This window comes from Poeciliopsis prolifica, unplaced genomic scaffold (assembly GCF_027474105.1).
Source record: "Poeciliopsis prolifica strain line A6 unplaced genomic scaffold, Auburn_PproV2 SCAFFOLD001, whole genome shotgun sequence".
NCBI lineage: Eukaryota > Metazoa > Chordata > Actinopteri > Cyprinodontiformes > Poeciliidae > Poeciliopsis > Poeciliopsis prolifica.
In genome coordinates, this window is record NW_026562376.1 from 19234718 (window position 1) to 19356613 (window position 121896).

Genomic DNA, 121896 nt, shown 5'->3' on the forward strand with positions numbered 1-121896 from the left:
ATTTTAGATTTGCTCCATGGGGAAATCGATCTGGATTTTCCGTGAATAATTTGGAGTCATGTTCCACGGAAAACTCCACAAATAGGTGAATCCGCAAAAACCGAAAGTATACATTTTCTGAAGTTACAGATTGCCGCCAAATTGTACCTTTGTTGTCAGAAGAGGTTGCTGTTGGATTCTGATCCCACACTTTCCTCATGGAAGTGTTACAGGGCAGAACTGTAAGCCTTGAAGTGGCTCATACAGATGGATTTTATCAGGATACTTGTCTGGTGACATAACACAAGATTCATTGTAGCACTCAGCTTTGCTTTTATTTGTGAAATATATTTTCAGAACTCCAAATAATCCCAAAGACAAGTCGTCATAAAAAACAAGTCTTCTCTGTACTATTTCTTTCTGTTCTTGATGTTTTCTGAAAAAAAAGAGAACTGAATACAGGACAGAAGAACAGCTGTTGGGGGCTCCAAGAGACTTCACACTCTTTGTTGAGTCTCAACTTCATTGGGCAACAACACAAACAGAAATTGATTTCAATATTATAGTTTAGATCAAGGCGTGCAGCTCTGGGAAAAATTAAGAGAGCACTTAAAATGATCCATTTTTCTGATTTCACGTTTTATTGGTGTTTGTTTGAGTAAAATGAATATTGATCTTTTATTCTATGACGTCTTGGAAATTCCAAGCAATTTTTAAAAAATTTATTTGCAGAAAATGAGAAATGGTCAATGGCTGGGGAGAAAGAAGTCTGGGCCTCCCTTCATGAGCTGCTGTCCCCGCGACCCGACCCCCCGATAAGTGGAAGACAATGGATGGATGGATGGATGGATGGATGGATGGATGGATGGATGGATGGATGGATGGATGGATGGATGGATGGATGGATGGATGGATGGATGGATGGATGGATGGATGGATGGATGGATGGGTGGAGAAATGGTCAAAATAACGAAAAAGATGCAGCACTTCAAATAATGCGAAGAAAATAAGTTAATATTCATTTAGAAACAACAATGCTGTTTTAACTCAGGAAGAGTTCAGAAATCAATATTTGATGGAATAACCATGAGGATTTCAATGGGGTTTAGTGCAGTGGGCTCTTAGTTTTTTTTCCCAGAGCTGTACAGATGAGTTAAAATGGCCCAGTCAAAGTCTAGACCAAGCTCTTTACTGAAACAAGACTTTAAAACTGGTCCTCCATTCAGTCTGAGCTGCAAATGGCACTTTTTATATTTTACTTGATGTGATTCTTTAGAAAACTGTTTTATTTTCACACAATTTTATGATTATTAGTTGTGCTTGATAAATAAAATGTAAAGCTCTGTTAATGTGTATTACTCCGGACATTGTTTTTGTCCTGGAAGGACAAAAACTGGAAGGACAAAAACAATGTATTCCAAAGATAAATTGATCCAGTTGTTTGATAACGTAGCTGAAAACATGCAAAATGGCAAGAAAAAACATGCAACATTTTTCAACCATACCCTAGTTTCTCAACAAAAAAATTGATTCACAAATAAATTCATCCAAAGTTGCTTTTCATGTTGCTTGCAGTGTTTTCTTCTAGCGATCGATTGGAAAAACTTTTTGCATACAGCAGGCTGGTAGACGCTTCAAACATTCCTGAGTACTTTACTCAGCTGACTTGCAAATTTGAGGGTGTCATCACAAACCAAAGTGCACGTTTCTTTTTCAATGCCCACATAGCTCAGTGAAGAGTCTACTCTGCTCTACACATATGGAGAAATGAAACCTCCACTATAGTTTAAAGGACAACAAAAAAAAAGAAAAGAAAATCACAACATAACAAACTTCCTCTCAAAAAACAACTTTTCTAAGAAGTGGCTGCCTGACATTGCCTAGTGCAAATTATCAGTGGGAATCCTTTTAACTTCAAGCCCTGTCTTTTGGATGCAGAAGATTGCTACATGGTGTAATTGAAGAGTAGATCAAACCCAGAGGCAGAAGTGGTCGCTTTAGGTAGATGTCAGGCCCTACACACACTCCTCCGTGCAACGAGAGGTTCATAAAGGAGGCAGAATCCTGCAGATTACAGGCTAAAGGGCGTTTCCACACACACACACACACACGCTATGTACAAAATGGGAATGATGGACAATATGAATTTACAAGTTCATCTAAATGTGTTGTGGATTTTATCGAGACAAGATAAAAAGTCATTAAAAATTCTTCTTACATTGAGAGCATGTGACTGCAAGCCACTGGGGTCAAAGCCCCACAAACAGAAAACAAAGCAAGCAAAAATAAATCAACAAAGAATAACGCCACAATTATTAAGTAGGCAGCTTCAGAAAACCACTTATATTAAGTGGTGCAATTTTATCGCTAAGCAGCGATAACATTTCTGAATTCAATCAGCTTTCCCTTCACATGGTACCAGCAGTGGAAAGAATTGTGAAAGTTGCGATCTCAAGACGATTATTAGCTTCTGATTGCAAATATTGTTATATAATGATGATTTTCAAGTAAAATCCATTCAAGAATTTCAGGGAGCTTCACAGAGACTTGGCTGGTATCAGCCTATGCACAGATAAAATCGTACACATTTTGGGCTACAAACGTTGCTTCTCTCATGTCAAGTCTCTCCTCTACCAGAGGCAACGTGAGACATGTCTTACATGACCAAAGGGAAAAAAAACAAACAAAATGTTGCTCAGTGGCCTAAAGTTCTCTATTCAGAATGCAGACAGGTTTGCATTTTCTTTGAAATCAAGGTCCCAGAGGAAGAATAGAGAGGCAGAAATGCATCACACCTGATACTGAATTTCCTTAAGGAGAAAGCGTATATATACACAAGTGCACACACACGCACACGCCTACACACACCTTCACGCACACACAACAGTCTTCAGATCCAGGTGATAAGAAATTCAATCCATCCTGGGCTGCAGTTGCCACTGAATACATCTTGCGTTAATTAGGACCTTGTACCTTTCTATGATGTTGCTATATGTGCATGATGTTGTTTGTCACTGTGGTTTTTCTGTTGTTTTTTTCTCTTTCTGCAGGTGGAGCAGCAGCCTTCTAGGATGTCATCTTGTATTCTCTTTCTTTGTACCTCCTATAATCCCATCTCCTTCTTTCTCTTTCAACTTTTTCTCCACATTTTTCTCCTTTTTTTTGGAGTACTTTACTGTAAGATAGAGCGCAATAAGAGAAAAGAAACAGCGATAATCGAATCAGCTGGAAATGTGACAAAGATATCACGAGGAAGCAAATGGAGGAGAAATAAAATATCTCAAAAGCGGAGATAAATAGTTCATTTATTTTACGCCTTGGGACACACACGAACCGCAACCAGATGAAAGGCACACTAGCCCTTTTCAAAAATACGGCATTAGTTTTATGCTTTTTTTCTTTTTTTTTCTGGGGTAGGGAAATCAAAGATGTGATTCTAAGAATGAAACAAAACAGAAACATTCTAGTTTCACAGGATTTGTACATGGAAAAAATCTTGCCAAAAATATCCTACATATGACATATCTGTTAAAGAAAGCATGTTTTAAAATGAACATGTTAGAACAAGAACACATTAGGGCTTCTTGTGTGCCAACAGATACTTTGCAGTTGTTTGCACATCAGTCTTAAAATGTTCGGCCTGAATTGATGTCTCATTCATAAAATTTCACACCGTGGTCGAACCGAGTTTACGGAACTCGTTTCAGTTTCATTCCTGATTGACTGCGCTTGTGTGTTTGTCCTTAAGGTTTACCTTCCTTCGTCCCGCCACCAACTGCCCCACACCCGTCATGCACATGTGCAAACATCCACATTGATCCCTAACCCTTGAATCCACCAGCCACACCCCGCAACCCTGTCTGTCATTGATAGAGTACAGATCCTATCAGAAAAGCATGCCGTCAGGGAATGAGGGATAACGCTGTTTGCTCTCTCAAACGCTCTGGTCACTGGTTTTTAAGACTGCAACCCCAGGAAGTCCCAAATCTAGAGAGATTTTACAGATTAATGTTTGAGGTGACATTGCATGAAAAGTAAAAATAAGCTAGACCTTAGAAAGCTGCTGTGCTATGCATGGTAAATCAACAATAAGATGATGAGATTTGTTCAACAAAGGTAAAAAAAGAAAAAAGAAAAGAAAGTTAAGACTCAAAGGATTTATCCTGTCTGGATATGTCGCAGACACAGCCAGAGTCTCTCTCCATATCTTTTGCAAAGTGATAGATGTGCACTGCTAAACCTGGGAATGAGCAATGACAGCTGTAAAACTATATTCTCACCACAAAGAATGGAAGACCTGCGGAATAAAGAAGACAAATTGAGGCATTTCTGACAGCTGCCAAACTGATCTGATGTGAATTACGATACTTGCCAGGCCTTTACATGGGTCACGTATTTCAAGTTTGGTAGACGTGACAGGTAGCGTGGAGGCTTAGCATCAATTTAGCAAAAATGAAGGATTATGGAGGGAGCAAAATGATTTTTTTTGTATTGTCTGAGTAGGTGTCATTCATTCAGACAAAAGAAGCTGAGGTCAAAGGTCTCGGGCTCTGCTTTGTCACTGTCTGCATCAGATTAAAGATATCAACTGCTGTAAATCAAGAGAACAAGGGAGTTCATTCAAAGCATAAATTAAATAAAAGCTTCTGGAATGGCAAAATCACTTAATGCAAATTAAGTGATTTATTATTTAAAAATAACCCAGTTCAGTTCAGACTGTTGAGGATTTTGCTAATTAATCTAATAATAACTAATAAGAATAATAAATTTTATTTTTCATAGCTCTTTCCTAAGTACTGTAAAATGCTTTACAAAGGAATAGCAATGTAAAACCAAACAATACAAAATAACACATAAAGACACAAAATGGTAGGCTTTCAAATCAAAGGCAGTTTTTAACAGGTTGGTTTCTTGATGGTGGGGAGACTGGAGCAAGTTCGGAGGTGGTAATGGAGAAGGCTTCAAGTTCGGAGCCTGGTCCTACAAAGGAGGGACAGAAAGCTAGCATCGGAGAGAGCATAGTAGTATTGGTGGAGCTGGTCAGTCAGGTATTGAGGGGCCAAATTTTGAATGCGACGAGGAGGATCTTAAAGTGGATGTGCTGAGTGATGGGGAGTCAGTGGAGGTTCTGATGGGTTTGGGTATGGGTGAGAAGGCGGCCTGTGGCGTTTTGGCTACTTCTGTGGTGACTGATTGTGGAAGTGACAAAGGCGTGGCTCACAGCAGCAGAGAAGGTTACAGACGGGTGGAGTTGTGCTATGTTTCTGGGATGGAAGAATGCAGTGGATGTGTGAAGAGTGGAGTTGACCAACATTGTGGATGAGTTAGGTTTTGACTAGATTTGGTGAAACATTTTGGACAAATGAGTATTATTTTTCAGTGAAACTTGTCCTTCATCCAGATTTTATTGACACTTTAACGGCGGAAGAGGACGGCGTGGAAATTGAGGTTTATGGACGTGGTGGAAATGTAAATCTGCATGTGAGTGGCGTAGCAGTGGAACTGGAGGCCATGACGACTGATGGTGTCAGCAATAGGAAAGATGTAGGACATGAAGAGGAGGGGACCAAGCAGGAAGAAGAGTGACTCAGTGGACCCAAAGCAAATGTATGGCCTCGGAGGTGAAAACACAGAGATGGCAAGAATCAGAGGAAAGGAGCAGATCGTTTGTAACTTGAAGAAGAGCTGTCTCAGTGCTGTGTTTTGAATCTGGTCTTGAAAAAGACCAGGAGATGGCCTGTTTTTGGTTTTGGACACAAAAGGTCACAGGAAAAATGATCGGGTGGATCGAACAAATTTGATTATACATTGTTTTTGCTTTTTCAAACAAAACTAACAGCACTTTTTTGTCTCATCTAAAGCTAATGTTGATTGCTTTAGTATTTAAAAACATGGGTTTTTGCTACATGACTGTGTAAAGCTTTGGTGATGCCAGGATACAAATATGTCACCCTTATGTGACATATTTAAGTAATTATCTAGAGATTTTAGTGGATCTGTTCTTGTTGCAACTTTCAAGAATGTGAAAGTGGTTCAAACAATTTGTTTCATTTTCTCCACAACTGAAGAGGCAAGAACAAATTTCTTTGCATATTATTGAAATACTATTTACAGAAACTAAAAAAAAAACGCTGCTAAAGATGATAAAATCCAGTTTTTGTTGCAGTTCAAATGGTGTCACAGGAATTAACACATTGTCAAAAAGTTTTATCTTCTCTGCCACACACACATACAAAAAAAAAAAAAACATTCAATGCCAACATATATCTACTCTTTGTTTCTGCAGGAAGATGCATATAGCATTCCCATTGTTCCTCTTGCGATTTCATAAGTGATGTAATATGAGTTTGTCACCAGCCTGCCTTGGGTTCTCGCAATCTCTTGCTTTATTTGTTTTTACCTCACATCGGATGGAATTCCTGCTTTATCTTAATCCAATAATGACTCGTACCGGGGTGTTTAACCACTTTCTTTCCTTTATTATCAGAACCCGTCTTTCCTTGTTCTGTTTGATGCCAGTTGTCACTGGAGAGGAACAAAATCCTAGCCTCTTTTTCAGATCGACTGAGTTTTCAGGATATGTAAACATAAGAGTAAAGTCTGTCCCAGGGGACAGAATGGCTGCATCTGATCTCAGGATATACCGCTGACTTATCAGGATTAGGCCAGCACTAAACGCAAGGCAAGTTTCTTTTCATCTAGTCTCAAAATGTTGTGCGTTTGTACTGGCAGCATTTGACATTAATCTATGTTCCTTTTGACTCTCAGCAACAAAACGAGTTTGGTTTGCAGCGCAAATTAGAGAACAAGGCTATTGGAAAATATACATTCCTATCAGCAAGTTTCAACAGATCATTAGCCGACATTGTCTTTGACAGCGTTTCCCGTGCCACCATGGTCAATAAAAGGGATGACCAGCTGAGAGGCAGTGCCTGCATGGCTGTGAAATCTGAGAAGCACAACAATAGAAAAAACAAACAAACAAACAAAAAAACCCTCACACACTGTTGGGACCTTTTCAGGCACGATAAATTGACTTCTCCACTTAGAGCATCTGAAATAAATGTTTTACAGGCCATAAAGTTTATGGCCTGTAAAACATTTTGAATTTAAGTCCTCTTTTCTGAAAGGTTGTGTGCAAATAGCTCTTTTGTCTCTCTGCTTACTATACGGCAGTGATTTATAGAAAGACATTTTGTTTTTGCCAAAATCAACGAAGTATCACAATTAGCTACAGTCACATCGTTTCATATTTTGCCATGTTTTTTTAGTGTATCAAAAGAATACATGCTATGTGATTGAAACGTGTCAATTCCAAGGTTTGAAAGTTGTATGCTGCTTTTGATGCACTTCTGTTCTGTGCAGAGTGAATGTGTATTGGGTTGCAGGCTGTGAAATGTGGTGTGCTATTACTTAATAGCACACCACTTTTGCTGTTATGTCACTGTGAGTTTATTTTTCTTCTTCAAGCAAACTCTCCATCTCGGAAAGCTTTTTGTGATACTAGCGTGTCAAGCATGTCAGGCCGCCTCAAATTCAGTCTTTCAGCATACCGAGTTCAGTTGAATCTTCATCGGCCCAGACAGCGCATCTGCATAGCGTAGCATGAGATTGAGTGATGTTATTATTGGGTCTTTGCTTTGTCATTTGTGCAGCACTTGCCTCGACTCTGTATGCAGCGATGCAATGGAGAGTAGTATATGTGGTGTCTCACAGCTGCAATGCTCATGTCACATGTTTTTTTTCTTTACCTCGTTTGGCATATAATCTTGGAACAACCACCATGATCAGAACATGCTGTTTTGTCTGACACAATTTAGTGGTTGCTGATCTCATTAACGACACAATGATGAATGAAGAGTAAGCCAACATAGATGAAAGTATAAACAAAATACAGAAAAACAAAAACAAAACAAAGAAAAGAATAAGCAAGTTTTTCTTTTAGTTTAACACATCCAAGTTAGTGTTCTCCACACTAAACTGCTGAAATGCAGTTTATTTTTTCTCCTCTGAGTACTTCAAAGAAAAAAGTTTAATTTTCTGGCAGAGCAGCACAAATTCTTGCGGAGCTTTCTTTCAACTCTACAATGGAGATGAAGGGTCCAGCCGATGGCTTTAAAATAAATTTGATGGCCTGTTAAACCGTCAGAACTAAAGCCTTATCTGCCAAAAGAGCAGCTGCTTTGTTGAAGACACTCAAATAGTTTGAGTTTCTGTCTTTTTATCCTCCTGTTTGCAGACTTTCCCCCCCCCTGTGAAATTCTTGTGTGCGTTTGCTGCGTTATCTTGTTTCTCTGCTTGCACATTCTTTTCTCACCTCAGTAACCGTGTGGAAGGAGGTGGAAGTAGTGAGTGTTTTGGGTAATTAGCTAAAAGCCCAAATGAAGGCACAAAACATTGGGTCAAAGGTCATCAGTGTGCAGCTCAACAAAGCCCTGCAGATTCCACAGCCGAGGTGGATTTCAGTGAAAAGGTAATCTGTGGAAGAGCTTTAAATTTCTTTTAAATCTTTGTTCTAGTGATATAAAATGTCTTGTGTGCTTTGTCTTGTGTCTGTAACGAACTGAGAATAATGAATATTGTAATCATGTCCTTTTATGATTGAGAATATTTGATGAGTACATTATGTAATCTCTGACCACTTCCTCAACTGACAACAGAACATTACCACTTCAAAATATTCAAATCCATAAATAGCGCACGTCTTAAAAGCTCAGATAATGTCAAATGTATTTAAACGTCTCACAGTGGTGAAACAGGAAGTTTTGGTCAAAATGAGAATCCCTACTTTGATTTCAAATGGTTTCTTGCGGTTCAGAAAATACAGTGACTTAATGTTTTTAATTTACCAGTCACTGACATGAACACTTAGTCTTAACTTCTCCACTGTTGCGTTGCTCTTCATGAGAGACACCGCGGGTGTGATTGTTATGTGGATCTGAGGCGAGTTTAACGTTCTCTCCAGATTGATTTAAAATTTTAAATCCCAAATGAATCTACACTTCCTCTTTCTTCTCTTTATTTAATGAACTTTTCCGCCTCACTGTCATATCCAATGTTTAGTGGTGCAAACGGCACCGTCTAAATTGTGGGAATGCCCAAATCCATTCATGGTTAATGATGGGTGTGGAAATTGGCTTCCTGTTTGAACACGCAATCTAAAAACGGCCAAGATTTAGGAAGGATGTTTACACACGGCTTTGCAGCTTAGGTTATGAAAATGTATGTGACACATATTTGGTCGTCAATCAACGCAGACCCATTGGTGCCTGGCTGTGGCAAACCTGGAACATCACACAAAAGCCGAGCTTTTCCCTCCATTCATTTGCACTTGCATGCCGACTTGTGCAGTCAGAGAATGTACAGTGCTGACATGAAGCTTTTCCACGGCTTTAAAATTGCACCAGATGGGGATGAGGTAAAGAAAAGTGTATGGAGAGAGGGGGGCTACAATACAGAGAAGACTCCATTAGCTCCTCAGGGGCTTTCACTGCACCTCTTCTGCTCTTTGTGCTGTCAATAGCATCACTAAAGTCATTATTGTCTTAATTGGACCAGTTCGGCATGATTCCCGAAGTCTTAACCAGGTTTATGATTCAGAGGCATAAACACGAATGTTTCCGACATGGCCTCGGGGGTGACAGGCCTGTGTGCCATGTGGAGAGAGGAGTATACACCTGTTTCCACATTTCTCCAGTTCGCAGCGTGTTCGTGTCTGCTCTTAAAATTTGAACGAGAGTTTATTGTGTTTCGAGAGAGTCTCCCAGAGCAAAGCCAAAGTGCCTCTGCCATGTTCCTCTTTCGGACTTCTCCAAAGACAGCATAATGTTTCGACTTGATGATGCAGATTATAATTAGGAGGTGCACCAGTGGGACACCATGTTCCCTCAAGAAAGACCTGAAAGAGAGTACATTCCTCTAAGCCGGCTCCTACGGCTTTGACGTAAATTAAAAGTACATGTGAATGAACAGGCTGATCTGCAAACAGCTGGAGCTTTCTGAGCCATCATTGCCTCCGAGCACAATATTGCTGTACATTGCGATGCAGGATTTCCCTCATGCTCAATGGGGTCTGGAGAGATGGAGCGAGAGGTCTCAGCTGGGGTCCTATTCTTTTGATTGAGTTGGGAAGAGAAAATGTTAGCAGAATGAAAAAAAAGGACATTCAGCCCCCACCCTTCACTTGTCTTGACAAAGACGAATGGTTGGCTTTAGCGGACTTTTAATCAAGGCTGGAGAATGCCGAATGTAACAAAAGTGTGTGCCAGCAGACCACTTTGGAATATCAACTTGAGGTTTGGATGCTTCTCTCGGATGAAATTGAATGATTCTTTCTGCCAACTTCCTGGCTGATTTCTGCTTTGCGTGATGCTGCGCTCTTAAAAACATTGCTTTAAATAGTGACAAACAAACGTCCAAATGGGTTCTGGCGCCTCCTTTGAGCAGCTGAGCTCATTTTAATGTGAATGAAGTCAGCTCCTCGAATCAGACTTGGCTTGGCCACCTGTAGAAGACGAAGGCGGCAGAGTACATGAGGAACGGTCGATGCGTCTCGATCTTTCTTACTTTGACAGGACCGGTGCGGGGGCCACCCCCTCTGACATCAGCCAAACCCGGCAGTCCTGGGAAGTTGAGCATGTGAGCTTCCCCAGGTCATTAGGGGGAGGCTTGAAAAGACTGTCACCAGGAAAGAGATAAGCCGCGAGGGGCGCAGTAATAAGGCTCTGAATAATGGCTCCTCTGTGGAGAACCACCGAGGACACAGACCCAGGGATTAAAGCGAAGCTGAAAAGGAGAAAGTCAATGGACCTCCACAAAAATATGAACCACAGCGCTTTGGTGAATAGGTTGTGTTGGTGGGGGCAGTTATCAGCATTCTGGGGGCTCCTTCCCTGGGCCCCATCAAGCTCAAGGAGAAGGGAGGTCTTCAGTTTGTGGAGTCTGGGACGAGATTTAAAAACAGCGAATTTCTGCTGTGGTCACATTTAGCGTTAAAAATGCCAAAATGGATGCAGTGTCAGACGAACTTGTTGAACTTTCCTCCATTGATAATACAAGACCATGAATCTTTTATGAACAGGCGAAGCCAGATGTTTACACATTTTTCAAGAACAAATTCAACTCTGGAACACACAATCCTCCTCCGTCCTGAATATGATGTTCATGCTTACTTAAAACTCTTTGAAAAGACGTGGGGCCTTCTAACATCTTAAAATTGCACCAAAGATGAATAAGACTAGTGAAACTCAACACTAACTTTCCTTTGACTTCCTCAAAGTCAATCCAGGATTTTGAATTCACCAGTCAAAAGCTGTGATATTATCAACTGTTCAAAGGTAAAATAGAAAATTACTTTAAAGAAGGCAATAAAAAAAGACTCTCTGTATTCTAAGACCAGGAAAAGCTTGATCTTATTCAATGTAAGACAGAGAGGAAATGAGGCTTTGTGTGTTTTTCATCCAGATTACATAAGGATCTGCTTTCACCCGTATGCATACATCTTCTTCCTGTGCGTTTAATCTATTTGCAATTGTTAACGCTGTGAACACAGACATGTTCCCTCTTGTTTATACTTGCTCAAATGTCATCGAATCTTTCTGTATACATACTGTCCAAGTAAAGTGAAAGCAGTGTGTGAACTTTTCACATCAAGACACGGAAAGCATCAAAATCATTTCTTGAAGTAATAACTTCATTTGCATGTTTCTGGCCATTGCACAATCACACCTTCCAGTTGTCATGACAGATTTCCAATGATTTCTTGTTCTATGCCATTCAATAAGAATGTATGTTGCTACTTCCTTACCTTTGCACTTACTCCTGATGATGTGCTGATCGTATAAACTAGGTCAGATTGGCATTGGCCTGATGCAGTCTGTATTGCATGACTTCTAGTACAAATGGTCTTGGCATGTTGGCTCTATGCCAGGTGTTGAATGGGCAGAAGTCTTAGCCCCCTGATCTGTAAGACGAAATTCAATTTCTACGGACGTCCAATGTCACTGGGTAAGAGGGTGCAGGGTAGAGTCTGTTTGATAGTCAGTTTTTTAAGTAGAGTAGTTGATGCTACTGTTAATTTGCCACCCAGCTGGGTCAATGGCCCTAAACATACCGCTAAAGGTAGAATGAGACAAAAGCTTAGACAAAAGCATGTACACATTTGCTATTGTCAAATGATTATATGCTTTGACAAAAGCATGTAAACTTTTGTCAGAAAAACTTGAGAGCCAATCTTTCTAGATATTCTCCATCCTATATGGAGAATATAGGATGGAGAAATGGTATCTCAGGGAATTTTCAACATTATTTCTATATTAAAAACCATGATTGGCGTCACTCATGAGAGAACCACCAGAGTAATGAACTGAAAAATGAGAAAACATCATGTTTGTAGTAAACATGTAGTGTCTCATCACTCATGTTGTTCATCAATGCTACACTTCAAGAAGATCCAGCTGACATTTGTTGTCAGCTGGACAACAAATGACAAAAGTACAATTCCACAAATCTTGTCGAAATATACCCCAAAATCATGTATCCATTTCCCTCTTTTACAATTAAGAGTATGTGCTGCTTTCTGTTGGTTTATCACACTGTATCTCAATACGATAATGTCATCTGATGCTGTGAAATGAGCAAATGTGAAAAAGTTCAGGAGGAATAAAGGCTCTTGGAATGCATTGCATCCCTGCATAAATTGAGATGGAGGTGAAACCTGACAAATGGTCTCACATGCTTTTCTTCCTACTTGCTCAGTCCGTAACTGGGTAAATAAGAACTGCCCCACAAGCAACGTTTGCCCCTTTCACTCAAGTGCTTCAGTCCGACAAGTCTGTTAGCAGAGCCTGTAAAAAGTCAACCTTTCTGTTCACCCCGCTGTCACCTCCCACACCGCTGCCTCCTGCATCATTGTCCCCCCATCAACATCAATGTCACTGTCGTCAACACGAGCCCACCCTACTGCTACCCTTTACCCTCACCAAGCCCAGCCCCCGGGGTTTTGGTCGTCGATTGTCCTGGGACCCTGCTGCGGAGCTGAGTGCTGAATCAAAGCCCTGGCTTTCCCGCAGCAGGAGATCCCCTTGACTCTGACTTGCTCTAAAACCCAGCAACAACTGGACTTTATTTCCCCAACACTCTGGTTGGAGTTTTTCCTCCGCCCCCTGTGACCCCCTTCAATTCCTCGGCCCCACTCTATGGCCAGGAGCAGGCCAGAGGAGACAGGCAGGTCTGTGAATAGGCGCAGGGGCTGAATGGGCATTTCTTCACACTAATGGGTGGTCCCTTTACCTCGGAACTGGAGCGCATTGAAGCACCCAGGCCAAAGGAGCTCTCATGCAATGTCACCTCAAACAATAATCTGTAAAATCTCTCTAGATTTGGGACTTCCTGGGGTTGCAGTCTTAAACTCACCTCTGTCAACTTTTGTATCTGTTTGCCCTTTCTGTTTTGGTCTCCAATCCTTTCACCAACCACAGTTTGCTTCCTTTCAGGTAAATGTGTCTGAATCACAGATTGCATCTGAGACATTCTCACTTGTTCAGTAAACCTCAGTAAAGGAAAATCTGCAGTATGGTCATTACTCCTACAGACGCATATCAGTAAATTAAAATAGTAAAAAAGCTGGAATATTTTAGCAATGTCGTGTAAAGGGTAAAACTCATAGGCACTTTCTAGTGATTCTCTAGTCTGTTTCGAATCGAGATGCCCCTATGGATTTGTTTGAAGTGGTCATTCATTATGCCAGCAGTTATTCAGGTGTTTCCCGCCAAGTGTGAGGAGTTCATTTGAGCTACATATAAACTCTGGTGAAGTGTGAGCACGCATCCTAAAGTTTGTGTTAAGCAAACAAAGACGCGATCAAAATGCATCAGGACCTCAGAAAGCGTCACACCAGACAGATGTGTGCTGGTTATCTAACTGCATGGACGCTCAAACAAGGGAGTCGTGCACTTCACAACACTGACACCGGCTGCACGGAGAGTTGCCTTTGATCAGCGTTTCTCTCAGATCTTGAGCAGCTTCCCTGGCATTTAGGCTTGTTTACACAACTCCAGACTTCAGTAAGCAGAAAAACAAGGCCTGGAACGTCTATTTAAAGGGCCCGGGGTGCAGGTATGTCGAGGAAAATAGGTGCACTGCGCTTTTCGTGTCGTCTCCCTCAGTGAGTTTTTGTGTACTGTTAAAGAAATCCCAAAAAACCCCCAAAAACAAAACAAACAAAAATAAAACCCCGCTGGTAATTCACAATGAAACGGTATGCAGGTTATGGTTCCTGTCATGCTTAATTCAACAAATTTCAGAGTTCAAATGGATTGAGCCAGAATGGTCATAGACACTTTAGGACTTAACGCAGGAGAGATGAGAACCGGATGGAAGCTGTGACCCCGTGCTGAGCTCCATCAACAGCACAAAGTTCCTCTATGGGGTAGGTGGATAAATGAAGGCCACCTGGACTGGGGTTAATCCGCCCTAAACACTATCCCTCTCCTGAGTACTGTTTCATGAACTCATGGCAAAGGATTTGAAACAGGCCTGTGACTTTTTTTTTTTTTTTTCGCCCTCCTTTTACCCTCTGCTCATTGATTGGAGTCTGGATAGAGGAGGAACAGAACTTTTTCTTTTTGTGTTTCTGATGCCAAGAAGCATCAGAAGGGTCATACCTCACACATTCAGGAAGTAGGTTGGAAGTTGTCGGGTTTACATTGATAATATGTTTATATTCTTACATATTCAATTCCCAGCGTCTGTTTCGGATTAGATTCGGGGATCTGGAAAGTTTCTCATATGTAACGGGTCTAATGGTTTTCTTCACCAAAGTGCGGCATAGTGTGTGCACAGAAAGCTGTGTGGATGAACAAGATCAGAGAAAAAAAAACAATGCTAACAACAGCACACTCACATAACTATCTGTTGGACTTTATTTAAAGTCATGTTAAAAATGTTCAGAAGACGTTAAGTGGCTAAAAGGTTGATTTGGCTGATTAGCTGAGAGATGAGACTCATTTTTACACCATCTTCCGATAGTCTCATGCAAAATCTACCAATTTTTCTTCATTCCTGGCCACCCTAGAATGGACTGACGAGTTTCACACTGACTCAACCAAACACCAACCTTATGCTTTAATCTCGAAACTTCCTCAATCACAAATCTTACGTCAGTAACTTTTGCTAAATTGATTAAAATGATATGGCTACAATCATTAGAATAACAATGAACTGAATGAATCACACAATATGATAACATGTTGATTTGAATTCAAATTAAAATGTTCCAGTAATACTTATTGTTAAAATGAACTAATGTTTCTGGACACTACACTTAGCCTGCAAGCTAAAGTGCTAAATTAAAATTTTGATCTCATTGAACACAATTAAATATTGTCCAAAATGTTTTTTGTTGTTGTTGTTGATTGTTGTTGATTGTATGTCATTTCAATAACTAATTGTCATGGGTATTGCAAATAACTTTATTGGGTCATATTTTTGTAGCTTTTGTTTTTTTCTCCACAAAACGTGACTGTTCACCAAAAGGATGGGAAGCATATTTCGCAAATTAGTTTACACACAATGAAAACTTTTCAAACATGTGACGGATCACGGGAAAAATCATCCATTTCAAGTCTTTTAGTTTTGTAAGTGATGCTTTAAGGACTTCACACAGTGTACATGAATTACAGTGTGTTCTTTGTCTCGTAAACAGGGCAGTGGATTTGCAAACTTATCTGATGGTGTTAGAGAGCAATGAATGGATTCTTTCAGTTTTGTAAAGCTGGTGAGGTTATTTTGTGCTGGATAATAACTGGTAAATCTAGGCCTAAGTAGAAAACTGTTCATTTAGACCATGATAGGTGGATTGGATAATCTTTTTTTTTTCTTTAGTAGTTGTCAGTGTCCCTCATTTAGAAAATTAAGTTCGTCTTGCTTCTTTACCAGAAATATGTTTCTGACTTTCTTTCAAAGATGGCAGCTCTGGTAAAAGTGTCAAAATTAGTACAGAGACTTTTTCCATTGACAACAAAACTAAAAATTGCCGTCAGCCAGTGTAACATGCTAAATTTGTAGATTGTGCAGCTAGTAGCAGGTTCTGTTAACAGATTCTCACACCTGAGCTGTAGATCTCTGCAACTCCTCCAGAGTAACTGTGAGCCTCCCGGTTGTTTCTCTGATTAAATGTTTGTTGTACCCGTCTTTTGGTTTTGGTGTTTGACTATTTGTTGAGCAGATTTTATGTGGGGAATGACTATATACACACAAATGAAATTCAATGAGATTTGTGGAAACATAAAAACATTTAAGTGGTGTTAAGCCTGGCAGCACAATAAAATACACCGTCGATTTGGTACATAATGTCGTCGAGTTCAGCTTTGTTCCTAACATATCATGCCGTTTCTCTACATGGAAATACTTTCATTTTCACAAAGTTATCCAAAGTTTCATCAATAAATACAGAACACACGCAAGCAAAGCTTTTTTCTGCTTTTACTCACGTAGTTTCAGCTTGTTTGGTCAATCACACCATTCCACAAGAGCCATGAAAACAGAAGTGTGAATGAAATCTCAAACTCACTCTTCACCAGGTGCTTGAGCGACACTAATTTTAGATGTTTCAGTATCTCTGACATGCCAAATTATCAGCGAAGACGCCACCCCTGGACTGCACACATCTCTCGCTCTTAACTCTGGGACATTCGGGTCAACAGAACTTGTGGCATGAATGCTTGTACCCACGAAAATAACTTTTCACATAAAATGAAGCTGTGTTATCGTTTGGGACATTTTACACACGTATTTATGAAACAAACTAAAATGAAGGAGGAGCTTGAGAGGCAGTGTTTTGTTTTGTTATTTTACGAGCACGGCATTTTCTGCTCCCAGTTTATTGATTATAGATCTCACTGTAAACTCTATTTTGCTCTCTATGAGGAGGGAAAGCGAGAACGTGTCTTTGCAAATGCATCTGCATGTTGCAGCATGACTCTAATTAATTGTTAAAGGATTGAAATGAGGTGAACAGCTGAGATAGTCCTTGTCACACAAGCACCATCTCAGCAGCAAGCTCAGTGGGTAGAAAAGAGGATGAGCCACACTTTCAAACAGACCAAACCACCAACATGCAGCTATTAATCCTGACTTCCTCTCTTGAAAAACAGGTGTTTTTCCACAAAGAAAGCCTTATTTTTCCCTAACAATTATTATTCAAAGGTTCACATCACTTGAGTAGCTGTACCAAGTTACTTACTGTTGACCAAAAGCTCATCTGTAAGCAATTTTATTTAGATGAGTGCAACAGAATCGCCATACTGAATTTGTAATTAAACTTTTTTTTGTTGAATTTCCTGTTTTTGCTTCTTTTTATCTGCTATGAGTTGACAGGCTGTAATTTCACACTGACGAGATTTAATCAATGACAGAGCTGTGCAAAAGAAGTCTCTTTATCCTGATGAACTTGTGGATACATTCAAGGTTTTTTATGAAAAAATTTGAAAAATGTGAAGAGCTCACTTTACTCTGATACTCCAAAATAAAATCAAGTGCAAGAAATGATCTCCCATCACCAGCCCAGTTGTGCCTTAATTAACCTCAGTGTTACTCCAGCTCTATTTATAATTGAAGGTTTGCTAGAGAACATGTCGGTAATAAAATGGAGGATGAGTTTAAAACAGGAAATAGCTTCTTTAGATAAGGCAATAAATAAATAAATATGCAAAACACCCTAAATAACACCATCCTGTTGGTGATATGTAGACACAAATCCAACTGAGAATTTGTGGCAAAATAGATCAACTGAGTTTGATCTGCCAGTGAATTGCATCATAAAACAGCAAAGTCAAAGAAATGTGCTGACACAGCTTTATTCACACCAGATTCACATGGAGTATTCTGCAGATAATGTGAAGTCCTGACCACAGAAAAACAGTCTTTAACCAAATTATGGTGCGTTGTCATGACCATCTGATTAATTTTATCGTCTTAAGTCCCACGGCTGTGTTTCATCTTGACATGTAAGTTTGGTAATCACAGAGTATTACAGAGAGCAAGGAAGCAAGATGGCCAGGCGTTAAAGGTCCAGATATGTGACTTTTAAAACACACGTTTCTATATATTTCTTGAAACCATCACTGTCGTGACTGTATAGTATGAAATACACAAACTGAAAAAAAAACAAGCTCTTCTGCCGTCTCCCATTGCTCCCAGTGCTAACAAGAACAACCAATCAGAGCCAGGAGGAGGGTCTTAGTGCTGTCAATCATGTCATGTACACCACTGCATTGTAATTGAACCTGAAAATATTTGTCTTGTAACACTGAGTTCCGAAACAACTCACTGCTTCAGCTAAATCTGCTAAAGCTGTTAACAGATTTAGCAGCGCTTTCACAAGAGTGAATGACAGCGCTAAGACCTTCCTCCTTGCTCTGATTGGTTGCTTTTTTACTGAGAGGAAGAGGAGGCGCCTGATCCTTTCACTGATTATCTGTCTTGCACTATAATGTCACAACATGGTCACAGTTTCAACAAATATGCAAAAAAAAATTTTTTTTTTTAAAGTTATAAAAGTTTCATATTTTGTGTCTGTCATGTCTTTGTAGGTTTATGGGTGTAAAAGCACAGTGAGCTGCTCACCTCATATTGAAGGATATCATAAACATGTTTGGCATAATGAGGCATTTTGGACTGTAGGTCACTGAAGCGCATAATTTAAACAGCATTTTTAAAATACATGTCATGTACTTAAAAAACCCAAAACAAAACATTACACGTTACTTCCTGTAATTCACAATTGGGACTTGCAGACTTCATCTATTTTGTGGAAAAATAGTGCTGTACGCTTCATCCATGTCTGCTTTTCTCAAAGTCGCATAGGTGTCTGCTTCTTCACGCGATTCCTTCTGCTGTTTTCTGCTCCTGCAAATACAGAAAAAAAATAGTTTTAAAACTCTTCGTTCTTCACATCCAAAGCTTGCACTGATAATTCAAGAGAGGCAGTGCATTGAAACTGCCTATCTTGAGACATATTTCTATTCTTACCTTAGGTAAATACAGATGAAAAGAGCAATAAAAACAAGGTTCAGAGTGAAACCCACCCCTGTTAGCCAGGGAAGAGCTGATCCTGGAGAAGCTAGAAAGAAAAATTGCTCAAGATTAACAATGAAGGATTTTTTTTTGTACCTACGAACTTTAGGGATCAAATGAAAACAAAACTTTTGATTACACACACTTCACCCTGTCGTGCTCCGTGGAGTTTTGAATCTGGAGTTCACTTTCCGCCTGACCGACTTCATTTCTGCTCATGCATTTAACGGTGTCATTGTGATATTTAGCTGCAGGCATGGCGAGGGTGCTGTTTACTCTCTCAGCGTTGCTGAAACTGGTGACCGCGTAATCTGTGAGGGTTTCCGAAGGCCAAAAGATTGGTGGCGGAGGATTGCCCCAGCTGATGCACACGCAGAGCAGCAGCTCCCCTTTAACAGTGCAATGAGAGCTGTTCAGGATTCTGGGTGAGACTAGAGAAAAAAAATCTTCATGTAGTTGCATATCATTAAACTATGAGCAGAATATTTTAAAAAGGCTGTGATCTCTTACATTTCACAGTCAAGGTGACAGTTGTCTCAGCAACATCGTGATCATATGTTGCAATGCATGTGATGTTGGTGTTGTGATGATCCGCCGTTGGAATAACTTGTAAATTACTTATACCTCTGTGTCGCAGACCAGGTCTGGATCCAAATCTTACATGCCACCGTATGTAATCATAATCGTCGAGGTTACTGTCCATCATTCTAGATTGTCCATCAGCATCTGTCCATTTCCAAGACAAAAACACTTCACCGGTGCATGGCCTAGAAGCCAAGCAGGTCAGTCTTGTATACTGTCTTTCCACCATCAAAGAAGACAGAACAGTTGGTTCAGTTGTTAATGCTGCAAACAACATCAAAAAAACTAATTAGCATTTTCCACATTGATTGCATTTTCATTGGAGCTAATTGTACAAAGAGTCAAATGAAAAAATAAAAAAAAGATCAGAGCAAAATAAAGGTCTTAATCGTCCAGGCAACACCACTGGTAAACATTTGATGAGCGGAACAGTAATTACTCACCGGAAATGTGAATCCGTTTAGGGAAAACATACGTCTGATTGCAGCCCCATTCAAGTTTGACGCCGTACTTGTGTTCTCCAGGTGGAAGCGAAGTTATTGACAAAATATCCTTTGCAAAATTACTCATGTCATTGATAATTTTTGTGTCAACAACATTTGAAGGATCTCCTTTAAATAATATCTTCTTGTACGGGACTGTCACCTTGTCTCGTGGAAAAGTCACTTCATATGGGATCCGAATACAGTTGGTGGACTGCTCTGTAATGTGCTCTGTTACATTAATGTAAAACTCCGAGTCATCAAGAGTTTCTAAAAAAAAGACAGAGAGACAATATACATTATTAATGTTCCATCAAGCTCTTGTTATTTATTTTAATTCATCTTATTGAAACTTACCGGGGATACACTGAAACAGGCAGCTGGTGCTTCTTAGAAGAATCCAGAAAATAACAAAAATGGTCAAAGCCATTTTCCTGTCTTGATAAAACTATTTGAAAAAAAATAAAAATAATTACAATTAATTCTCCAAAAGATAATTCCAATTTAAAATGTAGACATGCAGCTTATGGATCTAATGTGCACCACAATGATCTTAATCATTGTTTTGTCTTCGGAAGCCGTGTTACTGGGAAGAGAACTAATACAGCAACAAGCTGCGAAATCCTGGACTGCCTGTATTCATGAAAAAGGGGAAGCTCTTTCGCTCGAAAAGAAAGAGGCATGTCCTATACAAGTCACCGAAAGGTTTCAGTTCCTTTTTAAGTATCTAAAAAGTACTTGCAAAAGTGAGATAACATCTCCAAAAATATAAGACCTACAATACTATAGATTTGCTCAAAGAAAATGACATGCTTTAATGGTCCAGTCAAAGTTCAGACCTAAATCTTACTTGGAGCCTGGGGAAAGACTTGAACGTTTGCGGTTTTCTCCTCTCAGTTTGGCTTGGCTTGAGCTGTTTGCCTAAAGAGGAATGAAGAAATAAAAAAATAAAAAAACATTCAGCAAAAAAGGCAACGCAAACAAAGACAAAAACAAAGAATTATTACAAGTTCCAACAAATGCATGCCACACTTTTCAGATCTTTCCATGTAAAAACAGTGAAGGCTATCAGTCCTTTTTCTTATACTTTGTGTCCATTTATTACACAAACCCTAAAGTGAAATTCGTTGAGGTTTGTAGTTGTATGTTTAAAGTGGTGTAAACAGCCTGACAGCATCATGGATGAAAAAACTTAAAGAAATGTGAAGACATAGACTTTATTTACCGTAGTTTACGCCAATAAAATCAACCAAAGACTACAGAATGAATATTACACCATAGTTATGTTACACAATGACGATGGCGTAACAATGACATTGTGTGACTTTGAAATGAAATTGTGACATGAGATATTGAGAGGGAGATAAGAAGATCCGATCTGTGAAAAAAAAACACCTCAGTGTGAACTCTCACAGCAGCTCAACAGTTCCTCATTAATAATATTATTTATAAACATGAAGTGGCCATCGTACTCTTGTTTTTACCCATAATTCACTCTATCAATTGACCTGTTGCATTAAATTCACTGTAATCACACAGTATCTTATTCTCAGGCTTATTTTCATTCACAGTTGAGAGAAAAAGAGTCAATTTATAATATGTTTTATGCAAAATTTATTAGTAAATTACTCAATTAAAGCAATAAGGTGAGTCAATATCAATGTGAATGTACAGCAGCAGCAAGCTCATTGGTTGTGAACGAGCTTCATAGCAATCAGTATCCACTGAGTGTTTCCTTAAAAGTTGACATTATTCCAAACAGAGATTGTTATATTTTGACATTTGAAATGAGTTTTTCTTAACCATTTTCTGACTTGACTAAATCAAAGAAAATGACTTACAATGCCTTGCAGACACTCTCCTGATGTACGAAGATTGTTGAGAGCCAAAATGGCAACAAAACACATGCAGGTGGAGAGTGGAAGGCAGAAAGACTGTGGTGCATTCAGGGCGCTGCGTCGTCTTTTCCACTCGCTCACTGTTTTTATAGTTTCGATAGACAAGCTACCAGCTCATCTGGCAGCACAATTGTATAGCTTTCGATTTATTTACAGCAAACTCATAAATGCAACTTTGACAGACTGAAAGTGGCTCTGATTCGTAATTGCTCTGTTCTGTGACGTTTCGCTCTACCACTCGATGTGGCAGAGTGCAAACAGGGCTTGTTCATATTTCAACAACAGCTTTCCAGTTGCATGTCTTGTTATGCTTGCAGTTGTTTAGTACGTATAGATGATGTATTGAACATCCTTCCATAAGGTGATATTATCCATTTGTTTTTAATTCTTTATTTTCTGTGCAATTTATATATTTACACTCTGCACGCTGTCTGCGCTTGTAACAGAAGTCAAATTACTTGTTTGTACACACAATATTTAACCAATAAATTCTGATCCTGGTAACCCAACAAACTATGTAACTTTTTCTCTGACCCATCTGCCGTCTCTTGGTCTCTTGAAGGCTGTTTGTTCAGCTGAATAAAAATGTGCATCACACTTTGTAGATTTAAATTTGCTAAACGTGCCATTATCTTTTTATTTCATTTTTCTTGGTCAACCACATGCAATCCTTGAAGAACACATAGCAGTTTTGTTTTGCATTTTCTTCTCTTATGTGTCTTGAAGCATCTCGGTAGCTTCACACTTGCGGGTTTCGTTTGGGCTTTGCAGAAATGACGCTGTATTCTTCCTCAATGTCTGCCTTTTTCAGAGACATGTAAGTGTTAATCTCTTCGCTCTGTTCCTTCTGCTTATCACTCCTTCTGAAAATAAGGAAGAATTTGCAAGATGTTATTTTTTGTTCTGACAAACGGGCGTGGGTTTCTAAAATCAAGTTTTGTTGTCTTACCTTTGACAAATGTGGATAATCAGGGCAGTAATGAAGACCAGGTTGAGAGAGAAACACAGCCCGGCTATCCAGGGAAGAGCTGAATCCATCCCCTTCCTTTCGCCTGGAACAGCTGGAGGAATCAGTTTGGCCTGGATTTAATCAGGTTAAAGTTACAACCATGCTTCCAAACCGCGATTGCATGGGATACTCACTGCTTGGCTCCGTGCTCGCTTCGGAGTTATGAATTATAATTGAGGTTTCAGCCAGACCGCGCTCATTGCTGCTGGTGCATTTTACAGTGGCGTTATAGTATTCAGACGCAGGCATTGTGAAAGTGCTTCTCACTCTCTGAGCAATCCTCAAGGTAGTCACTGAGAAAGCCGTGAGGTTTTCCAAAGGCCAAGAGATCGGCGGCAGAGGGTTGCCCCAACTGATGCACACGCAGACCAGCAGCTCGCCTTTAACCAGGCAGTGAGAGTCATTCGAGATCTGAGGTTTAACTGAAAGAAAGACGCAAAAACAAAAAGAAAGGAAAGTTACTCATGGAGAGCAATATAACAAGCCATAATGTGTCGGTATGTCGTGTTTCTTACATTTCACGTTCAAAGTGAGAGTTGTTTCCGTGAAGTCATTGTCATATTCAGCCATACATGTGATGTTGGTGTTGTGATGATGTGCTGTGGGATTAATGCGCAAAGTATCTCTATATCCATAAAACCACTGATCAAATCTCCCGTAGCGATAGTCGCTGAGTACCACAGATTGTCCGTCAGCCTTCGTCCATTTCCAGTAAACTCGGAGTCCTTGTGAGCACGGCTTGGGGACGCTGCAGATCAGCTCCGAGCGTTCCTCCGTCAAAAGAGGAACCAAAAGACTCGGCTTAGTTGCTAATGCTGAAAAGTTGAGCACATTTAACATGATGCAACAAGCATGATGGTTGTTTTATTGAAGAAAGGCAACAAAAAAATTTTCATAATCTTAAGATTCTACAGTTTTTAAAGCAGGGGCGTCAAACTCCAGTCCTTGAGGGCCGGTGTCCTGCAACTTTTAGACCTGAATAGAGTAATTAGGTCATTAGCAAGGCTCTGTAGAACTTATCTACACAAGGAGGAGGTAATAAAGCCATTTCATTCCTGTGTTTTGTACCTGTGGTACATCTAAAAACTGCAGGACAGTGGCCCTCGAGGACTGGAGTTTAACACCCCTGTTTTAAAGCATCATCACTGTGTCCAGACAAAAAAAAAAAACTTCCGCTAGATTAATTTTTATTTATTTTTTCAGTTTAAATGTACAGTTTATAGCACTGGGAGAAGAGGGGGGCTTCAACAAAAGAACGGATCAAAAATGGTGACAACAAGCCTTGGGATTCTACAACAACCTTGGTTGACTTCACTGAACATCTTTGACAGTATACTTACAAGAAATAGTAAGTTAATTTGTTCTTGCATTGGTTCTGTCTTCAGTTTGGATAAGATTTTTTTGCCCAGAGGCAAAATTAACAGCTAGTATAACTGCAGTCAAGATCAAAATAGTCCTCCACTGTCCAAAACTGCCTCCAGTCTCAACCTCACCGTTTGTCCTTAATCAAAGGTGACTTTATGAAAGTTTATGTTGTCATCACTGCTGAATTTGGTAGTTTTATTGTTTTTTTTTTTTTACCCAGAAGAAATACTGGTGAAAACTTGGTTGTTGGCCAGCTTTTGTAAATTTACATTTTGCTAATTTGTTTTATAATAACTGATGATTCTTCACACAAGACGTGGAGGTGGGGTGTGGTGCACCCTGGATGATCTTCCTGTGTGAACGTTCTTAGCTTTAACTAACAACTAAGTCGCAGGATTAAACAAATGAAAAATTGCAACAAACAAACTTTTATGAGGAAGCCAGATTGTCATGAAGTGGTGTATTGGAGGTGATGAGGCAGGCGCTGGAGACCCAGATATGGTGAATGATGAAATATTTAATGAAAATAATCCACAAAAACAACGTCAAAGTAGTCCGCGGCTAGGCAGCACGGCTGAGCGGAAGCCAGGGCTCACACAGGTAGCATCTAGTCATACAGGCGGCAAACAAAGACAAGAGAACGACGACTTATGGCAATACGACAAGGACCCGACCAGGGACAAAGGACACAGGAGGGACTAAATACACTCAGGGTAATCAAGGGAACAAGACACACCTGGGAGTAATCAAGGGGAAGACAGGACAACGAGGAGAACTCAGGACACAGAAACTCAGAATTAAACACAGAAAAACACAGAACCTGACACAGATTATGGTCATACCCACAACCAAACTCAAAGTGATAAATCAACCACCATCGACACCAACATAAACTTTTTGCCTTTTTTTTTTAGCAAAAAAGAAAAAAAAAACCTGCAACCACCAGTAAACATTTAGCAACAATAAAATCTCATACTTACGTAAAACAGAGACGTGGACTCTCTTTGGGAAAATGTAAACTTGATTACACCCCCATTCCAGTTTGAAGCCATATTCATATTCTCCACGAGGAAGATTTTTTAACGAGAATGAATCTTCTTTGTCAGAATCTGCACCGTAGACAACTTTTTTGTCAACGACGTTTGATGGATCGCCCTGAAATAACATCTTTTTGTAGGGGGCTGCCACTTTGACTGGAGGAAATGTCACCTTGTGTGGGATTACGATGCAGTCGATAGACTCCGCTCTGATGTGCTCTGTTACGTTGACTGAAAACTTTGTCTCATCCACAGTTTCTGTGGACAACAGAGGAGATACTTGTTGTTTATATTAAATGCAGAGGATTTCTATGTGATGCTGCAGACATTTAGAGCACCGTTTCAAACCTGGGATGCAATTAATTTGACAGCTGCTGGGTCCGAAGAAAACACAGAATATTGCAAAGTGGAGTGAAATCATTTTGCTTGTGTTGATTTGCCTGAAGAAAAATGAAAAGAATAAATATTCTTGTTTCAGGACAGTTTCCGATTAAATTTTGTCATTTTTAAAGTAACATTTTCATTTTATTCATCTAATGCATCTCACTCACCTCCATAAAAATGACTTCTTATTGCTCGTTGCTGTCCTCTGAAGGAATCGGGGGACATAAACTTGCTGAACAGCCAACACTTTCTGAAGAAACAGAAGTTGCATATGATCACATGGGTCCTACGAAGTATTTATGTCAACAGAGGATTCAAAGAGGAAGCAAGTCAGTGCAGCTTTCTTTCAAAATGTGCCACAAATGTTGAATATGGTCTAAATGTATTCCATATACCGCAGCAAAAGACATTAATGTGATGAATTTAGTTATTGTACTATATTAATAATAAGCAATATCAACAGTATCCAGCAAATTATTAATTTACAATACGGTTTTAACTGGTTGGATTGGCGTTGCAATAAATTCAAGTTGATTTCAGCCTCAATAAAACTCAATCTTCACAGCTGGCTCTATTCCTGATTTTGGTTGAAATTTTTATAGTGCGGCTTTAAGAAATGTTCTTTTTACCGTGATGTTTGTTCTGACCTGCCAAATCATGTTTCTCCAATGCTGTTTTCACTGACCACTGGACCGCTGTTGTCTGCAGGTGACTCTGTTTTCTTGCAGAGAGCAGTCTCCGGTAAAGCACAATCAGAATGTGACGTAACATTTTTTTGTGAAACAAAAAGTCCAAAATATTTTCTGCATGAAGCATTTGCAGTTTTTTTTTTTTTTTTTTGCTAAAAATCCGAGTTTGAAGCAGTCGTTCATTTCTGAACTCGCAGCTCAAACTCCTTGGTAGGAAACAACTTTGTAAAGTCAAAAACTCTCCAAATTGTTAATACCGTTAACAGTTTGGAGGAGGGCGACTCAAAATGTGTACATGCACAATTCCAATAAGAATGATTAATATTAAGTATTCATCACTTCAACATTTCTTTTCAGTAATTGTACATCTGAGGAGGCCAAGAAAAACATTCACCTCATATTTTGTTTAAAAAAAAAGAGAGAGAGAGACAGCAATAATATGAATCTACAAATACAAACTTTTTTTTTAATCCTTAAATTATGTTTTAAGGTGTAATGAGTCAGGGAATAAATACTGAACAAATCAAGCTGCAAAAAGGCATGTTGTCTGATCTTATTTCTCTTTATGATGGTATCACACAGGCAGCGCTGGTGTGCAGAAACAAAGAGCTCTTTCAAAATTCACTCAGTATTGGTGTAATATCCTCATTGTGTCCCAATTATTGGGAGTTTGGGTTTTAGTTTTTGTTTGTATGTGATCATCCTTCTTGTGAATTACTTATGTTTCACAGGTCTTGCCACATTCTGTGTATTTCTCTGTTTGTTATAGTTTCTAAGGTGTTCCCATATTAGTTCATTTATTTAGGTTTAGTTTTTCTGTTTATTTTTGTGTTCTGTTTCTATTGTATTTTAACTACTTTCTCTCATGGTCAGGCTTTTTTCCTTTGGTTTCTAGATCTTTTGAGTTCTGGTTCAGTTGCTCTGTGGTAATTAGTCTCCCTCTCTGATTTTTTTCTTCTTCCTCCCTGCCCTAGCTGTACCACATTTCCTCTGATCAGTTCCTCTGGTTGCCACTTTCTAGACCTGTTCAGTATTTAAGCTCCTGAATTCTTATTATTCTTTGTTGGATCACTATGCCTGATCTCTGATCTGTCCAGCTGCCTGTTGTTTTGTCCAAACGTCACATTTTGTTAAAAAAATGCAAGTTTCTTTATAATTTAAACTTTAGAATGTCGCATTTTGAGATAGGAATATAAGTTTGCAAGGCTTTTTTTGGAGCATGTGAAATGACACTCTTCTCATAATTAAGAGGAGGAATGAATAGAGATTTTCTTGCTAATCAGCTGAAGATTTAAAACGGACAACTATTCCACAAAAACACAGCCAAATTGTTTTCATAGAAAGTGAATGAAGCTGCTGGCCTGACTTAAATATGACTGGGCATCTAAGGGAACAAACCTGAACAATAGAGAGCATATTTGAGCCAATAAACTAGTTTAAAAACTCTCTTGAACAAAGTTAAAGCCTTACTAAAAACAGTCACTTTGTTAGAACTTGTTCATTGTATCATTTCACTTTATTGAACGCTGAACTAACTGACTTGGTTTTATTACTGGGTTGTCAGTGATTTTATTGTATTGAAGCAAAAATCTTTGGTCCATGTTCAATATCATTGTGAACCTGACATTCTGGAAATCTCCTAACCTGTTTTCACCGCAACGACCTCAGAGTTATTTTGGTTGTCGCTCACAAAATAGAGCAGCAGATGTCCTTCCTGTTGCCTATAGCAAAAATATTACAGAGCAATTTCTGCCACACAAATCAGTCAGTGAGATAAAATCCATATGACACACACCATGTTGCAGTGCATAGCTTTACCTACAGCCGGCATGTGGTTGATATCTATGGCAAATGTTGAAAGTGCTCTGATGAAAACCGACCCTCGCTGATTTCAAACCTCATGCAGGCGATAATCTGCCATAAAGAAGGAATGTGAGTGGGTAAGGGTGTGTTTTGTGTATATAAACAGAACGGATGTCACCTCGAGGCTTGAAGCCATTAAGCGGCGAGCCAGTGGAGTTGAAACCCCCTGAGCTGTGGGATATCTGACCATCACCTGTTGACCCTGACCCGAGTCAACTGCGGGAAATTAGAGGTTGTTAGCATAAGGTAGGGAAATAACAGGTAGGGCCCCATAGCTGACAGAAAAAAAGAGAGTAAATTAAGGAATTGAATTTCATGAAAAACATTTGCAGTCTTGGATGTATATGAGGGGACTGATACCAAGCCGTGGCTTATGAAGCTAGAAGCTGGAGGCAATTAGTTAACTTATCTTTTGATCAGTAGGAAAGGTTTACCTTCCTGGTCGCAGTTTCCAAATCCACCTATAGCAACAAAGCAGCTCACTCACTAACACACTATCTCATTTGTTTAAACTTAATAAATGAGACCCAGAGATCACTTAGGGGCGTTGAGGTAAAGCTCAGTGCTGTTGCATTATTGCTGCTGGAAGTTGCTCTTTGGTTTGTTTGGATGTTGAGTAAAAACTCTCCACAAATCATCTGGTAAACATCAATTTCCTAATTCATTTTAAGGTTTGATCTTTAAATGCTTAAGTTTTAATGCGTTAGCCCCGCCCCGTTGTCAAGAGACGAAGGTTGTCAAACGGCGAGCGAAAGTGAATAAACGGTGACGTTTAAAAGAAAATTCAAAGCATCCTGGAACTGACCCCCCTGCCAGTAAATGAAATGTGACTCGTATATCCACTGTTTTGATATTCTGTTCTGAATCAAAATGCTTTATTCATCTATGAGGTTACAATTGCAATTACAAATAATAACTAAAAACAAAGAGACAAAGATTATTAATAATAGAATCCAATAGAAAAATCCTTCTGTGAAAAAGCAAATAATCTAGTGGAAAACTCCTGGATGCACATGACCAATCTTTATATTTATACTCAGCTGTTTCCCATACCAGCAGTGTACACACACGCTTATTCACGGCAGAACCTGGATCAAACACACACACGTGCACACAGCACTAACATTGTGTTAAGATGTATTTTAATAAGCTGTTTATTGACTAAAAGGTTTACAGAGCCGTCAACAGTAACTGAATATTTGACCACACTTTCTTGGCAAGAATGGTATAATTTATCCAAATTGTTTTGGATCTGGGAAGGTCATTCCAAAAGTCGTCTTTTTTTTTCTTTTTTTTTCCAGGGATTCAGGTGAAAATACTTCAAAAACACAAGATTGAATTTAGATTAAGTCATAAGTGTTTTGGAATTGTCACATTCATGTGCTTTATGCTCTAAATATTTTTGCTCCTTATAGAGTAACACTGGGAGAAGCCGTTTAATTGGCTGGTCTAAGGGCTTGAGATGAGTCTGCAGTCCCTCTGGCCGACTATATGTTAAAAAGAGATCTCCTCAGTAACAACACAGGAAAACACTCCTTCAGGTTTCAGGCCTTTATTTTCCAAATATTTAGTTGTAAATACAGGTTTGTGGCACATGCAGAGAGCAAAATAAAACATGGAGGCAGACGTGGCATGCAGTTCTGTACCCATATGCCGAAGGTTATTCATCAGCATGACTCTCAGAGCTTCCTATAAGTAGATCAACACCTCCATACTCCCTCCTGGGTTGACATCAAATCCGACTGGCCAGTTAAAATTTTACAGCTTTTAATAACTCGGCGAGCAGGCAGCTGTCTGTGGCGATTCCTGTGCCACTTCCCACCACAAGAGTAATCCACTGTGTCATGAAAAAGATGGAGAACTCTACAAATGCAAGGATTAGCACCCTGCCTTCTGGCCATTCTTCAGCTAAGAAAAATATTCCTTGCATCCACTGTACACAAATTGGTAGCAAGAAGTCTACCAATTTGTTAGATGTTGTGTGGCGACTTTTTATCCATTAGATTTAGATATTTATATATTTCTTTTCTTTATCTCATTTTTTTTAACTGGGACAAAAATGTAGAGCATAAATATTCCAGCTCATCTTTGCTGATTTTTTTTTTTTCTTCTTGCTGATGGAGGGGTGGGGGAACTAGCAACAGTGCACATAAAGACGCTGGTAAACTCCTATTTAAAAATAGATCAGCACATACTATTTATGTGGTGAGGATGGATGCTTGATAGCTGATGGGGAAATCCATTTCTGAGACAAACTTGGATGGAGAAATACTGTCTGTCTAGATCCACTGTCCATTCTGCAAAATGTTTATCACCGTCTGATCTTTTTAAAGTCAATATCCCCATAAAATCTCTCACATTACTATGTCGCAAGACCCGTCTCCCGCTTTTAGCGTGACCGAAACACTCGTGAGAAATTAAATATAGTTCAGAAATAAACAAGGATCAACCATATTTCCCACAAAATAAAGACCTGCACATTTGTAAATAAGAAACTGCATAAGCAACAAATATATGATTAATAACTTCGATTGAAAATGTAGTTTAAAAGGTTGAGCTTCGTTGGTGTGAAACATTTCACAGATTACAATAATATCTGGAGGAACATCAGTGATTGTTCATAACGCTCTTATTTTTGAGTGATGCATGAGTTACCACCCTCATGCTTCTGATCAACACACCTGATGCTTTTCAGCCATTCTGTTGCAAATAAATGTTGAGGTGAGTTAATTTACTCCTAGCCAGAAATGACTGTCTTATTAGAGTTGAAAAATGTTGAAGAATTTTGTTTTCATTTTGAAATTTTGTGATTGTCAGAATTAATATTGAAAACGCATCTGAAAAACAGGCTGTCTGTATTTATACAGTTTGTTTTTCAGTAGAAAACTCTGAAAACCATTTCTCACCTTTCTTCAGTTTCAAAAATAAAATCTCAAAGTCTATTTGAAAGTAAGTGACGGTAAATATAAAAAATCATTTTACAAGCCAATATCATTTATTCGGTTTGTTTTCCTGTAGGTAATTACAATTATTTCACCGGCTCAGTTCTGTGTAGAGTTAGCAAGTGTTGCATTAACCAGTTTATTAAATTTAAGCATCTGCTAAAGTTTTTTGTATGTCATTGTGCTTTATAATTTATTTTTGCATTATTTTCTCTTGGTTATTCAATGCTAAAGCAACAAAACCTATTCCAAACTATTTGACTGGTGTTTACCTATTTACGACTCCAAGCTTTCATTCGGATCACTCAGCAGTCCTTAGCATGCAGTAATCTCAGTGCTACAATAATAAACACATCCATACAACCATGAAAGGAGGAGATTAGGATACAGGATCTTTTCTTAGCATTTTCTGACCCAACTCTTTCCCACCACAGTCACCGTTCGGTGAAATCCGAAGCGTCTTTTTTGCTCAATTTCTTCTGTCTTGCCATTCGTACCCAATAAGATGACTCACAGGGAGGACGATGCTCGGAAACGTGACAGCATAGTCCTGTTTTGGCTTTGCTTTACAGCTTGTCTGGGGGATTGAACACAATACCTCACCCAATGAGAGCAGGAAAGAGGATGCTAAACCCCTGGGTTTAAAGGAATTCAGCAGCTTATGAAGCTTCGTACTGGCAGCGGGGGGTGGAGGGGGTCAGGGGGACTTAATCTTCCAGTGCAAGCCAACACAAGTTTCAGGTGGTCGAGCTCCTTGATCACTGCACCATGAGAACCACCTGAACGGTCAGTAATGGGGGAGGGTGGGAGCTGAGGATAGGAGGAGTGTAAAAGTCCAGGATGTCATGGTAACTCACCCCTGGCCCCAACACTCACAAGGCATCCCACTATCTCTGCACCGTTGACTTTCTAATTCAATGCAATCAAATTATTCAATGTTGCTTTCTGTACGCGAGTGCCTCAACATAACTCATGTAAAAGCAACATCTGGCACGCAACAGGAGCATGCCGTCATGTGCTGCAGTTGTCGGCACCGCCGCGGTCTGTGGTTATAATTCAGTCTTTGCGTTCGTGACCTCTAACGAGCACAAATGTGTGTCCAATAATGTTGCGACCGTAAGACAGAAGGTTGGCAAACATGAAACCCAGATAGATCAAAAGTTATGGATCACCGCAATGACTGGAGAGTTCAAAACCGGTGAACCTCACAGGGTGAGGGACTGTCCAGGTGCTCCAGTGTTCAGGTCAGCTCAAACCATGTCAATGGCAGGGGGTCCAATTTATTATAATTTTTTTTTTTTTTTGTAATAGATCATCTCTGGAGAGAGGACTACGTTGTAAATAATAGAACACTGTAAGCAGTTTAAAGTTTTCTTTCTGAACATGTTGATTTATCGCCATTTCAATGGTTTAGCTATGTCACTCTTGAACATTTTCACATGTTATTTCATGCAGCGACCGCAATATTAAATGTATTTTATTTGTGCCTAATGGAAAAAGCAAAGGAACATCGGTCATGGTTGAGAGGAGGAGATGAATAGATGGCAATACTTGGAGAGAACCTGACAGAGGTCTAAAAAGATCTAAGGCAAGAATGTAGATTAAAGAAAAAGGACTCACTGAGTGTCACAATGGAAGAGTTTAAATCAAAGACCTAAATATAAGATATATAAAATTCAACGGAAAGCAATGAAAACAAAATCTATTACAGTTGAATGCAATGTGAAAAGAATTAAAGGGTTATGAATATTTTCGCAAGGCACTGTACTGAGTGAATTACTGAATGAGGAAGGAAAACATAAACAAGCAAAACTAAAGATAAAATGAAAAAACAATTGCTTTAAAGAAGACTGTCAGACACAAAAACCACTACTGATAAAACAAAGTGTCATCATTTTCAGCTCCCAAAACTCACAGACATCTTTAAGCTAAAATGCAAAACACAAGAGCGCAGCAGCTTAAACACAGGCGATGCGCCGTTCGTCGCAATTGATTGCTTCCATATGAAACTCTGTGCTCAGTCACGTTATTTTTTTCTTCTTTTCCTTCAGATTTTGACCTTTCCTGCATGCAGCCCAATTGGTGCAATAAGAAAGCAAACATTACAACGTACTGCCGCCATGACCTTCTGCTCTAAAAATATGGCCCATTCAGTCGGCATAATGATTGCTACCATGGCTTGAATAAAATTGTGTGTTATTACGTGTTGATGGTTACCTGGTCGCGGGGAGGTTTCTGCTAAGAAACCCTTGCAAGTGTAGTTTTCGTTGTCATTGTCTCGGTGTCTCAAGATTTTCATCCAGGAATCGGCAGAACTAATTTCTTCCTGAGGATTAAGCCACAGCGTTGTGTATCTGCCGGTGCAGAGCTCAATCAACAGCAGCAGGTGTGAGTGCGTTTGCATTTCGGACTATGCTCTTGTAGCCGGAACAGCAGTAAGAATCTGCTTCTGTCCATGCTTCGGTCAAGCGTCTTGATAAACCCACGTGTGGTGCTGTGTCCTATCCAAAGCAAAGAGCTTCTATGGACAATACAGGCTCAATTAAATAATGACCTGTCGGTCTTTCCAACATGATGAAGGAATGTGCAACCTCCCAAAAATGACGTGGATCAAATAGGATCTTTTAAGCAACACATCTCGTTCAGATTTTTTCTAATTTAGCTGATTCCAATTTCAGACAATTGATCAGACGACAACAACTCTGTGGAAGTAAAGCCTTTGTTCCCTTGTCGATTGAAATACTTCATTTGGGATTTTCCTTTTTGCTTGGTCTGACTGTGGAACACGTAGCTATAATTTAATCCCTTGCACTAGGTTGTTCATGTAAAGATGGCTGCACACAAAAACATGGAGACACCTGGTTGTCAGCGACTGGCAGAGAAGGTCTCTCCCATTAACAATAACATCCGTCAACTAATGAGGACATGAGCAGCTGCACTTAACCCAAATGAGCTATCCAGTAAAGTCGTATGGAGAGTCTTAAGATGCAGGAAGGACGATAAAATCCATAGCTGGTAAATAAGAGGGTAAAGGGATTTAAAGAAGGCAGCCAGACGCTTTGGCCTCTCTGTGTCGTGCGACATTGGCCCAAATAACATCATGCAGGGGGATAGCTCATTATTTTCTCTCAAACTAACTTAATAACATCATCGTCATTTTGATCATTTTTATTCTAAAATCTTTTTCAGCACCCTCCACACTTCTTGGCATTCATGTTGCAAATGTGTTCGACAGCCTTAAATGTGTCTATTTTGTAGACTGAACATAAAGAAGAAAACAACCTTCATTTTACCCTCGGAGCTAACTGGGATAAATGCTTTTTTTTTTTTTTTTAAATCAGAAGAACCAAACTTATTAGCACCTCGGCTGTGAAAGCTTTGCATAGAATCCTTTCGCCGACAGGACAACACTTGGTCTTCTCATACAGAGCGATGGAACCTTGGACATTTCTTTAAACTCTCAGAGTCCTGTTTTGCGGATTCAAGCAGCCATCAACTCTATATGTTGTTCATGTACCTTTTCTTTCTTCCACAGGTTTTTTCTTTCATCTATGGCGGTAGGTGTTTGGTCCTGTACCAGCTGGGTTGCCAATTCAAACACCCACGCTGTCTGTCTCAGTCACTGAGTCTTTGGACAAGACACTGCATCTGTCTTGGCTGCTGCTAGTGGTGGTCAGAGGGCCTGGTGCTTATCTGACTGCTCCAGCACAGTTATGGCTGCAACGTCACTTACCTCCATCAGAATGTGAATGGGTGTGTGTGAATGGGTTAATGACTCAATATAGCGCAACTTTGGAGTCCTCTGGACACTTGACAAAGCACCATATATGTACGGGCCACATGTCGTAAATTTCCACATATATCTCATGTAGCACGCCTACACAAGAGTGACCAACTAGACTATTTTACTGTTAAAGAAAAATAGTCTGCTTTGGACTACCCATTTCATCCTGCCCATTAATTTGACATAAGTTACTGCATTTTAAGTGACTGCGGGTGGAGGCAGAATGAGTGGAATAAGAACCACCCTGCCAGAGACTGTCTCCTGGAGGAATGTAAATATCATCAGTATTTGATTGCGCATAGGGCCCAACCATGGTCATGACATCTAGGTATTTAAATCTCCTTTTAATTCGTCAATAGGAAAAAAAAAATAATCTCAGTTTTTTTGTTGTTGTTGTTGTTCTTGTTTATTTACAAGAGCATCATCAAAATCAAAACTGTGTGTGACTCATTTCTACCCTATTATGTCATCACAAACTTCACTTCTTGAACTGAGTTACTGGATGACATGATTGAGACGCACCTGCATGCAGGCCGCTGAAACATAAATCCCTGGCGATGAAGGAGTTTTTTTTTTTCTCCCGGTTGCGACTGATTTTCCCCACATCGGCTGGTCTTCACTCGGAAAGCATTTAAGCCCCCCATGTGTGGCTTAAATGCTCACCATTGGCTCCGGATCTTGTAGGGGCGTTGCTTCACCGTTATTCAGCGCTTTGGGTGCACCGAGGGGTGCTGAAGAGGATGGCCAGGGGAAAGCTTACTTGGCACTGATCCCTCCTTTCAGTAAAGCACTGCAGTTTACATTTGGCAGCAGTATTTATTTTTTTTTTTTTTTGAATGGAGTCTGGGGGAGTGTATGTAGGGGGGGAGGAAAGAGAGGAGAGGATGAATGTGTCATAAACACGGATAATTTTGCAGAGGCCAGTGAGTGCACGTTTTCAGCAATGCGATGAGGCCAATGCACTTTGCGAGAGTTGCGCTGCAGAGAGCCTCCGCGGATCCCACGACCTGTTGCTGACAAGCCGGGGGGGGGATAAGGAGAAGCAGACGGAGAAGTCGGGGTGGAGGGAGAAAGCCGCGCCGCGCCGCTCGGCAGAGACGGAGGGTAGGGTACTGCCTTTGGACGGACTCTGCGTGCAGGAAATCATGCATCTTGCAATCTGGCTGGTTGGACTAACGTGTCATTTGTCAGCGCTCGCCAGGGAAACTCTGCGGTACCGGTTGCATCCGAAACAAGGTAGGCTATGTCTGACTCTAGTCGCCTCCGCTTGTCACAAGGGCGGAACGTGTCACTCATTACGGCGACACCTTGATTGCCGCCGCGTCGCCCTCTCAAATCCCTGCGTGTCGTTGCAGAGAGCCTCGTCAAGCAGCTGTCATCGTATGAAATCATCACTCCGCTCCGAGTGAACGACTTCGGAGAATCGTTCCCGCACAAGCTGCACTACAGGAGGAGACGGAGGAGTTTGAGTGATGACCTGTCGGGCTTGCGGCTTCTCTACCGGATCGACGCGTTCGGGGAACGCTTCCACCTCGACCTGAGCGCGGACTCCAGCTTCATCGCCCCGTCCTACACCGTGACTCACTTGGGAGCGGAGCGGAGCGGCGACGCGGACTCGCACTCCCACGACCCCGGCGACATGCGGCACTGCTTTTTCCGCGGGCACGTCAACGCGAAGAGCGAGCACCCCGCTGTGTTCAGCCTGTGCACCGGCCTGGTGAGTCCCGCTGGCTCTCCCGTTTCTTATTTTTTTTTTATGTTTTATTTTATTTTTCTCTCTCTTTCTCTCTTTAATCAAGCGATGCTGACATGCTTTCTCCCATTTCAATGGATCCCATCCATGCATATCGTGCAGAACCCGCAGCCTGAGTGAAGCGTGTAACAGTGTAACAGGAGCAAGTGCTGCTGGACTAATGACGGAGGGAATCCATGAACTCTGTCACCTGTGGGGTGATGCGGTCTAAAGGTTGAGGTTTTTGACTTTGATCTGATCAGTTTAAACCTCATTTTTGTGGGTCCTTGCAAAAGCACCCAGACCTCCCTAATGACGCCATATTATGCACACACAAATCATATAGGGAGCACAACATGATAAATGAGCTATGTTAATCTTTTTTTTTGTGAAATTTTGTGTGGCAGAAAATAAGCACACCATCACCACTGGGAGATATGATGGCGGTGGTATCATGCTGTGGGTATGTTTTACTTCAGGGAAGCTGGTCAGAGCTGATGGTTAAAGGATCGAGATAAATACAGAGTAAACTTGGAAGAAAAGAAAAAGCTGTTAGAAGCTGCAGAAAATTTGAGATCAGGGATGGAGATTCACCTTTCGGCAGGAGCCTGACATTGAAGATACAGCCAGGGATGCAACGCAACGGTTTATGTCAATGCATATTCTTGTCATAGAGAGGATGTCCCAATCTGATATCAATATCGGAAATCAATCCGAGATCAGACAAGAAATGAGCATTACCATTATCTTCACCTGAATCTGAACTCTTAGATAAAAGCACTCTATCCAGTACAGCATTTCTATCCAGCAGCACATGAATTAACCAGCAGACCCACTGGTTACTAATACTTATTGTTACTGCCTTTTGTTCATTTGATCAAGCCTTTTGTAGCATTTCACAGTACAAAGCAAATAGGTATGCCTGATTGATTCTGATATTGTGCTGGGTCAATATCGATATCGTCCAGCGCTCAAATCTGCAACATCGGTATCATGTCGGAAGGGAAAAGATTGAAACAGGACACCTCTCGTAGAATGGCCCAGTCGAAGTTCAATGGAAAATCTTTGGGAAGGTTTGAGAGTAGCTACTTTATTTGATTTGACTAAGCTTGAGCTGTGTTAAAAACCAGGTGTGTGCTTCGTACGATAATAAATGTGAAACGTTTCAGAATTATGAGAGATCAAGATCAGTTTTTACTGAGCTTTCAAGTAGGTCTTTCTAAATTTTCGTTTGAGTATTTTGACTTATTTTCATTCCAGTACCTGACCACACTCAGAGTAATGTGTTGTGTGTGTGTGTGTGTGTGTGTGTGTGTGTGTTTGGAGATGCTTTTCTCCAATCCATGAGCCATTCAGACATGAAAAGACTTTTTAAATTCAAATGATGAGCCAGTATTTTGTCTACACATACCAGACAACTTAGCAGAGATTCAGTTTTAAATAGTATCTTTAGACACTTTGTGGCAGTCTGTTAAAAAAATAAAATGTTCCCATATTTTGTTGAATCTACAAAAAAAAAATACCAGAGATAACACAGTTTCAGGTGGAGTTCTCTGAGAGTCTTGACATGGCAAACGAGAACTGAAGTAGATTTTCACAAAGTCTACCAACAAAGAGAGGTCATTTGTGGAAAGTGGAAGCTTTTTCCCGGTCCTCCCTTTCTTGCAGTACTTCTGTGATCTTCTTGTTTGGTTTAGAGCTAAAGTGGGAAGTAAGTTTTGGTTAAGGTTAGAAATAAGGTAGTAATGGTTAAACTTTGGGAAAATGTTTGGGTTGAGCATGAATGTTACTTAAATGAATGAAACCCAATGCGAAGTCCTCACTTTGTGTGTGGGTGTGTGTGGTGCCGCTGCAACAGTGAGACCGTTTTGTGTTACTATTTGGCTTGTTTGTAAGATTCCTTTCACCCATTGTAACATCAGCGTGACTCAACATGAGTGACATAATCTGAAATCCCAAACAACCTCATGAAACGATTGCTGACAAATGATGTCATTTGCCTTTTGATCACACTTGGTTGATGATTCCTAGTAAACAGTTTTGAACCCACAATATATATAAATATACGTTTTTTCTGTTTTATTTGCTGCAAACTTAATAAACCAGCTGACAGACGCTGAAATGTGTCCCTCAAGTCGTCTTTGAGGGTTATGACTTTTTTTTTTTCTCTTCAGATTTACCAGTTTAAAAAGTTTACTATGAGCCAGTAATACAGTTCAGGAGAGTGGTGGGTTTATAATTCCAATATTAATCATGCGGGAATCCTCCGTGCTGGACTGATTTAGTTTGCTGACTCCTGTGGGAGAGAATCTGATAAGTGCTGAAGGGGATGACTTCATGGGTCACATGAGGTTACTGGACCAGGAGCAAGGGGGTTGACCTCAGTCGCACCAGCGGGATCCTGTGTGGGGGGTGGGTACAGGGTGACCGTAGACTTAGAGTCTCACTATTCCCGTTGCGGCATCTATTTCAGTGATGCAATTCTTATTTTTGGACAGTTGTTGCAAGTACAGTTTAGAGAGGGACAGGTGCCTCGAAAACTAAGTCAAAAGTAAAACAAATAGAACTTTTTCATCTAGATGACAAGGTGTCGCGGAATTACCAGGTTAATGAGCACTTCGTTACTTCTTTCCTCATTTATCCAAACAGGTTTGCTTCCTTTTTGTAAACATATCGCTCACTGAGGATGACAGGACAATAGACGCGGCACCAAAGGCTGCTGGGTCATAAATGTGTTTTCATCTGTTCACTGGGGCTTGCTGGTCTGGCCCGCATTGTGTTGAGATGAGGTCATTAAAGAATAATTAAGCCATAAAACAAAGGGGTCATTCTAGGAAAATGCAGGTTTCCCATTTTCGTCCGGAGTTACTCAAAGCCATCCCCAGGGGGCGATTGATGAGGGGAGAGGGGGCCGGGGGGGCACGGAGTTCAGGGAGCTCTTTGCTCTTTTCAAAGTGAGCTCGCCGTGATGGACAGAAAAGAGGAGAAAGCTCTACAGCGGAGACAACCGCCACTGAAGGTTTTGCGGGGAACTTAAGGATTGCTCACACCGTGGGAAATGCTTGTTCCCTGCGGAGCTGGCGCTCTCGGTTTTCTCCCATAATAGAAGTGTGTGATGGGTCATTCTGCCCTGAGAAATGGTTCCATCTTCTAAACGACGTAAAGATCAGGATCCCGACTCTTCTACGGGCCCTTTCCCTTCAGGGGTCATCACAGTGTTTTGGATGACTCAGCACAAGAAAGGGGGATGAAACCCCCCCAAAAAAGCCATTTCATCTTAGTTCAGATAGAAGCCAGTCGGTTGTGAGGTCCAGTTCAGCTCTCCTTTCTAGCCAAACGTCTGGGAGATTTACTGAGCCAACACTGGGAAACTAAAGCTTTGCCTCTTTCTTGTGATGCAACAGGTCATTTGTGTTCTCAGACTGCTGCTAGTAGAGAGTTGTAGGATTAAATCGGATTCACGATACATAGCATTGCAAGAAAACAGGCACCAGCTGCCTTATATTTAATTATAAAGTGCTTAAGTGTGCAAAAATGTGGTCTCGCTTAAATATTCTGTAATGTGCACATCATTAAAAATAATCTCGCTAAACATTAAATTGCAGCAATTTTCATGTAATTCTTATTCCTACAAAGCTTTAGTAACAAATCATCGAGAGTTACACTTCATCTCTTACACCTTAACATCAGATTAAGTTGTTTTAAAATGCAACAGGCGAACAAAGGTGTAAAAATGTTTATTTTTATTTTAACAAGTAGGTTGTGCACAGATTATCAGTTGACAGCACATCAGCTCAGACGTTCAGCTAAAAAAAAACGAAACGTCTTTTAGCCAAACAAAAGTCTTTGTTCGTTTTAGAGAGATACACCTAAACACATTTCAGTGCCATTAGTGCAGTGCAGACTTGCCAACTACAATTAATTTATTAAATTTTATATATTTTTTTAAGAACTGTTTTAAAATGTTTAAAAGATCATTTTTTGAATTTATCAAATTTTTTGAGAGTTTTGAGTTTTCATTACTTGTAACCCATCACCAAAAGTCCCCCCAAAATACAGGCTTTCATTCGATATGTACTTAATCTGTAAGCTATAATACATTTAAACTTCTGAAATGAAAAACAAACCTTTTCACAAACTTCAACATGTTATTGTGGAATGTGCAGATCGCTTGTTTCAGCTGGAGAGCCTCGTGAATGTAATCAAAGGGGTGGCCGAATGCAAATAGCAGATTTGCCCTCAAGATTGTCATATTACTTGACATTCTGCCATTGTGGATATGATTAGATTGCAGTTCTGGCCTGTGGCCAGTGTGTCCAGTCCTACTTTATGTCCTCTGATGATCAAATCCTTTAGATGACTAAGCAATTTCATTTGGCTTCTTAGCTCCTCCTTGGAGAAGCCAGAACTGTGATGTGCTGTCCTCATCATTTTCAACCAGGGCTAACATTCTGTGCATGCTGAAGAGAGTGGCCTAACTCTACATTTGGGGAACAAAGTGAGCTCACCGTGCACAACAGCAGACATTGATAGACTATGTTAACACTGATTTTTAACCAACAGTTTTATGGTTAACTTCATCCTCATTGAGTTCTTGGAACTGAAAAATGACCGGGTAAGGCACAAGAAGGTGTCTAAGTTTGACATTCTGTGGTCTCGTAACACTGCACTGGAAGGGTGTTGAGAACAAATTGTGAACAAATCCTTCCACTCTTAGTGAACAAACAGTTTGTACTTGTTTTCCGTATCCGATCCGTACGTTTCCCGCTGTCAAATGCCCATCACCTGTAGGGACGGCTGTGGTGTAACACTCCTGTAAAGATAACATTCCAGGGTCCAATATCCGGCTTAAGTGTGCGCATGAAATTACCATGCAAACACCACCGTGCCTCATGGCTCAAAGCGCTAAGAGGCTTTGAGAGAAGCTGAGCTGCCAAATCAATATTAGCATTCCTCTGTCAGCAGCTCTCTCCTTTTATGATGATGTCACTCCTCCCACTGTCAGCGTGTGAGGAGGGAAACACATTTCCAAAGTGGTGAACACATGGCAGATCAGCTTCTGCGCAGACGCACGAGGTTGTTCACACAGTTGCAGGGCACCGCTTGCTTATTGATGAAAGCATAAAAAGGTGCACAATGTTTGAAAATGCCCCGTTACTGTCGTGGGTAAAAGTTCAAGAGTGACTCAAAGTGAGCTTTGACAAGAGATTTCTGATTAGGTATGTTCTTTCCATTCGTTCCCGTCAAAAGCAGACAAACTCTTTAAGAGTTTCGCCTGAGGCCATAAGAGCGTTACTTTAGTTACAATGAAAGTCAGTCGTAAACTGAACCCCGCAGAGCACACACAGTATATGCTCTCACATGCAATCACACGCTTTGTGCCAAGGCCGTGAATGACGTCTCTTTCCTCTCCGTCAGGTTGGAACATTTACGACGCAGCACGCCGAGTACTTCTTGGAGCCACTTTTGAACGTGTCTGACGCGGAGTACGAAGAAGAGCACAACAAACCGCATCTCGTCTATCGCCACGAGAGGAGACGAAACACCTCGCATCCCGATGAACCCTGTGCTGCCTCCGGTAACAGACAGCCTCGCTCATTTGCCTGTAACCACAGTCTGTCTGAGTTTCATCCTCAAACACTTACCTCCTCATTACCTGCGCACACTTCTCTGAATCACGGCCTTTAATGTTGCCTTAAAATTGTAATTCTTGTCAGTCACAGTCACAGTTTTTGTGTGTCTAAGATACCTAAAAAATTTCAGCCTTGATTAAGGGGTTTTAATGAAAGCCTCTCTCAACTTAATTAAGCAAAACTGGCTCCAAGGGCTATTTGCTGTTTGTTGCTTTTCTTCTGATGGATAAATCTTTGCCAAGTTCTCTGGCAGAAGCTCAGACAAGGTTAGAAGTAATTGCAATTTAGTTTGGAGTTGCATTTAAAAGAACTCGGAGGGGTGGTGGGGGGGATAGTTTTCCGCCCGAGAGCCTGCTTGTGAGTTCCCCCTGTTTCCTTTAGAACTTTTATGGGATCTGGGTGGCAGAAAAAGCAACGTGACTAAGTGAAGTTCACCTCGATGGAAGACCCTCCCTGAACTCCTCAAAGGCAGCTCTCAAGGTGGCCCTTTGTTGCATAATGCAATAAATCTTTCATGGGCAGAGCTCTTGAGTTGCTTGCTGTCTGGCTTCGGTCTTTGTGGTGAGATGGTGGCCATTGTCTGTGGACTGACCTGGAGAGCCAGGCCAATGACGCCTTATGATGCTTTGCCCTCTTACGCTTTTGGCCTGTGTGTGTGGCAAACAGAGTCTGGGGCCAGAGATGTTCACTGCACCCCCACTCTGGAACATGTTTAAGTATACTCAACCTTTAGAAAAACACCAGACGCCTCATCATACATTCATTTCGTATTACAAATTCTGCTTCCTGGATCTTTCGCCCTTTGCTCTGGGGTCTTAACCCTCGTCCAATTGTGACCACCTCAGTACTTGTACTCTAGACAACTTCAGCCTCTACAAACACATACAAGTATGGACATACATACTTATAAGTCTGCACAACTACTTGCTCTTACTAAGAAGCATGTGGCAAATGACAGATTCTGAATTTCAACAGCGACTTCCATAGACAATACGGAGAACTGCAGAATCATATTTAACCTGGTTAAATTTGATCAAGGTCAAAGATTGGAGTAAATACAGCATAAAATGTTAAACTGGTGGCTTCTTTTAAGATGGGTTAAAATGTGAGGTTGTGTGAAAGCAATGTTTGGTTTGTAAACCTAACATCTGGTCTTGTCAGCCCTTTGGCAGTGAAAACTGCTGTCAAGTCCTGGTGATGGACGGTTTCACTGCGGTGGGATTTTGGGCCAATTTTGGACAAGTTTTTTATTTATTTTCTGAGCCATTCAGAAGTGTTCTTCCTGTTCCTGCAGTGTGCTTGTGTTTAAGATCGTAATGGGCAAACTCCTCCCAACAATCTACATCCAAAGGTTTTTTTTTGCAAGTCTTGGTCCTCATCAAGATTTTTTTGTATTTTTGGCCATCAGTGGCTTATACTTTGAAATTCTCCCATTGATGCCATTTTTACCCAATCTCTTCCTTACAATTAAACCTTGAACACTTACCTTTGCTGGACAGCCGACTTGTCCAGGGTGTACTGCACTTACCCAAAGACTGCTTGTGTAAAGATGGGGAAGGTTAAACTGTCCTGGGAAAAGTGAGGCCTGGAGCGCTTTTTATGTTGTTTTGGGTTCTTTTGTGACCTTCTGACTGAATCGTGGATTGGGTCTTGGAGCAATTTTGTTAGGTTTTTTGAAACCATTCCAGAGGGATATATGTCAGTTACTTTGTTTTATGTTTGTTCTTAATGTGTTGCAATTTGAGACATTTTCGCCTCATTCATGTGGACAAGTATTTTTTCAATTTCCAGGGCTGACTTCAAAGTGTGGCTTGTGAAGTTGAACTTGTTCTTTTTAGGTCTATTTACCATCTGTGTCTTTCTGTTTCCCACACCCTTTCCAGTTTTTTTCTTAATTTCTTTATAATTTGTACGTCTTTGGGCTCTGAGTCAGACCGCAAAGTCGTAAAAGTCGATCGTGCAACAATATCCCTCACAATCTTTCACTTTTAATTACAACTTTCTGTAATTGTAGACCTCACAAATAATCAATGTACAACAAATAACACTTTCTGGTGCATTTAAGAGGTGGGAGATAGGAAGAAATGTAAATTTCCCAGCACACCTGTGGGGCTTCATCAAAGGAAAGCGAAGTAAACACAGTGGAGGAGGATTAAAAGAACCAGTGATCCCAACTTAGGATTGTGAGGTGACCCAGGCTACCACTCCTCAGCTTTATCAGATAGGAGCCTCTCTCAGATGGAGTGATAAAAGGTGCTCTTTGAACGCCACATTGAGTCAAGACTAACAAGCCTGTCATGTCTTTTTATGGGAAGGAGAGCATAGCACTCTGCTACTCGCGGGTCCGACATAAACCGTGACTTGACGCGTGTCGTTCTGCTTGCAAAACACTTGTAGTTGCTACTTTTTGAATTGACATTTGCAAATCTCGTAGTACAAGGTTTGAACTGCTTTCGCATTTTCATTAATGAAGTTTGATTTCAAGTAACTCAATGCCATAGGTTGTTCTCTACAACCAATTACACATTGTGTCTAATCATCATTTTAAAAAAAACTATGATTTTTCCAACCACATCTTGCAACTTCGTTGTTTAGTATGTAACTTTTTAAGAATCATAAATGGCATCTCTAAAGAAACCGGCATCACATAATTTTGAATACTGCAAAATGGAGTTCAAGTTTCAATCTGCCTTTAGCAACTGAAGAATAGCAGTCTCTGTTCGTATTCCTTGATTTAAGGTACTTAACTATGACTCTTTAAGATTTCAAAAAAGTTTACCAGCCTTTCCAAATCCTAAACATTCCATGACAAGAGTTTGAAAACCCACATAGACAAGTCACAGCAACTTTGTAGTTTTACTTTTAGCCTACCTAGTATCTCCTGTTATCTCTTCTTCTATTGTGGCATTAAATAAAACAGACATGTTGCAGAAAATTGTTTCCCTTTAAACAGCTACCTATACCTCATGTTGTCACTTAAATGCCTCGCCGACAGTGAAATAAGCAAACTGTGTGTCTTCACACAGTAACCGTTTCCTCACCAAAGGGAGTTATTGTCACTGTGGCCTGGTAGCTCATGTTACAGTGTGTTCACTGATTGGGCAGAGCTCACATAGTCTCATTCCTGACAGCATATAATTTCTCGGTGCAATTTCAAACATTTCCGTCTTAAAGTCTTAAAGATTGTTTTCTAGCTTTATGTCCAATATATAGCGGACAAACTAAAGAAAACGTAATTTCTGCTCAAATGTACAGATATTGTAATTTTTAGTTCATTTCAGTTGTTGCAGTAACCCAAGATGATCCTTATTCCTAGAATGACAATTTATTTCCTAATATATCCATGAAATTATTGACCTTGAGAGCATGTGATGTTGAGAGGCTGGAGTTCGGTCTTATTTCTGAAGTTACAATAGCAGCCTTTGTAAGGGTCAGTCATCTTTATGACTCCTTTCTTCTCTTTCTCTATGTGTCTGTGAAGAGGGCTCTTATTCGAAATCAAAACTGGGAACTGGAGTGCCGAGTGGTTTGGCAGGTTTGGGACTTTGAAGAGGTCTGAGGCATTCAAAGGCCTTTTTAGGTTCAAACACATGGAAATGCAGACCGGCCAAGTGTGCCCCACTTGTCATACAGCTTCTCCCCACTTGTAAAGAAATTGTTTTTTCTTTAAACATTTGCTCACGGGTGGTCATTAATAATCTTCATTTGGCTTTGGTTTTCCAAGCAATCCCTGAAGAAAACTCATAAAAAGACCCAAAATTGGAAAAAAAAGATGTCAATCACGTCCGACTGGGACAGAACACAAAAAGTTAATCAAAATGTTTTTTAGCTTCACTAATTATTTAGTGTGCTGAAATGCACTTATTTGAATTTTGTTGCATTTTCCCAATCTCTGCTTTTATTCACAGATACCAATTTTGGTAAGCGCTGTAATAATAAAAAGTATAAAAACAGCAACAATAACGTATTTCTCTTAAGCCATAAACGACCAGAAACAGTGTAAAGATTCTGCTGCTGTATGGGATGGAAAAATACGATTTCTTTTCCATACATGTACCACATTTTACTCAGAAAAAATGTGTGACCCTTTTAATTGACCTTAGCATTTTCTTTTAGGATTTAGTTCAGTTGATGGAGCTGGAATTACAAAAACACCAGTGTTTGTGGGTATATTGTAGAGAATCTAGATCCTAACATCTTATTATCCCAGTCGTTGCAGACTCAGCACGTTCCATGACAGTCAGAGGTTAAACTCTCAAAATGATAAAATACTGCATCTTTCCTACACTCATCATCCTGGACGAGCCCCCAATTGGTGATTAAAGACCATAATAAGTAAAGAGAAGCAATGCATGTGAATAACTCAAAATTGTAATTATTGAAGAAAAAAACAAACAGAAACAAAATCCCGAAAATGGCTGGCAGGAGACTAGAGAAAGAAGGAGAGTGATAGAGAAACTCGTACAAGTGGTGCATCTAAGTCCGCCGTGGTGACACTGGCCAGTTTCATGAAATCAGCCTCCAATCAGCGCCAATTTACCTGCAGCTCTGAAACACAGACATTAATACAGAAGGCCAGAGCAAAGCCCTGGGACTGCAACAAGACCTATTTGTGGGGGTTAAAGATCCAGAAGGGAAACCCAGACATCTTTCTCCCCAGTGTGTCTCTACAGCTCACTTTGCAAGTCATTCATTGGCCACAGGGCATATTTAGTGAGTTGGGTACCTTTGCCATTAGCCCTCTCAAAGAGAACAGTAAATGCTTCTTCACCAGATTGAAGGAATGGTTGAATTAAAAGAGATGAAGGTTCAATCCATCAATCTCCTGCTCCAGCCCACCATCACTGATAAACAAGGAACCAAAATACTTACTACTCTGGTTTCATTTATGGTTACATAGCTTACGTGCCGTCTTCTTCCTTCAATAACAGTGACCCTACTGAAGTTGCTATTACTGTGTCGCTAGTCGAGTGTTGGGGCTGATCCAAAAAATGTTTTTTTTTTCATTCATCATTAACAGCTCAATTTTGGGCACATCTCTATTTTTCTACTTCTTCTTACATCACATGTAAAACTACTACCTTAACTCACTGTAGGTTATCATGACAACAAGAATTGGGACAGTTCTACCTTGTGGCGGTGAAAGTTCCCAAAATTTGTATGTTTTTTTTTAGAACAAATATGATTAAAATTAATCCACAGTAATGTCTGCACATGCATTAACTGAGGTTAAGTTTTGTTTCAATGTTGTGATCTTTGACATGCAGAAATCCTTGACTTTGTCGTGCATGTGCCATCAGCGTCTCAGAGTTGTCAGATTAAAGTGGACTCGTAAGGACTTTTAAAGTGTTACCTCGATGGAATGTGGTATTCTGTTATTTTAGCAGACAGAACATGGCATATATCTGTCTTCAGAAGCTTTTCTTCCCAGTGTGTATCTTCATGGACTGTTGATAAAAGCATCTATGTCACTGGATGAGCTGGTGAAAAAAAATAAAAAAATAGCAATGTAAACTGTCTTTGTTTTTGGTTTAATGGGTTAATGCAGTGTTTTATCAGAAAGAGCTCAGACAGGCCCCAAAAGTTCTCATTGACTGATATGAGTAGCAGTGGTATTGGTTTTTCCTTCCTCGCTCTCCCAGCCTGGGTGGGTTCACTGCCGTTGAGAATACCACTGTTGTAGGTAGCCGTTGAGTGGGTGATTCATGTTTAAAGTTACAAAGTGCTTTCCTGAGCCAGGTTCTGGAGTCAAAAGCATCTAGGGTAGAAGCTCATCAGGCTCGAATCACAACACAGCTTTAATGACACACATTCTGCAGGGTATCTGTCTCTGAGCCTGCATGCCAGTCCATGTGTTGTCCTTCGAAAAGAGATAACCAAAAAAGGATGAGGGTGTCTGGAGATGGGGGTAAATTCTTCACTGGTTGCCTCTGTCTGTGTTTTCTAAAATTCAGTTGGAAATGAGCAAGAATTGAATAAAGTCGAACTGTGTATGTTTTCTAGTCCCTTGCCAGAAATTTGATTCAAGACTTAAAAGAATTGGTGACTTGATTTGAGCTAAATTATGAGGCTTTTTATCCTCTAAATTGAACTCACTTGAACAATGATATTTTGTATCTAGGATTTTGAATTTTTCATGGCAGCATTTTTATTAATTAATTTATTTTTTTACATTTTGTAAACTTTCAATGAATTAGAAGAAGCAGCCAAGATCCCCATCATAAATCTTGAAAAGCTGCAGAAATCCGCACTTCAGGTGGGAGAATCTGTTTTCAGGACAACTATCTGTCGCCTTCTGAGTAGCAAGAAGGAAACCACAGTTGAAAGCCATGAAAAGTCCCTTCTCACTTTTCCTTCAAGCCATTTAGGACCACAGCATGAATGTGGAAGAAGGTGTTCTCGTCAGACGTGACCAAACTGTAACCCTTTGGGCTAGCTGCACAACGCTGGGCAATTAAATCACAAAACCTTGAACACACCACCCCATAGGGGGACATGGTGGTGACAGCATCATGAAGTCGGGACAACAAAATGAAGAAGACGCGAGAGCTTGGAATAAGCTAACGGTGAGGCAGTGTGGAAGAACAGTTGTTGAAGGCTGTAGAAGACTTCAAGCAACACAGCCAAAGCTATAATCTAACAGTTGTAGGTCAACTTTTGTGGTTATAAAGTGACAAAGTCTGAAAACGACATTAAAGTGCATATCATTTGTTTGGGCAGTCGGTGGATGAAGCAAGCAACCCACTTAATGCTGGAAGCTGTTGAACAGATAGTCAGAGGAGTGGAAAGGAAACTCCTGTTCTTCTGTGTGTGTTTTTCATCCCTGGCCTGCGCTGCATGAGTCTGTCTGTCAGGCTTACTCCAGAGTTTGGGAGTGGTGTCTGCCTACTTGCAAGATCCCACTGTCTTTGCTGCTTACTACTTCTGAAAACCGTAGTGGCTTTTGTCATCTAAGATGTCGATATGTAGTCTGTATTTGCTGCTGCATTTATTTACATGTGCAAAATTATAAAATGAGTCCAAATCGTGAATCTGATCCACTAAGTCTAAGCAGGCGTTCTGACTACTGTCTGTCTCTGAATTTACAGCTGAGCATGACATATAGCTGCTAATAATTGCACTCAGTGTCACCTGATTTAATGATAGCAGAATCTCTGGACAGGGCCCAAACAGAGCTATACGCTGTCAGCGACCTTAATAGCTTCCATGTGTCTCCCTGTCCGGAGGCCGTGGCCTTACTGAACCCCATGTGTTGTGTTGTTTTAGCCGTTCCCGAGACAGATTTCAGCTGGAGCTATTTTCTGACAGTGTCTACTGTCTGGGTTGTCGCAACAGATGTGGGCCGAGTGGAATGGTCAGAATAATTGGAGTGACAGTGGCTAACTAATTGGTGACCTGGGTGAAAGTTGGAGATAAGTGGCACTGGCAGGTGAGAAGCAGCTCTCTCTGAGGAAAACCAGGTCTACGGGACGACTTGCTTGGAGAACCATTAGTGTTGTGACCCGGGGCTGCGGCTGTTTGTCAGAGATGAGCTCGACAGTAATGAAAACTGATGACCTGCTTTGTGCATGTCAAGGCCAAAGGTGCTTCTGCAGTTTAAGTAGTTTTTTTAGGGGGGGTTAAGGGTCATTCTAGGCTTAATGCTTTAGAAAACAGTTACTTTACCTGAGCTTAGCAGCCTTTTCATAAAGATTGCTTGTTTGCATGATTGATTGGTTTGAGTCAAAACATTTAGAAGTTCAGCTTGGAGGCCGCAATAAATTTATAAATTATTGTCAAGTTCAATCTGATAATTGAAGTTAGATTAACCCGATAAAAACCAGCTCTTTGTTCTACGCTTGCTGAAGACGTCGACTCTGTCACTAAAACTTGGCCGTAACATATAATGGGCCAGTTCGATACTATGAAGGTTACCGCTGATTGCCTGTACTGTAATCAATCGCACCTCGCAGCACAGAGAGAAGTGCCGAGCCGAACAAGATAAATGTTAACGTTAATCGAATATTTAGAAGCGTGGCCAACACGGAGTGAACGGCCATTGCAGCAGAGGACAGTTCTTAAACGCCTCCAAAAAATCAACGGTGCCACTCAGATGAAATTCTACTGGAGAAATCCACTTCAATGGAGGAAAGTCCTGATGGAGCACTGAAAGGAGATGAGAATCGGGCAGAATTGTGCAGGAAGGTAATTAGACCAAACTAATCTGGGTGAAACAGCATCACAAAATCACCATCTTCACATATTGAGATTTGAGTGACAGATGTTTTCTCAAAATGCCAGCATACATTGCAGCTTATGAATCCTTTATCTATCTATTGAACTAAACACTTTTAGTTCTACCCGCTGTGCTGAAAGCCCACATCTTTCAGTGAGGTTGAAACTACACCACTTGACTTTTTAAAAGCCATCTTCAGCTGAAACAATTTGTTGTCTTTGCTTCTACCAGTCTAGCCACAGAATTGCACTTAATTGTGCCTCCGTCTGAAGAAGCTTGTAACATTTATCCCTTCTTGAGTTGCGCTGTCAGGTAATTTCAGTAAGCAGACTGTCTGACTTTGTATGGAGGCAAGGCAATACCAATATGTCTGAGGTATATGGCCTTTTTAATTATTACCCTGGGAATAAAGCTCAAACTCTCAGCAGGTCACTGTTAAAGAATGTTAATTAGCTCAACAATGAAACTTGAGTTTCCCTTTGTTCTCTCCTGAACTTGGATGTTTGGGAGAGTCAAAGCATCTGCATTTAAGTAGAAATCAATCTCTTTTTGGACAGACTGGTGCACTGACTGCACACAGTTCACGGCGAAGACGTTTACACTGAGTGCTTCCTTGTTGTAAACCCACTGAAATTCAACTCTTCATTGTAAAATGTTTAGAGGTCTGAGCTGAAATGCTGACATTGTACACAGCTGATTAGTAATTACATTGTATGTAATACTGTCAAATCTTTTATAGCCAATACAATTAATGTGTGTCGCACAATTGCTTGTTGCATGCTAGTTCAGGATCATCTGTGGTCTGATGTCGGACAAGTGAGGAAAAAAATGTGTTTATTGTACATCTATGCCTTCTTTTCTTATGGAGCTCTCTGTTATTCTCAGATTTGTGCATTATTTTTTTGCTTTAAAAAATGCTTAAGGTCTTCCATAAACTCATGCAACAAGATACAAATTTGCATTGTAGGATAACTAATATAAACCTGAAGTACTTTTTGCTTCTTTTGGCCTAAATTTGGTTTTGACCATCAGCTTCCTTAATGATTCAATTTCAGTTGTTCATGTAATATCAACCAATCCCAGACAAAACCTGAATATTTGATTTTTAAACTGTCTCACTGTGATCGTCTTGTGGCATGCTGATGAAATAATTTACACAGCAACAGGAGGCTAAAACTGCTGCTCAGGTTGGTTGGTCGGTTTTTATATGAAGCTTTGGACACGTGCAGGTGAGACATCTATATCATGGACCTCTGTCAACTCTTGCAGTTGAAGTTTATGATACTTTAATTATTTTTAGATGAAATACTAATTATACGTCCATACTTAATGCATCTATTTGATTTGAATCAGAGCCCATAGTGTGAAATCATCTCTCTGTGCTCAGTGCACAAGGTCAGTGTCCTCAAGGTGTAAGTAGCAGATTCAACTCAAGGCGATTTGGCTAATCTGCACTGATTCAAATACTGTTATACTTGGGACCATACAATATGCTCATCTCCTCTTTTTTCTTTCTGTACTGTTACTGGTAGTCCTCTGTGTCTTCGTAATCCCCTTGATGTCTGTATTGATGATTTCGTTAAAGAGGTTTAGTGTCGTAGATTTGACACTAATGAGTTTCTTCCAGGAAAACACAAAGCTCCGTTCTGAGCCAGCAGACAGGCCCGTGTGCAGGGGCACAGACGGGCTCGGCCGTAGCTGGGATGTTGAGACTGGTATGGGGCTGGGCCTCTCAGCGGCAAGAGCTGCGCATCGTCGTGCCAGAAAGTCACGCTCTGCCTCATGTACCCATTGAGGGCACTGCTTGAATAGTCGTAGAGCACTAAATGGATTGCCTCCCCACCATTTCCATATTTTTTTCCCCCCCCGTCTTTCAAACAGATGGACACAATCTCTCTTTGTGTAAGACTATGGAAAAACTGAGTTTGGCGAGTACAATCGAAGTCTTCACCATCTCCGAGGACGAAGTTGAGGAGGTTGATGAACTCGAATGGCTCTGAAGCATTGAAACGCTTCCTTAGAGTCAGTCACTTACTGCACAAAATCAGTTGCTTAACACTAAATTGTTATCGTTTACTGAAAGAAATCTCCACTAGAGACTGGCATTTTTCACCCTCTTTGCTCGCAAAATATCTCAAGCTTAGTCACAACTGTGAAAATTAGTTTTCAATTGATTCTCAATTGGATTTAGGTCGGTACTTTGGGCTATTTTAATACATGACCAATCTGGAGGTGTCAAGCTGTATTCTGTCAGTACAACAACATTAGCAGTTCTACGAGTCCTGCTCATCACCTGATTATTTGAATGGCGTGAAATGAAAAGGAGAGAGACCTAAAAGTTTCAGGACACCAGTACTGGCTTTAAATGAGATCTCACTCTTCTTTCGAATGACCTGTCAGTAATGTTCTCCAGCATCCCTCTGATGTATTCACTGGACAGATGGGCTTATGATATTTTTTCTGAGATTAAATAATCACTAATGGACTACTACTGTTTAGTCATGAAGTGGCTTAAGGGTGTCAGAGTAAAGAGGGGCTTAAATGGGTGACACTCTTCCGATTCTTGTTTGTTAAATAATGTTTTTAAGGTAAAATGTGTAAAAATTCAATGTGTATGGATACCTTTAGGTGCAACTAAATAAGGTAAAATTGTGCCTTCATCTGTTCCAGCTCTGAATTATGTTGAAATCTGACAACCTTTAATTGTTTGACAGACCCTCATGTTGCATTTCCTGTATGGAAATTAGATTAGTCTCCCTTGAGCTTAGAGATAGCTGGATGTCTTGTAACATCGTGTGATGATTCACTGCAAAACTAAATAGTTTTTATGGATCTGTTTACTTGTTTTACCTCAAAAATGCAGTTTTGAGCTAACAACTTATATCACCTGCAGTCGTTTGTCTTTTGGAGTCGGCTTATCTGTTTTTTTAATGCTGCTTTTGGCTCTTTAGAAGTATCTTACTAAGCTCTTTCGGTCTCATGAATGTGTAATTAAATCCGCTCGAAACTTTCCAAGTTTTCCTCTTCCTTCCTTCCTTCCAATGAAAAAAACAACAAAAAAACCTGCCTACGCTTTTAGTCTACCCCTGTCTCCCTCTTTTAACTTCACCCTGTCACGGTGAAGGAATCTCCTGCTCAGAGCCAGCTCAACACGTGCAGTTCAGCTGAAAGAAGCGAGCCTGCTGAATATGCACGGTATTCGGCTGTCATTCTGGTTGGGAGACTGCGGCTGAAGGCATTCATCTCAGTGCTTGCAAATGAAATTGTTGCTGTCTGGGACTAAATACATTTGATTTATTCCTCTCAGCGCAATCTTTCTTTTTACGCCACCATTTCACAGAAACGACTGACCAGGCTCATAGTAAGGTTAAGCAGTGACTGCAGTCTTCTTGTAAAACTGCTGCACATTCGTATAACACAATAACTATATGACTATAAACTTTTATTCCACCTCTAATTTTCAGCTTTGAGATGCTTAATGTTTTTTTTTTTTTTGCATGTGCAGTCAGTCTTAAATCAATGCCTGAGCTTTGACTCTGCCCAGGATGTTTTGGGTTGGGCCATTATTATGTTTTATGGTCTAGTTCTGCTTTAAATGTTTTTTGTTTTGTTTGTTTTTTGCAGATGCTCTCAGATTTTTGCCAAAAATCCTCTCCAACATAATTGATGATGGATTCTGTGATGGCACCATCACAGGTTTAAACAATCCAAACTCCTTCAGCAAGCTGAATAATAATCAACTTATTCAATATGACGTTGTTTGATATTGGCCATTTTAAATGGGAACAAATTTGAGGATAACCATTTATTATTATTATTATTTTATTATTTAATTTTTTATTTATTTATTTTTTTTTACCAAAAATCATTCACTTTAACCACATTTTTACAGAAAATGTCTTGCACAAATATTCTTCACATTAATGTATTGTATGTTTAGATGCCACGCAAGTAAATTTTGAAAAATATGTTTCACTTTGAAACCATTCGTATCAGTCGTATTATACAAGAGTTGATTTTCCTGATCATCTTGATTGATATTTAGATTTTTTTCTCTCTCTTTTTTCGTTAAAACAGGAAACTCCAAGAGGTCGGCCTCTTTTGAGCGCAGAGGGAATATGGCTGAGGAGCTGGATTCTCTTACAGCCACAATCAACCAGCGTCACATTGATGAAAACGGCAGCAGGCGAGATGGCACGACCACCCCGCGGCGGCGCAAGCGCTTCCTCTCCTACCCCCGCTACGTTGAGCTGATGGTGACGGCAGACGCCAAAATGGCCCGTCACCACGGACACAACCTGGAGCACTACATCTTAACAATCATGTCAGTAGTAAGTAAAATAATGCTTCTAAAACTATCTTTTTATTTTTGTTTGGATTTCCTCCACCCCCCATTTGCATAATTTAACATCTTGAAGTCAATTTTTTCTCTATATCCTTGTTACTGTTTTATACTCTTGTTACCCACAGATACTTTTCTAATCCAGTTTTGAGCATCTTCATCAAAGTTTTGAGAATCAGATTCTGTACACAGAACAAGAGCGTTACAGTATGTAATGTAAACACAAACTGCATCTCATTGTTTTTTTTCTGTTTGCTGCAATCTGTTAAGTGATTGCTTATTGCTAAAAGCAGTTCAAAATTGTGCTGAACTTAATCTTCTGTGTTGCGAATCTATTCAGTTGGTTCTTGCTAAAAAGCAAAACATTTTGATTTCCATATACCCAGACTGCGCAGTGAGCAGTGCAACAGCTGTGGCATAAATGGTCGAGCCACCAAAACAACCTACCAAACCCATCCAGAAAAATCCAAGCACATGGCAAAGTGCGCCAAAGAAAAGATAAAAGCACAGAGACATCCAGACCAAAATAATAAAAAAACTTCTCCATAACTAAATACTATTTGAAAGGGGTAAAAACATAAACAGATTTTTTATTTTTGTATTTACACTTGGTGTTCAAAGCCTCAGTTTACAGTTAGAAATCTCGGTTGTGGCGGCTTCGGCTTAATGCAACCAAAGCCACAGTGGGGGGCTAACTGGGCCGACTCCGACTCAGCCGCTGGACCTTCTATGAGTCCCGAAGCCGTCTAACAACTAATCTACTCACAGAATTATTAAGCGTCTCAGTCAAACGGTGTGAAACGGGATAGGTAGATGGATTGGACTGAATGTCCCTTCTGCCACCTCTGCCCACTTTCATTAACAGTGGATTTAAAGAACTTATTAACCTATGCGAGAGCAATGATTGTCAATGTTGTGTTGCTGTTAAACAGAATACGGTCAGGGATAAATGCAGATGTGCTAATTTTTTGTTGCACAGGTCTAAGTCAGTCTGAGAGTCCCATGAAGTGAAAACTTAAAATAAATATATATACATTTTGCTTTTATTTGAGCAGAAATAGTTTTGTTATTTTAAACATAACGTGTCTATTGATTTTGATATTGACTTTGTCCGGAGTCAAAGCCTGGAATCACACGTGGGTATTTGGACTCCACATACCTTTGACCAAAATGCGTCAAAAAGAGCATCATTCATAAATGTAGAGGCAAAAAAGGTTATAGTTTTAAATTTCAGTGGGTTTTTGCATATTTCTAGCAAAAAAATGCTTGAAAAATGCATTTTTTTTTTACAGTTTGATTTTTTGGTTTCAAACGAACTCAATCTTTGTCCCTTCACATTTATCTGCTGCTTTTTTTTTTCTTAGTCAATTTCCATCTGTGTTTAGTTACTGTCTTATCAAAGATCCTACAGGCTGCAGTGCCTTCACATAACAACATGCACTGGAGCGAGAGGAAATGGATCAACATCTCATATGTCACTCTTAAAGTAAGAGCTTGCAAAGACAAGCTCCCAGTGTGTAGGCCGAGGCCGCGTTTGCCTCCCCTCAGGCTAAGACAAGCTAAATGTTTATGGTTGACTAATGAGTTCCTGTCATGCGGCCGGACACAGCCTCAGGAGACGGCTGGCCAACCGTGACAGGGGTGCTCAAGAACAGCAGGAGAGGGACAAGATATCTTCCCTGTTAATCTTAAGCAATGAGGCATTTTTGCCATTAACCAAATCAAACCAAAAGAATAGTTGGCAAAAAAAAAAACCCTCAAAAGTCGTTTGTCCTCCCCTCATTCTAAACATGGCACCCTGTGTTCTGGGGCAGGTTAGTGGAGATTTTGTCCACATTTTTCTTTTTTGTCTGTGTGTTTCGTCTCTGTTACAGGTAGCAGCAGTGTACAGGGACCCCAGTGTAGGGAACCTCATTAACATCATGGTCGTCAAGCTAGTCATCATCCACAATGAGCAGGTGAGTACAACTAGCTCTCAATGCTCCCTATATAAGGGAGCATTGAGGTATATGGCTGACATCATCGCAGGTGTTTGTGGACTCTGCCTTCCATGTCATTCTCAAATCTCACGAGAGGTCTCCTGGGAGAACAGGTGACTCTGTGGGGAAGCACCTGCAGGAGACGCATTCTGGACTTTTATCAATTTGGAAACATAATAGAGAGGCAGCATTCAACTTCTATGCACCACAAATCGGGAACAAGCTTCCAGAAAACTGCAAACCTGCTGAAACACAGAGATCCTTTAAATCTAGACTAAAAACTCAGCTGTTTGTTTAAGTTGCCTTTGAAACTTAAACAATTACAAATTTCATGATGGCACTTGACTTATTGTCATGTTTCGATTGTTGATTCTATGTTGCATGACTTTGTGTTTATTGTGTTTTTATGATGTGAAGCACTTTGAAACGCCTTGTTGCTGAGACATGCTGTCCAAATAGAACTGGATTGGCGAAAGAGAGCTGTCGACTTCAGATAATATAGGAGCTACTTCCAGTCTCTTAGCAGACGCACGCATAAAACAATCTGATTCCATCTCTTTGAGTAACTAAATCTGGCATTTTTGCTGCATGTATTGACCCCTGCTCCACTAAAACAGGAAGGACCCACAGTGAGCTTCAACGCTGCCACCACTCTCCACAACTTCTGCGTCTGGCAGCAGAGCCAGAACGTCCAGGACGACAGCCATCCTTCTCACCACGACACTGCGCTTCTCATCACCCGGTACGTTTTGAGCGACGTCCTTTAAAACAATGCCAACTTCCTCAAGCGAGTGGACGCGTGAGAAGATTATTTTTCCTCTCTCTCCAGGGAAGACATCTGCCGTGCAAAAGATAAATGCGACACTTTAGGTAAACTTCACCTTTTTATCTTCATCTTTAGGTTCCTTTCTATGAAATTTTCCACCTCACGTCCGAACACTCAAAACTATCCCGTGGCTCTTGGTCAGCTCATAATAAGATTTTTTTTTTTTTTTTGTGAGTCGGGTTGTTTTTAACAGGTAAGCATTTTCCTTCAAATAGTTGCAATTTTGTGAGTTTCTGTATGTGTGCGTGTGTGTCTTTGTGTGTAGGACTTGCAGAGCTCGGCACCATGTGCGATCCGTTCCGCAGCTGCTCCATCAGTGAAGAAAACGGAATTAGTGCCTCTTTCACCATCGCTCATGAGCTGGGCCATGTGTAAGTTGCAGCTTAGAGCCTGAAGCAACCGCTTTCACCTCTATCCACACACGCGCAGTGCACGCGTGCACGCTCCGTCTCACCACTCGCAGACTACCTTGACAACAAAAGCTCCCTTATAAAGAGATGCAGGGTGCAGCAGCCACAGGTGCAAAACATAATAAAGTAAAAAAAAAAAAGTCTCCTAATAAGACGTGGGCCTGTAATACCTTATAATACAGATCAAGTCAGTCCTGGGGGCTTTACCTTGACCATGGCAAGGTTAGATGGATTTTAGTGTGGATATGATTGAAAAACTCCCTGTAGTGCCTTGCAAGAATATTCACATTTTGTCACAATGCGACAAACTACAGTGTGCTTTAAGCAAAAGACTGGCACAAATGATCACACAATTGCAGTGAAAGGAAAGCAAATTGTCCGTAAGACCTTTCCTTTTACAAGAAAAACTTTAATCTAAAGGGCATGCATTTGTGTTCAGCCCCTTTTACTTTGATACCACCTAAATAAAATACAGTTTTAGCTATATTCCCCCTATATTTTTACCGATGTGGACTTCTTTAATGATTTGTAAACGCATTTGGTTACATTCCTTTTTAAAAATTTTCTATTTATCTTTATGTACTGCAAAAACAAAAAAGGGTAAAAAAAAAAATCTTACAAGATATTTTTTGGTGTAGTTTATTTTCCAAATATTTTAATGCATTTGAAATAAGCAAAACTAAGTTACAGGTGACTTTTTAGCAACATGTAGGAGCTTGCTTTAAGTGAAATTTTGATATCTGGTTCACTGGGACATTATTTCCCTTAATACTTGTGCTTTTCTTCCCATAAATATTAAGGAATTATTGACTTAAAACAAGCTGGGTGCTTATGAGTTAGTTTTGTCTTACTTCAAGACATTTGCACTAATAACTAGTCTTAAAATACTTGGCAAGATTTTATGCTTTTGCATTGAAAATCCATCTAACCAGCTGCTATAGCGCTGTAATGTTTCCCCTGTTTTCTGCCGAGTAGAAGCGCCAACGGTTGCTGCAGACAAAGGGGAAGCACAAGGCTGTGTATTGGGTTCTCACTCACAAGCCGTCCTCTGAGGTATAGAGGCCGTCCAAAGACACACAAAACAACATGTGGACGTCGCCGCGCCGTCATTTGCGAGTCGCCTAACGCCTGGTATCACGATGTGCGCGTCTGGCAGAGATGCTGTTTCCATAACAAGCAAACACTGACACATGTGTCATGTTAGAAAACGACCTGTATGAATTATCCATCTCAAAATGGCCGAGTCAAAACACACAACCTTATCTCCAGTGTGGACTGCTGTTTATTTCAAGCATTCCTCTGAGGCCGCGGATCACGGTACAAAAAAAAAAAAAAAATCACGTTTTGCCTCTGCAATCTTGCGGTTCTGGTTTCAGGTGATCTTAATAAGGTGCAATTTGAGAAGCGTTATTTTCTACTTCTTCCTTAGATGAGGAGCTTAATTCATAGGTGATTTTCCGTCCCTGCGAAGCTCGCCCTTTTGCCAAGTTTTTTCCTTTCTTTTTTTCTCCTTTTGTCTCTTCCTGCCCACCTACTTTGCAGAGTGTAATCAGAAAAATAAAGGAGAGATTTTCTTTCTTGTCTGGCTCCAGATAGTGAAAAGGACCAGTGTCAGTGTGAGAATGGCAGATATTCTTCTCTACCTCCTCTGTCACGCTCACACATTCTTCCAGTGGAGCGATTGAGCCAGAGTAACAGCAGATGGAAGGGTCTCGCTCTCTCCACTTTTTTTTTTTTCGCTCCCTACTCATGTGGATCTGTTTATGCTAAAGTTCAAGCAGCTGGAGGCCCAGTTGGCTCAGACGCTCGCTGAGAGTTGATGGTGGTATGAGCCCTCCGGTGCGTTCAGCGCACTGGGAAAACCAGCGTGGGGTGGAGGGAGTCGCCTGAGAGCGCTGCGGATTAGAGTAAGACTCAGCCTAATGGATGGGATCACTAATAGCCAGCGTGGGGATTTTACTGCCGTCACTTGATAGGTATTTAAAAAGTGATGTAGGTAATCACTTTAATCACAAATCAAAAAAAAAAATCAAAAAAAAAAAAAAAAAAAAAAAAAAAAAAATATATATATATATATATATATATATATATATATATATATATATATATATATATGACTGGACCATTCTAATGTATGAATATGTGTTAAATCAAACTATTCCATCATAGCTATAGCGTCATTGGCACCTTATGGATTGCCTATAAAGGGGGCTGCATGCTAGACTTGATGCAATACGTTTGTTCACTGCACAGTTATGCAGATCCATATGACCATTTGTCATGTGTAACTTAAATGACATACGTTACATTTAGTGGTTGTGCTGTGAAAAAGCTATGTTTTCAGGACTCACACCGCCATCAACAACGCACACACCGTGTAGCGATCCCTCGTTTCACGGGTCCATGACTCGGCTGAGCTTTTGCTCGAAGTCATTTAATTAGAGAAACGTGTTTTCTCTCATCCAGAGCATCCATCTAACAAAACCCCATTATGCGATTTAGAATAACGGGTTTAATTTGTGAAGAGCTCTGAATTAAATTGTGACTTTGCAGATGCTGTAAACAGAATTTTGTCCTTTATTGATATTGCAGTAAAACTGTGCGATTTACGATCGGATTAGACTAAAAGCCTGCCATGTCACGGTTTTCAGCTAATGTAGTCATTTTACGAGTCAGACGAGTCACCTAAACCCTCTTAAGTCACTTCATCACTTTTTATGAAAAGGAGGAAATTTGACTGAAGATTAGCAACACATAGTACAAAAGTATTGAAACACAAAGTAGTGTTTTTTTTCTTTTATTACGAGAATAAAGTCATGTAACAAGAGCTAAAGTCGTACAACAATAAAGTTGAAATAATACGAAAACAAAGTCATATTAGCAGAACACAGTCGTAATAACACATGAAGTTGCATTACATCAAAGTCAAAATAATGTGAGAATAAAGTTTTATGAGAATTCCTATATGGAATATAATAAAAGAGTAAAATGAGGAATGCAGAGCATCTTGTGAAGTTCTACTTTTGTACAAGTTTTACAAATAAGGAAATATGTAATCTTTTAACACATCGACATAAAATTATTATCATTGCCAGTAGCAGGACTTTGAAATGATCGTTCAAACGACCGAGTCTATTTCAAAGACATCAGATCACAACAAATCTATCAAAGCTTCCTTGTCATTATTGCTTTTTTCTCATGATTTTAAGATTTTCTTCTGGTAAAATTGCATCTTTATTCTGCTAATTTTATGACTATATTCTCAAAATAATAATACAAAAAACCCCGTAATTCTTATAGCTTGACCCTGATACTTTGTCGCACATCTCACAAAACGGATGATTGAAATAAAAGCCACTTTTTGAAGATATTGTTGTGTGCCTTCTAAGAAAAAAAAAGAGAGAGAACAAAACATGATCAAACCCTGGAATCGGATCTGGTTAGCAAAATTCAGAGATTTAATTATTAATCCACATCACCCAGCCCTAGAATAGATAAATCAAAATGTATCTATGTCTTCAAAAGTTCCAGCTGGTTATAACATGACACGATATGATAAAAGAATTTGGAAACTTCATTTTTTATCCTCTTTTTATTGATACTAGGAAATATTCATCGTCTTTAATCGCTGGAGTTTACCTGCTGGTCCCGTTCGGGGCAGGTTTGATTTTGTTAGTGTTATCCAGCAGCAGCCTCGTTTTCGTGCGCAGAGCTGACTGTGCCAGAGGCTTAATAGTTTCTTGGGCGTTTGCCCTCAGGCCTTCGGCCCCTGCAGGGTGGGCCTCATGCCAGTCGAGCTGGATCTTGTTTTTGTGGCCCTGTGGACCGACCCTCAGCAACAGAACCAGAGTCCGTACTGTACGTCTCGCTGGCCCACATCCTGTTATAAACATGTGAGACATCATACAGCTGCGTGGATTCCTGTGTGTATAAATATAAGTGGGTCACTCTTTCTGAGTGCTCATGGGTTGTGGGGAAAACTGCAGCATAAAACAGGTCTTCAGTCTGCAGTGTATCGGTGTGATCCTACCTCTTCCCTGCTTTAAGCCCTTTGAGAATGTGAGGTGGTGAGCTTTGGCCTCCGAGGGGTGAGCTGGAGGTGGTTCTCACCAGCGTAGTGACGTTAATCGATGCTGATCGATGCAAAGTGACAGTTTGCATTAAAAGTAGCTCCCCCTACTGGTCAGTTAAAGTTGCATTAAAAGGCAGGAAGTAAAGAAGTTTTAAATGTTTAGCAATGTCTCAAGTAAAGAAGATTTATTTGTGGGGGGGAAAAAAAACAAAACAAAACAAGAGAAAGGTGCGTGGCAACAGCATCTCACCTGATAAATGGATTGCTCTAGTTTCAACAAGACCTTTAAGACGTGTGTCTAATCCCTCCTTTTACAACTCTCTGCTTCAGGTTCAACATGCCTCATGACGACAATCCCAAGTGCAGAGAGGCGGGCATGAAGCACCAGTATCACGTCATGGCTCCCACCCTCAACTATGACACCAACCCCTGGTCGTGGTCCAAGTGCAGTCGCAAATACATCACCGAGTTTCTAGAGTAGGTGCATTTGGCTTCTCTGTCTTTTTCCTCTCACTTATTTTATCTGGATCTTATAGATTACGTTTGTCAATCTCACGGTCAGGGGCCCAGTCTGGGCCGCTATGGCTTTTTTTTTTGTGGCCCTTTAGACAATGAAGGGACACGTAACAAGATGATATTATTCTAACAAAGCTGTTTCCGTCTGTATACTGCCAAACTACAGCAATCACAGCAAACATGTTCAAACTGATTGAATATTTAAGAAGTGCTGATCAAATGCAGACAGCAATATGCTCATATTGTAACAGTTTTGTTCATGGGGTTTTTTCAATACACTGTGCCACAAGAGTTTTCTATACCAACTCTAAAACTGTAATGTGTGTTTGCATTATGCTCTCTTTTTATTGCTCTGATGGGAACCCCTAGAAACCCCCCCACTACAGCCAAGTTCCTTCAGAAATCACCTAATTATTAAAAAAAAGCCCATCTGTGTTTGATTTAAACAGCTTATATACAGCTGTTCAGAGATTTGTTTGAGGTCTGGAGTGAACAAACTGCATCCCGAAGAACAACGAGCCCAGCAGACATGGGCAGAGATAAAGTGGAGAAGTTTAAAGCGAAACTCGGTTATAAAACATCAAAAGCCTTGGAATCCTCACAAAGCTCTGAAGAAAGTCGCTGTTTGAAGAAAGGCTTAAGACTCTCCGTGTAAACTTTCCCAGAAGTCACAGGGGCGACACGGAGAAACCTGGTGAAACATGGCGGTGGGAGCATCATGCTGCCGGGAGACTTTCTTTTAACACTAGCTGTGGAAAAATTCTATATTAATTAACTAGGGGTTGCTGCGTAAAATCTTAATGACACACACTGACAATTATGGTGGTAAGATGAAAAAAAATAAAACAGGACAACGTTCAGGGGTATGAAATCTTTTTCAAAGCGCTGGTTTTCTCAGGAAGTAGAAAGAGCGCATTCTTCACTCTTTTGGCAGCAGCTTCTTTCGTGACGTAGCCCACAACACAAATAGGTCCTATGTCTCCGTCAGAACTTTAAAGACAGGTCGGCGCAATATAAACCATGCGGAGTTGTTATTGCCTGGTGTTGAAAGAGTATTTCCTGTTTGAATCTGGGGTGGTGGTGGTGAGGGGGTCAGGGGAGGAGTTCTGCCTCAGCTGACCTGAAACATAAATCTACTCCTTCAGAAATCTCTTCACTCGGACGAGACGTCAGGCTCTCGCTAGCCTCCCGCTCGGGAACTCCTCGCCCGCATTGTGGTCAGCGATCCCGTTAAAAGGACATCTCTTTCAAATGGGAAATGCCAGTTGTTGTAAGATCCTCCCTCAACATGACCCTTTCATCCATCCTCCCATACTTTTCCACTGGTAATTGCGGGGGCCCGTTCTCACAAAGAACAGTCTTTTTTTTTTGGTTGAACAGATGCATCTTCAGTGCACAGACCAGACGAGTTCGGCGCTGCCTCACTTCTCTTTGCATAGTTTCCAGTGAGCGATGACCTTAGCATTGAGCCAAAAAAAAAAATGAAGGAGAATCCCTTTCAATGTCTTTTTTTTTCATTTCTGGTGCTTTATAAAAGTGTTTCAGGAAAAGAAACAGTTTCCAGGATCATAACATGCAGTGCACCAAGAAGATATTCACAGCACTTCACGTTTTCCACATTTTGTTATATTAGAACCTTATTCCAAAAGGTTCTTGAGATTTTCTTTTTTTTTTTTTTGCAAATTTATTGAAAATACAGAACCAAGAAATCACATTTATGTGACTACACTACAAAATGCGAAAACCACTGTGAATAGTTTCCAGACGCACTGCATTCAATAAACTTTAGCATTACTGAAAATTCAAGTATTTCAGTACCACAATTCACGACAAATTAGACACATATTGGTGTTTTGAAACGTTTGTTGTTGTTGTTTATGATAGTTTTGCACATCCAGGAAGACTTAAGATTACAATATTACATCAGACCAGTAAGAAAAACACCAAAAAGTGTATTTAACACCCGATTAAATGTTATTTTCAAAAGACACTTTTAATATTACAGGGACGCCTCATGAAGCGCAAATTCTAACTATTCACATTTTTTTGATGTAGCAGAACAGTGTAAAATGTAGGTATAAATAGAGAAAAGCAGCTTTGTACGGTGGGAAAAGTCTGCTGGGTTTTTCTCAACCCTACAATAAGGGAACATGGATTCCACCCATCATTTCTACAGTACCACTTCTGCTCAGTGGGCTGACCTGGTTAAGTACATGAGTGTTTTGGCAATAAAGAGCCAATTCAACTCTGGTCTTCTCTACCAATTCAACATTTTCTCCTCACAGGCCAAAGGATTCCTCTTCTCCGTCTCTTTGTCTTGCTCCTGCTGTAATCACGTGTGACAAGTTCTCACACCTGGAAGTTGATGAAAAGTGTCCTGTTGTATCTCAGCTTTGCTGTGTGGCCACATCAAAAATAATGAAGCTATTTATTACTTCTCTGGCTCTGCGTTTGTCGATTTAAAGCAAAAATCTCAGACTGTTGCCCGCCTAGCTACTGCAGACAGCTAATTTTCAAAACATTTGGTCAGTGCTGGTCATCTACCAATTTTTATTTATTTATTTTTGTTTTGTTTTTACTTGTACGGACGATCTGCTGCCGTTTAGCTTCATGTGACATACTGTTCCATTCTCTATGCAATTTTGTAAATGAACTAAGCCTAAAAAGAAAAAAAAGAAGTTTATATTTCTCTTGAAAAATGATCACAATGACCCCTTCTGTCTCTGATGGTCCTGGTTGTAATAATCACATGGGTCAGGACACTCAGATGATTAGTCGCTGAAAGATGCTCCAATATGGAAAGGCCTGCATGGGTCTTCAACAAGCTGCCCTTTATTTTCCATTAACAGTACGTTCCAGTGCTGCTGCACTCTTCGTATAGAGACCCGCTCCTGCTGGCAGGCTTCGTACGCCGCAGTGTCATACCTCGCTGCTGGAAATGAAAGGGCAAAGAAACAAAGTGACTGTAACCCCGGATAATCCCGTATAATTATTGGCCTGTCACATCAGCTGGTTGCTTTGTGAAGCAGGTGTTTCAGTCGCTCAATCCAGGATGAGATCGTCAGAGCGGTGCAGACATGTTGTGTAATTACACATCTATACACGTCTCATTGGAGAGTTTCCTCTCTTTTTTTCCTCTTCTACCCCCCAGAGTAAACAAAAAAAAAAGAAGAGGTCCTTTGTGGCTCGGCTCACTTTGCCAACATGTTTGACGGGAGCCTTTTCACGGCCGTGAAGGCTGATGACTTTACATGCAGGCTGCCGGCGCGCATACGTTCGGTCCAGCTGTGCTTTTGTTGTCTCTTTGTTCCTAACCTTGTGGCTCAGGGTGGAGCTGATTTACAGTACAATCTGTTATTATACAGAAATATTCACAAATTGATTTAACTTGTGTCAAGTTGTTATGGGATTTTGAATAACTGCAGTTGGCAGGTTTCAACTTAAAAAAAATGCCTGTAGGATCATAATTATTGTCAAAAGATAAACCCTATTCATTCTGCTGTCTAAGGCTGTTTTGACCTAGTTTTCTAAGTGATGTAATATATTAATAGAGACAATATTTACCAACTTGAAGACTCGAAGGAGTTAGTCTCTTTAGGTAACTGTCCAGACCACCCACAGACGTGTTTACTTTCCTTTATGACAGAGATGACACTGAGATGTTCAACCTTTTTAGGCGCATGAAATACTGTATTACCTTGAAATTGCCCAGTGAGTGCACATTTCATGGTAACTATGGTGAGGCTTAGCGCTTTTCTGTTTCATTTTCTTTGATACACACTCTTCCCGTCTGTCAGCACTGGATACGGGGAGTGCCTCCTGGATGAGCCCGTCGGCAGAACGTATGAGCTTCCCACACTCCTGCCCGGCCAGATATACAACGCCAACAAACAGTGCGAGCTGATGTTTGGGCCTGGCTCCCAAATTTGCCCCTATATGGTAAGTAGACATACTGTATGTAAAACAAATTTTAAAATTGATGCGGACGTCAGGAGGAGTAAAATGAAGCCCAGATTTTACATATCCTGGGCAGGTTTAAATTTAAGATATCTTCCGATGAACAGAGTTTCTGATGGGCAAAGAGGCAAGCATCTCTCAAAAAATAATTAAATAATGTAAAAAATTTTTTTTTTACATTTTAGTCAAAAATTCTTTAAAATTCAATTGGACTTTCTACCCCACGGCTAAGACAGAAGACGGGTTTATCTGGGTACTTACAGCAATTAATTTAATTCTAAAGCAACTGTGACTGTGGGAGTTTATTACGAGAAAGAAAACGGATATTTTTTAGAATTAATAAATGATAATAAATAATTTTGAGTAACCTTGCTCTTTTCAAATTTTGAAAAATGAGGATGCAGTTTTGTCTTCTTTGCTGTCTCCGCGTTTGAGCTTCATGGAGTCAAAACAGTCGAGTTATCAAACAAAAAAGCAACTGAAAAAAAAAACACACAGAAATCCAGAGAAACACAGAAAAATGTAAAGCAGTTGCACCTCTAAGTGCTACTGCACACTAAAGTCAAGCAGAAACCTAATACTGAAAACCAGAGTGACAACTAAATGAAGTCCCGTCGACCACAACACTCGCAAAACTCATCAGGTGCTTAAAGCACCAAGGTGAGATCTGCAAGTTTTAGAAATTTGTCACACCAGTAGAGATTTACCCCCACTTGTCAATCCAGGTTTTATTGACACAGTTAACCTTACTTTTTTTTTTAAATCACAGAAACAGTGCAAAAGGTTGTGGTGTACGAGTGCAGAGGGGGACCACAAAGGCTGTCGCACACAACACATGCCCCTGGCTGACGGGACTGAGTGCGGTCATGGAATGGTGAGTCATTCTGTATGTTTGATGCATAAATGTTTTAATAAATGCGCCGCAATGGACGGCCTACTGCACTACAATTCCTTAGTTGAAAGAGGTGGATGTGCAGTTATTTAAAAAAAAAGATATTCATGAATTATTTTCAACTTTTTCCTTCTATATCAATAAAAATCCTGTTAAGATAGGTTAAATTTAAAAAAAAAAATGTAAAAAGTTCAAGAGGTTTTAATATTTTAAAGTGGTCTCACATAGGTGAATTCAGGTCTCTTTCCTGTTTAGCACACTGATTGAAAAACATTTGTATCTCAGAATAAATGAAAACGCAGAACAATTCGATGCTGGAGAGCAAAGTTTCAAATGCTTTTCTTCGTTATTCATCCTGCAACTTTGCCGAAGAGAGCCATACTGCATTTCAAGCAAAATGCAGTGCTGACACACGCCCGAATTTCCTTGAAAAAATGTTTCAAACTCCTAACTACCTCTCCTGTTCTGTGTTTCTACCAACAAAATGGAATAATTTATCGTACATTACTCCACCGCCTGCATTCTGGTAGCAGGAACCGGTGTAAGGGAAGTCGGGTGATGATGAGAGTCAGAAACTTGAAGCTTTCCCATCCTGTGTTGTTAAAAGCCCCCCTGCTCGCCCTTAGCCCGCATGTTCTCCTCGCTCTGGGACCATATGCTAATCAGAGCCGAGGAGGTGGGTCACATGGATGGGAAAGCCAGAAGTAGAAGGGGGAGAGCTTCGGGTGAAAGAAAAAGAGAGAGAGAGAGAGAGAGAAATGAAAGACACTGATAGAGGGAGGATGGATTGTTTTAAAAGACTATACCACCCGCTGTTCACAATTGAGCCACCTTGTTTTGAACCTGTGACCTCTCTAAAAGGCAGGTGATTGGGTCAGTGGTCAGGCCGTAATGGAGACCAGGCGCCGTGGCAGCCAGTGGTTTCACGATGGACCTAACATCAGTGATTCTGCACATGGTGCACTGGTGTTAGCATTTGGAGCATGCATTGAGGTCAGAAGGAAAGGAAAGAAGAGGGAAGGACGCCTCTCGTCTCTTCTTAACCTTGTGGCCCTTACGAGTCTTGCGCTCTGAGCCCATGTTACATCTCACAGCCTTTCATCTCCTTCCTCGCCATGTTAGGGCCTGGATCTGCCTAGGCTACCGAGGAGGAGTTAACGGGGGATGGCTGACATCTTAATCCAACTGCAACAACCAGTCTAAACAGTAATGTGCCTGGACTGAATTCTCCGTTCTCATCTCATTCTGTATGTGGGAGAAACAGAGAGTTTAGTGAACCCAAGTGGTTTTCTTTATGAAGAAACAACCTCTCAACCTGTTCAGAGCTGACTGGGATTGATGTTCTCACTGATGAGTGATCTTCAGCTGTTGATTGGTTTCAGTTAAATGGGAAAACTTGTTTTGTTAAAGGGTAATGCACATCACAGAACTGCACTTTTTATTTCTCACATCTCGTCTTTTCGCCTTGGGCAACTGTTTGTTTCCTTGTCGGGTGAAATTATACTAAGACCTTACACTAATACTTTAAATAAAATGTCTTTGATCAAATGAAAACTAAACTGATCATCTTAGCTGGGTAAAGGAACAATGTTATTTTATGAGCAATGTCATTTACATTGACAAGGGGAGTTAGAAAAAGCCGGAACATATACTGGAAAAAAAATACATTTGATTTGTGGCAATCTTTGTTGTTCCACCCCCCCTTTATTCTTTTTATTTTTCCTTAACATTTTAAGTTGCATAATAAGCATATTATATATTTGGTTTTAATGGAGTTGTACAGAACTGTAAACAGAGCTATGATTATCTTACCTGCGTTTTTATAAGAACAAATAAATAAATAAAAACCTGTTTGATGTAAAAGCGAAAAAGGAAACAACTTTGAAGCAGGAAATGTTTTAAACAGTTCAAAATCTTTCACATCCATTTTTTTCCCCCCCTTCTACGTATTTATCTTCTCTTTGTGCGTGCGTCAGCTGTGGCACCACCTTTGTTTGCGGTGCTGAGGCCCCGGTTTCATCTTCATGCAGGGTGGTGTTTGAAGTCACGCGGGTTGAAAGAGACCCTACACCAACACTCACCTGTCCATACATGCGCTCTTTAATGTGGTGTTATTGTGTGAGGGGCTTGTGTGTCTGTGTGAGCGATTGTGCTCGTCCTGAGGCCTGCACACTCTGATAATCCAACACATTCAAACGGGTCATCCCGGTTCTTTTGTACCACTTTGTTCTGTACATCTGTCTGGACTATTGGTTTTTTCTTGCATTACTCTGCTGGCATTTTTTTCCTTCTTGACCTAGAAAAAGCATTAAGAGTTGTTTACATTTTAACCAGCTACAGCCACAAATTTCTGTGTATTTTATTGATGATCTATTTGATAGATGGAGACCAAAAGTAGTGCACAGTTGTGAAGTGGGAGGGAAATAATGCAAAGCTATCAGTAAAAGCTGGAAACGTTTACATGGAGTCCTCTTAAATCCAAATTGTCACTCTCAAAATGCTTGCATGCTCTGCCGTGAGACATCGATGTCCTCATGGTCACATTAAGGGGCTTTAATCTGACTGAGGTTTGTTAGAGAACATTGTTCAACAAGCAGCAACATGAACATGAATGTACAGACCAGACGGGTCAGGGATAAAGTTAAGAAGACATTTGAAGCGCAGTTAGGTTATAAAGTAATATTCCATGCTTTGTGCGTCTCACTGAGCACTCTTCAGGTCTTCATCTGAAACTAGAGAGCGTGTGGATCATTTCAAACTTTCTAAAAGTGGGCCTCCATCTAAAGATAATTAATTAAAGAAGCAGTAAAGATGCCCTTAGTGTCACTAGAACCTCTGCAAACACAGAAGTCAGAGTTAGGATGGAGGGTCTTTTGACAGGACAGCTATTAGGATAATGCAGTAGACTCTCTTAAAAAAAAAAAAAAGATTTTCAGGTTTGAGACTTTACATGTATGGGTCAGTTTGTTGGCTTCTAGGTGCGATAAATGGAGGATTATAACTTTGGCCTCTTTGGGGGTGGGAGGAGGGAGCTACAATAACACCGGAGATTGTCTCCCGACTCCCCAGATCCTCGTCCAAAATCATCTTTGTGGCCCATATTAGAACAATACAGTGGCGTCATTCAAAGCGATTACACACTATGTTATAAAAAGCAACACGTCTGAATGGACTTCACCTCCTGAGCCCTGGTCGCCTGGGGAGAGTGGTTTTGTCCCGACGGGTTATGAAACAAATTTGTGACCGCATTGGGTAATTGAGGTCAAAGCCCAAATAGAAGGACACAGGCACGTCCTCTAAATGACAGAGGGCTGAAAAAGAAAGAAAAAAAAGAGTTTGTTTGTACACTGCTTGGTTACAAAGGGGCATCAGGCACAGTAAGAGTTCAGTTGTAGTTTTCGCCCTTTTTCCTCCTCTTTCATCTCTGACGGTCTTTTCTTCTCCAGCCGTGCCTTCCTCCAGAACCTGCTCCCTTTCTGTTGCTTTCACAGGGCGCTGGAGTGTGTAATGCGGTCACATGACCTCTCGGCGGTGTGTCTGTGATCTTACTCAGTGGGCCACGCTCTAATGAGAGCATCCCATCACTTGTTGTCTATAAATACAGCCACCACCCCACAACCACCTCACCCCCGTCCTTTCTCATTTGTCCATTAACCCACTAGGCCTTCGCTTTTTTAGATGCTCTCGCTGCGAAGAGTGATTCTTCCTGCTTTTGTGTTTGTGTACAAATACATGCAGAAAAATACACTTATACTATAAATTGTAGGTGGTATGTACTTTGGATCAATTTGGCTTATTATATACAATAATATGTGCATATATATATATGTTTTCTTTTTCCATTTCATTTATCAACAGTTTAAGAGCACTTAGTAAACAAAATAACCCTTTGAACCTTTCTACATTTTGTCATGCTACTATATAGTGTTAGATTAATTATGACTGAATTATATAGCTATCAATTAATGAGTTAATATAAAGTTGATTTCTCTTGACTAATGGTTAATTGATAATCTGCTCTTCATCAATTAAATTGATAAATTAATTTGATAAATAGCAGATTATCTAGTTATTCTCTTGTTCTAAGAGGACTTTCCATAACATGAAGGTCAACATTTTTCATATGCTGAATTTAATAAAAAGAAGCATTTTTTTTTCTGTCAGCTGTGTTAAATACTGACTGGATAAACAGACGATTGTGTTTTTTTCTCACATCATTAAAGTTAGACAACCCTCAAAATCAGCTGTGCTTATTGGCATCATGTACTTTTGTATCATATTACATTATTTGGTGTCATGCCCTCCACTCTTCAGTCATCACTTCCTCGCCTTCGTAGCTCATCGATAATTTCTGAATCAGAAGTTCACGCTTGTTTGAATGATAGCTATTCAGCGTGAAACTTTACGACCTTTTCAAGTATTTACATTTCAATACAGAGCCGCGTAAAAATGCATCTTCTGGGCTCTGTTTGGACCGTTTCGCTTTCCTGTTCTGGGATTCCCAGCCATGTCCAATTCTGTATCAAGAGTTTGTGCTTCAGGATGACCATCGGCGCCCCCTTTAGCATGTTCGTCATTAATCAATTGGTACTAATTCCATCAATAAGCCATTATTTGACAATTAATTGTGCTCTGCTGATGAGAATGTTGGCCAGAGATTCCTCTCAGCCCAGATGTGATGTGTTCTTGGTTCTTGGTGTAGCTTTGGCGTGTGCTCTTGTTAGAGACCTCGGAGTCGTGCGAATAGCATCGGTGTCACTTGCAGCTAATCTCTGGATATTTGCAGGATGTTGCTGCTTTGATTCGCCGTCATCACAGACATATCTGTGGATTTGGCCTAACAAGAAGATTGTTGTTTTAGCCGCCGCTGAGTTTGCTGATGGCATTATTGTGTCCGGTAGTCGCTGAGAGCAGCTTTCATGGCCGGCTGTGTGGAAGCGGAGACATGGCTTTGTATGATTACAGTATAATGTGTTACAGTTATGAATAGCCCTCTATTGGATAGGGGGCACATTCTCCCGCTAACAATCACAGATTGACAGGAAAATGAGATCAGGCTGAAAAACATGCACATACATTATAATCCCTGTAGTAATTATTGTGGTTTTTTTTTACATTAATACAAAAGAAATACTATATGTTTCTACCATCTGTACAATAGATGGTAGGATAAAACTGTCACTCTGACAGGTTTCAATCTATTTTATTTTGTATTTCATTTTTGTAGGGATTTGTATTTAAGTTGAGGTTTTGACGATGGTGGTTAAGATCTGTGCTTAAAAGGTTGTACATTGTCTTTCAAGGGTTTTCCAGTTCACTCTGTAAATTGTCTGTAAAAGACAGCATCTTTGTAAGAAACAACACAAAATGTGCTGTGAAGTACTGTACCTAAGTACAGTTCAATTTTGAAAAGCAGTACTCAGTAACCTTGATTTAAAAAAAAAAGGATGTCAAATGTTTCAATGTGTACAGAAAGCATTAAATGTAATCGCCATAATCTATTGGGTATGATAGCATATTGTATTTTTTGTTAATTCTGTAATTTGACTGAAATTTATGTTTGTTGGTTTTGCTCTATTCAGTTACTGCTCCTGGCCCGTCTCTGCCACTGTTGCTTCTTTGTGCATTCTGTGTCATTTAAGCCATTTCCCCTCAGCTGACCCCAAAGCTGCAGCACATTAGGTAACGACAATCACCTGTTCCTCATTCCAGCGATCGTTGTTGCAGTCTTTCAGCTAGGTTTATAGTGTGCACATTGAACTGGGCACCAAGGGGCGTGCGTCAATTGAACCGGCCCTTCCCCAGCCTGTTGGCCTTGCGCTCTGGTTGTGCACCTTCCAATTTTTGTAACTGAGTGCAGATAGTGCGCCCCCACCTTCCTCCCACTTTCCAAAACCTGCTATGCAGATTGGTCTTTCCCACCCCCAATACCAATTTGCAGGTGCATAAGATAGTTACATTTTTATGTTTCTAGCATAGAAATCTAATTCTCTTTTTGTCCATTTTGATGTACGTTTATCTCGGGAGTCCAGCTTTTAAAAAAAATTATAGATGTTAGTTTCTTTGCTTGTTGTACAGGGATTATTATAAACAAGCCACACTAGCAGTAAAAGTCAAGCCCTGAAGTGTACGTGAATGGAACAGCTGATGTAGCCAAACTACTCATTCCCACTAATGACACTCTCTGCATTTCTTTAAAAGACGTGCGGCACGGAGGGATTATAAAGAGGTAGCAACAAACAGGACAGGAAATGAGGCTACGTGAGAAAAGATGAGCTTGTTTCAGGTCGCAGTCAGTTCTCTCTTGCTTTCCTCTGTGCATTCTCGTTCCTTTTCCTCTTGTCTTTCCACTACAAAAAATGGATCTGACAGGCAATAAGGAAAGCCAGAACTGTCAGCCGGCGTAAATCCACTTTGAAATAACAGCTGTCATTTGGATTATGTCCAGACTCCACCCAAACAGGGTTCCTTAGAGAATCCCTGCCTATCACCTCCCACCTTCAGGTCAAGTCCTAACATATGTAAAAGTGAATGGTGGCTTATTGGAAAGCAGCTGTGATGGTCCGTAGTCTCCCGCTCTGATAGGTGGCTCCAATTGTTTTTTATTTGTTTGGGTTTTTTTTTTTTTGCTTCCACATCAGACTGAGGGCTTGCCGCCAACACTTAGACACATATACCAAGAGGTCAAGGTTAAAGCGTATTCCCTATTCACAGCCAGGAGAAAAAAACACAGCAACATGAAAGGTGATATCTTTTGGAAACGGCCGTGTTAAAATGAAAGAGCGGGGTTCGCCGCCTTCTCATTCCTGCAGTGATGTATGGCTTTAGCTTCGAAATAAGGTGCTCTCTACCGTAGCTTCCTGACAATTACAGACTGCTTCCAAACCGGCAAGCTGAAGAGCTCCATAGATGCTATTTTACTTGTTGCTCTCTCTGTTGCATGTAGCCGCTCTTTTGAGGGTTGAGGGTGCACCTTAAATGCTAAGAATTTTAGCTAAGAAACAAGTGATGAAATTGTTTGCATATTTGCTAACAGGACAGGGAACGATAGACCAAATCTCACTCTGATTATGCACATATTGACATGTGTTGGCGAGGCAGAGTCAAGTTCCTGATTTCAAACACATGCTTGTCACAGCTGTGTGTGCTTCTCTCACAGGACCTTCAAATGTCTCACAGCACATCAAACTTTAAGCAAAGTTTGACAACCTTTCCCAGAACGTGGCTGCAACGGCAGTTTGAACTTTGCGCAGCGCTTGCCACCTCGGTGCGTTTTAAGCCTGTTTGCACTCTTTTTAGAAGCAGGCTAATTGGAACTGTGCATGGCCCCCAGATGTCTCAGGACCTCCTTCAGCAGTCACTCGCGCACTCCCTCTATTGCGCATTCAATCCTGCGCACACTCACACTCGTTCACATGCTCACATTCGCATACATCACCTTTCACAGATGTTTTTTTTCCCTTTCTGTTGCCTCCTTTTCCTCCCTTTTTCCCCCTCCTCCCACATCACCTTTTCAAACCACACAAAATGGCTGTAAACACAGGCTGTCAGCGGGGATAGAGGAATGCCTCAGAGGCTTAGACAGCCTTTTGGTGCTGCGTGACAGACAGTCCTCCTTGTGCTTGACAGGTCCTTGGGTCTCGCTGCCTGGCTGCGCTGTGGTGGTCTCTACGTGGCTTTGGCAATTTCCCATTACGAGGATAAGGGGGATGGGTTGAAATGCATGCAAGAGATGCGACGGTCTGGGTTTGCGAGTCACTAAGTTGGTTTGGGGGGAAGGGACGCGGGGGAACCCAAAAAAAGAAGAAAAACTGCTGTGAACTTACTCTAAAACGTGATTTTAGTATCCCACAATCTCCGCAAACATTTATTCACCTATCCACTATGTAGTTTTCACAAAAACTGTTTTTTGCTTGTTTGTTAACAGTACAGTAAGTGACGGATAATCTGTGAAAAAAATGATCTCCTCTTCCTTCTCCTGCAATGTGCTGAAATGCCCCGCTCACAATCAGAGCCCAGGAGAAGGTCATGTCTCTGCCAGTCATGATGGTGTACTGAACTTGAGTTAATAAATTCAAATATTTAGCAAATGTAGGAGAAAATTGCAAAAAAAAATAATTACGTAGCTTAAACTACTGACTTTTATTGCAGAACAAGATGCAAACATATCCAAAGCACATTTTTCTCACTAATACTTAAAGAAAAATGAATATTAAACATGCTGTATTCTCCATTTCACAATGACTCAGTACTGTGTGTTGTTTGTAGCTGTATACAGTTTAAATCACATCTGTAATGTTAACATAGAATAATGTGGGCTAGAGTATAGAGAATGAAAGTCTCTATACTCTACTCTGGTGCTTTGCTTTTTTTCTTTCCTGTCGTTGCTCAACCAACATATAAATGCATCGTTTGCCTTTATGCTGCATGGAAGCCATTTCTACAACTCATATGGATAATTCATCACTTTCCTGTCAGCTCGTCTTGATAAATTACCACTCTGGATCCAGATAGCGCTCCAACCAAATTATCAGTGCCTGAGATTTGCATTTCCTGTTGGCTCCAGTCCTGAGGACTTGAGTCAAGACACTTTTAAGAAAAACAAATCCGGATTTTGTAAACATTTGCAGCTTGTGCAACTCTTAACACCTGTCTGTGAATGTGTGTGGGGTTAACATTGGCTTGAATAACAATTATGAAAACTAGGCCAGGTTTCAACAAAGAGGCATTACTACCATGTTTTGGATTGTTTAGTTGTTTATAATCGTTCATTTTTTTTTTAATCTTAAAGAAAAACATATGGTGATTTGTAATTGCGCTGAGACATACCCCTGATATTACCGTAGATTAAATGCCTAACAGCAGATGCATCAACTCATTTCTGTTTCTGTTTCCAATTTGCATTATGGAAATTAGAGCTGCACTAATCAGCGGTTTGTGGCTTATCTCTGGCCTTCAGTTTTTCTGGTTTTCTGAACTGTTCATTTTAAATTATGACCAGTTCTGGTCTCTTTTTAAACATTTCTAAATTATTCCTAAAAGTAGAAGATTTACCACGGTTTTGAAAACCAAAGAAGAAATGGTGCAGGAGTTGACATTTTAGTCAACTTATTTTAGCAATTTGTTTAAAGTGGCTATCATAACTTAAACAACAGTCTCAGTGTATAGATTTTTAAATAATGCTGGCTCCTATTTTAAGTTTAAAAATTTCAAAGAACTGCAGAAATTGTTCTGCTTTTCATTCAACTCATTCAGTCGACTGCTTTTCATACAAGTCTACACTTAATTGATCAGAAATATAGACAACACACTATCTATCAATATTTATATCTATCTATATTTGTGGACTCTTTGGTAGACTGCACCGTGTGGCGTGTTTACTGATTGCAAAGTTTTTCCTTTTTTTCAGCTGCATACCTTTATTACGAACCTGAACACCGACAGACGTGTTTAGATGCTTTCTTAAGGGGATTTTGTACATTTCAAATATAATGAAACATTAAAAGGAATTTTTTTAAAAAGTGCATGATCTGGCAAAAAATTAAAATGATAAAAGCTGACAAGAAGGTGCTGTTGTGTTTTCCCACATTGCCCATCAGTTTGCTTTCTTCAACTGAGCAAGAGAAGAGAGCTCCTGATATTGATCCAGTAATAAGTTTTGTTCCTCTTCTTATCACAACTCTAGAGTTTCCTTATCACAGTGACACTGCCCGCCACCTGTGTGCGCGGGCGGCGGGCTATACCCAGACAGACGCCGTCTTGTCCTGCATTCTTTCAGCAAACAGGACCCTCTGATATCCGAGTCACTCAGGAGGGGATTTGGTTACACACAAAGGGAAATGCGCCTGCTGTGAATTGCCTGTGAGGGCACCTCTTTTGGACTGAAGCTGCTTAACGGGTACACTGTAAACAGTAGCTAAAAGCGGATTTGAGGTAAAATGTTGGTTTTAGGCGGTTACTTTGATTTGACTTTCCAAGCTGTGCTTCTCACAATTTCTGATGATATTGACAAGAGTCACAGCCATTGCTATTACCTGTTTGTGTGTTTTTGCATGCAGTATTGCAAACATGGGATGTGCATAAACAAGGAGCTGGACATTCAGCCTGTGAATGGGGAGTGGGGTCCTTGGGGGCCCTACAGCGTTTGCTCCAGGTCGTGCGGTGGAGGAACGAGGAGCACCACCAGAGACTGCAACAAACCTGAGTAAGAAAGAATCCCTTAAGCATATTAAAGAAATCTTGTATCATTACGAGTCAACAACGATCTGAGAGAAAAAAAACACGAGACACAGGCTCAGCACAGTGGCGTTTCTGTGATTTATTTATTCTTCAACGTTGTAGGCCCAGAAACGGCGGAAGATTCTGCGTGGGCCGCAGGATGAAGTTCCGCTCCTGCAACACTGAGCCGTGTCCGCGGGAAAGGAAGGACTTCCGGGAAGAGCAGTGCTCTCAGTTCGATGGCAAGCACTTTAATATCAACGGTCTACCTCCCGCCGTCAGATGGGTCCCCAAGTACAGCGGCAGTGAGTACACTCGCAGAACAAGAGGCGTTGGGCAAATGTCGCAGATTTGAAATCAAACACTGCAGTCAGTTGATTTAAAGACTTGATATTGTCACTTTGAAATCAAATTTTGGTGTGCATGAAAAAGCTGCTGTTGTTTATTTCCACCATCTTGTGTCTGTCATTTGCACATCATGATGCATTGAAATTCCTTCAAGGATTTTGCTTTTTGTATTAACTTTGATTTTTATAATAAGTTGGCAAAGGATGTGATAAAATAGCAGGTAATAGATGTACTTTAACAATCTCAGACATTTGAAACAAAATGTAGAAATTAGCAGAAATGCATTAAATTATTATTACTTTATCTAAAGATACATTCACACGGCAGATCTTGATGTTGATTTGAAATATTTTGCCGTGACCACAACTAGACATTTGAGTGAACGGTTTATGACCCCAAAGCAACAGACATGTGCAGAGGAAGACCACAGCCATCACCGTTTATGGAAGTAAAAATGGACACCACTATCAAGGTTTTTAAGCCAGGGGAACCAATGGGATTATCACAGATCATAACAACACAATAATCAAATTAATAAAAAGAAAGCACAACTAATAGTAATGAACTTTTGCGGAGCATTGAGTGCAACTTCTACAGAAAAATCTGTTTGGATGCGTCGTCAGGCCATGAGCAGTGGGATCTTTAATGACACAAAAGTTGGTTGTCCACCAAAGTGTCCACAAATGGGAGCTGATCATCTTGACTGTTCTTCTTGTGAGCTTGGGTTGTTTTCCTGCTTGTGTACCTTTAAAAATGCCTAAAGGCACAAGACAGTCAGATACTAAAAGTTGACATTTTGTCTTTTGAGAATCTGCTACCCATTAAGTGCTTCTCATCCGCTGCACTCTCCTGACATGGCACCGATTTTACTATCTGCCCTGTCAGTGATGCGAGAAAACATCAAGTTGGTAACCAGAAGTGCTGTAAAAGCCGCATGCGGCCCTTTCAAACCACCCTCCACCCTTCCCCCGACAGCTGCAACCCTACGCAGCTGCACCTCAGACAAGATGGACAACCCACAAGATTACCATCTGGTAAATTTACTGGAGGTGATTCACTCGTTTAATTGAGACCATACAGGCAAAGAAGACAACCCCTGGAGACGGCACTGTGTCAGATAAAACTTGACTTTCATCCAAGCGCTAAACAAAGATGTGGCTTAGAGGAGTCTGCTGATGTTTGCAGAAAAAGGTGTTATGAATTTGTGATCGCACAACTCACCCCCAGGTCTTTGCATTATGGTCTGTGTTTGCAATTAGTTCAATTAGTCCCAGTCTAACGGTTCCCCTTCCTCTTTCTGTTCAGTACTAATGAAGGATCGCTGCAAGCTCTTTTGCCGGGTCGCCGGCACTATGGCTTACTATCAGCTGAAGGACCGCGTGGTGGATGGCACTCCGTGTGGTCCAGACACTTACGACATCTGTGTTCAAGGCCTCTGCAGGGTAGATCTGCATATGTATTTTCTTGCTGTCACAGCACACTGTAAGACATATATACACAAGTTTAAATCTATGTCAGAAGTATTGTGTTGTAGTTGCAGAGAAGCCAGCGTTTGCAAGCTAAAGATGTGTTTACATACAGCTGGATGTAACTTGAGTAACTTTTTAGTTGACCATTTCCTGACATTTCAGCATTTTTCATTAGTAATTGTAAACAACAGTCTCTGTTTCTGCCCTTGATTAAAAATTCCCCAAATTCTTCAATCTAGCATATTCCATCACTCTGAGGTTGAACTCTCAGAGAGATGACACAGGGTGCAATAGTTCTATGCTATTGCATAGCTCTATGCAATAGCATAGAGCTATTGCCCTATGCTATTGCTAGCATAGAGAGAGATGCTATTGCTCTCTCTCTATAAATAGCATCCACACAATAAATAAAAAGTTTATTTCTAAATGGATTTGTATGGGTTGTGTGCTTCTTTTTTAAAAACCTCAATGTCATTGAAAAAGTTCTAGCTCCCTCATTTTGAAGATAATTTTTGTTACAGCTCATTTATGAGGCATTCACTAAATGGAAAAAGATCAGATTTTTTTTTTAGTTTCAACCCGGCCAAACTTTAATCAGTGCCAATTACAAAAAAAAGTCCAATTTCATTCAGAAATCAATTTTTTTTATCAAAGCATAAGTGTTTTTGGTAACATATAAATAAATCTAACTTTGACAGTGAGTATTGCATTCTTTTTTCTTTTTTGTTTGTGAAAATACCATGACATCTGATATAAATCGTCATGTCCTCTTGTCTTTTTAGCAAGCAGGCTGCGACCATGTTCTCAACTCAAAGGCAAGGAATGACAAATGTGGAGTGTGCGGTGGGGACAACTCCTCATGCAAAACTCTGGCGGGGACTTTCAACGACGCCCAGTACGGTAAGCACCGCTGCTCAGATTACCATCCTCTTTTAAAGCTGTCGCCGTTGCTCTTGAGTGTACACCATATCGTGTCAGCAGCTTCAGCAAGATAAATGGGGATACACAATAAACAAATAAGGGCCAAGGCAGATTTCCAATTCCTCTTTGTCACTGTGTTGACAGGACAGGCCACATGGCTGTGTTTGACTCTGATTTCTTGTCTGGTTATGTTTATTCACGTCATATTCACGTATGCATGTTTTTGACAAATTTGGGAAAATGCCCAATCGAAGCCAATCTCCTCCAAAGCTGTAGAAAACGATGAACCTACCGCAGCGTGTCATTTTGCCTCAACGGCAACAAACGTGCAGTGTGAGCCAGTTGGGCAGCAGCCCATGGTCTGGGCAACAGCACAGCTGAAGCATTAGCAAATAACATACAGCCCTGGGTGGGGTTTTCCTCTTGTTTACGCCTGCAAGTTTGACACAAAGCCTTTGCATCTCTGTCTGGTAGCTTTCATTCTGCTCTCTCTCTCTTGGCTGCTTGGAGGCAAAAAGATGGAAGACTGAATTCAACCACACCAGCTGCTGACATCAGTCGTGGAAATCTGGCTTAACTTTAAAACGGGGGAAACAAGTGGGAGTGCAGCCCAGGCAGGACATCCTCCTGCTTCATGGATCTGGGCTCCTCCTTTTTGTTTCTTTTGTTAGATGCGGACTATTGACCTTTTTCTTTATTTAGTCTTCATGACTAGGTCCCTGATTTGATTAAAAAAAAAAAAGCAATGAGGAACACCGAGATCACCCAACAGTCTCATGATGCCCCAACAGTGAAGTTTGGACTTTTAGTTGTGACACTTGAAAAAATTGGACAAAAATAAATGTGTTAATTTGGTACCAAAGATTTATAAAGAAACTTTATTTTATTAGAGTCTTTTCTCCAGCTCTATAGAGCATAGAATAGCCCAGAGCGTCCCCTCCCTCACCTGTTGCTGCAAATCAAATGACTGAAAAAAGGTTTAGAGATTTTTTCTTTGTCAACAAAATGGCAAATTTTACTGCCGAAAAACATTTCTAATTAAGAAATTGAGAAGTGTAAACCTCAAGCTTTCAGATTGTGACGTTCTATAATCTAGACTTTTACTCTGTCTCAGTGGACTCTTACGAAGACAATAACACTACAACTATGATGTGTGAAACACCATGAAGAGCAGAATATCATAAAGGTAGATTATTCTTTGCAATAACCGTCTCAAAGCTACTAAGCTGATATTTGTTGAGATCAGTTAAGGTCAACCAGCCTTAAACTTTCAACATCTTCTATGCTATTTTTAGAGTGAATATGAGTTATTATAGCCATAAGAACAAAACAAGGAGAATGCAATAATGTGTGATTTTTATTTGTGAAAAAAAATAGGTGTCCTTATAATGGTATATATAAAATTATTTTTTATTTTTTGCACTGACACAAATTATTGTGACACAGGTAAATCATAATTAAATTTTCAGGGAACATTATGAAATCTGATGAGAGGTAGATAAGTAAACTGACTGCTGCCCCCGAGTGGCTCAAGGTGCGAGCTTAAACTTTGACTTAAAATCACTTTATGCTGATTTACTTCCCTAGCTTATTTAGCTCAAATTGCAATGATAGAAATTCAATTAAATCTCTTCAATGAAATGAAAATTTAATTCAAGCCACTGCCAATTCATGAGTGTTACTAAATGCTTAGCAAAAAGTCAACTTTTTAAAGACTAAAATAAAAAATAGCACCAAAAATGTAATGAAAAGAAAATAAGTTTCTAAATCGCCATTTTTAAGTATAAAACTTTCTGAATTAGAACTTAAGTTTCATATATATGATATGACAGGGTGAATTACTCTTGTTGTAACATGGAGTTTATGGAATACTCATCACTAATGGCATAATGGACTCAGGTGATGGGAAATTACATTAGAACAAAAACACTTGTGTACAAACAAAAGGTCTCACTTCCACATAAACTAAACGTCTGGTGCATTATTGATTGAAACACGTTCTTTATTCTGTGGAGTTATGCTGCATTTTATTTACCTCAGAAGAATTCTAATTAACATGCAATGTCGGAAGAGTCAGACTTTAACCGTGCTGCCGATGCCCGAGCAGACATTATTCTGCGTTTTTACTTTCCATAAGCAAACACAAACATAATTTGTTGCAGGTGCTTCTTGCAGCATTAATTTTACAAGTGTGTCTTGTAAAATAAACATGTTTCCACTTCAATTTTACTACTGCTGGTGGGTGGAGCGGCCCATACTGAAGTGTAAAGTTGACCTTTCGAATCGTAACGGTGTGTGGTTTTAGTTTCTCAGGCTTTCCAAGCAGAAAGTCTACAGTTGTTTTTTTTTTTCAATTTCTACCTTCTGACTACTAATGCATCACACAGACACTCGCAGTGGGTGAAGTTTCCAGAAGTTGTACATAAGAGTTGCAGTACTTCATATTGATAATGAAATGCAAGTGTCTTTCTATATTATGGTCTTCATATGTACATTTTAGTTGTTACTACTTGGCTTTCAATGAATTGCTCTCTTTGTCTTTATTTCTCTTACACACTCATACACACGCACACACTCCCTTATTTTCTGTGTCAGGCTATCACCATGCAACAAAAAAAGGTGCCGTAATTACAGGCCAAAATAGAAAGGCCAGGGAGTAATTACAGATCATTCTGTGAACAGCCCTCTGGAACTAAAAACAAGTTCTCATGCAGATTATTTTAGATGACAGTTTTCATATCTCTCCAAGTGTGACATTTAAATCCCCAGTCGAGAGACCTGGGCTTCCCTGAATGGAGTTTATTATAGCACAATGAAGCTATTACAAAAGTCAAGTCTGAATCTTTCTACTTTATTCCCTTTCGAGACTTCTTGCAACATGTGCAGCTTTCCATGTCTGACATTTTTCTCTATGCATTTTGTTGTTGTTTTTTGCTCAGGCTATAACACAGTCGTACGGATTCCAGCCGGAGCCACCAACATTGACATCAAACAGGTTAGCTACTCTGGAAAACCAGAAGATGACAACTACCTCGGTGAGTGGGCTTTCTGAATGTCCATGGAATTAAACATTTTAATAGACAACAACAAAAAATTCAAAATATAGCTTTCAGATGGCGATTTCATTTATTAATGGAAGCAACTATCCAAGCTAACCTGGTCCCATTAGAACGTTTATCCCCAACGTCTTGTTAAAACATAATTTACTTTGACTGACCACATTTGGTTAATTTTTCTGTGTCAAATTCATATTTGATTACAGCCAAACCTGGAAAATCAAGAAAATCACTCAAATAGAACGAGACTGATACAACGAAATAGATGAAAAGATGTCAAGAAACACCTCATCATGCCCTGATCTAAAAAAAATAAATGAAATAAAAACGAAACAGAAATGTTGAAAAGTTCCTGATATGAATCAGTCTTTAAAGGAATCACAAAGAGGTGATCTGGTGAATTGGTCATAAACAGAGAAATCCTGTAATAGTGACAAGAAGTTGTCGGCCGACCCAAAATCACTCCAAAAGCGCATCAGTGACTTGGTGTCAGTAAAAACCTATTCGACACTAAAGCACTGCAGAGCTCACTTGGATTTGTTAAGGTCAAAGTTCATGATTTAAGAAAACAATTGATTTAAGGAAATGTTCTTAGAACAAGAGTGGAGCATATATCAATTTTTCCTCACTTGTCTCATATACTGACATAATGACAGTTATGTATGTGGCAGTAAGTGTCAATTTTAACAAGTTATGTGAAAAATGGTTACCTGTCTAAGCAGAGATATGTAGGGGACTCACAATGGTCAATGCTATTATTCTTTTTAGAACCTCATTTTAAAACCATTTATCACTTTTTGACCCTGATCTGGAAAGGTTGTTATTTGTAATAAAAGGAAATGGAAAAGAGGCCAAACTGGTGTCCAAACACTTCAAACGAATCTACAATTTTAATTGAGCTTTGACAACATGGGATCTCAAGAAGGGTGTTCATCCATCTGGGTTGGTTGAGGTTTTGTTAGGAATGAAGAGTTAGCCATGTGAACGATAAATGAGGCTTTAATAAGTGCTAATTGGAAACATGTGCAACACAGGCTGTGTGAAAGCTGATATACGGACGTAAGGATATGTTGATCTTTGTCCGTCTGTGTATGTTTGTTTTTAAGCAAGAGATTGATGGAAAGAAAGGTAAAACAAAAATTTGGCAAAAGATCTTGAAAGGTGTATTTATTCATATAATAACCACAATATTTTTTTAAACTATTTTCAATTTTATTGTCTCTCCTATTGGATAAGACAGGAAAAAAAACACACATGTTGAAGAATTCAAACCCAGAATCCAAATATCTTTTTATAAATCTATAAAAGTTCAGAATAAATCTGTATTCCTGATTGAAAAGTTTCTCAACTAAACAAGCAAGACATGATGCAAAAGCAGCATCTACAAAGTTTGTAGTGTTGTAAATGATCAGCACTAAGAGAAATGTTTTAGTTATGCATAAAAACAAAGCTTTTTCCTAATTTGGCCTCAATCATTCTTGCTCATGTGTTTAACTGTTCTGTCTCTTTTTCTTTCCTGGGTTAGTCTAAATAAAACATTTCTTATTTTATGCTATTCTTAAACCTTTATACACTTGAAAGCATCGAGGCCAAATTAGTTGTGTTCTTTGGAAAACAGTGTTTCACATCTGGTGTCTGTCAGGCATAAAGAAAGATTGCATCTGTTTATGTCCTATGTAGCATGTAGTCCATGTATGCGACTCTGTGTTTTTCAGCCACATTCGTGCGGTACGTTAGCCGTGACAAGTTGAGATCATTGTCAGTTAAAATTGGTTTGCCGGAATGCACCAATATCAAATTAGAGGATAAACAAAGTTTTATCTGCAGGAATAAATAATTAATTCAGTTTGGTGAATACCACTGGATTGGAATCAACTCCAGGTTTCTTGGAAAATATATATTTCACTGTAGAGGATTTGACCATAAATGAATACATTTGTATTGATACAAATGAACATTTATGTACTCATTTGAATTTGCAGTTAGTCGAAAGACTTTGTTTACATTGCAGTGCCAGTATTTGGTGGGTTTACAAAGTATTGACTCTGGGGGGCATTTCTTCATTTAATTTTTATTTTATGTTCATGTTATGTTAATCATTTGAAAGCAATTTACAACACCCCTCACAATTCAAAATGTTGTACTTTTTTGGGTGTGTATTTCATTAAATTGAAATAAAATGCATAAAAGTTTGTTTATGTAGCAAATTTTGAAAAAAAGTCATATTTGTATGAGTACTTTTCACAGCAATATTTTAATTTGATTTAATTCTTTTCTTTGTGCACAAATAACCTTTCCTCGTTCTTCTGCTTCATTTTTTTTCAGCTTTATCTGATGGACAGTCTAACTTCCTCCTGAATGGGAACTTTGTGGTGGCAATGTTCAAAAGGGAAATCACCTTCAAGGGAACGGTCATCGAGTACAGCGGCTCGGATGCAATAGTTGAGCGCATCAACTGCACGGACCGCATCGAGGAAGAGCTAATTTTACAGGTACACAAAACATTTGCATTTTTGTTTTATTTACCAAGTCAGTGTTGATAGAGCCTTATTTTGAACATAAACCTCTGCAGAAGGTTTGCTTTGTTGCAGTTGTAATAGAGTTTTGTTTCGGCAGGTCTTGTGCGTGGGAAACCTTTACAACCCAGATGTGCGTTACTCCTTCAACATACCCATCGAGGAGCAAAGGGAGCAGTTTGTGTGGGATCCCTCGGGCTCCTGGCTTGAATGCAGCCGCCTTTGTCAAGGTAAGACCTCAGCTGTGCTGTGCAGGCCGCTCTTAGTGGTGTGGGGACGGCGTGGTCATTCATGCAAATTTATCATTTGCATGAATGCCAGAAAATCCTGGTTTCCTACATCAGATGTCACCAGTCTCTTGATTCCTTGGGATTGGTTTTTATTTCTCTGCCAGTTCACACGCTTCTCTGATTATTGCTCTCTTTCTCTGTTGCCGTTTGCTTGTTTACATTGACTGCTGGGTCTTTGTAAGTGTGAAACTGCCATGCACTGTGTAACCATAGAGTCTGCCATTTTGATCAAAGTGCAAAGTGGAAAAATGTAAGGACATTTATGCGGGTTCTCGGGCAAAACATAAATATAGTTACAAGGAGCTATCTAATGCCAACCTTCATTTTCGTCCTGTGTTCAGGTGAGAGACGACGGAAGGCAGTGTGCATTAGGGACAGCGATCACCTTGAAGTATCCGATCAACGCTGTGAACATTTACCTCGCCCCGTTGCTTTTACTGAGCCCTGCAACACTGACTGCGAAGTCAGGTGGGAATTCAGGAACCAAAACAACCACAATACAAATATGCACCCCTTCGACAAACCCCCAGCATTCCCAAATGTTTACGCAAACATCTTTTACTCTACAGATGGCACGTCGCTGGAAAGAGTGAGTGTTCGGCGAAATGCGGCCCCGGCTACCGCAGCCTGGATGTTCAGTGTATGAAGTATAGCCAGATGAAGAGTCGGAGCGAGAGGATGGAGGCTAGCGTCTGCAGCGACATCGCCAAACCTCAGACGAGGGAGACCTGCCACGGGGATTGTCTGCTTAAGAGCTGGCAGTACAGCGCATGGTCGCAGGTAATGTCTGCAGAAAATAACTGTTGCAAGCTTGACCCTTATTGCCAAAACTGCACTGAAATGTTTTGCTGTGCAGTGCTCTAAGACGTGTGGACGTGGGATTCGTAGCAGAGAGTCTTACTGTCTGAACAACCTGGGCCGGCGGTTGGTGGACAGAGAGTGCAGCGACTACGAGAGGGTGGTGACCGAGTCCTGCAGCGAACAGCCGTGTCCAAAGTGGACAGTCAGTGAGTGGAGCGAGGTGGGCTCTCACAAGCACACACCAAAAGCATGAATAATTTGTAAATAGTTCTCCATTTGCATTCAAGTAAGCCTCTTTTAAACCTTGTGAAATGCTGATTAAAAACTGCAACTTTTGCAAATTCAAGTTTGGTAAGCGAATGCAACAAATCTAACCCAGGTTTTGTTTTTGTTTTTTTAATTCCACATTCAGTGAAATAAGCATGGCTGTCAAACATAAAACGATATTTGTAAATTGTGCTGTTTCGGGAGTGGAATGTTTGATATTATCTCTATACACCAGATAGAAATGACAGTTTCATCCTCTCTTTTCCCAAATGCCCAAACACAACCAGTGTCTGGTGACTTGTGGGAAAGGAATGAGACACCGCCAAGTGTCCTGCACTACGGGAGCTGGCGAGGAAACGCTGAGCGAACATTTCTGTGACCCATCCAGTAAACCTTCCACTGTGGGGAGCTGCAAACTCCCCGAGTGTGCAACGTGGCAGGTCGGCGTCTGGGGAGCGGTGAGTTCAATACGCTCTCTCACAGATATACTGTAAATTATTCTTGAACAATAGTTAATATGCAAGCTAGATTAGTTAAAATAACTACATTAAAAAAATGTCTCAAAATATGGAGGTTAGAAATGAAAAGTACAAGAAACACATAAACACTTATAAGTTAGTGCTGAGCAAGCATAGCTTGATAAATTGTGTTTGGGAGAAATTATTTTGTTGCATTGCATAAGGTAAACCTTTCAGTTCCTGCATTTTACTGGTTACTTCCCCAGAAATAGTAAATGGTAATCTGACATTTGTATGATCTCACTAGTTACTTTCCTGGAACTTCCCTTGACATTAATATTTATTCTGCAGAAATTTAGAGGTTACTTTCTAACCTTTAGATATTTACTACCTGATATCTAAAGCGCAGCAGTTTTAGATATCAGGTAATTTTACTCTCCATAACTTACCAGGTATTCCTCTGTAACTTTCTGTTTGTGTCCCGTGAACTTACTGGGTCTGTCTACCAAGTTCTTTATAAAACACCCCGCATACTTATACTGAACTTTAATTCACTTTCTGAAACTTACCAGGCTTTTTACTGGAACTTAATGCTTAGTACTTTACTCTTAGTTATAAAAGTGACCTTTTGGGTCACTTTTGTGACAGTCCTCGAACTTCATTTGAACTTAATCAAACGTTATCAGAGATGTTTTTGGAAGATTTTTGAATTATCACATTTCCCCAAGTTACTGTAGCAGGTCAGGTTACGACAGTTTCCAGAGTAATTGCAGAATGTCTGAGAGGTTTCCAGGATAATAACCTTTAAATTCTAAATACCGGAAAGTTACTTCAGAGTTTCAGGAAAATATGTCGATATATCTTTTATTCAGTCTTCATAGTCCATCTGATGATCCAGTGGTTTTTATTTTAGACTGCTGTTGTTTTTGTGTATATTTCGGCTGATAATTAAGAAGCTCTTTGTAAATCCATCTTTCATTTTCTCTGAGATTCTTTCAATTTTCTCTCATTTTCTTGCTGGACTTTTATTTTTTCACACATGCAATTCCTTTCTTACTGACGATTCAAACTTTGGATTCAGGTATTGGAGCGAATTCAGCGAACAACTCAAACATCTATGAATGGATGCCATTGTATAGCTTATACATGCAAGGTTGATTCCTCCCCACATGTTTATATGAAATAAGATATTTGCAAGGCTGCAGGATATCTTCCCTTCTTTGCTTGTGTGATTATAAATTGCTGGTCAAATAAACATGGTGTTTCTAATCATAGTCGGATGGCTGTGTAAGTGAAGGGGCAATTAGGTGAAGGGTCAGGTTGACTCTGTGGGTGAACTTACGTTTCTGTATATAAGTGCATGTCAAAGTCTTAATCATCTTTTCGCTTGACGGACGTTGACTGACCTCACAAAAGAGAGGGCTTCAACTATCTTATTTTTTTTCCCTTTTCTTTTTAAATTTGCATCTGAGCATGTGTGTGGTTTTGTGTTTCAGTGTGCAGTGACCTGCGGACATGGGTACCAGATGAGGGCTGTGAGATGCGTCTCAGGGGACTACGGAGACTCGGTAGATGACAGAGAGTGCAACGCTGCAGCGAGGCCCAGAGACAGTCAAGTAGGGCTATAACGACATTTTAAGAAACAAACTATTAAGCAAACTGCTTACACACTAAAGAGTGTAGACTTCATTTGTATGTATTTTGGTGACAAAATGCAGTTTGTTTTGCAAAACAATACATTCTACGGTAAATATACCAACTATTTTGTTACATGTGTAAATATACACTTTTTTCAATGTACATTGGGTCTCTTTTGTTGTGTAAAGATATCTATACTTTTTTGTCTTTTCTTACTTTTTTATCTTTTCTTACTTATACATAACAAATTTACATTCCTATTGCTTTTTTGCTCTGGTACCAGTTAGAGCATTTTTACCAAGGAATCTTTTTAGTTTGTTTGGTGTAAATTCTAGCAAGAATAATCTGGATTTTTAACAATTTTTGTTATTTATTTTTGAGATACTTCCAGACAATATTTTAGTTTCTTATTCTAATCCTCTTGTAAACTGTGGTGATTTCTATTTTTGTAGGACTGTGAGATGCCCACATGTCCACGGACCTCTGCATCTCAAATGACACCTCGTCCTGACAACACTGTTCAGCTTGTGACTCAGTGGAGATTCGGCTCCTGGACTTCTGTAAGAACTGATGGGTTAGATGTTTTATCCGTGGTGCTTGTCGAGCACAATAGAAGTCAATCACCAGTTTATGCTTGTTATTTTACATGTGTAGGTAAAGGGAACGGCAATAATATCTGACCCAAGTATCCTGTGTATTTGGTAGAAGCAAACCATACACAAGTAACTGCTTGCCTCTGGTCTGCTATGTCTGGTTTTAAGTTTGAGGGTCTTATCCAAATGACTTGACATGTTTTCCATTTTTCCCGCGTGCAACTTCTTCTATGCGGCTATTATCTTTTTTACGGTTTGGTATTTTTGTAGCTTCACTTTCTTTCTCACACAAATAAAAAATGCAGACACACACATGGGCTTGGAGGCCCCTCCATCTCCCTAATAGTTTGCATTGTTACATAAATGAAAAGCAGATCTCATTTCAACATGACTGTACAGTTTCTGCAGTTGAACCGTCTCCGTCAGTCTGAAAGTTGATGTGAGCTCATATGCCAAGCAGGCCTCTACCAGACACCTTCAGACACACACACACACCCGCACACACACGCACACACACACACACACACACACACACACCACACACACACGCACACACCACACACACACACACACACACACACACACACACACACACGCACACACACACACACACGCACACACACACACACATGCACCAAAGGAGAAACTCTTTCTTGCTCCTTAACGAATCATTGTAGGTTGTATCACATGTTCATCAGTCAGACTTGAGGTTTTCCTCAGCTGCAAAAATGCTCTCGGTGCTTCTCTGGAGTTTACAATATTGTATAATACATCGATTCACAATAAACATTTTATCTGAAGGATTTAGATTTGTTAATTTTCATGATCATGACAATGTAATTCTAATTATTATTTTAGTAATTTGATGCCAGACTCCAATCCAATGTAAAATTGTTGGTTAAAGTTGATGTTTGCAGACATTATGCATCTAATCTAATTAACCACAAACTAGTTTGTAGATAATAGTTTACAATAAAATATACAAAGATGACAGACATGTATACTGTTAGAGACTTGTAAAAGATCGTTGTGTTGTATGTTAACTCAAGAGGGCTGAGTTACACAGATACATGTATTTGTTGGTTTATCAAATAAAGCCACAATAAATACAATGAGTTTGTTGTATAAATACTTTTGCAAATGTATGAAAAAAAAAAAAAGCTTTTTGACTTTTGTTTGTGTGGCGTTTAACATAACCAGTTATCTGAGTCTGCTTCTCATACAGTTAAATTCTTTCTTTACAAATTACTGTGACAAAAAAAAAAAAAAAAACAGTTTTCTTTTCTATTAGAGTTGAAAACACAAAATTTTTAATTAAGCGTTTTAGGTTTTTCCTAATTCTCAGAAGCTTAAAAGTTGTGCATTTTCTAATTAGTGACTGTCTTTTTTTTATCTATTTTTGCGTAGTGCTCTGTGTCGTGTGGCAAGGGGAAGCGTGCGCGTTACGTCAGCTGCAGAGACGCTCAGGGCGGAGTGGCTGACGAATCGTACTGCGCTCACCTGCCGCGCCCCCCAGAGTTCTCCACCTGTTTCAGCCCCTGTGGTCAGTGGCAAGCTGGAGAATGGTCTGCTGTAAGTAAAACATCAAAGGCAACGTCGCAGTCTTGCACAATTACTCCTTGGTTTATTTTTCCATTTAAAAGCAGTATTGCGGTGAAGCTCGTAGTTATTTAACATCATTGTTCAATTTTAAACTCTATGATCATATGAGGGAAAAAAAGTCTGTTTAATAACCCTTTAAAACCAAATGAACTTCTTTGATGGAAAAATAAGTCTGTTAAATTTAATTTGGCACATTAAATTGATTTCTCCTTCATTTTCTCAGTGGAAGCTTTACAAGTGTTCAGATCTTGAGGCGTAGCATTGTTAAGCAGTTCGTGGAAACAATTACAAGCAACACTCTGTTAACTTTGGGCCAAAATCTGGACCTGGAAAATCTCCTAGAAAAATCTAATTAGACAAAGAAGTTCAAATAATTCGGGGCAAGGAGTCCATGTAGGTGTCAATAGCCAGGGATTCAAACTGAACACAAACTGAATGTCAAAATGTTGTGAGATTTCTCTGTGGTTCATCAAGTACCTTAGGGGAGGCAACATCTGGTCAAAACTGAAAAAAATAAAAACAAGAACATTTTGCTTTGTAGACTAGAAATGCAGTGTTTCCCCTACCATTATTTGCCCCATAATAGTGGGTGCTGCACAAAGAGACCACCCACAACCCTCAAAAAATGTCATCAGTTTTATTACCCTATCTAAATAACGCAAGATCAAATCATGACATGTTTCTGTCCCTATCTGGGTACTTTGCTACTCTCTCAAACTGGGTTTAATGTCGAAGCATTGAGCGAGTGTGTGTGGCTGACGCAGCATCTGGTCATGACACCTGGTTGTACAACACCTCTGAACTTTTGTAGCTCTGCACCACCTTCCACTTTGGATAATTTGGAGGGTGTTCTTGCAGAACAAGTTCGCCTGTATTGGCATTTATGTGTTCCCTCATTTTCAGAGAAAACTGTAGTGCACCAATGGACACATCGAACACTGCTTGCTCGTTTGCAGTAAATGCAAACTTTTAAAAGTCCATCTATAACTCTCCTTTGCTCTACTGCGAGTTGGAGACAAAGTAAATCTACTCCTGATACACTTGACGATGGAACAGGAGTACAAAATAAAGTGCTTCTACTCTTGACACGCAGCAAAAATCTGGTCATCACTGAATAAAAACTTTTAACCAGGAAATGCTTCCTGTGGCTGCATGAAACTGAGCTTTGTAAGGAGATACGTAAGTGATAGGGAGACATATATAACAGCCACAACCTAAAAAGGAGAAATAGAAAGGAAATAAGAAATAAAGAACATTTCCAATTTATATATTTTTTTAATTCATCAATGTTCTGTCGAATATGTAAACATATTCCAGACATGTTCTAGTACTTCTTCAGTAGCCATTAAGGTTAATACTTTGATTACATCATTCAATTGCACAAGATAGTGGTTGATTTAATAAAGTAAAGTAAAGATGCACCGATTGCAGTTTTCTGGCTGATCACTGATCTTTAAAACCCCTGTCCGGCCGGCACCAATTGATTCCAGGAAAATAAAGTCCTTATATTAAACACGACAGTCACAGTAAAATTGTAATAAAATTTAACAGCTATAATTTACAAGTTTTTTTTTTTTTTTTACCTTGATTCAATCAATATTAGTAAATTAACCTTAAAATGCAGTTAATTTGATGAAATGTACAAACAAGAAATCTGGTGGTTTTACAGACTCAAGTCGTAACCTGAAACGGCACCAAACACACCACCAGCAACAACCAACAGTATATGTAAATATTTCATTGCAGATATTTGCTGAATGTTGTGATATTAGATACATGTAGTCATTTCCCTTAAATGATTGTATTTTTGCATTTTTATAACTTGTGCAAAACTCTATGAAGTGTCACATTTTCACATTGGAAAAAACTGACAATTTATTTTCTCTCTTTTGTGCTTGAAAACATTTCCTCCTGACTTTCCCAGTGTTCGGTGACATGCGGCGTCGGACGGACCACCAGACACGTGGTCTGCTCCAACTACCACCAGCCAGTGGACCAGTCTTTCTGCGATCCCGACGAAAGGCCCGCAGCCGAGCAAGAGTGCACGGCTGCTCCCTGCCCCTCCGCCTACAACCGTCAGCACATTTACGAACAACCATATGGATATCCTCAGGATCCAGGACGTCATCCGGGACACAGCAGCTGGAACGTCCCGTCTGCAGACAACCAGTGGAGGACAGGACCGTGGGGCGCAGTACGTTCAGCACAAATAGCATGTTTGAGAAAATAGTGTTTGCCTGCACTTCAGGTATGCGTGTATGTTTTTCTTTTTTTTTTTTTTTTTTTTTTGTGCGAATGCAGTCTTTTGAACCAATTAGGTTTGAACGTGCGGAAGCAGATGGTTTTTTTTCTCGAAGCAGAAGGCCATACATGGTAACACACAAGTGGAGACACAGTGAACCTCATGATGTACTTTATGTTCTGACACGGATATTTTGGTTAGCTTGTGAAAAAAACCCAAAACGTTTCCATGATGAAACTGACAAAATGAAAACAGTTGTAAATCCTGAAGGCAGATGAAGCAGCAAGCATTTTGTTTTTAACTCATTTGCAATTTCACATTTATCAACTTAATTTTACCCTTCATGGTGATTTTATTCTACGTCAAAATGTTAGAAAAAAAAATCCTCCTTGCAATCTGGTGGTTTTAATTTGGAATTACACTGTTTCCGCAGCGTCTAGATTCAGTCAGTTCTGTCCTCCCCACATGAAGCCGGTACTCTGTGTTCTCCCTCCCATTAACAGAAGGGATGCATCATCATAATTTGATTCAGAGCCATTCAATTACCTGTATCAAGGCACAATTTTGACATTTTTTGGAAAATGTTTGTTCATGGTTAGATTATCTTGGTGCTGATTTCAATACTGGCACTGAGTGGTTCTTGTTTGGGGATCAAAAAAGATATTTAAACTACGTCTGTTTTCATCAGGAAATGAAAAATCCTTAGCTATTGTGCTGTTCCTTTAAACTTGACTGATGTAGAAAAAAAATATTGACATTATTTCATTTTTTTTTAGTACATTTAGTATAGTGTGCTTACAAATACATGACCTTTCATCTTGTAATCAAGATAAAAACTCATCTTGATCACTTAAATACAGTGTAATCTAGCAAACAAGACCTGAGACAGAAGTGGAGCCTCACCTTCCTCCAGGAGAACAGCTGTAAATGTACAGCCAAAGCTGCAGTGGCATGGTCTAGAGCTATGGTCCAGTTAAAGTGTAGACCTAAAACTTTCCTTCAGCTTTAATAAAACAAAACAAAAACAGCCCTCTGTGTTGGTCTATCACATAGATTCCCCATAAAATCAAAGTTATTCTGTACAACTAAGGGTTTTTAATACCTTTGCAGTCCTTTCATATCTTTTCATACCAAGACAAATGAAAACAGTGCTCAGGCGTCAAATTGTTTGAATTGAAATCAATATAAACAAACAGGCCCTGCGACAGACTGGCAACCTGTGCAGGTTGACCCCGCCTCTCGCCCGGAACGTAGCTCTAGATGGGCACCAGCACCTCCCGACCCCATTAGGGGTAAGGATGAACAGAAAATGGATGGATGGATAAACAAATATTAAAGCTGAAGTATTTCTGGTAAAAACTGGCCAAAACGATAGAATTCCAAGCAGCAATCTGGCAGATCGCAGGGATTGACATATTTAAAGACCCACAAATGGATATAAGGAATGCATCCTGATGTGTTTGTTCGGTGTTTTCTTCAGTGCTCCAGCACCTGTGCGGGAGGCTTCCAGAGACGAGTGGTGGTCTGCCAGGACGCCGATGGGCGGAGCAACAGCTACTGTGATGAAAGGGTCAAACCTGCCGAGTCCAAGAGCTGCGACTCCGGGCCCTGCCCTCTGTGGAACTACGGGGTCTGGGGAGAGGTGAGACTAAATTCAGGGTTACAGTCTTTCCTTGTACCTGATCTTTTTTAAAATTGTATGTTTTATTTGAATTGAAAGACTCCTGCGCTCTAAGGACGTTCTAAATTCATGTGACAGGTAGTTTTAGGATCCAAATGAAGAAACATTGGAGACAGGGTTAGATGCAAAACCTTGATGTGGCCCAACATGAAAATGAGTTTCACACCACTGATCTAAGGTGTGTGCTGGATTTTCTTCCATTAATCTCGGCTGCAGAAAGAGAGCCTGACAATGGCCAGATTAATGGGGGAAAAGTAAAGCTTCCACAACAGCATCAGAAGTTTGATACATTTGCTCCACTGTTTCCCTCAGTGCACCCAGACTTGTGGTGGAGGGAGGAAGACTCGCCTAGTGGTGTGTCAAAGGCCCAGCGGGCAGAGACTCAACGACTACAACTGTGACGTCCTGGACAAGCCGCCTGACATGGAGCAGTGCAACCTCCAGTCCTGCCCAGGCGCTGCGTCCTGGCATCGCCGACCGTGGAAGCCGGTACGATAGTACTAATTTCTCTTCGACATTTACTTTCCTCAATAGGGGTGCATCACTGTGAAAAGAGATTGTGTGTTATGATATGGCTCCAGGCGGGAAAACTGTAGGAGTTCCTGAAGTAAATGCCAGGTATCGAGCTTCACTGTTTACTAGCCAACTTCAGCCCACCCAGATGGGCCCCTCAGTGGCATGGTGCTGATTAGAATGCAAAAAAACCCCAAAAAACAACCAAACAAAAAAAACAAAAACAAAAACACGCAGCAACGATGCTGCTCCACCTAGAGCGTCATTAAAAACACACGGAAACTATTTGGACTCTAGGCTTCAAATTAAAACCTGTAAATCAGGACAGCGCTGTCCAACAGTGCCTTAGGTTTATGGAGGGAAGTATTTATTTCATTTATTAGGCGTGTCCTCACCCTGTATCTGCAGTACACAAGTGTATATTTGTGTATAAGAGTTAATATTATGGCCTTTATTGAACAGCAACAAAGGCCTCTCAATGTATTTTGTGTATGTTTCGTTGTACAGTTTGATTTTATTTTTCAAGTAGCTGGTTTTTGTAACAGAATATTTTATATTTCACTGGTGCTCCTGGTCAGACCTCTCCTACCCATGATAGGTAAATGCAGTTTGTACAGAGGAACATAGTTTTCATTCCTGGTTTTGATCGTGCTTGTACTCAAGCTGAATTTGAAAACGCTTCATCTCCGTTTGAAGGTCTGGAAAATCTCCAAGTAGTCAGAGTCACAGGCGGTTTGACAAAAGGTTGAAATGCCGTCTTAGAAATAACGTTAAGAGTTAACCAAAATAAAGTGCAATTAAATGTAGTGTCATTTGACAATACGCAACAGAAGAAAAGGCTTTTTTCTATACCAGGAAGAAGTTCTATTTGGTTAGTGAATCTTTTCCAGTTTGAGAGTGCCTCTACACTTATCGTTGCAACCCGCTGTAAAAATGAATAAAACTCATAAAATGCATGAATTTTTACTGGAGTAGCATAATGTAACACTGAACAACATAGAAAATTCCATATAAATGTTGAATGATGAGGAAAAAAAATCAACATCTTAATAAAGAATTGGCTTTTTTTCTCCTATTTCACCAGAGGGTGTGACTCTCCATTGCCCCCAGAATTGTTTTTTATTACATTTTTGCACGATTTCCCTTGAGTTGATTTGTGCCACGTTGCAGAGGTAGCAAGTCACATGACTGGGCCGTGCCGTGTTTTCGACACACAAAGTCAACTTGTGATACCACCTACCTCTTTAGCCAGTGAAACACAACTGGGCAATTTGAAAAACTGGGATGATTCATGTCCGTATCATGAAAGCAGTCATGCAGCATAATGATCGGAATAGTATTAAGAGATAGTTTATTCATACAAAATTGACTTTCCTCCAAAGTCATCTTGGAGGAAAGATAGATCTAAATCATTTAGAAAACAAGTTGGGTGAGTTGAGGAGAGCAAAAGAAAGAACTAGGATCTGGAGAAATTGTGCAGAGACAAAAGTTTAAAGGTTACATTTCTGTTTGTTTCAACCTTGTGAAATGAGTAGCAGAAGACAAAGAGGTGATATAAAAAGAAGAAAGTATTAGTATTAAAATCAAGTATATAAATAAAGTTAAAAAAAATAATAAATATGCTAAAACTAAGTTTTATTTTTGTTAGAGTGAAATTATGCTACTCCAATAAAAAAAACTTACTTTAAAGCTGCAGTTGGCATCTGTTTTTTAATTGTGTTTACATATTAGTTAAAACTGTCACTATGTCCTAAGAATAGAATGAGACAGATGATGTGTTTCTTAGCTGTGTCAATCATGATGGTGTACGAGCTGCTGCTCATACCCTCCGTCCACACAACACGTAAAGCCATTCAAGGTCGAGATTGCTAATTTGTTGCAGTTGTGCTAATGACATAGAAACTACCTAACGCTACAAGTAAGCGATCTATCCCCCGCCATCGGTGGTCATGTCATCAAATTGTGAAGATTCTCTCAAAACTCTGGACTGCAGCTTTAAGGTTTATTACACATATGGCTCCATAATGTAATTTCTCCATCCCATTAAGTAAAAAACAGGATCTTCCAAAAATAATTCAACTTTTGCCTGGGATCTCAGTTAGACATGTCGGCTTGGCACTTTAGAGCCAATACTTGCATCACTTTTGCAAATGAGTGAAATTCGAAACAAACAATATTCGCAGCTTCTGTGCACTTCTTTAAATAGAATAGTGAAACGTTCTTGGTATTGTTGAGTTTGATCAGGTTTCAAGTTTTAAAAAGTATTTATTTCATTACATTGGTGCTGTTGACCGCAAATTCAAACATTGGCACACAGATGCTTTTCCGGTCGTCCGTTGTTGTTTTTATTTCTGCGTATGGCCAGTTTTTTTTTGTTTTGTTCTGAAGGATTCTTGTTCTAAAATAAACATATATAAATATGTACGTATTTATTTCTTTAGAACAGATTATTAATTGTTGCAGCTCTAATATTTCTTCCAGTTCTGACTGAACACTTGACCAAAGTTACTTTCCATTTTTAAAAGTGAACAATTACCTCCAAAGTTTTTAACTTCACCTCAGTTTAAAGGTTTTGCAAATAGGTGCAGATATAAATAAATTATTATAAAAAATATAAAAAAGAAAATGCAGATTTTGTATGTTGTTATGACATGAAGCCTTAAAAAAATGAGTAAAAGCTAAAAAAAAAAAAAAACATCATATTTACATCAATAAACAACATGTGAAAACTGTCAGTAAGACAGAGCAGAAGGTTTTAGTGGGTTGTAAAAAACAAACAAACACAAAGAGCATTCAAATATCAGCTTTAACGCTGAGAAATGATGTCGATCTGGTCAAACAAATTAAGCTTTGATCACGTTTTCCAAATAAATGCTCAAGTTTAATTTACAGTCCTACAAATTAATAACCTTCTGTTGGCAGTCACTGGTTATTTTATCTAAGATTAACTCACCAGAGATCTGGGATCATTTCTGAAGAGGATACATAGGTGGATCCCCGTCTGGTTGTTCCTGCTCCTTACTCTTATTACGTATGCATGCATGCGTGTGTGTGTGTGTGTGTGTCAGTATGTTCATTAAAACCTTGCCATGGTGCTATGGTGGTTTCACTTCCACAGTCTGTTTTTTTTTTCTTTTATATTTTGTGGTCCAAAAAACAAAATGAATCAATTCTACGTTATTGTCATTATGATAATAATAGTTATTATTATTTTGTATTGTTTCGGTTCAATGTTGTTTTTTGTTTTTGTTTTGCTATTTATTTCATTCACATGCAAGATACTTAGGTTATGTTGAGCATTTTTATGTAAAAACTATTAAAGAGACGTAACTGTAACATTTGTGTTGTTTCTTAACATTATCCCTATAAGCGAAATAAAATTTGCTTTTGAAAATACTTCTCTGATCTCTAAAAGAACCCCACTAAGCACATAAAACTTGGCAATACTTCAAGGATGCGAATTGCAAGAAAATAAAAACACACCACAGAAAGTCGAATCCTTAAATATGTATAGTTTATTGTTTTGGCTGGATAGACATTTTTATGACATGCAACTGGATTCAGCACTTGGTTGTGTTTTTGGATGGGGTGCATACAAAGGACTTTTTGTAATCAAGGCACTTTTTTACTTGTCATTTAAAGTACATCTAGTGAATCAGACCCTGCTGTGTAAAACGAAGCGATTTTATAGTAGTGATGCACCAATCAATCAGTCAGTGATTCAAATCAGCCTTTATTGGCCCTGATCAGTCATTAGCGCATCACATTGTGAACATTCAGGTTTTGTTTTGCGCTATTTATTAATCGTCTCAAATTTAGAAATCTGAACCAAATTCAGTCTATAAATATATCATCCATCATTATATGTGCACTATGATGCACTTTTAAGAGTTTATTAGAAGTCAAACAAAGATTAGGAACATAAAATATAATAATACCATTATGTCTTCTCTTTTCTGTCATATTTCAACTCAATATAAAGGACAAACTTCTATTGTTTTACATGTTAATCAGTTAAACACCAAATCATCTGGTCACAGCACAAAGCAAACCAGGCGTTGGCCTGGAAACTCCTGATTGGTGCATCTCCTTTTGTCTTCTTTTAATGTGTTTCACCATTTAGTTTTACAGTTTCCCTAGGGAAAGTAGACCAAGGAAAACATTGGCGCTGGGTGGCACATCTGCTTGCCATTGCCGTAATAGAGGTCTCAGTAATGCATTTGGCTCCAGACTGCAGACGTTCACTTTATTTACCGTAGCAATAATTTAGTTTAATTAATTTTGGCAAGGGTTGCACAGCTGAGAAAACCCACTAATCACACAAAGCAGACACTGGGACTCAAGAGGTAATTTTGAATAATAATCAAATCATAATTAGTCCCTTATCACAACAAAATTTAAGTACCTCATAAAACATCAAGGAATTGCCAATTATTGCCAGATACTAATACAGATAGCTTTTACTACAACTTGAGATAAATTTTCAGTAAATAAACTCGTTTTGCTCAATAAATTAATTTCCATTATTTGTACAGACAAAGAAAACAATAACTAAAGAAGAATGTGGGCTTTGAGTTTTTGAGAAAAAGGCCAAATATGGTAAATTAATTATTAAGGAGTGTTACAGCAATCTTGTAATATGGAAATCAGCCTAATTGTTTTTATCATATTGTAATAGTTATTTATCATATATGTTATTGTGAATTTCCCTCACATTCCTAGTTATCCCTAAATGTCAAATTTTCTCTCTCCTCTCTTTCTACCTATCTGTCTTTCTCTGAGTGTCCATATATTAGCAAAAATGTGTCAAGAGATCATAATTGTATGGAAATGATGAGAAGACACCAAGGAATAATCAGATTTATTGCAGACATTTCACAAAAAACAAATTTTTAATTAATTTGTCAGATTTGGTGATAAAATATTTTCCTAATGCTATTTGCCTTAAGAAAAGCCATGTTCACTGAAATTCTGGTTCATTGTACTATTAACAGGCACCGCTTAAGTTATTTATTCCTTCTTATAAGCAAAAACATGCCACTTCCTGTTAAATATATGCTTTCCATGGGACGGAGGCGTGGCAGCAGAGCGTCTGCAAGCTAATCACAGCACTTCAAATCAAAACCACATGTACACATTGACATTCCTTGCTCCAGCCTAAGAGCAATGAGCATGAACACTCCTCAAACCTGTCACCTGGGGTCAGTTGTTTGTGACATCATGGGTCTGGCGTTTCCTGTCAGTCGGGCTTGAGCAACCAAATTAGTAGATGAAAGCAAGCGCCAGGTTCTCGTCACAGCCTTCACTTGAATATGCATTGGGAGACCAAATGACGCTGTGGCCCCTTTGGGCGAAAGGAAAGCGGTAGTTTGGCTAAAAGATTACTGCTAACCTTGACAAACCTTGGAGGCAGAAAACCAGGTCAGCATTTCCCAATTCTGCATGTTTCTACACAGACAGAGGTTAAAAACTGAAAATCTGAGGACAGGGTTACCAATTGAAGTCTTGCTCTCTCTCACTTACTCACTCTCTTGCAGTCTGAATGAATTACAGGCTTGTTTCGACACATTATATGAAATAGAGTTTTTTTTGTTTTGGGGGGAAAAAGATGAAGCTCCTGACGTGTCTGTACATAATCAGAATACCAAATCTAAAAGGTATCTGCACTTCAGGCTGCTTTAGGTCAGGACTGGAAATAAACGTTAAGGACAGTAGGCAAAAAAACAACAACAAAAAAAAAACATACATACCTTTTACAAAGCCACACAAAATAGAAATGTTTTTTCCAAAAATAATATCCTAAATATCATCATTTGTGATTAAACATGTTAGTACCAGCATTATGCTTTGTGGTTGTTTTTGATAATTAGGTGAAAGGAAACTGGTCGGACGTAATGGAAAGATTAAAGAAAATACAGGCCAACACTGGTAAGAAAGTTATCAGAGATTGGATAAAAATTCAGTGTAAGACTGGGGCTTTGGCTGACCTTTCACCAGATCAAATACATAAGCTGGAATGGCCCAGTCAAAGTCCACATGTAAATCAAAATGGAAAATTCCTGGTAACACTTGGAAAGTAAGCTCTCCATCTGATCTGACTGAGCTTGAGCTATCTTGCAAAAAACAAAAAACATCTGTTACCGTGCAGCTGTAAATTCAGCAAAAGATTATTTTTAAAAAGTATTGGTTTGGGATGGCTTACCACTCTTTACATTTTTTATTTGCAAAAGATTTTGGCAACACTGTGTAAGACGCCACATATTTTTTTAATAGCTCTGTGTGTTAACGGTCAGTCCCTGAACATAACGCTAGGAGAAATTAGGAACGAAGGGAGGAGCCTATAGCATGCAGAGGAGTAAATGTTTTTTCGAGAGTGATCAGGAACAGATGCAGAGAGACGAAAGGGGAAGAGACGGGGTACCAAGATCTGGAAGCGTTTAGTTTGGGGTATCCCAGGTCCACTGAATGACAGAGGGCATGGCCTTTCCTTGACACAGGCAGAAAGCATCTGCTTTGCTCCAACCCTATTGGAATGTCACTTTAAGCCAATTGGAATTGTTTGTTTATATCTGCATCATACATGTACAATTTTGTCTGAAATACTGAGTCACCCCCTCTAAATCATTTAAGATTTTCCAGTCCCTTCCATGACTGCATGTGTAAAATCCAGCATCTCAATGCTTTTCCAAACATTTGTGTAAGAATGGGGCATTCTTAAGGGTCCAACAAGTCAAAATGAGCTAGGTAGGATGCTACATGGACAATAACTCCGTTTGTAAAAGTTCTGCACTACTAAACAGTTGACAGCCACTTAGTAATAAACTAAGTAAAGTAGCAAAGCCAACAGCTGTTCAGATTATCTCCAGAATGGTGGGTACTAATCACATAGACTGGGTTTCCATGGTTGAGAATTTCAAATGATAGCCTTGTAACGCCAAGTGCCACTATATAGTGGAACCACTGAACTCTAGAGCAATAGAGATTTTCTCTGGACTGACGAATGAAGTCTGCCTGCCTGGTAATCCAGTGAATGAGTCTGAATGTGGTGAAGAACAGCATTCACCCGACTGCATTGTCAAGTGTGAACTTGATTGAAGAATGATCATGCTGAGGGGTTGTTTTTATTTTAAGAACTTCTGACAATGCAGTATAAAAGATATTTTGACCATTTAATACTCACTATTATGTGGGAACAATTTGGGATTCTCCCTTCCTGTTTCAGTGGGACTGAGTTGGACTGACAGAACACCTTAGGAAAGAATTCGGGCACAGACTGCAAGTATTCTGATTAATGAATACTTTCCCCCAGCTTCAGCTTCAATGAAGTAATGAAGTCAAAGCTTTTATATCTACAAATACTGGATCATCTCTGTGCCGTGTGTATAACACTACAGGCTTGGTTTCGATGGGGCCTCATGCTCTTTGGACCTTTCAACACCACTGATGAAGTAAAATGAGATGCAGCTGATATCCTTCCTAATGGGTTAGACAATGATAGATTGAGTGTTGAACTTCCTGTCAGCAAACAGGGATGTAATAGTCCTAAAACTGACGATGTGAAAGCTCTTCTATAATGTCAGCATGTTTTCTATTAGAAGTTTGACTATACTTGCGCCACACTGTTTGACTTTTATGTGTTGTGTTGTCCGTGTCAGTCAGCTACCTCTCAGTTTCAGCGTCATCAGACTGCTGGGTCAAGGACGTGTGTCAAACATTGCCTCATTCAGTGTGTTCATATTCTTTCAGTAGACTAAAATACATTTTATAAGCTATTATTTGTCAAATCACTGACCTATGTGGTATGTTTTCTTCTCTCACAGGGGCTAAAAAGGGACAAAGAAAACAATTATTAGACATTGTGGAATAATGAGTCTTGGTTTTAAGGAGGAAACAAAGGCGTGAAGAGTTGGATTATCACACAAAAACAAAATTAAACAATGTGTTTCGATGACTCTTTAAGATTTACACCTGAAATTCAAGCTCAAGATCTTTTTCTGCCTGCCATGTAGATTAGAAATGTAGCTACGCGACATTGAGCTGGAAGACTTGGGAACACTGTCAGAGATTTACTCGAAAATCTTATATCTGGTCTTCACTGTGGATTTCTTTTGTTATTTCCTCGGTTAATCAACATTTTTGCGACTATATTTTATGTTGTGTTTGTTTACAAAAAGTTAAACATGTCTATGCATATGACTATATAAGATTCTCTCACGATAACGGTGAAATCTTTAATAAAAATACCAAATATGTCACAGTTTTCACACCAAGATTTAAAACAAACTATGTTTTATTTTAACAATTTTTTTTATTTAAAAAAAATACAAATACCTCTACTGCTACTAAAAATAATAGCATTTATTTATTTTTTTTTAAATAATGTTTTGGGATAACAAATGAATAACTCCTATTTGTTCACTGTTCAATTTGAAATAAATTGTGGTTTTAAAATGCTTATTGTGCATAATACATAACTTTATGCTGCTTTTTATTTTGTACAGTAAAGTGTAAGAGGCATACATGTAAACCAGAGAAAATACTAGACATGCAAATTTATTGGGCATCTCATTGAAATCACTTTAAACTATAGGAAACTAATGCAAACCTTTATTAATTGTGAACTATACCTTTTTACACAATTGCCTAAACCTGGATTTTACTTTTCAGAGAAGAAAATAGGAAAAAATGTGTTGTTCTGTCTATTTGTAGCTGACAGATTTGTACTTACAAGCACCGGGTCCAGAGTCGGCTGTTTAGCGTCAACCCGTCTGAAGTTTGCTATACTTACAATTAACAGTCTGCAAACAGAAAGAAACGGGGAAGTCATTATTTCATGTCATCATCTGCATTCATAATTAGGAGAACGGCTTTGCACATCACAGCTGTGTGAAAGATAGCATGATGTTACTACGGGTTGTTTTTCTGCAGATCAGAACTGATCCACGGCTTTTAAAATTCCTCTTCTCCCACCGCCATCACACCGCATGGGTCGTTTGGACTCCGGTCCTTCAGAACCTTCCTGTAAAAACAAAACCACGAACAGCAGGAAGTTGTGTGTTCAGAATTTGTATTCTCTGCATCTGAGAACACACGTAAAAACATCGGACGCTACGTTAATGTACATTCTGTTCCCAGCTATCTCGGACTAGTGTGTCATAGTTGACTTGTAACATTCCACATACAAAATACTGTACGCAACAACTTTTGGCAACATTCAGTCATGGGCAAACCTCCAGACTTCCCCTCCTGCAATCTCTTGCTCTGAGTTCCCTTTAAGAGCCTGTCTACAGTTACCATATGCTTGGTATTAACATCCTCTTGTAGTGAGAGCTTGGAGCCTGGAATTTGACCTTAGCCTGTTTTGCAGGAAGGTTTGTGTAATACTACAATAAGAAAACCGAGTTTTACTTTTGTTCTTAAAGTAAACATAAACTGATTGTAGATTTTACATTTAAAAAAAAACTATTGTTAGCAGAGTTCTTAAACAGTAGTCTCCTTATGTATTATCTTAGTAATGTGGAGGCTTGTGTAACTCTTGAGATTTCCAAAATGCTGCCAACATTTCCCAATCCTGCATGTTTTAAGACAGACAGGATAAAAACTCAAAAATGGAGGACGGTGTTGCTCTGCTGTTTTCTGTTTAGCTTTTATTTTACGTGTCGTTGTCTTGCTCTCGCTCACTCTCTTGCAGACTAAATGAATTTCAGGCATGTCTAAGCACATTGCACAAAACGGAGGAAATAAAAACCTCTCTGTACTTTCTCTAATTTCATGTGAAACATATCAGTCTTCCTGAAGCTAGCTAACCCATTAGCTTAGTTTTCTTTTCACAATAATAAATTTCACACCTCATTCTTTTGTTGCTATTGTAACTTGGTAGAACTTAATGTGGTGCATTTAAAGGACTTTATTGTTTGATTTTTGCCAAAACAGTCCTCGTTGTTTTCTTTGTCTGTTGGAATATCTGTGAGGTTTCGCTCAGACGGCGGCACAGCCTCGATGTTTCTCAGCTTACCTGTTGCGAGTTATGCAGTGGGTGAGGTTCAGTTGGGGTTTTCCAGCTACCATTTCTAGACAAAGACATTTAAAGCACACAAAAAGTCTGAGTACCTCTTAATCTCAAGTAACATTTCTTATGTTAAATGGTTTCAAACGTCTGTTTTCAAAAGCTCTTCAGGACTTTTTTTTTCTCTTTCTGTCTTTTAGCACTCAATTATGCCATTGGCCACAGATTTGCATGAGTAAAACTGCTTTCAAGCAGTTAACTGGAATAATTATGAGCTTTAAGATGAAACCGCATTGACTTTCTTACTGGAACATTTGTTCTAGCCTAAGAAAAAAAAAAAAAAAGGCCAAAAATCAGAAAAGAGCGCAGGGGGGGATAAAACTTGTTCCACACAAGTTGTTTTGCTTGGCTGGTTTCCGATTGTGGCTGAGTCCTTCCACTTTAAAGTAATCCACATTATGCCCAGATGAGACTCGTTGGATTATGCAAGACTTATCCCGCCTGATCATGTGAAATTAATGGCTGTGACGACGTGGGAGGGCAAATCTGCCTCGGGAGAGTTTAATTTCCCGTGTGACTTGTTGAGTTATGTGTTTTGCCCTTCGCTCGGTCTCACTCAACATGACAAATCTTCTAAATCTTTCCAACCCTCGTCGGAGAAACACATTGCAAGAATGCGACACACACACTCAAAAACATAACTATAGCGTTATTTCTTTACAGGCTTCAGATTCTATGAGAATTGTGCTGGGATCTAATATAATTTTAAGATACAGATATTGATTCTAAAGTCCAGATTTACAAAGTTCAGGGGAACATTAGTCTTAAAGTAGCAGTATAGCAACTCCTGGCCTACCTGTAGAGCCAGCTGTGGGTCTTCAGGTCCCAGGTCCCTTGCCCTCGTTGCGCTCTCGGGAGGTTGAAGCTGTCCTCCAGTCCCAGGGGCCTCGCCCGTTCTCTCTCCAGTTTTTTCTAGTCACCAGCCCTGATTAACTAATGGCTGACAGATGAGGCTGGCAGGTTTGCAGGAGGAGCACGTCTCCATAAAGTTGCTGGGGTTTTTTTTTCCCCCCACCGCTCGACTGCAGATACAGCTCAGCTGGGGGAAGCGTAGGCTGTGATTTTCTTTCTTCCTCCCTCCTGCTTTCTGCTCTAGTGAGGTGGGGCTAGACCCCCACAACCACCCCCATCCCCCACCTCTCCTCAGTCACAGACCATCCACCCCACCTCCAGCATGCCTCTTCTCCGCCGAGGAAGTTTTGTTATCATTTATGAGTAAACGTGCAGCGGGTATCTGCGGCGCTAAGGGTCCAGTCACCCAGGCTTTGATGTCAGCTGAGAGCACCCTGTGTTTAAAATGCCTCTGTAATTACAGTGTACAGGATGTATGTTTGTGCAACGTTTTCCACCGCCCGCAGCGACAACAAAAGGCAGAAGGTGGCTTTGTTGGAAAGGGCACTCTGACCTCGATCCATTTTTTTCAAGATTCTTAAGTACCAAAGTTTCATAGTGAGGGGTCATCATCGTTTACCACACATAACAGCCGCTCGTCGTTACGCAATCCTTCTGAGGTCATAATTAGTGTTACAATGAAACATTATGCTGTTGATCTGGACTGGAAATTATGCATCTCGTGTATTTTATTCCAGCTCTCCCTTTTTGTGGTGACTAGACAAGTGGGGGGTGGGCGGTGGAGGGTGGAGGCTCACTCATCGGGCAGAAATTGGCGCCCTAATCACCGCACGGCCACACGGGAACCGAAATCTCTTGAAAAAGTTTATCAGGCATCTCAGATATTTTTTTTAGTTGTTGTTTATTGTCATCAGGGTGTCTGGCTTTTATTCATTGTGTTTTCTCCTTTTGGGGTGCTTATTACTACCAGATGATCAAAGAGTGTGTATGAATCCAAGTTTGTGGGATTCGCAGCAGCTATCTCAGTATCTCCTCTGCTTACAGGTCAAACAGCTGAATGAACATTACAAACGAGGTCAAAAAATGCTACAAAAATAGAAGTCAACAAGAAAAAGACAACCACAGAACAATGTCTGCCAAAGTGTAAAATCAAAATAGGAAATAACAAAAACCAACTAGTCTTATAAGAAACATGTCTTGTACATAACTTGGGCTCAAAGGCCACTGTGAGGAAGAGATCATTACTCGAAAAAAACAAAAACAATTTAAGAAGCAAAGTCACTTTTTAGAAAAGCACACAAGGATAAAGTTTTATTTTTGGAGACGTTTTCTGTAATTTTATGAAGGAAAACGTGGTGAAATGTTTTGCTAATATGACCGTTATTTTATATAGAGGTGATAAGGAGGCAGCATTATGACATTTTGATGTTTTGCAGCAGGAACACTGGAGAACATCATAAACGACTTTGCCTCATAAGGAAAGAACATGTCAAACTATAAAATCAACTTCTTATCGTGGCAGCCAGTAAGATAAAAGCTTGGATGTGAAGAACAATAACCAAATTAGGTCTCCGCGACAACAAAATTAGGCCAGCCAATTCAATCTTGAAGTCGATGTTCTCGAGCGGCCACCAGAAAGCTTTGATCTCGAAAGGAAAGCAGCTTACTCACCTGACTCGACTCCACTGGTTCAGTCAGGACAAACAGACCATAAGGGCAGTGGAGGATACCCAAAAAGTTTTGACCCAAGTCATAATTTTAAAAACCAGTCGTGCCAAATACTAGGGAAAGACTTTTAAACCTCTAAATTTGCAGCGTTATCATTGACATGCTTTGATGAAAAGCGTTGTTTTTTTTCCCCTCTTCTCAGTGTTCAGTGAGCTGTGGCCGCGGCACCAAGCAGCGGGAGATAGCCTGTGTTTTCCAGAACCAAACCCAAATAAAGGATGCGTACTGCAGCCATCTGACTCGGCCGCGCGCGCAGAAGGCCTGCCGAGCTCGAGGATGCCCTGCCTGGAAAGCCAACAGGTGGCGGGAGGTATGTTTGCTGTTCTTGCTGCTCCACGACCCGCCGAATATCCAGTCTGGCTGCGGTGCTGCAGCCACAAACACAACCGAATCCCTCCTGGAGGCTGCAGATGTGGAGCATCTGTCTAATCCAAGCTCAGTTTATTTCTGTTCAACAGTTCCCTCCCCAAGCGTACCCCAAACACTCCCGGCTTGATTTGCAAAACTGTTTATAAAGCGTATCTGAGGTTTTCATTTCAGGTTTATAAGTCTGGCAAAACGACGAAAGTCATTCTGTAACCAGTGCTTCAGGCGGAGCAGGCTCCTCTTTGAATCCGATTTGTTGGGAAACACACAGCACACTCGCATTCTATCATACACAATGTCTTGATAAAATTCGATCAACTTGGAGCTCCAGGTGCAGCAGATGCAGCCGAGTGTAACTTCTCGAATCTGCTTAGACAAGATGTTAGGAATGGTATACGTTATCATGGCAAGTGTTTACACTAGCTGGGTTTTTTCACATTTTCTCAGGAGATTTTCTGGTAATAGGCCAACACAATGTAGAACATTATAGTCAGCTGGGAGAAAAATTATACATGGTTTCATTTTTTTAATAAAATTTTTGCTGCTTTTATGCCAAGTTTGTGGGATATTTCTCTCCAACCTTTAGACAACTAAACTCTAAATGTAATGCCCTTTATACTTCATAAAAACCTCAAGTTCAAACCTAACGCATAATAAGTGTCTGTAAACATAAATTCTCAATTGTGTACAATGCTGAATATTGATGCCTTCACCATTTTCCACATTTTTGTTTGTGAAAAGTCTGAAAACCACGTCTTTTTTCCTTTCACCTCTGAATTATGCGTCGGGTTGGACTGTCACATAAAATCCCAATGCACTGAAGTTTCTGCTTGACAAAATGTCACAATAGGTCAGAAGTTTGAATCAAATATTTGAGTCGCTATGTTATTATGTGTCACTTCAGAAAGAGCAAAGGCTGACTGTAGGTACAGGTAGAAAGAAAATGAGATTTTCCAAAAAAGATTTTTGTTTTTCACATTTCTTTTTTGAACATGCTTCAGCTAAAGGAAACGTTTCAACATAGAAAATCGGCGTGAATAAACCTAACCTCTGACTCCTTCCCAAGAACTCCTGCCCTCCTCAGGCTTTACGCATATCTTCCTCCCCTCCCTTTTGCTCCTGCTGATGTCTGGAAGCAATCATCCCTGCCTGCCAGCCCCCCGCTACTCCTAACATACCAACAGTTACCATAAAATCTTCATCTGGCCCCAAAGACATGTTTTATATCTTAATATTCATTCATATGACAACCCTGAATCCACAGCATCCAGTGGGACTCATTCCATAGCTACATACCATTTCATGTCATTCTGACAGAGGGCATGTAGTAAAATGCTTAAAAAGAATCTGGGATACACATTAGGATTTTTGATGATCGTCTTTCATTATTAGTGAAATGTTTAATGTAAAATATTTTAAGAATGTGATCCCATAACCGACGCACACGAAGCATGTTTTCTGATTCTTGGAAACGGCTTTCCATGTAATTTGGTGTTTCTTTTCTTTTTTGCAGAGATAATTTGTTATACTTGGAGTTAAAGGAGCAGTTTGACTGAAAAGGTGTGAAAAACAAAACAAAAAAGTACTCAGGTGAAACTCCAATTTTATGATCTGTGACGTTACCACCGACGCTTCAGCGCTTGTGTGTTGACTAACATAAAATATATTTGTGAAGTTGAAGGAGGGTGAAATTAAAAATAATAAAAGTAGCATTTTTTATTCTGCTTCCCTGAGCCAATTATTGCTAAAATCAGTTTTTACTGTAATCATTTGGGTTAGGTCTCTCCCACATCCAGCTGACGTTTTTGCTGGTTCTTCTTTGTAAAACAGCTCAGACAGACCAGATGGAGAGCAGCCGTGAACATCAAATACAAAATCTCACCACAGATTTTCAGGTGGATTAAGATCTGACCTTTAACTAGGCAGTTTTGTACAGGAGCATAATTTTGCAAATTGTGCTACGGGTGCCACCACTGATGGCACTTATGTCTGGAGCTTAAAAATGCTTAGAACAAACGTTGTACTGAAAAGCCCCAGTACAACTATGTAGCAAAATAACATAATTTGTCATTTCTGTTAGCTGACCATAAATGTTTTTTTATTTAAGCGGCAGCATGCTGTGCAGTTTTGTGTTTCCCTCTTTTGAAAGCAACACAGTGACATCTTTTCCTACCTTAACCTTTCAACAGACAGTTCCGTTTTCACGTTTTATATGTTAATTTTATTTTATTTTTTTCCAAAAGGGGTTTTTGATTTTAAGGTTTTTACCCTAAAACATAACCTTTCACATCCCTCCGCACACTCTGCAATGATAACTTACAGTTGCAGAATAAAACGGATCAACACAAATGGATCTAGAAGTCCTTGGTAATTTGATCCAGCTGTGTATTTTTCAGATTATCAGACCGCACGTATCTGATGAGCTTACAAAGGAATCGGCTCGATCAACTCAGGCTTCACAGAATGCTTCCTCACAGTGTGCAGGTATGCTTGACGAACGACATGAAAGAGATCGCTGAGATAGACGCTCGTCTGATTGCAGATAAGTGCACTCAGCGGGAAGACTGAACAAAGTTTCATGGAAAAGTTCAACCCGGTGAACTTTTTGAAGGTCAAGAGAACACGCTTTTACAGCTGCGGCAAAATGTGAGGATGCGTTCATTCGCATGTGAATTTTTGCCAATTTTCTGAGTAGAATAAACGATGAAGCCTTGCCTTAATACTGAGCCCCTGTTTGGCCACATTACATGTCTATAATGCATTTTAGGAAACTGAAGCGCTCAATCTCCACATCCTTGCCTCCATATGTTGTTCTCTTTTTAGTTTAACTAATTCAATCTTGAATTCAGCAACCAGCACTTCAAGGTTGTAAACCTTTTTTCTGATCACATTGACAGACTTAACTAAGGTCCAGGTTGAGATCGGAGGTTTTCATTGAACGTTTTAGTTATCAGTTCATAGAATCACAAGTGAAGCTTGTTTAGAAAACTGAATGTATTTCTGTTCCGTTTGTGTTTCATTATAGTGCTCTGTCACCTGTGGATCTGGAGTTCAGGAGCGAGATGTTTATTGCAGACTCAAAGGTTCGGGACAAGTCAGAGAAGACCTCTGCAGTCCTCACTTACGTCCTCCAGCAGTCCAAGTGTGCCAAACAGCAGAGTGCACACGTTACACCTGGGTGGCGGATGAATGGGAACGGGTAAATGGAGTTTCTTTCCTTATCCAATTGGTCTTTTGATTATCTGCGCAATATCATAAATATACTAGCAGATTTGCACACTAAGGAACAATTTTCCATTCGGGTTTTATGGGCTAGACCAATAAGAATTAATGAAGAATTGTAAAGTGGAAAAAGACGGCTGTTTTTCTTTTTTTCTTTTTTTTTTTCCAACAAACAAAAGTTAGAACATTCATATATATCCAGACCCTGATGATTAAATACTTTCTGGTATCATTGGTTGCCATAAAGGCTGCAGGTCGCTCAGTTCTAGAGTCTGAAATGTTTTATTTTATTTTTTTAAATATCTTTTGCTGCTCAGCCACATTGGAGGACAAACTTGGATGACTTTTTCCTGCGTAGATTGAAATAAAGTCAATATTGTGTTTAGAACCAATAAAACAACGCATATTTCACCGTCTCGACTTGTAGTGCAACGCAACGTGTGGGGAAGGGATGAAGAGAAGAAAGGTGAGATGCGTCGGCCCTGGTCCCACACCTGCCCACGATGACCACTGTGGACCGTCTACCAGGCCTCCATCCCTCCATCACTGCAGAGAGGAGCCCTGTCACTACACGTGGATAGCAGGGGAGTGGTCACAGGTGGGAATGAAAACTGATGGCGGTATCCGAAAGCCTGTGCAATTTCAGTTCTTGTTGTCACAATTTTGCACATCGGGATTTGCTGCACTAATTTTTTACGTTTGTGTCTCATCGGAAACTTTCATGACATGATGACAGTTTTAACAAATATGTAATAAAACATATTGTTTAAGAAAGGTACATAGTAGGGCTGTTGTTTTGGTATTTGTCCACTCAAAACCATGAGATAACTTCTAAAACATTTGATTTAATCTCCGACTTAATCCAGACTCAAAAAAGGAGTTTTGGCTCTTTCCTATCATTATGTTTTTATGTATTTGTGTTTCTCAGTGCTCCGCCAGCTGTGGCGTCGGCTACCAGCAGCGTTTTGTCTCCTGTTCTTTGATGCCCTCCTCTTCGCACTCCCAGCGTTTCCACACTCAGAAGTCCTCTGCAGGAAAAATCTGCCCTGAACCTCACCCTCCTGCCACTCAGCCGTGCCTCCTCAGGGAGTGCCCTCACACCTCCTACTGGAAAATTGGCCCTTGGTCCAAGGTGAAGCACAGAACATTAAGCAACCAAAGAAAATCAGTCCCACTTGTTTCAAATCATCCAAAGATGTTGTCCCTTTTCTTCCTGTTTCGGGTCTCTGTTCCAGTGTTCGCTGACCTGTGGGGCAGGAGTGATGGAGCGTAGGGTGGAGTGTGTGACTTCCGAGGGGCAAATGTCTAAACACTGCCGTCCATCAGACAGACCTGAACCGCAAGCTGCGTGTCAAGAGAGACAATGTGAGCTTCTCACTTTCGATTCGCAATAGAGTGTTGAATTTCTGCAGCTCCTCCAGAGTTACCAGAGGATGATTAAGGATGTCTTTGCTCAATCTTTTGCTTAGATGGATGACCCTGTTTTGTAAGATTTGCAGCTATTTCACAGATAAACTACAGATTGAACAGCAGTCTGTGAAGTCTCCAAAGCTTGGGATGGCTTCTTATACCCTAACCTGCTTCAAACAACTTTGTCTTCAGGATTCTGTTTGTTCTCTAATGTTCTCCAGCAAACCTCCGAGATTTTATTTAGAGTTAACAAAGTAAGCGGGTGTGAATTGTTTTCAGATTTTTACTTGTTAAAACGTTGTAAACTCGTGTCAGTTTTGTTTAGTTTCATACTACTGCTCTTCAGAGTAAGCAAAAAATACACAAGTCAGTTTGCATTTAGAAAGCTTTTGTTTTATGTATTATAACCCAACTGCATTGACAGGGTTGTGTTAACAGTCAATGCTCTCTTCCCCTTTCCTTTCCTAAGGATTGGATTTGGCTGTTTCTTCTTTGACTGAACCATCTTGTTCTCCTTTTCGAATGTCTTCACACACTGCCTACGTGGAAAGTTTTGCGATTAAATTGAGTGTGTTGTGTGTACCAAGCAACACCGTATCTGATTGTGTTTACAGAAATCCAACCACGATTTTCTTCGGTACATTAGGCAGAACGGCGAGCCCCGCTTAAAGCCTCCCGAAGTGATAATTTAGCGAAACAACAAAAAGCGAGTCAGCAGTTTTCTATCAAAATGCCTTGCGGGGGGCCCACCGGGGCAGCTTTAATTGTGCCGGGCCAAAGTTTGCAGGTTAGCTCAATCACGTTTCACATGTCTCAGCAACGGCACACTGGGCCAGTCGTTTCCAACCAGGCTGCTGCCAAGTCCAGCGCTGGCAAAATTAAAATGATATGCTTGGGTGACAGCCAGTTTTGTGGTCATGTTTTAAGTATAATGAACTAATCAGCTCGATATGGACTCTCCAGCAGTCTTGGAAAACAGACAAGAGACTAAAAAAGAGCCAAGTCACAATCCTTTTTTGATGATTCCTCCCTCAGGCCAGGTGTTCACTTCTTGCCGAGACATTCAGCGGAACCAGGGTGTGAGGATGGATGGGGAATACTATCTTAAGGTCAAGTTTCGGACTCTGCAGGTGCGTCTTTGAGGACAGAAATCCTCCTGCGCACATCCCGGCTCCTGTCTCACGTCTCACGATGTGCTTGGCTTTAGATTTACTGTGCTGAGATGCAGAAGGATTTCCCGAAGGAGTACGTGACACTGCGCAGCGGTCAGACTGACAACTACTCGGAGGTGTACGGCCACAGGTTTGTAACGTAGCTATGAGTTTTAAGATCCTGTTTTACGGGAGTGATCCTATCGCCTTTTGTCCTTCCCAAATAGGTTGATCAACCCCTTCGAATGTCCTTACAACGGCAGTCGCAGGCAGGACTGTGACTGCAGAAACGACTATTCAGCAGCAGGGTACACGCTCTTCCACAAAGTTCGCCTGGACCTGAACTCCCTTCGGATAATGAGTTCGTAATTACTGTGTGACTGCTTTACACCGTCTGCTGTAATGAGACCACACATCTCTGTTGATTTAAACTCTTGCACACCTCATCCCAGAGTGCCAATAAGGTCCAAAGGCCTCACACACTCTGTCTGCTGAAAATGATTTTAAAAAAAGGTGAACTTTCAGCATCCACATCACAAGGCTTCTACCATACAAACACGTGAGCAGGGAGGATCAAGGAATGCATGCGTACATGTGCTTAGCCAGGCAATCTGTGAGCACTCACTCCGGTACTCCCAACTGGACCATCATCAAACACTTTTTCATATTTGCAAGCAGCCAATCGCACACTCACACACTGTCCACACACACATCTTCCTCTAAATTTTTACAGTCAGCTTCAACTGTTGTGTTCAAGTACGCCTTTGATTAAAGGATAGGGATTAACACAGGATGCACGTGTTTGTCTGTTCGTTTTTTGCTCACGTACACTTTAAAAAGGAGACTGGAGCACCTCAAAGCCTTCAGGTGGCTTCTTCCTGTTTGCGTCCTTGACACCATGTTCCCACCTATTTTTTGTGCATGGTACTCATTTGGCTTTATGGTGGCTCAAATCAGATCGGAGGCAGGAAAATTAGTTCAAGATGAAGGGGGGAAGTTTGAAGAGGTGCTAATTGAGTGTGACTTACATATCAGTGCAACTTTACGGTGATATAGAAAATACTGAAGAATGGCAGGAGGAAAAACAAGCCAAGTTGATTGAAGAAGGATTCGAGGTTAAAACAAAGTGGCTTAATGAAAACAATGTGGTTCCTGGATAGATTGGAAAACTATGGGAAAGCAGCTTCTTCTGGACTTTCTGGTGCTGTTCTCCATGACCCGTGTTCCGAATTTGAAGAATCTAATTCTTTTTATTATGCTTATTTAGTGATTCATTTATTTTCATATTATGTTTCCCCTTGATCACATGTTGACAAGCTCACAATTTCTACAAAACAGTTTCACTATTCAGGCATCGATGTGGCTCAGCTGATAAAATAAATACACAAAAACACGAAACATCTACGCACTCGCATGGTACGCAATGAGAATATATTACCCATTTGATATTTTGAGATTGGAAATGTCCAATTTTTGAACCGAAATAATGGGGGAATCCTGAAATAATGATTTAAAAGACTGTTTTTCTACTCAGACATTTTAGGGAAAGTGTTTGTCTTTCTATGCTGGTGTAAATTGAAAAAAGATCAAGAAACATAACATTAAGAAGAAAATCAGTTCACAGAATTTGAGGTATTTTTTTAATTTCACTGAGCTCTCCAGACAGAGCCTTCCAGCTTCACTTTACAAACTGCTGAGTGGAAAAATCTCAGACGGAGCAAACACATCTGGCAAAGTGACATCAGTTATCTGTGTGTTTTTTCTTTCCTTTTTTTTCCCTCCCAGCAGATGTTTACAGTCTGTTCTCTTCGACTGTTGCACAATTTCACTCAAGATTTCTGTCTTTTCTGTTTACCAGTCACAGACCTCCAGTTTTCCCAGACTATTCACGGGCGGCCTGTCCCATTTGCTACAGCAGGAGATTGCTATAGTGCAGCCAAGTGCCCACAGGTTGGACAAGTTGTACCTCGTGGAAATGATGTGTGCAGAGAAAAAAAAAGTAGCTGCCTCCTTACTGATTACATCTGATTTTACATTTTTTGTCACATCTCATTGTCTCAGATCATCGTGCCTATTATAAGATCAGAAAAAGATAACCGAAGTAAATGCAAAAAGTGGCTTTCAAGTGGTTATTTGAAAAGCAGTCCGAACCAACCAGACATAGTCAAAAAAAAAAAAAGAAAATAAGTGCCTTCATTGTTAGATCATTAAATAACTGTGATTGTCTGCATTATTGTTTATTTTCCACAACCCAGACTTGGAACTGATTACTTTCAGGCCTACAGAATTAAGAAAATGATTCAACTCTATCAATCTGAAATGCTCACAAAGATATTTCTAAGGCTTTGGAGTTCCAATGAACCACAGCTGTTTTCCACAAATGTAGAAAATATGGAACAGGGTGAACCTTCATTAGGGACGAACTAATTACTCCGATAGAGCAGGGATGGCTCATCCAGAAGGTTACAAAAGAACCCAGAACGTCCAAAGCACTGTTTCCCTCTTTTGCCTTAGTTCGGGTCAGAGATCATGAAATAGAAAAAGAGACTGGCCAGTAATGGCATCTATGAAAGAAAAACCACTGGTGACTGAAAATAACACAAATGCTGAAAAAAATATCTGCAGACTTTTTGAAAATATTCTGATAACTGACATTTTGGGAGTTTAGGCATCCCCTTAGATCTGGTGTAAAACCTACACAGCATGTTTGACTGTGACAGTGAAACATGGTGGGGGCAGCGTGGTGCCGCTTTGCTGCTTCAGCAGCAGGACGACTTGCTGTAATCGATGGAACCACGAAGTCTGTTCTCTACCAAAACAAACATTTCAGATCTCGAGTCTGTGCAGCAAAAACAATGATGCAGTCCACACCAGCAAGTCTGCCTATGAAATCTTCAAAAACAGAAACAAGGTTCAGGATAGATTTGTGACATGTGATGTTTTTTGATAATCAGAAACATTTGCATGGTTTTCATGCATTCCTTTCTGCATGATATTTTACGTGAAGCAGCTTCTCTGTGCTTTTTAGGGCCAATTTAGTATCAACCTGATTGGAACGGGCCTTAAAGTGGCTCCAAACACCAAGTGGACATCTCAAGGGAACTATGTTTCGGTCAAAGTCCACAGATCTGAGGTAGGAACTTTCATGTGACATCTGATGTTGATATTTCAAGTATTGCCTTGTTGACATTTTGTTATCCAAGTCACATTTCTGAGTGCAGGAATGAAATTCCATTGTGCTTTGTTTCTCTTTTAAGCATGATGTTATTTCAGTCTGCTGGTAAACCCACTGTTATTTATAAACTGTCCATTTTTGCATAGAGCGCTGCCCTTTTGCCCACTTTCTGCTCTCTCATTCATTTCCATGCGTAGGACGGAACAAGAATTTACGGCCGCTGCGGTGGTTTCTGTGGGAAGTGCATTCCCCACGCTCATAATGGTCTTCTCCTCCAAGTTCACTGAGAGCCAAGTCGAAAACAAATCTCTAAATTCAGTTTGATGACAGTGGGCCAGGAACACACAATAAGAGTCATTTGTTGGATCCAGTCGTCGGCTGTGAGCACGGAGGAGGGGCGTCAGCTGTGACATCTCCGGTTCCCAGATAGCAGCTAAAGGATACACAACACAGACCACTAATGCTGCATGCTGTCACCGTTAAGTGTTTCCTTAAAACTGAAGACGAGCCAGCTTTATTTGCTTGCTAGCCATTTTGCTGCGGCACGTTTTGTGGTTTGGAAATGTATTTTCTGATGTAATTATATTACCAAGGGAGTCAGGGCCTGTTGGTCACCGAGGGTGGAGGGCATGCAAGAACTCGAAACAAGGAAAACAGCTTCATGTTCTCTCTTATCAAGTTAAATATGTTCATCTTAAAACAGCCTTTTCTGAATTTTAATTCTGTTCCTTCTGGCAACATTTTGCAGGAAGCGTAATAGACTGAAATATTAAGAAATTAATGATTCTCTCGCTGTGCTACATAATGAGAGTAAATGAATGACCACTCTGAGACAATATACAACTATTGTTATTACAGGATGGGCCATAAGTTTCCATACATAGGAGAATGTAAAATGTATATTTCTTTTGTATTTCAAATGCCCAAGAAGATGCGTTTGACAAAAGAGCAAAGAATTGAAATTATACTTTTGGCTGGATCGGGACGCAGTCGCATGGTTGCACAAAATTTTCACAGAAAACGGAACGAGCATCACAACACGACACTGTTGCAAAACTTACTTGCAAGTTTTAGAAAACTGGAAATGTTGCAGTTCAACCACGAAGTGGTCCAAGATGTCCACAAAAACAAAAATGTTTATTTTTTCTATGTATGGAAAATTTTGTCCCACATTGTATTATCCATATGTAACTTGAGACAGTAAATCTCTAGACTTTTTTAAAGTAACCAAGTACTGACGGTGTTCCTGACCTGCCTCACATCAGAGGTCAAAGTTTAGATGGACATTTTTTTGAAGAACTTTATATTTTGATTGCATTGCTGCCTATGTGTTCCTACTACAGTTTGTGATCTATCTTTAGTCGTTATTGGCACTGCTGGTAAAAATGTATAATAAAAAAGAACATATTAGGATTTAAGAACAATAATCAGGCAAAACAAAGTCCCAGTCCAGCTAAAATGATTAAAATAATCGCCATGAATATATCCTTGGAAACTCTGCAGCTGTAAACAAACTCAATAGTGTCACATTTAACTCTCTCACTAATGACATTTTGGACTCTGCAGTCTCTAATATTTGATTTCCTTTTCTTTGCGGGGACACATAGTTGATCACAATCAAAGTTTCTCCCAATTTTCTGGAAATAGTTAAAATAATTAATTTAATTAAATAACAAGCTAGACATAAAACTGACTTCATTCCATGTCTGTCTCAGTCATCGGTTCTAAATCCTGCAGAGGACCCCTTAGAGGGGACCTCTGACCTTTCACACAGGTCAGAGGTCCTTTTCTCTGTATGTTCCAACCTCCTAAGGATTATGCCCCGGGTAATAAAAGATGATTTATACACATCTTTACCTTGGTTGCCAATAAATGCGCTCAACACCTCACTACTGAATGTCACTGAGAGTCACATTGACATGCTAATTGTTTAGGTAAATGCCTTTGCTATGAGCGGAAACCCAGATCATTTCTTAGAGTAAAAGCTCAGTGTAAAGGTTGTTATTTCATTGCACAAGTTCTCATCTTTTACTGTACATGACACAGTCAGGTATGGCATCTCAGCCACTCTGTTTGGCCTGCTCCAAGTCCTCACAACCCTACCTCTCACAAGCATATGTACTCTGAACTGTGTTGTATCATATTTATGTTCAACCATATTTATTCTATACTGACCTGTGAACATGTTTGTCATTTGATACAATGACTACTGCCACAAGAAGAGACGTTGTCTGCTTTGTAAGAAGGTGCTCTGATGACGTATTGCATAACCACTAACCTTAAAGTACTAAGATTTTTAACTACTGGAATTACATCCGATTTAAAAATGGAAAAGTAGGGTAACTCTTTCTGTGGCAGAGCCTCTTTTGTTTTAACCGGCAGAGTTAGAAATGTCTTGAAATGTCTGATGTACGAACTGCTTGCAAAGCAGTTCAGAGTACTGATATCAACGCGGGATTCTTAGACATACCAGACGAACTTGTCCCATGGGAAATCTCCCCCTGCGGGCGACGTGAGCTCCTCATCCACAACTGTTACAGTGACAACCATCATGTAGTTTAACACACTGGCATGCAGATGCTGAGCTTTTAACCAAAGTTGGGAAACAGATCCAGACTATTGTCTCCTCAGACAGTGCAGCTTCCTCTGATTTAAAGAACGGCTGACGATGATAAAAGTCGGCGAGCAGCTAGAAAACCTTTGGCTGGCGTCCATTTTTATTTATTTTTTTTTTATGACTGCCAATTGTACTATGAGATCTGTATCAGAAGTTCAAGAATACTTTATGCACTATGTGCCATTAACTTTGTAGAAATGTAATCTTGTATGTCTTTTTTGTAATAACCATTACACTGTAACTTATATACGTGTGTGTGTGTGTGTGTGTGTATGTGTGTGTGCGTTTAATATTCAATACTTGAATTGTAAACATTGTGTGACCTACTCAGTGGGCATTGGTACTGAACTGAGAAATGTTGACTTTGCTTGTCTTGCTTTATCCAAAGATGTTTTTAAGAATCATATGTATATATAGTGTGCATGTAAGTATATAAACAGTATGTATGAATGTACGTATGGATGATAAGAGGTGAATGCTGCTCATAAGACATACATAATTGTGGTGCTATGTATGGTTACTAATCATACAGTTACTGTATGTGTCATTATACTAAAACAGGAAGGAGAAACTGAAAAATAAAATGTGTTTCAGCAAAAAAAAAAGGATGACTTAAGTTTTTTTTTTTTCACAAAAAAATACTATTAAACAAAAATTAACTACCATTTGTGATACATTCTGTTACACTACTTTTGCTGTGACATCACTTACTCAATTTTCAGTGCATCGTATTCGGTTGACCCGGTGTGGATGAATGTTTAATGCTCTATTGTCTTCAGGTGCCCCAAAAGACCAGTATTTTGACTGAAATAGTCTTTTAATTGCAGAAATCATCAATAAGTCTGACTGCAATAATCTTGGAGAAGCCTTTAAGGATTGCCATGCTGATGTGAGAGAATCTTTCATCAGTGAAGACAGAGCACCTGCATAATGAAGCATGAGAGAATTTAACATTACCATTATGTCATGGCTGCTACTTTGGAGAAAGAATTTGTGTTAAAAACTGTAGCAGTGGCTTGTTTACTGACTGGTAA

The 121896-nt window shown here is 39.9% G+C and overlaps 3 protein-coding genes and 1 long non-coding RNA gene across 4 annotated transcripts; 1 reads left to right on the forward strand and 3 right to left on the reverse strand.

Moving 5' to 3' along the window:
- Positions 1 to 17818: 17818 nt before the first annotated feature.
- LOC129363014 (uncharacterized) lies at positions 17819 to 20553 on the reverse strand. Its single transcript, XM_055034932.1, has 6 exons — positions 20475 to 20553; positions 20079 to 20387; positions 19564 to 19899; positions 19199 to 19484; positions 19009 to 19099; positions 17819 to 18885 (listed from the first exon to the last, which is right to left on the reverse strand). Exons 1-6 carry the CDS (start codon positions 20545 to 20547, stop codon positions 18856 to 18858), a joined length of 1125 nt encoding a protein of 374 aa, XP_054890907.1. The 5' UTR covers positions 20548 to 20553; the 3' UTR covers positions 17819 to 18855.
- A 1222-nt stretch (positions 20554 to 21775) lies between these two features.
- On the reverse strand, positions 21776 to 25852 carry LOC129363120 (uncharacterized). Its single transcript, XM_055035026.1, has 6 exons — positions 25775 to 25852; positions 25370 to 25684; positions 23540 to 23839; positions 23159 to 23446; positions 22965 to 23076; positions 21776 to 22878 (listed from the first exon to the last, which is right to left on the reverse strand). The coding sequence occupies exons 1-6, from the start codon at positions 25845 to 25847 to the stop codon at positions 22755 to 22757; spliced, it is 1212 nt and encodes a 403-aa protein (XP_054891001.1). The 5' UTR covers positions 25848 to 25852; the 3' UTR covers positions 21776 to 22754.
- Positions 25853 to 35907: 10055 nt separating this feature from the next.
- On the forward strand, positions 35908 to 121450 carry LOC129354936 (A disintegrin and metalloproteinase with thrombospondin motifs 20). Its single transcript, XM_055024531.1, has 39 exons — positions 35908 to 36324; positions 36444 to 36805; positions 42239 to 42398; positions 54746 to 54999; positions 56885 to 56968; positions 57607 to 57731; positions 57819 to 57859; positions 58081 to 58186; positions 62628 to 62774; positions 66611 to 66752; positions 67540 to 67644; positions 77721 to 77866; positions 78004 to 78185; positions 79534 to 79670; positions 80480 to 80597; positions 83558 to 83653; positions 86000 to 86166; positions 86291 to 86420; positions 86822 to 86948; positions 87050 to 87260; positions 87337 to 87501; positions 87836 to 88006; positions 89503 to 89622; positions 90097 to 90204; positions 91645 to 91809; positions 93764 to 94033; positions 95562 to 95723; positions 96075 to 96251; positions 109064 to 109231; positions 112313 to 112486; positions 112937 to 113107; positions 113438 to 113641; positions 113745 to 113874; positions 114955 to 115049; positions 115127 to 115221; positions 115298 to 115431; positions 116929 to 117020; positions 118099 to 118203; positions 118443 to 121450. The coding sequence occupies exons 1-39, from the start codon at positions 36234 to 36236 to the stop codon at positions 118530 to 118532; spliced, it is 5727 nt and encodes a 1908-aa protein (XP_054880506.1). The 5' UTR covers positions 35908 to 36233; the 3' UTR covers positions 118533 to 121450.
- Positions 101121 to 107384, reverse strand: LOC129355028 (uncharacterized). The gene is made up of 3 exons (XR_008605231.1): positions 107138 to 107384; positions 106291 to 106345; positions 101121 to 105294 (listed from the first exon to the last, which is right to left on the reverse strand). It is a non-coding gene; the product is annotated as an uncharacterized LOC129355028 (long non-coding RNA).
- Positions 121451 to 121896: the final 446 nt, after the last annotated feature.

Coding starts and splice junctions, on each gene's coding strand:
- LOC129363014 (XM_055034932.1), bottom strand. CDS start 20,547: ATGGCTTTGACCATTTTTGTTATTTTCTGGATTCTTCTAAGAAGCACC. Junction 19,900..20,078: donor TAAACGGATTCACATTTCCG/GTGAGTAATTAC, acceptor TGTTGTTTGCAG/CATTAACAACTGAACCAACT. Junction 18,886..19,008: donor TTCATCTGTATTTACCTAAG/GTAAGAATAGAA, acceptor CTGTATTTGCAG/GAGCAGAAAACAGCAGAAGG.
- LOC129363120 (XM_055035026.1), bottom strand. CDS start 25,847: ATGATTTCACTCCACTTTGCAATATTCTGTGTTTTCTTCGGACCCAGC. Junction 25,685..25,774: donor TCAAATTAATTGCATCCCAG/GTTTGAAACGGT, acceptor TGTTGTCCACAG/AAACTGTGGATGAGACAAAG. Junction 23,447..23,539: donor TCTCACTTTGAACGTGAAAT/GTAAGAAACACG, acceptor TCTTTCTTTCAG/TTAAACCTCAGATCTCGAAT.
- LOC129354936 (XM_055024531.1), top strand. CDS start 36,234: ATGCATCTTGCAATCTGGCTGGTTGGACTAACGTGTCATTTGTCAGCG. Junction 42,399..54,745: donor TGAACCCTGTGCTGCCTCCG/GTAACAGACAGC, acceptor TCGTTAAAACAG/GAAACTCCAAGAGGTCGGCC. Junction 89,623..90,096: donor CGAGGCCCAGAGACAGTCAA/GTAGGGCTATAA, acceptor CTATTTTTGTAG/GACTGTGAGATGCCCACATG.